Below are 144179 nucleotides of genomic sequence, written 5' to 3'. Positions count from 1 at the left end.
AGGAAGCGGCGTTAAATAACCGTCAGTGGGTGTGAGTCAGAACTGGAGATTTGTGTTTAATCTGGATTAATGAAGACGAAGAGCCCCCATTGGCCTGCAGTTTATGATTTAATGAAAGCGGGGAAGAGGCAGACCCCCTGGAGCGATGTGTGTGTGTGTGTGTGCAGGAATGACAGAAATAGAGGGAGAAATTAATAGAGCAAGGGGTGGAGGAAGGAGGGAGTGTGTGCGTGTGTGCGTGTGTGCGTGTGTGTGTGTGTAGCCTATCCATTGGTGTTTAAAAGAATGAGTGCGAGCAGCCACTTCATGAGAGCAACACCCCGCAGAGATGAGACCAGCTGAGAACAAGGCTCAATTATTTACCGTTTGAAGGTTTTAAGAGAATTGGAGGGCTTCATGAAAATTGATGCTTGTGCTGTTGAGGCGGCGGTGGCGTTTAAACGGTGGCCGCTGGGCCATTAGCGGGGGTCACCTCTGATCTGAGTGTCTGCTGGTCACGCTGGTGGTGGAGGAGTCTTTCCCTCCGACTGGTACCAGGAGGGAACCAACTCCTGTTTAATGATGACGGACGATTCGACGGCCGCGAAGGCGGATGGGGTGGGGGTGGGGGCGGGGGTGCGGGTGCCTGCATGCTGAGGCTCTGCAGGCACGCGGCTCTGAAGCCGATGAGATGATCTCCTAAATTATCGCTGAGAAGCCATGAATTGGAAACAGCACTTAATGATATGTTGTGATGTTGTCAGTGTGGGAGGCAGCCGGCTTCATGCAGCTTGTGTTGACAGAAATAGAATAAACAGGAACAAATTAGTCTTTCCCCACAGTTTGATATGGAGCTGCAGCCAAACATTCATTATTAGTCAATCTGGTGATCATTTCCTGGATTAATCGTTTATTCATTGATGAAAGTGAACAATGTCAATCGTTATTTCCGAGTTGATTTATTCAAATGACTCGTACAGTCTGACCAACAGGCTCAAACCCAAACATATTCAATCTACCATCGTGGAAGACAAAACAAGTCCTCACATCAGAGGAGTTATTAAAATGTAAACCACTCACCATTTCAGCTCTATAATCTTAGAGATGTCTGTATTTACTGATTTAATGCTTCTTTGATTAAAACCCCTCACTGATCCTGATAAAAGGCTGCTTAACTATCAGGATGAGTCGATTCCTGATGACCTCATCTGAATTTTCAGCAACTCAGGCTTGATTTTTATTGATTATTCTGTGGATTAACTTCCTTTACCGATGTGTACTGTCATGGTTGGTAATTATAAACTGTATATATACTGCTTAGTTTTGATTAATTTCACTATTCATAATCTGCCAGTCATCTGATTAATCAGCTCAATGGTCTATTAAATGTCAGATAAAAGGCGTCACGATATTATTCATATTCTTTGACAGTCAGAAACCCAAAGATACTTAATTTAGTTTCACACAAGTCAGAGAAAAGTAGGAAGTCTTTACATCTGAGAAGATAAAACTTGTGTTTATGATTAATCGATCATCAAAATAGTTGAATGCTAAATTTCTGTTAATAGACTAACTGAATAATAACCGTTAAATAATCACAGAATTATGTAGGGCTGCACTGATTAATTGATTAGTTGCCAAATATTGAATTAATCGGCAATTCTTTTAATAATCAATCAATCAGCACATTTTCAGCTGATCAACTATGGACTAAATGTTTCCACTCCACTCTCACAGTTTAAAAAGTCCTTATTTTTCACTTGCGACGTGAACAGAAAGCCGTAACTTCGCACACATTGTCTTTTTTAATGGCGGCGTAGTGACACTCATTAAGACAGAGAGTGATGTGATGTGTTAGAGTTGATTGTTTTATTAATCAAATAATAGTTTAAAATAGAGGAAAAGTGCATGTCAACATACCTCTAACCTGAGATACAGTAATGTGTTCAGATTGCTTGTTCTGTCTGGCCAACAGTCCTAAAGTGCAGATATTCAGATTACAATGATATACAGAAAACAGAAAAGCAAAAAATCCTCACATTTGATTGGCTGTAACTTCTGATTGTCATTATTTCTTATTGCTTAATTAATAGATCTTCAAATTGAGTCAGTTAATTTACTGTTTATCGACTAAAGAATGAATCAGCTAGCTGACTGAGCTCTGAAATAAATCCCAAGTGCAAACTCAGCACAGGGACCAAACCTGGTTTCACCCCCCAAGCAGATCTCACGGGCGGGACTCAGCAGGAGCCAGAGAGCCGACAGCCCTGAAACAACACCGACAGCACTTCTGCTCGTCTGTGGCGGAGTTACAGCCGAGTCAGACCGCATTCGTACAAATACACGATGAATTCCTCAGACTGGCAAAACACTGGCAGGCAGGCAGGAGATCAAAGCGTGGAAACATTCCTGTGTGTTAGGTTCACCTGTCAGAGCACCTAAAGACATCAGTCATGGCTTCAGAGGAGGGTGGTCTGCAGGGAGCTTCATGTTGCAGTCTGACCAAAAAAAAAAAAAAAATGGTGCCGTGTTTTGTCAGGTTGAAATATTCAGCAGCTGGGATCCAGCTTTAAGCTCCAGCTCTGGGTTCAGACACTTGTGAACAACTGTATTGGTGCATTTTGTCATACTAATTGAAGGCCAGCTTGTGTATTTAGCTCACAAACGGTGGTCCAGCATGACAAACTATAAATCTACTGTACCACTACCCACATACTGCCTCTGTCATGTGTTGGTTTAAAGGCCAGCACATTATAATGTTAGCACATCACGTAGGGCTGCACAATAATAAAATATACTAGTGTTATATGGTCCTTTCAATGGAAACGCATGTTGATGATATGATCATTTGTAATTAAAAACTAACAAAATTGTAAGAAAATAAGGAAACATGGCTTTCATGATTTCCTGAAGTCATATGGTGATGTATTTATACTGCTTGTTTTATTTGACAAACAGCCAAAAACTTAAATTTGTTCCGTTTGGAACCAGCAAACGTTTGATGTTTTTGTCTGAATATTTACCAACATGATAAATCAGTCATAGAAAGAGTTGCTGGTTAATTTTCCAGCATTCGACCAAGTGATGCAGAACAGTGGAACACCAGCTTATTGTTTTATTTGTATTTTTACATAAATGTGCATAGATTTGCATGTTTGCATAAATTTGCCATATCTTGCTCTCAGGATAATAGTCTTATTTTTACTGTGATCTTGACTTCAGTCAGATTTTCCAGCCTCAGTGTCGATATGGTTCATGTGCTGCCGACTTAGCATGAACAATGCTCACTTCTCATGTGGTTTGTGCTGCTGGAAAACAGTGTTGACGCGTGTCTGTATGCAGCTGTTGTTTCAAGCTTATGTTGACCTATTTACAGTAATATGTGCCATTAACACAGCGTCTAGTTGATATGTTGCATTTAGCAAGAGCGCATTCAACATCTGTACATACTGCTGTTTTCTGTTGTATCTTACATTGCATATATTAGCCTACAAATTCACATACATTGTTTATCTCATACATAACAGCCACATGTCTTTCACTCCCGATTCCAAAACAGCTGGGAAACTGTGTGAAACCAACATGCAATCATTTGCAAACAAGCTGTGTTTACCGACCGATCAGTTTTACGAAGTGTTCCTGAACCCATGCAGTAACCTTCTTTTATACAACCATGTGTTCACAAAGTGGTGAACCTCGCTCCATCCTCACTTGTGAACGACTGAGCCTTTCCAGGATGCTCCTTTCATACCCAATCATGATTCTATCACCTGTTACCAATCAACCTGTTTACCTGTGGAATGATCCAAACAGGTGTTTTTGGAGCATTCCACAACTTTCCCAGTGTTTTGTTGCTCCTGTTGAAACGTGTTGCTGCATCAGATTCAGAATAATCAGATATTTACTAAAATCAATGAAGCTGATGAGGTAAAACATTAAATATGTTGTCTTTGTACTGTTTTCAATTGACTATATGTCAAAACTGATTAGCAACTTGTCACATTCTGTTTTATTGATGTTTGCCTCAGTGTCCTTTCTTCTTTGGACTCAGGGTTGTACAGCTGTACATGTGAATTTTACAGGTGTGTTCATTGACCATGTTTAACTCGACATGCAAAAAAAGAAATGTGAGCACATGTTCATGCGGTGAACCTTTTGAAGCGTCATTAATGCAGTTTTTGGTGTAAAGCCGTGCCCCTTTCACCACATTACAAGCCTGGGTTAATGATGTTTAATGCAACATCGTTTCATGTCTGTGAAGTTCCACTTTGCATGCATTAGCAGAACAAGAGAGTGTGAGACTTATCTTGTACGATAAGCGCTGCACCGCAAAGCGGCCAGATGTTAAATCCCAAATAATTCGCCCTAGATTTAACTCTTGCATTTATCTCTCTGCCAAATCTGGCTCTGCTTTGTGGTTTTAAGACGTAGTCTTTCATTTCCAGAAGTGGGGGTGTTTATGTGCTACTACAAATGACCTATGGTTTTTGCTAGCTTTAGCATGTGTGAGCGTGTCTCATGTTTCTTGTGGGAACTTCTTGCAGAAAGCCGCGCTGGGCGTCGATTCTGGACTTTTAGCTGCTGACGATTATAAAAAGTGAAACGTGAGCGCATTCCTGAGGGCCAAGGTAGAGCTGTGCGGCTGCACAGCTGAGGGCTTATTGAAAGATGAGCGCTTAGCAGGAAATTAGCCTACAGCGCGATCCCGAGGGGTCACACGCACATGCCTGCACACACATAAACGCACGCCCATGCACTGCATTCCCTATTCACCTCCCCCCACTGATGATGATCCCTTTTTTTATATGATCATCAAATGCATCCCATCATTATACTGAGGCAATAAGTCACGGTTGGCTGCTGTAACATGATCCGGTCTTGACTGATGCTCAGTCCTCGAATGACTCTGAGCTCCGCAGACTTTCTGACTGGTAAAGTTGTACAACTGTGCTGCACCCGGCCATCGCCTGCCCCAGATTTGGGGTGGGAGTAGTGTTGTGAGGCTGTGAGAGAGCGACAGCTGACTAGCTGGGTCCAGGGAGGAAGGGGGGAGAGAGGAAGGGGGGAGGAGGCGGATGAGGAGGAGGAGGTGGTGGTGGTGGTGGTCAGACAGTCAGCGTCCACCCCTGGGATCCCAGGGGAAACTGAGCCACAAGAGAAGGGACTACATTTGCAGCTGTTGTTGCTCACACACACACACACACACACACACACACTTTTCTTAGGCCATTTCTAAGTGAACCCTGGCGTCTTTTTTAATCTAGAGTGCTCACTGACGTGTTCATTGACTGTAAAGTTCAAATGTGTTGCTGTGAGATGGTCAAAGCCGAGAGACTATTGATCAAAGTGCAAAATATTGATCAGAACAGATAAATGATATTTCAGCGTTCACTTGTGGTTTCAGAACACGACACATTAACATAACAGGCAAGTTATGACTTTTCATTCTTGAAGTTTGGCTCTGACTAAAAATTATTTTCAGTGTCATTAATACGGTTATTTTTTGAGTAACTGATGAATTGTGTAGTCTGTCATATATCAGAAAATAGTGAAAAATGCTTCTCACGATTTCCTAATTTTCTGTAACTTCATAAAACTGACTAATGATTAAAGTTAAAGGTATGTTCTTCCATTACAGTGACGTTGAATGAGCGATGTTTGTTTTCCTTATTTCAAGTTCAAGTTAATTTATTAATGTGTCTCTGTATCAGAAAGAAAAGCCTGCGTTTGTCTAACTAACAACATGAACCTATATAATATAATGCAGTGTGCAACAAGAGAAACACAAAAACACGAACTAAAAGCTTTAACTCGTGATTTTTCCATCATAGTTGAATAATTGATTATTTTCTTGATTAACTGATTAATTATTTTGTCTGAAAAATGATTTATTAAAATGACTTGTTTTGTCAAACCAGCAGTCAAAACCCACATATATCCATCTTAAACTTATATAAAGACAGCAGAGGAAATGAAAGCATTTCATGCCATGCATAATATTTTTGTTGAAAAAAAAGGACTTAAATGATTAATTTATTAATCAATGAATACATTAATTGTTTCCTCTCTAAAAGAGCCACAGCACATCATGTTAGGGAGTTATCTCTGCACTGTAGAGCAGAGGATCTTTGCAGTAGGTATTACTCGCTTGTCTTGAACAAAGTGCTCGGGGACAGACAGATGAATGGATTGATGTGGTTTGATGTGCATCTCATAAAAAGCATCTCAGGGATTGAGTGTCATGAAGAGCCGGTGATGAACTGCAGGGCTGCAGAGTTCATGTTGCTTTTGTTTATTTATTGAAGACACTGATGGAGTTGTTGTACAGATTTAGAATCAATTTAGTGCACAGTTGATGCACAGGCTGTGAGTGACTTGCTGGCGTTGCCCTCGATGAACCCGTTAGTCATGCAGCAGCACTTTACTGTGGTGAGGCTGCAGAGCAGAGCAGAAACAAATCAGACTGAGAGCTGCAGCTGAAAGCAAAGGCCGGTTAATAAAGCTGGATATTTTTCTTCAATTCCTGGAAAATGTTGTACTTTATTTTCAATGTGTAAATATTCTATATAATATATTCTAAAGATTGTAAATATATGAGTAAATCTGGTGATAATGTGTTGGCAAAAAGCTACAGAAGAGCGATATAATGCACCTTGTGATGAGACCCTACGAACATGTTGAGGCTACATATCATGTTATAATATCCTGCACCAAACGTTTTCTCTCAGTCTTTACACTAAGCTAACATAAGAGAGAGGTCTTCATCTGATCTCACCATCCCAGGAAATGAAGATCCAGTGGATTAAACTTGATGGAAATGTCCCCACAACAACATCAACTGGAAAACTTGTGCGTCATTTTTTTGCGTTGCTTTTTGTGTCGTCTCACACAGCCAGACCCAACCTTATCTCCACACTTCATGCTGCATCACAAGCTCAGCTGGTTCTGCTGTGAGATGAAAGCTCGCTCTGCTGCGTCAGTAGCTGCTGTATGTAAATGTTCTTCATAGACATGCCCTGTGGTGCACTGCCTGTTGGACTTACATAATATATTTTGTGTTTTCTGCCAAATGAACGCTGTTGAGATGCCTAATCTGACCCCTCATCTAACTGTGAGAATGAATCACATCACATTTACTAACTATTATTGGTTTATAATAATTAATATTGATTTCAACCAGGTTTTTTAGGATGGTGTTTTTCTAATAGAGCAACAACTGATACACACACCAACAAAATGGCAGATTCAGCAACAACTAAAGTCAGGACAAAGAGTAGCATTTCTTTCTGAAAACAGATTTAATTTACAAAGAGTCAGTGACAGTTTTACAGTGCACATGACACAAAATCACCACTGAAGGTTCGCAGAACCCTGATGAAAAATCAACAACAGTGCTGAAAATTACACCTAGACAACTGTAAGTAGGAGAAGAAATAAATGTTACATTTACATACACATACTGTGTGGTGTGACATCTCAGACTGTGCCCCATGGCAGAAACCGTGTGTGTGTAGGACCCTCTGAACGTGCTGTATGTATTGACCTGAATACTGAGACAACACCATATGGATCGACTGGCCAAGACACTCAGAAGACCTAAGGCCTAATCCCTGCTGGCTAAGTTGATTGGTCTGGGATCACTTTTAAAAGTGAGTGAAATTAACTGCTTTTCCATAACAATAAGAAGTTAGAGTGTCAGATTGTCCTTGCATAACAGTGGTCCTCTATAAAAACACAGTATTTTAAGTCAGAGCGGGCAGTATCGTGTGTGATCCTGAGGGAATCCTGATATTCATGTGAATTTGTGAAGAGAGCTGTAGTTTTCTTTTCGACGTTTATGATACTGGCTGAAATGAAAAACACTGAAGCAGTTTATTACGATACAAGAGAAGAGATACTGTAAGTCAAGGATGAACCCCTCAGTCTGTGGTTTAAATACAGGTGTGGTGGTGCTGTTATTTATGGTAAGAACTGTAATATTACTGTGACATATTTGCGCAGAATAATGAAAACCATGCGGTGGGATATTAGAATAAATGTTCATTATTGCTGCAGTTTGGTTGATGGCAAATATGTACAATGTTCTGTACATTGAACTCGATCCTGTCTGGCAGAGACTACGGGGCTTTACCTCCACTCTCGACTGTCTCGTCACTGTTACAGCCCTGTAATGTTTTCACCTGTGTGTGTATATACAGTATGTAACACCATCGTCATAATTCACTTCATCCACAAAGCTTTGGGATTAAACGAGCCCGTTCTGCATCTCCTGCCTGTCGAGAATGAGCTTTACATAACGACCGGGTACCAGATGGCAGTCAGTACTGGCTGTGCCATCTTTACCCCCTCCTCTCTCTGCATAACAGCCCAGGAGGACTGACAGTTGACTCAATATGTGCCATGTCAACATGGCAGAGAGGAAAAAAGAGTATTTCTAACATGACAGCAAGCACAACACTGCTGATTACGAGGGACAAATCTCATTTCAAGTTTAATGTGCAGTCTTTGAGCTAGTCATGCACTGTATTGCTGTTCTGTCTTTTGAGGCAAGACTCCCTTAAACTGTATTTGAAAGCCATTTAAATGCGGCAGTGTCTCATAGGTTACTCCTGCTTACCATTCATTCCCTGAGCAAGGTGAATGAGACCGGCGGGTTCAGTTAAACCTGAGTTTCCAAGGCGTCAAGGCCTTCTGGAAACAAAAAGGAGCTTATGACTGTGTTTTAGTGGCAGTGCATTCAGTAACAGCTGTTTTGTAGCATCGCTTATAAAAACGGTCACCATGCAATCCGACAGTTGGTGTTTCTATTCATAGATGCAAAGAAGTGAGATTTATGAGAGCATGTCCTGTAAGCATACGAGTGAAAAAGTCTGTGGATGCTTTTATAAAGATCTGTGATGATGGTGACATTCTGACGAAGATGTCCATTTTAAAGTACCGTCTTTTAAGACATCCAGAGAACCCAGTCGCACACGCACATACACATAAGAAGAAACTCGAATAATAGAAAACTTGCAGCATAATGTTTCTCTCCAGCTGTCTCACTCTCCAGCACACACTCGTACACCCAGACACGCACAGCAAACGAGGTTTCGGTTTTGGGATTGTCAGACAGAATGTTGCCCTGATAATCTCGTTGTGGGTGTGAAGTTCAACGGTTCATTTTTGGAAGATAACTGTATCTGAGCCTCTTATTCAATCATTCATTCATTCCCCTCCAGCACAGCCAAAAATCCCCCTGCACCTGTCACTCACTCGGCCTGGCATCACTGGCAGTCTGTTGGCCTCACTTTCAGACCCACACAGCTGTGTTGTAGTCAAACAAGGGCTGCATTTTCTCCAGACCAGTCTCTGGCTGTCTCCTGTCTAAATAAATCCCAGAGAATGGCTGCTGGTGGACCTGGGGGAAGTGGTGTTGGTGGTTCCTCTCTGCTTCAGCCAAATGCGGGCACAGCCTGCCTTTGCCCTGCTGTCCGTTTGCCCAGAACGGCAGGTAGAAGCTGCCTTTTGCGCTTTTAGGAACCAGTTTCTTCGGCCTTTTGAAGAGGTCGCCCTCTGGCAGCTCAGGAGCCATCCAGCCGGGTCTCTCTTTGAGCAGCTTGTCCCTGTCGGGCCGGACGCTGCGCAGGAACTTCTTGAAGATGTTTGTGGTTAAGGAGAACTTCCTGCAGATCTCCTGCGAGCGGCTGAGCCGGAGAGGGTGAGCTGGGGTGTCCGGTCTGTCCGCCCCTCCGTCCGCTATCCTCTCCTCTCTCCTCTTCCTCCTCTCCTCTTCTTCTCCCTCTTCCCTCTCCACCTCGGGCAGGTCCAGCCAGTTGCCCACGAGGTCGGCGAAGACGTTGTCCCCCAGCACTAAGGGCTGACGGTTGCGGCTGCGGCTCATGAGCGAAGAAGTCCAGTCGCTGCCGTCGTCTGTGCTGTCCTGGGAGTAGTCGCTGTCCAATGAAGGGCCCTCCCTAGAAAGGCTGTACAGGATCCCAGGCAGGTCCACCACCTGAGCATGATGGGGAGCCTGTGGATGAAGGTAGGGCCCTGGTGGAGGGTTTCCCACCATTGGTCCATAGAAATCCACCTGCGGGGCAGCGTACCCTGACCACCTCCTGGGTATAGACTCAAGGTCATTCTCGCTTCTCGCGCTTCGTGCGCTTCTCTTGCTTCTTTCACTTCTCTCGCTTCTCTCACTTCTCTCGCTCTCACTCTCAAGGCTGGATGCCGAGGAAGACGAGGTTCCCAGGCTGCTTCTGTTTTGAGACGGGCTCCTATCATCTCGACTGAAGGTGTATCTGCTCTCCAGAGACGGCCTCGGACTCTGGCTGGGCTCCTCGGGCATGGTTTGGCTGCCTGTGGTCAAAGCTGCTGTAGCTGCTGCCTCAGGAGCAGCTGGCGGAGGAGGATGTGGGAGTCCTCGGTTAATGGGTCGACCCGAAATGTCGAGGTTTTCTAGCGCTGTCTGAACCTGAAGGAGCTTGAGTTCCTGGAGGGCTCCCATCATTGAATTCATCTGAGCGTGGAGGCCATCTCCGGCTTCTTTCATAGACACCTGCAGGAGCAATAAAGAGATGATGATGAGAGACAAAAATCTAAGCTGTCCACCTTGTAGAGGTCATCAATTAAATCATTTGACTTCTCAGCCTCCTGCAAGACACATCTCATCCATCAAGCCCCCCCCCATCATTTATCTCAGCATCAGCACAAATCCAATTACACACCATCAAATGGCAGTATCAAAGGCATTAAATACATGTATTCATGAATAAAAATCACAAGAGTAGTCCTGCTTTTTGTCTCTGTGTCTGTCAGACTCCTCTCTCAGGCTGTGCACCTTGTTTAATTATGGGTCATGTGACCTAGTTTTGGATGACAGGCCAGGGTCCCATATGGCCTGCGTACGAGACTGCATCCAACCCGTGACAGCTGTAAAACAGACAAACTTGCCTTTTCTTTCTTTTACTCTTTATCTCGCTTTTTGCATCCATCCATTTACTTTATTCCATATTTGCTCCCTCCTTCGAGCTCTTTGTCTATACTCTTACTTCCCTCTGTGCAGCAGTAATCATACACTCTGCTTTTATCCTCCTCCTCTCTTTCTGCTCTCATCTGTTTAAGAGCCTGTGTCATGTGACCTGGGCTAACCGTCTCCTCGTGAAGACAGACAGAAAGCCCGGAGGCAGAATCGTGACCTGCGTCTTGACTTGCAGGCCTGAGTCATTTCACACCTTGACCCAGACTTTGAATCATTCTCTCAACGACAACAGGGTTTATCTTCGTCTAAGAACGTGCTCACATTGGCAAAAACTGATTGATGAGTAAACCTGCAGAGAACCCTCCCTTTTATTTAAGAAAAGAGAAAAAAACATCTGTGGGAAGAAGAAAGAAAGCATGCAAGGCATTTAGAAAAACGTGCCAGAATCTGTGTGGGTTGGTTAGAAACGTCTAAAGCTCACCTACTGTACAGCAGATAGGGCCGATAAACAATGCATTTCCGTATAAGCCAAGCTGTCTGTCAGGATCTGTGGGTAACTGTCATCTACACATGAAAGCAGTTCATTGCACACAAAGCGGGCCTGTGTCATGAGAGCAAACAGCTGCAGCACTTTAAAATGAAATACCCGCTGAAAATTAAAGACAAGTACTTGCAGGAGTCACATCTCAGTCGATAAAACAAACTATCTGAGTCTGTAGGCATCGAACCCACAGCTTACCTTCTGCAAACTTCCACAAAGCAGGAGGTGTGGATGTCCCTGTCTGTCTCTGTTCGCCTGCACCTCTGCCAGCCTGTCACTGTCTCTCACCTTTCAAACACATCAGTGTGACAGCCCCTATATGTATCGCTCTCCAATGGGGGGACACCGCTGGGCGTGACAGCCAATCAGTGCTGCCCGTCTAGACTATAACCCCCAAACGGCGGGGGGGGGGGGGGTGTGGTCACTCAGGCGGAAACTGACTGACAATGAGAGAAGCGAGAGGGGAGATGGTGAACAGGAGGGATGGTGAGAGTCAGCCGGGTGAGCAGGGATGGAAAGAGGGGAGGGGGAGGGGAGGGGTTGCATGCGATGGGGAGGGATCCCTCGCCATATGTTTGGATGTCGAAGAGAAAACTGTTGATGGATTTAATTATGGATGACACCGTAAGAACACAGGAGGGGGGGAGCTCTTGGATGGGAGAAGAGGGGGCTGTGATACTTAATCTTGAGGGAGCAGTGATTGTGTTGACCCCCCGAGTGGGAAAAGTAGCTGCGCAGAACAACTGACGTAAAGCATTACAAACAAAGCGACCTTTAAGCACCGTGAGAGGCGGAACTGTTGCAGAATGAGGAGTTTACTGGGAAAACAGACAAATGTTATAGAAAACAAAAAGTCTCGGGCTACACTTCGATTAAAACAATGCAATTATGAGAAAACAGCAAATATCCAAAAACTCAAATACATATGTACCTCACATTTGCTGGCCCTCAATTATGATTTACTTAAGTGAAATGTTGGCTTTTCTGAGGCTCTAGCAATAGTGTTGTCATTTTTTAGGTTCAAGACATTCATGGTCCCCTGAGGATGAATCTTACTGACTTTTCCTTTTGCTCCACCTGGAGGTCAGCATGAATATATAAAGCTAATCCTTAGAGGCACTTTGAGCTAAATGCTAACATCGGCATGCTACCACTGCAAACTAATATAGCGAACGTGATAAGTGTAATTGCTAAAAATCAGCATGTTAGTGTCTCATGGTGAACATGTTAGCATGCTGATGTTAGCATTTAGCTCAAAGTGCCTCAAAGGATTTGTTTTATAAATCATTGGATTATTCTCCCCGTTATTTTCTCGATAAATCATTCAATTTAAAAGACACAGTTTCACAGAATCCAAGGCGGTGTCTTGTTTTTGTCCACGCAACAGTCTAAAACCAAAGATATTCTATTCATGATCAAATAAAACAATGAAAAGCAGGGATGTTTCAATCTGAGCTGATCAGAGAATGTTTGGCATTCCTCTCTGATAAATTACTTAATTGATCATCAGAATTGTTGTTCACTTTCTGTTCACTGACTAATTGTCCGTTTCACTTGCTCTGTACCTTGACACTTATCCAATACCCTGCACCATTAACGTCAAACCTCTGGGTTAAAACACTTCATCACTAACATATGGCTGAGTAGGTGCACCGGGGCGTGAATAGCCTCCAAGATCAGATAATAAGCCTATCAATGCACATGCTGGGAACAAAGGCCTCTGAGCTTCCCGTTGGCTCGCTAAATTAGGCAGCGAAGGTACGTGTAATTAGCACAATCAGGTTGTCTCTTGTCTTTGTGCCTTCCACATATGGCTGACTTCATTAGCCGCAATTCCCCGTGTCCCGGGAGAGGCTGGGAAAGAGCACATAATTATGGTTTACTTTCCTCCACATCAGAAGTCAACAAGTCTGAAGACAAGATGATGCGCAGATTTATGTATTGTTGTTACATCCTCAGAGGCAGACATGTGGCTTCAGCGAAGTTTATTCAGGGCTCAGTGGAGGGATTACCGCACTCTGAGCTGCTGGAGGAATCTGGACCACTTTAAGGTATTAAATCTGTTTTTTGAAATATTATCTCGTCAGCAGTCCATTCTCATGCGGTCTGAACAGGCCGCACCTGTTTGCACATGCTAACCAAAAACACCCTAATTTAACACTCACATGCAACTTTTCCATTATCCCCCAAAACACAGGCATTCCTACCGGTTATTTAAAACACACTGAGTTGTTTACTGGCATTACTATTCTAAGGCAGCATTAATAATTCATATTGTGCCCTGGGGAACAAACAGAGGAACAGTAGTAAACTAAACCCCATTATTCCACCTTACCATGCCAGCTAACTCCAGGCGCTCCACCTCTGCCATTTCAAGGCTGAACTCTGTGGCCTAAATATGTCAGCCTCTTCAAACTCCATTCTGGCGTCTGCCCAGGACGCTAAAAGTGACTTTACAATAATGCCCCGCGGCAGTTTGTAGTTTAAACACAGATGTTGTTCATCCTGAGATGTCTCACTTTTGCAATGTGTGAATCAGCTCAGGGGCCTCATTAGGACAGAGACCCGGAGGACCCGACCGAGCTTACACGAGCACCTTCAGGACTTACCCACAAAAACGAAGATGAGGAAAAAAGAAATCGTCTGTCTAATCAAATTTAATAAGAGAACTGGGATGAAATTGGGGCTGCGGGGAATTGCTGTACTGCCCAGAAACACTGGCATCATTAACCCAGTCTTGTGAAGTTTAGTGAAATCTTCTTTTTGAACTAAAGCCTCCAAACTATTTCAGCCATTTAATCCATCAAGCGTGCATTCCTATAAAAAGATCACTATAAAAAAGCAAGCCAAGTGAAAATCTGCTGAATGAATGAAAGAAGGACAAACAGGGGCTGTCCATATCCCCCCCCCCCCCCCTTCATTCCCCGCTACTTCTCCTATGCTGCGGTGATGCCAGCCAACCAGACATAATTGCCAATTAAGAGCTGAATGCTTCAAAGTTTAAGAACAATGGCTGGCAGTCTTGAATTAATGTTGAATGGAGGCTTATTAAAAAGTTCTGGCCATTTTAATTTAAGAAAAAAGAAGAAGAAATCACTTCATTATTTTATATTCTCACGTCAAGATCCATCTACTGCGAAGATGCGTCCAGAAACCATCCAATATGCATGCAAGTGAATTAAATACCACCAAGTATGAATAAATCAATGCTCCTCCTGTGCTGTCTGCCCAGATCGAGCTCTCCGCCTTCATCGCAGCCTTGATATCACCTCCTTCAGTTATGGAGGGAAAAATAAATTCACTGTGCAAACACACTGAGCTCGCACAAATCCACACACGTCCAGACACGCCTCGCTTGAACAAAGCCAGCGTCCTAGTTTTTTAAGGCGTGCATGCACGTTGTGTTCACTGATATACGTTCACTGGATTATTAGGTGAGAAATAAACACACGGACGAGAAGTCAAACACAAGCCGCCGCTCTGTTCCAGCTATGAAACGCCGGCTATTCACTGTTGTTGTTTATTTGTTATTGGCTGCAGGGGGAGGAAACAGTGAGGCCAAGGTTATCAGACCCAAAAGGTCTTCCTGTTTAGAAGGAGCTGGCCAGCAACTGCTAGTGCATTCCACCCTCTCTCCACCTCCACCCCTAATTAAAAATGAATGGTGGGCTGTGTGGGTCAAGGACAGGAATGGGGTCTCTGTCCGGGGGACACAGAGAGGGTCTCTGTGCCCGAGCCGCTGGACACGCCACAGACCGCTGCGTACAGCCCCGAGGTCGCCATCAAGAGGGCAGTAAAGCTGCGGAGCGTCAGCTGGAAGAAGTAAATTACTGTGCGCGCGGCCATGAATGCCTCTTTGACGAAAAAGGTTATATGGTGACTCTGCTCAGTCCGAATGTCCTCGGGGGTCACGTCCAGGAGAAGAACAAGTGTGAATAATGCTCAACAAAAGAGTTTCAGACACAAATACCTCTTCTGTGACGTCACCACACACTGGTTGTTAAGTGCGAAAGTCCACATTTTTAACCCAAATTTTCTACTTAATATTCTATTTGCTGACTTTTGTATGTCTCACTATATGATGAGTCCCCACATGAGTTCACCTAAATTAGAAAATAAACAAATAGAACTCAAACTTCTCACCTCCTGTCAGTGGTGTCTAGCCTGGTAGATAGTTTTGCTCTTATTTGCCCAGTTTTTGAGATATTCCTCTGTCAGAGTTCTGCTTCCACCCCAGCGACACCGAGAAAACTGACACCACCTGTCGTCAGTAGGTAAAGTTTATTTAGTGCAGCACCTGATTTTTAAGAAAGGACATTTAATAATAATTTTAGAGGATTTGTTAGATAATCTATAGACATCACCGTGAATAATTTTCAGTGGAGACACAAACATCCCAGTGGCCACCAGGATGGGTGCTGGATCAAAGAACCATCTAGCAGAGCTGAAACAAATAGATCCAAGTGGCTCCCGTGAGAAGGATTTGACGTTTTGAGCAGCAGGCTCTTCACTTTTCAGTGGAACTACTTTCTTCCAAAAAATAGTTCCTGTGAAAACTCCTGACAGCGAGTTCTGTGGGTTATCCAGAGCAATGGGTTGTTAGATGTTTCTTTCTGGAAGATGCTCATGCATTTTTTAAACTGTAACTTCAACTGCAGTGCTGTGAGCGCAACACGGGGCAGAAATCGGTTATCCCAACAGCCTGGCAAATAAAAGCGCAACTATTGAGCAAGGTAAGAGGAAATGGAGAAGTGGGTGAACTGTCCCTTTAAAACAGAGTCTGTTCAGACCAAATCTATCACTTCTTCTCTGACCTGCCACCCGGCAGAGATTCCCTGATGGCCTTTTCAGAGATGGGTGGTGGTTTAATAGCTCGTTTCCTGCTAGAGCTCATTTAAGATCACAAAAATGCACAAATCACAACAGCAGTGCTGCTGTGGGAGGATGATCACGTCTTGGCAAATGATGTTTGGAGACAGTCTGGGACACGGTCTCTCGTCTTCCGGGAAAATCTTCACAGTGCACAACGATGGTTAGGTAGATACTAGCAGCTGACGTCAGCACCTTGTGTGTGGGCAGCGAACGTGCACGGCTGATTCTTCAGCCCACAGTTGTGACGTCGAGTGCGATGTTAATTTTTGCAGAGGCTCCAGATTGCGCCCCCGTCTTAGTCTAACTTCAAAAGCGATATAAATGCGGAGCAGCATCTCCTGATGAAAATGCATGTGATCGCAGTGAGCTTTCATGATGAGCGGCAGGATTTTTGTGCAGCGTTTTTATTAATATACATTTGGACGCTCACTGAGTTCAGTGATTCATTGGGAGGAAATGGGAATGGAAAAAGCTGCAATTCAGCAATATTTTTGCATCAACGCTGGATCAAACGATGGTGTATTTTGAACCAGGTTGCTTGTATTGATGAATTATGACCCAAAGCTGCAGTTCCAGTTGGTTCTACAGAGCATTTCAGCATCTTTCAGCTCCTTGTTTTGATTTTACTACCGTTACCATTACTGTGCCTTTTGGTTCACTCTTAACGTACACTACTTGCTCAGCATCAAACAGCTGACAAAGTTAGCGACTGGCTGGTGAACAAGTGGAGCATTTAGCAGCTGAAGAGCCACATATTTTTCTCAGGAGCTGGAGGAGACCAAACTCAGAGCTAAAAAGAGATTAAATATTGTACTTTTATTAGTCGGGTGTCCAGAAACATGACTCCAAATAAATACTGATGCTGTTTTGTGTCTGCTGGCTGTGCAAGTAAACATCATTATCACCACAACGGCGATAATTTGTCAATTTTCTGTTCACAGCTTGTTCCGCTGCCCCCTAGCAGCCATAATAAAATCAATTATAGCTGCTTTAATGCATTATACAACACATCTTCCATTTGAGCAGCTACAACAACATGAGAGAGCACAATATTGACCTAAACCTCAGAGAGAGCAGCACCCATGAGAAATAATCCACACATTTTTCTTCAAATGAGGGCAAGCAGAGGAGAGACACAGCTCGATCTTAGCCCACATGTGTGCTTCCAGCAGCAGCATTTATTAACCACTCAGCTGTCTCTTGACACAATAAATCCTAAACGTCTTCATTTCCATTCCGTGAACTACGATAAAGCAGGTTACACGTCTGACCCGCGGTGATGAACAGGCTTTGTAAAATGTTAGCAGCTCCATCTCAAACACAATGATCACCCATGCAAAACCCCACGGCCGGCCCCGAGAGCTGGGCCAATTTTAGCCGAGGGGAAGGAAGGGCAGCTTGGAGAATAGGAGCCGCGAGGGAGGCACCAAACAAACGATCTTAAAGTCAAACCACTACACCGCTTTGTGTTGTGTACAATTTTGTGATCCCCCACCCTAAAGGTAACAAAGAGCATGCGACTCTGAGGCGCGCGATCTTTCCAGAATACGCCGTAAGTTTGGCGCTTGTGCGAGTTTTTCTCAGATTTCATGATCTCATGCTTTCTGGCTTCGGTGTCGAATTCCAAAGTGAGAGTCACGTTTGAAAACGTGCCTCAGGTGTGGAAGGGATAAAGGAGCATGATGCATATGAAATCAGCTTCAGCGGTGATGGCATCAAAAGGTTCGACTCACGCTTTAGCGTCTGAAGCGCCGGAGTTAAACAGGTGTGAGCCTGAGACGAGATGACTCAAAGACATGTCAGCGTTTGTTTCTTCGACTCTCCGTAGGCAGGAAGGGCTTATGTTGTTTTTTTTGTCATGGCTCTTTGTCTGTTGTGTGAATAGTGAGTCATGCATGTGCCGGTACTTAAAAATATGTCATTGTTACCAGTATATCCTCTGGATTTATACAGAGCCTTGCAGTGCTTTTTGAAGGAAGCTAACAGCCTGTTGACAAACCTTTGAGAAGTGATGATACTATCCTGACTTGACTTTTAGTGTCACTTCAGTGTTGGATGTGGTCAGCAGTAAGGACGAATAGCCCCGGGCCCTGTCGGGTGAAGGGTCAAATGTTCAGGCGTGACCTGACACTACCCCACACAGACTGACCCGCCCGACCCCTGACACAGTGTTCACACTTTCGTATGACACTGGTCTTCTTTTAGAGCCGACAGGGTTTCAGGGCGTCTAATGTGGAGCATTCAGTTCACAGCTGTAACTTATGTGACTTTTAGCTTTGGATGCCACGCTCACATTTCTGCGATGCTGCCGACGCTGAAAACTACAGAGATTTGCCTCCTCTGAGAAATGCTTAGCTGCTTCAAGATGGACATTTAAAGGGCCACACTAGTGACCTCCTTGTCGAGCGAAACATCGATGAGGACGGATGATGCGTCGCTCCTGACTGATTAGGTTAAGGTTAGGGCAAAATAACTCCTCCGCAATAGAAAACAGCAATGATGCACCCCATCAGACCTACCCTCTGGACTCACGTATGATTGGTTGAACACAACTGAACCATAATAATTATTATCTGTAACAACTGGAGGCCTGCATGTAAGTGTTCTGTTCCTTCAAATCAAAAGGTCCTCCTTCAAATTAATGCTGCATATTTGTCTTTTTAAGGAAAAGGATGACAAGCCTATTTGAATTTGACACACACACATTAAACAGGACTGTCCTGAAACTCAACATGTTAACTGTACCTGCGTGAGTCTAAACACAACAGATAATTAGTGACATTAACTGTCAAATAAGAAACCAAAGTATATCAACATGCGATTCGTTAACTCTCACACTGACTTCGCTTTAAACTGGTCTATAGTTGAATTCCTGACCCATCTGGTCTCCCCTGTGAAGACTCTCTGGTGACAGTGAAAAACTACTCGACTCCGCGTGGCAGCAGGTGTAAGTCGGTTGTTAGATGTGTGTGATCTCTGGATTGCAGATGGAGCTGCTTTACCACTCTCCAGTGAGCCCTGGATGAAAAGCCGTCACAGTGGAAAGAAAAGTGACAACCTTGGCATAGAGGCCCCTTGTTTTCTGAACAACAGATTGCATCCCACATGGTCCCGTGCAGGGAGGAGAGCGCCTCGGCTTTTTAACCGGCATCTGCTCTCCGTCCTCCTGTTTGATCCCCGGCACGGCGCGACACTTTTTCTATCATGTTACCAAACCGCGATATGGCAGCTATAACACAACATGTCCTCCTGGCGTCGGCGTCGACTCCCCCCTGAAATCTCGAGTGCCACTCCGCAGACGTGTGGCTAATTTGGAGACGCGAATGAAGGAGTCACAGAGCAGATCGCGCTGCAAAACACGCAGCCATGCGAGGCTTTTCTGTGGGCCAGTGGCTGGATGGAGAGAAAAAAGAAATCTGTGTCTGCTTTGAAGATGAGTCCAAATGAAATCTGTGCCAGTTAAGGCTCCTTTTGAAAATGGGTCCACAGCGTGTCACTGCCAAATGATTCGGGTGTGAGGGTGCAGCTCACGCATTTTGTTCCTACGCTTCAAAGACCGGGGGTAAGAGATAGCACTCTAAATTTGCCACCATCAAACAAATGTGTTTATTAGAGAAGAGGAGATGTGGACATGTTAAATAAGGGAGACCGACGAATTCGTTTAGGGCGCGTTGATGTGATGAAACTCCCTGTGACTGCCAATTCCACTCACTCCCCTTTGAAAGCAAGACCTCACAGCTGTCTGCTGCAGGGCTGCAACCAACCATGCTTTCCCTAATCGATTACTCTGATCATTATTTTCTTCATTGATCGATTTTGCCTATAAAATGTCTCTCAGTTGTTTTGCTAGATTAACAGACCAGAACTCAAACATATTCAGCTTACAGTGGTACAAACTCTTTGCATCTCTGCTTGAAAAGTAAACCAAATTAATAGTCGGCTATCAGAATAGTCGATCAGCTAACGACAAATCACATCGAAATACTGTGAACAGTACAACTGTTTCTTTCAGGAGGCATCGGCCTCTTCTGTAGCAGAGGAGGGAAAACTGTCTTGAGCTCATTACGCTTAAAACATCTGTCCCAGATGGGTGGACAGAGAGGAGGAGGAGGACACGCTCACACGCCTCTGGTGTGCTCAAAGCTTTAAAACCCACACAGATTAATGAGATTTAAAAAAAAAAAACACACGCACACACATGCACCCCCAATTCAAGCTGGAAACTGGAATATGAGGGACCGGGCAGGACATGCACTGATGATACAAAGAAATGTTTACACGCACATTTGTTTGATGAGAAATGTGTACTTCATTTGTGGTTGCACGTTGAAAATGTAAAAATGTGCATTAATAAAGTAGGAGAAGATCCCTCAGTGCAGGCTGCAGGAGGAGAAGTACTGTAGATAGAACCGAACCTACCAGTTCTTGCTTCAGTCGCCTCAGACACGCGTCCATGTTTTTGCTTTCTGGTTTGGAGAGCCGCTGTTCCATTTCTTTTTTTTCCTACTTGAAATGTGGGGATCTCAGATGAAACGCGTCGCCAGTCGTCGCTCGGGCATGACTATGAGAGCTTTCTGCCGGCCAGGAGGATTGAAAACATCGCTCCGGCGGAGAGCAGAGAGCAGTTTGCAGTCGGAGATGCGCAGATCCTGCTGAGGAATGCGTAATGACGCGACTCCTGTAATTAAACGAAGCAACTCCTGATGACGGGGATGCGTTTACTCCAAAAAATGATAATGAGGTCCTTCATGTGGCTGCATCAGGAGACTCAGTCCGTGTGTGTGTGCGTGTGTCTCAGTGGTTGCTGCTCGGCTGCTGTCAGCCTGCTTTCTGTATGTGTGTGTGCGTGTTTGTTGCTCAGCCCCCCCTCTCTGCTATTTTCCCATTCAAGAGGAGCGCTTACGTTGCTCATTCAATTTCCTCCAATGAGTGAGCGTCTCCGCACGTCCTGAATCTCATTCAAACCTGGATCAAACGGGGATCCGTCATTTATCATGGACGCACAGAGCAGCTTGTAGTCATTTCACAGAGATATGAGGAGGCACACTCACACATCTGGAGTTATTTGAGTCCAAGCTGAGGGATCAGGTAGATGGCGCGTGAGAAATAAAAGGAAATATTCCATAACACTGACAGACTAGTAGAGCAGATTCTGCAGCCACTGTTGGGCCGGAGGAGGAAGTTTTAAGGAGGATGTGTCTAAAAGAAAGCATGTGTGTCATGAGAGGAGCCTATAGGGAGAGTTTCCTGACCACCTTCACTGCGCGCACGAGAGGAAGCACCTGAGCCACGAGCTTTTGTTGCGTGACCCGGATATAATGCGGTATTAGCAAGGGAAGGAAGAGCTGCATATACAGGAGAGCCAGTCTGGAAGTTGTTTATCACTCCATCCCTCACGGTATAGATTTGACATTACTGAAAGGTTGCACATGCACAATCTAAAACATTCACTCTCAGCCTGAGGATGTCAAGGAAAACTGCACAAGGTCTGTCTGAGCTTGAAGTTCTTGTGTTGGGATGTTTACATTAAGGGGAATAGTAAAAATCTGTTCTCTCTCTGCTCTGTAGTGCATGAATGGATGAGAGAGATGTACAGTCAATATCAAAATAAGTGTTTAAAGCCACTTGATCCAGTTCCCCCCTCTTCAAAGACCTTTATCTGACCGTCAGGACACTTGGTGTCCTCTGACCTGCTTCTGTCTCTGCTCAGGAAGTTTTAATATCAGGCCTGATGTTGCTGATGGATCCCAGATGGACGGACAGATGCTAAGACAGAAAGAGAAGGAAGCTGATCTAACTCAGATCCCAAAAAGCAATGAAACAGACAAAATGAATGAATCATCTTAGCATAACTTAGAGGAAGAGCTTTGCCTGACTTGTGTATGCATTGTTTGCAGACATGAATGTATCTCACCCACGTCGAGGTTTGAATCAGCTCTTCTCAGCGTGAAGGCGTAGCACTCTGTGTTCATCAGTCGAGAGGGAGATGATGGCACGCGGTGCCCGACTCTGACCCCGACCTGCAGCTGCTTCTGCTGCATGTGTCCACTTCCTGACGCAGCGTGCGTTCATGCTGACAGCTGGGAGGAAGTGTCCCCTCAGATCACTCAGAGCTGAAACACATGCAGCGACCGCAGCAACTGTCTGCATCACTGCGGACGCACAGCATTATCATCATTCATGTGACTCACGCAGTGTTGTGACTTGTTTGGCTGTGCCTGTATTTTTGAGTTCAGGAGGAATGAGAAAGGACAAAACATGACTGTCCTTTGCAATGGAACTGCTCCGACACATGCAGCGCCGGTGCTTTGTGAAGAGATTAAACCTGATCAATTTGTTGCTCTCTGACAATAATGTGCATCACTTTTTTGAGGTTTGGGGAATGGTGAATGTGCTCATTTTGAGTCCAAGTATGGAGTAAAGTAAGGTTGTACTTTCCCACCACTAGTTGCATCAAGTTTCACTTATAAAATCAAACAACATACTTCCATGCATGAACACGCAAGAGCCCTGCTGGACTCCCAAATTATCTACAAATTCGAAGCACAATCATTTGTCAAACGTGATGCTGCCACCATCTGCGATCTGTGTGCAGGCAGAGCATCTCAGTGATGCGTGACTGTGAGGAAACCGTGACTTCAGCACCAGCCGACTCTGTTTGAAGCTCACCTAAATGATGCATCAGATCCATTAATGGTTCTGTACATTAATTATCTCCTTGTGCTTGTCACGTCTCAGCACTGTAGTGGTGAGAGTAATTGGATGAGACGATCCGCTTTCATGTTTTAGACCTGCTCTGCGATGATGCAGCGTCTGCCGCTTCATGTAGTGACTGTCATTCCTAAACGGTGACATGTGTAATAAAACCACATCAGGTAACGCCTTCATCTCATCCTGTTACATAAAGCAGCAACTGTTACCTAACACAAGAGAGCTGATAAAATACAAGATAATAGGAAAGAATAAGAGGAATCCAATAACTTGAGTTATTACCCAGTTCTTATTATCACAACATAATATTATTTTATTATCAAACATATTAGGTTCCTTATGAGGGGGTGATTAGTTAGGGATAAAACATGTATATGTAACAAGTTTTTTTTTTATGTGATAGTCACTGGTAGATGTTGGTTAATCAATCAGTCAAACAGCGGAAAGCTGATCAAATTAATTTTGGTGATCAGTTAATTGTTTAAGTAATTTTTGATGCAAAAAATGGCAAAAATTATTTGATTCCAGCTCCCCAAATGTAAGAATTTGCTGTTTTTCTTACAGTTTTCTACCTTAATAAGTAATGCAAGTAATGTAAGTTGACTATCTTCTGGTTTTTGACTGTTGGTCAGACAAAGACGGCATCATCTTTGGCTCAAAAAGGCTGTGATGAGCATTTTTCACAGCCTCCAGTTAATCAAATCAATATTGAGCGTTTAGTTGATTAATCAAAAAAAGAATTGGCAGATTAATCAAAAATGAAAACTGTTGTTGACTGTGTGCGTGTGTCTCAGTGGTTGCTGCTCGGCTGCTGTCAGCCTGCTTTCTGTATGTGTGTGTGCGTGTTTGTTGCTCAGCCCCCCCTCTCTGCTATTTTCCCATTCAAGAGGAGCGCTTACGTTGCTCATTCAATTTCCTCCAATGAGTGAGCGTCTCCGCACGTCCTGAATCTCATTCAAACCTGGATCAAACGGGGATCCGTCATTTATCATGGACGCACAGAGCAGCTTGTAGTCATTTCACAGAGATATGAGGAGGCACACTCACACAATGCAAGTAATGTAAGTTGACTATCTTCTGGTTTTTGACTGTTGGTCAGACAAAGACGGCATCATCTTTGGCTCAAAAAGGCTGTGATGAGCATTTTTCACAGCCTCCAGTTAATCAAATCAATATTGAGCGTTTAGTTGATTAATCAAAAAAAGAATTGGCAGATTAATCAAAAATGAAAACTGTTGTTGACTGTGTGCGTGTGTCTCAGTGGTTGCTGCTCGGCTGCTGTCAGCCTGCTTTCTGTATGTGTGTGTGCGTGTTTGTTGCTCAGCCCCCCCTCTCTGCTATTTTCCCATTCAAGAGGAGCGCTTACGTTGCTCATTCAATTTCCTCCAATGAGTGAGCGTCTCCGCACGTCCTGATTGTTTGTTGTGGTCCTACACATTTTATTTAATTGCACTTTTAGAAGATTTACATTATCTAGCAATAATTACATGGAAGGAAGTAAGAGGGCAAGGAAGGACAGGAGGAGGGATGGAAAGGAAGGGAAGAAGAAGGAAGGCTGCTGTCAGCCTGCTTTCTGTATGTGTGTGTGCGTGTTTGTTGCTCAGCCCCCCCTCTCTGCTATTTTCCCATTCAAGAGGAGCGCTTACGTTGCTCATTCAATTTCCTCCAATGAGTGAGCGTCTCCGCACGTCCTGATTGTTTCCTCCAATGAGTGAGCGTCTCCGCACGTCCTGATTGTTTGTTGTGGTCCTACACATTTTATTTAATTGCACTTTTAGAAGATTTACATTATCTAGCAATAATTACATGGAAGGAAGTAAGAGGGCAAGGAAGGACAGGAGGAGGGATGGAAAGGAAGGGAAGAAGAAGGAAGGCTGCTGTCAGCCTGCTTTCTGTATGTGTGTGTGCGTGTTTGTTGCTCAGCCCCCCCTCTCTGCTATTTTCCCATTCAAGAGGAGCGCTTACGTTGCTCATTCAATTTCCTCCAATGAGTGAGCGTCTCCGCACGTCCTGATTGTTTGTTGTGGTCCTACACATTTTATTTAATTGCACTTTTAGAAGATTTACATTATCTAGCAATAATTACATGGAAGGAAGTAAGAGGGCAAGGAAGGACAGGAGGAGGGATGGAAAGGAAGGGAAGAAGAAGGAAGGATAGGAAGGAGGAATTTGTATTTGGACTATGACAATTAGAATATGCTTTGAAGATTCTATGAGCTAAAATAAATACACTAAACATAATTTGCCGGCATTATCTAAATGTTGGAGGAAACGTATGAAGGACAGGTTAATATTTTCCATTTTCTTTTTTTACTTTCCCAACTATTTTCTATTTATCATTACTCACACTAACACACTAATGTGATGGACTGGGGGTTATGAAAACAATAATTACATCATTAATGTAGTGAAGAAAGTATGAAAAATGATTAGCAGTTGCTAACAGTACCTACATGTTCTATACTGATCTTACACTAAAGGACTTATGTGGCTCTAATGCATATTTATTGACCTTTGGTATCAGTTTGTCTTCTTTTAAACAGACTTTAACATTGTTTGTGCACCAAAGATGTTAGTACAGTGCCATCTAATGGTGAGGCGCAGTCACTACAAGACTTACAGTAATAAGTGTTAAAAGCTGCTTTTCCAGATTCAAGATCATTCAAGATTCAAGATTCAATCTTGAATCCAGAGCATCCTGGATACCTATAAGCAGCAGAAAGTACAGTATTAAAGTAATCCACATTTACTCAAATACTGTACTTAAGGACACATTTTAGGTACTTGGACTCTTCTTTTTTTTTACATGTTGTTTTAATTCCACTTTCTACTTTTACTCCACTTCACTTTGAGAGGAAAATGTTGAACTTTTTACTCATTGCATTCTCATTTTATAATGTAAATGGTAACTTACCAGTTAGATTATAAATTGAGAATTTTACACACAAACCATATGAAGATCTTACAAAACAACAGTAAAATGCTGCCACATTGTGGTTGGAGTCTGGTGAACTCGGGGGGGGGGGAAAGAGATTTTGATGATGACTTCACTTGTAACAATTTTCATATGTAGCAGCAGAGACTGTTTTGAGACAAACAAGCTGAAATGGGAAGCAGTTGGATGTGTGGGTTTTTATGTCCAAACTGAGTTAGTCATGTCTGAGTCATCCAGTCCCTCCGTGTGATGACATCCCACAGACCACCACTAATGACGGCTGATAAGCTGTGAGAGATCAGAGTCACTCATGTGGCCGGCAGTGAAACACCTGGTTAAATACATGCAACTGGTGTTTAAGAGGTGTGTCAGAAGCAAAACTTTCCTTTGACTTTGTGCATCATGTTGGTTGTGATGTTGCTTTTGCTCGGCGTTAGTTGAGTTTTCCGTCTTTGCCTTTTGCTAACCTCTTTGCTACAGAAGCAGTTCAGTTAGTCATGTAAAATTTCTTCACTTCCAGTGGTCACTGGGGTGGCCCAAGTGGGTTAGGGTTACATAGGCTTACATTCATTTCCTGGAGACTTACCCTAACCATAACCACTACTCGCCTAACCCTTAGCCTAACCTTAACATTTAGTCACTAATGTTTTGGGGACTTGTGTTTTGTCCCCATAAATAAGACAAATCCCCACAATTTGACTGTGGAAACAGATTTATGTCCCCACAACATCAGTAATACACCCCCTCACACGTTGGAGTGGCATTAATTTACCATTTCTCTTATTTACTTTAATGACTAACATTACAGTTTCTTGTATTCCTGTGTTTACATTTTTAAACACATAAATAGTCATAACAGTCCAAACACAACAGAGACAAAACTTCCATTCGTCTTTCTTTAAGTCTTCAAAAAGAAATTGAACCTCCAAAAATAGAAAAAGAAAACAAGACACATTCAAAAACATTTTGAACTAAAGTCCCGCCTCTAACTGGGCAGGTAGCCAATCATATTTTAGGATTATGGGGAGGCACTTGGTGTGGCCAATCGGATTTCAGTGGGGGCCAGTATCGCCCCCCCTGCACATTTTGTGGCTCCAGTTTGGATTTTGTTCCATATTGAAGATGATAATTGTGTTCAGAGTCACAAGTTATCTCACTATATTAAGCTGTATGATCAATAAGAGAAAACTTATCAGTACACTACACATCTGTCATTAATTACTGGAAAACGATACATTGTGCTGCACACAGTGAGAAATGTCTTGTTCAAAACTGTATCTCTAATATCAAAAAATGACTAAAATTGAAATAGAGTTTATGTTCTGGTTGAAAAAGATAACATGTATAATAAAGTAAAAATTAAACACAATTGGTCCTGAAACATACTAGATTTTTTTTATGTTACTCGACACAGTGTTCAGCCCCAATTTGATGACAGAAATGTGTGAAGGTATCAACTGCTATACTGAAAAAGTACCATTCCAGCCTATCACAGTTTACAGACAAATTAAAGTTGCATGTAATCACCGAATAAACTAAATGTTTAATTAGTTATCTAATCTTTCAATTCATAAATTGATCATAAAATCGTCAATATGCATTATGCCCCCCTAATGTGGGGCATAATGCCGCAACAAAAAGCCTAACAAATAATTTCCAGGGATAAATAAAGCAGATTTATAGTAGTTTTAGTAATTTTGCTGTTCCTCCAAGACCTTTAATTCACAGTATAAACACCCTTTTTTTAAATGGTGGTCAAGTCAGTAATTTCACTTTGCTAAAGTGGCCAAATTCAGCAGTCAACATCCAGATAGTGAGAATAATTTGGATTTTTAATGTGTTCAAATGTAAAGAAATGCATGTTTCCTCTGTGTTGCTCTTCCAAAATTACACTTAATTCTAAAGCTGCTTTGTAAAGCCGACTATTGATGTTTAGTTTATTTATAGGGGACAGTGCACATTGATCAACACTGACATTTAACAACATCAATGTAAATGTGGCAGCATCAGCCCAACAGCTTGTCTGCACACCCACATGAAAAGCTCAGGTTTGAACCATCGAATTATGAAAAAAAAAAAAAAACATGACTGAAGCTAAATATATATCTCTGTGCTGATATTTCCACGTTGGCGACATGAGAGAGAAGAAAAACGACACTCAGTTGTTGTGGCAGATTTTAATTTTCATCTGACACTTCATCATTGATATGACAAATAAACTGACAAGAGTACTGTAAACACAGCAAACAGACAGAAAAGCTCCGTTCAAAAGGATAAAAAGAAACAACACAAACAGCAATGCCAAGACTTTTAAAAAAGTGACCTCCACAATGCCTTTTGAAGTCAAGTCCATCAAACAGTAGTCACACTGGAGTGAGAGAAGTGCTTTCTGTTGAAGCATGATGGTGATCTATGATACTGCAAAAGCCCTAATGTGTCCATACTGCATCAGTGGTGACTGAGATACGAGTTATGACACCACGACAGAGCGGCCGCTCGTTATTTTCAGCGTTAACAGTGAGAAGAAAAATTATCTAAAGGGTTTGTAGTTTTTTATTTTTTTATATAGCAGCATAAAGAACATGACAAAATACAGGAATGCAACACAAAGTATACCAATACAGCAAAAACACTTCATGATCGAAAAACACGTGAAGTTGAACTGTAGTTTCCACTTTAGCAAAACAAACACATTATTTCATACAGATAAACCGATAACACGCGAGTAGTCACAAAGTATTCCAAACACCAGGCGTCGAGCAACTTTAACTGAGCAACGATGTGCAGCAGCTAGGTATATAAATAATGTGTCAATGCAGGAGTAAGGCCATAAACCAGACCAGTCATTTGTGGTTCGTTTTCTTTGCTGCCATCTTGTGACCATCTTTGAGATTTTCAGTTGAGACGTTCATGAGCCGCTTCACTAACATTCTTAGATTCAAAATTCTTTATCGAAAAAGCTCGACAAAACGATCCCAACTCAAAGCTTTCAGGCACGTCACATGTCCTTCATCAGCTCAGTTATCCTGCAGCTGTTTTTTTAATATATATCCATGTTGGCTTTAAATTTAAGCAGATTTTATGCATGTCAACAGTCTCCATGACAACTCATATGGCTGGAAACTTTGGAAAAGCCTTGAATTGGGACTATTTTGTCAAACAAGCATATTGTTATGTATTCTCATTAACCTGCACGTGTGCAATCTTGACATTCTTTACAAATGTAAATGTAAGACTAGTGATTAGCCGTTAGAAACAGTCATGAAAACACATTTGCCTCCTCATGAACAGCTAAGTCAGTTTGTCACGGACAGTTGGACTCAAGACACAAAATGGTACAACTGAAGGCAACCAGTTTGGGCTTTTGTTCCTCTGTTTGGTAGGAAAATGACAGGAAAGAGAGACGATGAGAAAATAAGATGCGAAAGCCCCAAAACCAGTTGTATGTTTGCATATTTTATCCTCGTTCTTTCCGTTTGAAAACTCGACAGATTATCAGGCTTCAATGCAGTTTTTTAGTTGCAGTTTTACTGACCATGAAATGAACTCATTCCTGTAAAGTTCTGGGTGGTTGTTTGATGTGACAGCGGTACTGAAATGCCCTCTCATGCTCACGATGAACACACGCAACATCATTGTCTGTTATTTTTCTCGTCAGCCTACGACACTCGGCGAGTGGAGGCGGACGCAGCTTTTGATTCTTCAATAAGACAAAAATCACGTTTATATAAACAGGATCACATACTCATATAGTAAAAAATACCAGATGTTCCTCATTACTTTAAGGGATGAGACTGTGAATATTCTATATATTTTTTGAACAAATCCTATAAAAAGACCAAAATCAACAATGAATCAATTCTACCAACAAGCACTGGCTGATATCTCTTATTTTAATGTGCTACAGACAGTGAACATGAGCACTGTAGTTTATTTAGCCATGTGCATATCCTGCTGCTGACACTTGCACTCTAAATATGTATTAATTCGCCTCTGGAAATAGTGCCAAGCAAATGCACTTTTTACTCCTGTTTGAGTGCTATTTGCTAGAAACTGCAGTGCCCAGGTGTCTGACGAAATTACTCAGCCTTTTTTGAAATTTCTTTTTTTTTTTTGTAATGCCTTTTTTAAAGAGTGTCTTCAGTAGGAGCTAATGGCCGTGGGTCTGAGTGCCCCCAGCTTGAGGATAATGACAAATCACTGCTTTGTGTCACCTCAGTATGTGCTATAATGTCATGAAGACAAGTGTGTCAAGTCAACCTCCAGTCAGAAATTTAAACATGAAGCAACTAAGAAGCACAATTTGGTATGTAAAACAAACGAAAAGACTCTTTTCAGTCTCACACAGATCAAACTCACGTTTCAGTGATACGATATTAGGAGCAACGGTGCGGTGATTCTTCAAATGATGATCAATCGTTTTTTTTCCTCAAAATACTCAAGACGAACAACACACAACACAAACAAGACCAGTAAAATTCAAGTAAACACAGTCAACACTTTTCTTCTTCTTTTAATTTAAAGTCAACAAAAGCTCCCTGTCACTATTTCACTGTGAATTCACTTTAAATGTACTGTCAGTTTGTGGCATGTGATATGCTAATTGCACAATGTCTTTCGATCTTTTTTCACAGTACCTGCTGTAAAACACCTGTACTGCTGTTAGAAACTATTAGAAATGCAGCGATTCTGTCCGTATCTACAGTGAAAACACGACATGACGAGTGCGTGACTCTCGGTTCACATATCTACAATCCTCTACCTCAGAAATGTCTCCACATCATCTGTCTTCTCTAAAACGCCAACTGGTGACTCCTCTGGAGAACAGCGCTCTTCCTGTGGACCCTGTGGGACGGGACATGGTGCGTCCTTAAAGGTAGTGTGACCTGCTTCGCCGCCTCCTCCTCCTCCTCCTCCTCCTCCTCTTCCTCATTTCTTTCCTCCTGCTGGGTTGACTTACATCCATCAGCCAGACAGTCACAGAGCAGAGACTTTGACGATGTTGGTGCCAGCTGAGCTTGTTGTGGTCTGGATGCTCGGAGTCGCGGGATGTCCCGGGGGAGGGGGCGGCCTCCTCTGCGGGGGCCCGTGGAGGCCATCCCCATCAGGGGTCAAAGCCGGGGGCGTCGGGAGGCTGATGATGGCTGTCGTGAACCGGCCGCCTTTGCAGTTGATCCTGCCGCTGTTATCGGTTTTCAGGTTGAGGTTCGAACGACTGGAGAGAGAAAAGAGAGAGAGAGAGAGACTACCTACAACCTCGAGTCCAACACAGTTGGTACACTGTGTGAAATGTAAATAAACACAGACAGCAATCACCGGTAAACAAACTGTGTTTAACAAACTGACAACAGCTTTACGTCCTGAGCCCAGGTAGTAACATCTTTCACACTTGACTAAACGTCAAAAAGTATTAGCAAGTTATCACAATCTGTGTTATTTATGTTTTATACAGCGTTTTAACTTTTTTTGGGATCAGGGTTGTACAGCTGCATGTATAATGTACTTCTAACCAGACTATGTGCAGAGTCAGTGAACACAACAGCCAGTCACTTCCAAATTCTTGACCTTGCATTGACTAAAGTTTGAGATAATACCGTCTTTAAGATGAAGCACATAAAAGGCCACAGACTATTCCATGAATTAATCAAATTTGAGCCGTTAGCAACACTAAACAACTTTGCAGGACAAATATTCCAATATTTACTCTGTTCCTGCATATTATGAAGCTTAGATGTCCCTATAGAGTTGCTGTTTGTTATAGTTATTAATTGACTTATATTTACCTGTTCTTAATATTATAAACTATTATAAATGTAAAATCAGGCAACATATCATAATCCAATAAATGTAATTTAATTAAAAAAAAGTTTAATACAGGAAGTTATATAGATGTCATCGTGTACCTGAGTTAATTACATCCAATTAAAAATAACTGCTGCTCTGCTGACAGCATGCTGTCTCTGTTCTGCTGTAATTTCTGATCAATCTGTGTACATGTGATTAATTCCCGATAATAATCCAAACAACTGCGGAAGACCCCCATGAAATGGCGTTCGTACTTTGAGTGACCTCGAGTCAAGAGGTATGCTGACGTGTGTCTTGTAGAGGGATCTCGGTATCTTGTTTAAATGTATTTCATCTTTTACTCATTCAGAGGAGAATAGACAAGCAGATGAATACTCTCCCTCAAATTTCTTCTTTCTACCAAAATGAAAAATACTGCTGTATATCCAGACTGTTTCTGGAAAAGACACACTGCTAATAAAGTGCACAGAAGAGGATACAGCCTCTCAAAATCTGTGCAAATAAAACAGCATTTCTGCTGTCCCTTAGTTTTACCTGGCGGTGTGTGACGGTGGGTCACCACACTGTATGTGGATGGCACTGAGCTCCTGCAGGGGGCCCTGGTGGGTGGAGGGCAGGCTGGCATTGGGCAGAGGAGTGTTTCTCTTCACCCTGCGGCCACAGCAGGTACCCACAGAGCTGTGGTGGCTGGATATGGAGGGGCTGCGCGACTGATAAGTCTGGAGCGCCGTTTCTAAACAGTTCTGCTCGTACATCTGCTCGTCCACAAACTCATGAGCCTGGAGAGAAGAAACGGGAAGGTGGTTTGAATAGAGGGAGGGATCACTCACCAACTCTCACACACGGCCCAGTTAATGTATCCGCTGACTGGAGAGCGGATTCAGTGTCAACGTTGTACACAGATCTATGTTTTTTTTGACATCAAAGCCTTCTGCAAATCAAACTGTACACTTTAAAAGATTACGCTGACTAACAGAACATCCAAATCACTGCGTGCAGACTCGGGATTAACTCCCTGGAGGTTTAACTGTACACCCACAGTGTTTGTGTAACGCTTCATGGTGGCATACAGGTGTGTAAAACAAGCCACCTCAACAATCAATGTACAGGTTCAAATGTCATAAAAATATATGCAAAATACCACAGAGAGGACACATAGGAAATAATGTAAGCAATGGAGAAAAAAAGCAAATGAAATACGTAATTGTCACAGTTTTGCGGGTTGAGTGTTCAGTTTCTATACCACCAACACTTTTTCTGATTGCGTGTTTATCTTGTGGTTGCCGGCACCAAACCGTTTCTTCCTCCTTTATTTCCCTGGCTTTAAATGTTATCATAATACAATACGTCTTCAGTCTTATCAGCTTCATTAACCCCTTAACGCAGATTGTCGCGAATTTGCATCATACCGCTTTAATCCACATTGCAGCAGAATTGCACATGCATTCCTCTGATGCCAGTTTGTGCATATTCAACACACACCTAGGAACCTTTTGCAAGCACTGGTTTCTTGACGGACCGGTCGGTGAAAGAACCCCCTGTTCTAATTGTTGTTACAATGTAATGGTTGTAAGCCAATTTTGTGGCTGTTTTGATGAAATAAATGAATTTTGAATACACAAAAAAGATGTTTTTACTGCATTCAAGCATTGAAAAAAGTGGACATATACTGTTTGTTTGAACCCTATTCTAGGTGGTGAACCTACCTAAATTTATATATATTATATAAGCTACAGAAAAATAAACAAACTCCTCTTAATTTAGGATCAATTTGAAAGCAAAAACACAAAGAATTCATTTTTTAATATAATTCTAAATAAATTCAGGCGTCAAGGGGTTAATGTGCAGTAAGTGGTGGATTTTTAAGGCTAAAAGAGATGGAATCAAAGAGAAGTGTACCCACAGTGGTTTTCTCCAGACAGTGCAGTAGGTGGTGGTGTTGGATCTCTAACAGAGAGAAGGACTTAGCCAGCTTCTGCTCATCCTCTTCTGTATCCTTAATAAGCAACACACACACACACACACACAAAACACACACACACACACACACTTGATGAATGTTGACAGATTACATTGTTGGTGCATCCTTGTCACTCATTAGCGGCTCTGGTGCTGAAAGGACTCTTTGATGCGAACTTTGTCATCAGTGACGTGTTCTGCTTCGTGTCGCCCGTTTTAAACTGAACTATTTTAGTTCACGCTTGTTCATTTCATTGTGTTTATGAGCAGGTAGCCAACAACTCCTGCTGTTTACTTTCAAATAACTGACTAGCCATTTAGTTACATAATGGACCGCAGTTCTGCTCGCTGTGGACTGATCCGTCAGCCTTGGCAAGTGATTTGTTTATGATTAATTGTCTCCATTGCGCATCTTTTGAGGCATTAATACTGTTATTGCCTTTGGTTTGGTTCCTTGTGTAAGCAGATTGCAAAAAGACTCCCCCCACCCCGCAGCTTATTGAACTAATAAAATATAAATTCTAAAACCATGTTGCTGCCAGCTCCATTGCTTAACTATCTAAATAGGTACCACTGGGTGTTATGTGATGTTCCAGGCAGCTGAACAGTTATTGATGTATGAAGCTTCAGAAAGAGGAAAAACAAGAAAAACAGAAAAAGAAACTTATGGAACCGTTTTTTTGGTATTTCTCCAAGCAGGACTTGGTTTCAAAGCTCAGGCTCAAATATAGCTTAGTCTCAAAGTAATCACAATTGCCAAAAAAACATGAAAACTGAAAACAAATTAATTCTCCCCCCACAGTGCACATTGTTACTCAAAGGATTTGGGTGGGTGGCGATCCAGCCCAAGGACTCTCATTCAGATTCCAGACACATGAACAATACAGCGACGTGGGCACGAGAATACGCCTTCTGATGTCTCAATGTGTGGATTTTCCCTATGGAGGAGGTCCTATCAAAGGCACTCCATAGCAACACACTGAGACCTGTGTCAGGAGTTCTTTTCATGTAAAGAAAAAAGTCTGTCTGAAATATGACTCTGAAAAAGTTTTTCTTCTCTTATTATCTTAATATGTGAAAAGAGAAATCAGTTTACTTGAGGAGTAAGGGAGCAGGTGATGCGGAGAAAATCTATCATGGTATGTGTAATTCCACACTGTATTATGGTTATGAATCGTGACAGACATATTTCTGAAATTTCTATTTTTTTTCTTATATTAGTGCCAAATTACCAGATGGGGCCGTCTAATTTTGGCTCGCCCAGGGAATGAAATACCTGATAAATCAAGGTACGTCATCAAATAGCCTATATTCAGGACCATGTCACAATCTCCAGAGCTTGGAAATTTCACTCACAGACCCCCCATCTTTGACTTTACATGGCTTGTATCGACCTAAATCGAGGAGACCCTTCTTTATTGTAAGAAATACATCGCATATGTTACTTTATTCATGTTAACTGTACTTCATGGATTTTCTTCCTTTCTGTGAGTTTTCTACATCCTTTCTAAAAACACATTTTCTGAGCGGACTTGTGAGTGAATTGACATTCAAACAGAACTGTGATATGTAGCATGCAGTCCTGTATCAGTGTTATTCTTCAGATGGATGTCGTTAATCTAAATGTGCTCTGTAAACTCCAGTATCGACATGAATCAGCTCTGCTCACTGGTTTGCAACATTGCCTGCAATAAGAAACAATAGGAAGCCTCTGTATACCAGACATACTGTAGAAAAATCTCCTATGGTCTCCATATCTCTATTGTCTCATGACACATGTATGTCTTTATGTCCAACACTAGTTGCTGTGGACACCTGCTGCGGTTACAAAAGACAAGAAAATGCTGGCTTGATAGTCAAGGCTGACTTGCTGCTTCAGTCATTCGATTCAAGATCTGTTACTTTGTATAAGTCAGTTTACAACCATCCATTAGGGGCGATATTGTGATATATATATGAGCTATATATGAGATATATGCCACGTTGTGCTGTTTCTGGCAATGTTGCAATTCAATGAGCAGAGCTGCTTTATGGTTATATTGGATTTTTATATGGTTTCTGCATTAATGTGGTAAATAACTTTTATTTGTCAGACGTTTAATTTGCTGTGCTTGTTGAAGGCAGATAACTGGCCGTCTGGTCACTTTATCCATCAGCAGTATGTCAATTGATTTTCCAGGAAATTCACTACTTCACAATATTCAGAACTTTGATATGTCAATATAATAAGACATAAACTGTGATAGAGGATTTTATCTATATTGCCCGTTCCTAAAACACATGTAGCTGAACTGATCTCATCTGCATTTGTTGCCAGTTTTGTGCCAACTTGTCTGTTGCCATGTTTTCGGACTATTGGCACGGGAACATGATTGTGAATCCGTTGCTCCTTCCCGACAAAGATCGGATTGGTTCTGCTGTCTGTTGTCAATGAGCACTACACCAGACCCGTTTGATTTAAACCAGAAGCGATCCTGTCACTCAAAAGTGAAAAATTAAGTAAATGACGCCCCAAAGCGATACAGCTGTAAAGTCTTTCTATGCAAAGTTATCATAAACCTTTACAGGATTATCGATAAATCACCCTCTATGGTAATGAGCCTGTGATCTGGCAAACAAATAAATGTCTGTCAAATGGATTAAAAAGCCTTTAGGGAAAACTGAAAAGACCGGCAGACCAGAACCTCTAATCTAACTATGGGCTATGAGAGAACCAGTCATTTTGTCGTATATCCCCACTCACTCCCACCCCAGACTCATGCAGCGACTGACTGACAGCAGTGACACCACTGTAATTTGATGCACCAGGACTCTGGCAGCCTCATCACACACATGCAGAGGGATGGGGGTCGCTCAGCACTCACAGATGGCATTTATATGATAATTCTAACCACTTCCAGACACCCATGAGCTTTCACACTGGACTCGATTAGATCCAAATGGATTTTAGTAGCCATCTGCAAGAAGGGGAGTGTGTCACTGAAAGCAAGAGTGATAGACTACATGGGAGGGATATAGGCAATTTGCTCATGCATTACCAAACACATTTTTCCACGGTGATGACAAGTTAAAAAAGTGGAGGAAAACATGGTGGTGGACGCTTGCTATAAAAAGTAGAAAGTCGGCTGACGTCTGCAAGTGGTCATAAAAAGAAGGACGTGCAATTTGAATGAGTAGTTAGACATTTTAAAAGTGGAGTGTGATACTTTTGCATATAAATGGCCGACCGTTACATTCAAGCCCTTGCCAAACGAGGAACAATAGGCAATTAAGCCCATCACCAACAGGTAATTTCGCAGTTTTACCAGAGTTTTTAAATCTGGGGTCTGTGGTGACATTCCCATGCTGGTGCACAGGTCATAATTCATTTTATGTCAACCAGCAGTGATTGGTTTGCTGAAGGTGGAAGCCACTGTAAAGTAGTGACAAAGTAGACTATAGCAACTATAAATATGGTGGACCGTTATGTTATATATTATTAGTATATTAAGTACAGAGCGTCTAGGTCTAAAAAGTGAAGCAAAGCAATGCTCAAGTGCCTTAAACCTGCAGTTTTTCTAAAGTCTTAAAAATAAGTCCAATTGTATGTAAGCTTGTGAGAAAATTACCCTCAATTTTAGCACATTGCTATAGAGGCTTTGCAATGTGTATCGTCCCCAGCTCCACCCTCTCCTCCAAATATGGTCAGGTGGTTAGCTTAGCTTGGCGTAGAACCTGAAAGCAGGGGGAAACAGCTAGTCTGGCTCGGTCCAAAGTTAAAAATACCCTAAAGTTACTTTGGTTCAATGCTTTACATCTTTCTATACTTCTATACTTTTGGTTCTAATCAAATTCTGAAAAGGCACACTTAATCCCTTAACCCCTTTAAGGCAACTATAACATATGTATGAAAGCTGCTTAGCACCAAATAGCAGACAACATTAGCGATAAGCTGGTGAAGATAGCAGAGCATTTAGCAGGTAGAGAAACAGATATTTCCCACAGGAGTTGGTGGAGATCAAAAACAGAGCTAAAAGGAGAATGACTAATACACTTACAGAATTACACTCGTGGTCGACAGAAACCTGACTTTAAATAAATGCTAATGTTGCTTTCTGTCTTATGGATGTATAAACAGGCAACTGTTTGCTAACAAGTCCACCATATCAACTTTGTAAGGTGATAATATGTCAGTGTTCTGTTAACAACTGGTTTCAGCAGCTAAGCTAAGCTTTACTTTCTGGTGCCCAAACTACGACAGAAGATGCCAGAGCAATATCTTTACCTCTGGAATCGCACAATTAAAACACACCTGGCCAGAATTAAACACTCTTGTACCAGTAAAGAGAAGTGCTACCATGAGTGAATACTACTCAACAATTGCACAGTTAATGGCAAAATCCAGATAAATGTTAAGAATTACAATCATCTGTAAAGCATGCTTCCCACTGCGTCTGTGTGTTGCTTAATGATACTGCTAAATGTCTCTGTAAAACCACATTCTCTGACGGTCCGCTGAACCCAAATGGTTGTCTGGGGAACCTCAAGTGATGAAATTCTCATATGTTTTGGAGTCCAGACGTGTGAGCAACTCAAGCTTGGTCAAGTTTTAAGACAGAAGTATAAGGTCACAAGTGCTGCAACAACTAATCGATCAGATCGATCCTAAGAATAGTTGCCAACAAGTTTCATCATGGGGTAGTCGGGTCTATGTTATGATGCACGGCACACATTGTGTCAACGTCTCCTAAGGCCACGCCTTGTATAGCTCACATGATGAAGTACAAGTTCTGAAAAAGGCACACTTAATCCCTTAACCCCTTTAAGGCAACTATAACATATGTATGAAAGCTGCTTAGCACCAAATAGCAGACAACATTAGCGATAAGCTGGTGAAGATAGCAGAGCATTTAGCAGGTAGAGAAACAGATATTTCCCACAGGAGTTGGTGGAGACCAAAAACAGAGCTAAAAGGAGAATGACTAATACACTTACAGAATTACACTCGTGGTCGACAGAAACCTGACTTTAAATAAATGCTAATTTTGCTTTCTGTCTTATGGATGTATAAACAGGCAACTGTTTGCTAACAAGTCCACCATATCAACTTTGTAAGGTGATAATATGTCAGTGTTCTGTTAACAACTGGTTTCAGCAGCTAAGCTAAGCTTTACTTTCTGGTGCCCAAACTACGACAGAAGATGCCAGAGCAATATCTTTACCTCTGGAATCGCACAATTAAAACACACCTGGCCAGAATTAAACACTCTTGTACCAGTAAAGAGAAGTGCTACCATGAGTGAATACTACTCAACAATTGCACAGTTAATGGCAAAATCCAGATAAATGTTAAGAATTACAATCATCTGTAAAGCATGCTTCCCACTGCGTCTGTGTGTTGCTTAATGATACTGCTAAATGTCTCTGTAAAACCACATTTTTTGGGTGGCTGTGTGTTTATTTCATGAAACCTTGCCAGGTATATGTAGTAACTGTTTTATAAAAGCAATAAGCTTTAAGACAGTGTGGTTTGTTGTGATTTTAGAACAGCTAAGGGGGTTTTAACCCAAACAACACCCAAATCACTGCAAACTACAGCCTCTTGGGGCTTATTGCTTTAAAAGAGGAGGAAAGACAGAAACATTTCGTACCTTTGCAGGGAGAGGAGTTTAGGTGAGTGTGAGATTTAAGTGTTGTCCATTGTCTCATTGCTCACTGGTCCAGTTTTGAAGTTCGCTGCAGCCTCTTTTAATGCACTAACCATCTAATTATCACCAATAGCAACACAACAAGCAAATAAATAAAAAAAAAAACTGTTTTTGGCCAGTTTTACAGTCATGGATTAAATCAAGTTTAGGACTGAAAGACAACTAAGTAAAGTACTTTGTGTGATTACACTGATTACTCCCGCATGGAGGATTATTGGCATTACTCCTCTGCTATCACCCCTGCCCTGTATAACAACAAGAATGTAATGACTCCAACTTCTGCTGCTCTTTTATAGCCTCTAAATGACTTCTAAATTGTCCTTTGGTTAATTATGGCAGTAATTGTTTGTCATTTTGTGTATGTGTAGATAGCTGTGTGTGTGTGTGTGCGTGTGCGCGTGTATGCTGCTGATATTGAGTTGCACTGAACTGAAATAATTAGTAGTGAGATGTTTGACAAGAAACAATATGATTAATCTCTCATGCTGAATTATAATCTGCTGATATTTCCTGTCATTTTTAATGAACACATTTGAAAAGACAGTAATCATTGCGCCCAGTTCAGTGTTAAGAGGGTCAGAGGTCTTTCTCACCGTCAGCTCCAGCAGTTCGTTGAGCAGTCCGTTGCGTTTGCTTTGGATGAAGGCGTTGGCGCTGCCGGACTTGGATATTCTTATCCTGGCCAGTCTGGCTTTCTGGGCGTGGGAAGAAGAGGTCACAGCATCAGACAGGGTGGGCGGGAGGTAACACAAGATGACTAATGCTTTGTTTAATGGTGAGAATCTGGCAACTCATCACTCAAGCTCTGTAGTAATTTTCACAGCTACAACTGTATTGCTTTTACCCCCATAATTTCAGATTTTTCATAGATGACAACAGAACTCTTCAGATCTTATTCTGTCTGAATTATATGGCCACAAGTATGTGGACACCCAAATAATATACCCATGTGTAACTGTTCCAACATTTCATTCCATAAACCATGGGCGTTAAAATGCTTCATCAATGCTTCATTCCACAGCATTTTGCTCCCATTCAGCCAAAAGAGCAGCAGCGATGTTTGGCCTTGCTCGCAACCTTGCTCCAATTCATCCCAAATGCTGTTGTATGGGGTTGAGGTCAGGGCTCTGTGCAGATCAGTCAAGTTATTCCAAATGAAACTGGGAAAAAAACTATTTCTTATGGACGCTGTTTGTAACCAAGGGCATTTCCCCAAACTGTTGGGAAAAACATCACAGGATTTGGCTTATTTTGTAAGGGGCCGAGCCAAGCCATGAAAAACATCCCCAGACCAAGGAGGGCTGCAGCTGAAATGGCAATTCCAGTAATCAATTAGTCTCCCAACAGAACATTAAAATAATAAATTGATTTATTATTTAAAACATTTTCAAGCAAGAATCCACATCATTATATGTACATTACTGTATATGCATACACATATGTTCTCTGGTTCTTGCTCTTACAATGTGAAGATTTTTTGCTATTCTTTGTACGTATGTTTCAGGGAACTGAATATCTTTGAGTTTTGGGTTGTGGGTCGCACAGAACGAAGTCTGACGACGTCATCTTGGGATTTAGAAACTTGTGGCAGATTTTAATCAATATTTTCTTACATTTATTAGACAAAACAACCAACTGAATTAAGCATGAAAATAATTGCTATTTGTAACCTAATGAGGACAGGGGCGTCCAAATATTTTTGGCCATATATAGTATAGAACAGAAACAGAAATCTTCTGAACAAAAATAGATTAATTAATAAAATTGGATGTGATTTAATATCATTTTCTGCGACTCAAATGATTTTTCATCTGTAAAATCCATGCTTGTATTTTCTGATGCTCGTATTTGACTTGTTCTGCCTTTTCTTGTTCCATTGATCCTGTGTCATTCTAAATTACTGTGTACTTTTACCATGGATTTATGTCGACCCCAGTAAAAGCAGAAACCACTTTGTGGAAGCTAATGAGGATCCAAATAAACAATGGAGAATGTTTATTCCACTCTCCCCATTAAAATGATGAATGAAAAGTCAATCTTGTGTTTAACTTTTTGCACTTACATCCTCCCCCCTGTCTACCATTAGGTGTAGCGGACAGATAAATGTGATAAATCCTCCAAAAGAGAGATGTGATAACTGAGCACAGCGAAGCAGGCAGAGAGAGACAGATAGGAAATGAGAGAGAAATCCTATTGGGAATTTCTTAAAATGAAGAGGATATTACTGTAGGATGACTCTATACAATATAAAGCTGCCTCAAGTGCTTCTGGACACGTAAGGTTAGGGATTTCTTTAACCTTGTCTAGCTGCTCTCTCTCCCCGATAAATGCATTTCAGAAACAGGGATGAGGCAGAGCAATATCTGCCTCCCAGACGCAAATCAAAAGTAATGGAATTAGTTTGGATGCTTCCGAATTTGTCCGTCAGACTAGATTCCTGCGAAGGTGTGAGGAATGCTGGAGACGGAGATGTAATAATGATGACTGTGTATGTACGTGTACAGTGTGTGAAACGAGGAGAAAGAGGGAGGAAAAAAGAGACAGCCCTTCTTTCTAAGTAGCTTCGAGTGAATGAGTTTGAAAGAGAAAGCCCTGTCGTGTGCTGGCTGCTTTTTTTATTGATCAAAAGCTCTACTTGACACAAAAGAAAGAGAAAAAAATATTAAAGAATAACTGCAAGTGCAAGAGCACTGCAATTGGTTGCACTGATGTAGTTCTGAGTATTTAGCCTTCTCTGACGGTCCGCTGAACCCAAATGGTTGTCTGGGGAACCTCAAGTGATGAAATTCTCATATGTTTTGGAGTCCAGACGTGTGAGCAACTCAAGCTTGGTCAAGTTTTAAGACAGAAGTATAAGGTCACAAGTGCTGCAACAACTAATCGATCAGATCGATCCTAAGAATAGTTGCCAACAAGTTTCATCATGGGGTAGTCGGGTCTATGTTATGATGCACGGCACACATTGTGTCAACGTCTCCTAAGGCCACGCCTTGTATAGCTCACATGATGAAGTACAAGAAAAGTGTCTGAAAAACGACAGAGAGAGAGAGAAACACACCATTACAGGTTCTAATTTAAAAACGAATGCACAGAAAAATCTTTTGTCCACTTCCTCTCTGTTCTGTGATGGATCAATGTAGCCGGGGCCCTTATGAGGCTACTTTAAAGCTAACGCTTGATTTAAAAAAAAAAAAAAAAAACACCCCTGATGAAGCTTGATCCATCACAAAAGGGAGAGAAAACAGATGGAAGGTACAGTATTTCTGTCCTTTTTCTGTTAAATTATCCAGTAATTGTACGTTTGTCCGTCAGAATGGCCACAAATCAGCAGCTTTCTCTAATAAATTTGTAGACTCCTTGCCCGACCCTGATGACATCATTAGAACGCCCCCAGCATGAGTGGATGATTCATTTTACCTTTTATGTGTAAAATTAGTAGAGTTCCCCTTTAAAAACAGGCTATGAACAACTGGCTCTGTAGTATTTAGTAAACATTGCTCCGGCAGGAGTGAAGTGCATTATTTTTTTAGCAGTGAATTAATATTCATTTAATTTACATTTGGTGCACTACCAAGTATTCACAGCAGCAGCATGCTGTATGTGGGATTGACTAAAATAAACTACATGTTTATAGTAATGAAAAAAATATGTCAAGCGCAATTATGTGTGACTGATGAGTTTTGAGCAGCTTTTGGACATCAGTTGAGGGCAGAGAGGAAGCATTTCATGGCTGGAGAACTTCTTTAACGTAAATTATGCTAAAATTACAGCCTGTTCTGAGACAGTCCAAATGGGCCTCCTGAACACTCTGTCCACTCTGTCTGTGATGATGGATTCTTGTGATTTTACTTTTTTTTTTCCCCATCCGTGGTCTTGGTTGACTGAGGAAATCAAGCCTATATGCTCCAACATTACCACCCACAGACTGTCTGACAGTCAGACTGCAGCAGTCCAGGGAAAAAGGCATGAAATGTTCACTTTAAGACAAGTGAGCCTTGAAACTACTGCACACCCAGACTGTTTCCTCTTTTATTTTTCTTTTCCCAATCAGCTTCTCTCCTTCAGACTTTCTGCTTCCTCTGACCGTCTCCTTTGTGTTCTTGTCCCACCTCCTGCTTTTTTTTTTTTCTCTTGCGCTCTTGCTGTCGTCTTGTTTTTGCCCTCACGTCTCCGGTCTTGGGTCTATTTTTTTTTAATCCTCGACAACCTGCCATCTCTAAGTGTGGCTCCACTTGACTTTGCTGTCCCATTACTGGGATGACCTCAGTCCATTTACTGCCTCGACACTCACAGACACTCTGTTGATGCTGCACCGCTGAGTTGTGCAGGAATAAAAGAAACCTGTCTTCTTCTCCTGGGGAAGTTTTCTTTTCAACCTATCAGGGAATTAGGCACATTAGTATTAGGAGTTGTTTCCTGTGCCCTCTGGGTGAGGAGACATTGAACTCTACACAAAGGCCCCCCACACACACGACTGTAGTTAGTAGGGAACGACTATCATTAAATCCAATTTAGAGTCTCCATTTCTATTTTCTGACTGTGAAGCTACAATGGGTACATGAGAGGACCTTTTTGTAAAGTCAAATCCCCAGATGACTACATAATTGTAATGGGAGCCTGGAGCAGCCTGTTGTTAGATAAGAATGAAGACGAATGAGACCTAGAGAGGAAGTGAAGGCCAGGAGAGATGGAGTAATAGAAGGAGCTGACGAACAGGGTTAATATATAACAGATCGCCTCGTTTCCCTCTTTTTCTCTGTTGTTTCCTTCTCCTTTCGTTCTCAAACTCATACAATAGGGAAAACAGAGAGCATGTATGGTTATTTCTGTGCACTGATGAAAAACAGCTTACAGGTGCATAGTAAATGTCTTGGTAACCTTTTATAGTTGTGGACATTCACCAGATAAACACAATGTAAGAACAGAAAATTACACAGACCAGTCCATCAAACCACCTACCCGTACAACATGCACTTTACTTTGCTGGGTTTGCAAAGCACTCATAATATGTAAGAACAAGAAGATTGCAAAGAATTCAGAGCTTGGTTTAAATTTATATATGTTTTTGTGCCTGAAAAAGTCCTTTGGATCAATCAAGTTATATAGTTTATTTATGTACAGTTTTCTAAAAAAAATAATACTAATAATTTAAAAAAATCTATTTTAGAGATGTTTTTGATGTGAACGCTTAGAAGTTTCTAGTATATGAGGTTCAAAGTGAATTCTCACACCAAGGTCCATTCATAACGATTCTGTAACTTTCAACAATAGATGTTCAAATTTTCACTGCCTTTCTGACCTCTTGACCATGTTGACATAAAAGCTGTTTGGAATTCAACATTTAAAGCATCTGTAATCAATATTGTTATATTAAAAATGGATCATGTGTCTACTTGTATGTGAACGGGGATCACTCATAGTGAGAAACTCTCGGGCTATTTTCCGCAGACTCTTCAGTTCGCATGAGCTTTATAGTGTCATTCAGATCATTGTACTGATTGAACTTTACTGTTCTGGTTCACTCTTAGTGTTGTTTTCAGCATGAACAGGCATTGGATTTCAAGAGGCTTCTGGTAATGCACCAAACCTCAGACAGACAAAGTTAGAGACTAGCTGGTGAACATAGTGGAGCATTTAGCAGCTAAAGAGCCAGATATTTCCCTCACCAGGTGGTGGAGACCAAATCTTGAGCGGAAAAGTGAGTGAATATTGATGATGATGTTGCTCCAAATGTGCTGGATGGGTAAATAAACAACTGTTTGCCAACAGGTTTAACATATTGACCTTAAAAGGGATGATATATCATTGTTGTGTTTACAGCTTGTTTCTGCTGCCCCCAGGTGGCGAAGAAAAAACAAATGAATGCAGGTTTACACTAACACAATGAGAGGTCCTTTGAGTGTTCAGAAAACTAAAATCTTAACATCTACAATTCCATGACTGAGGGAAAAAACTGAGACAGAAAGAGAGACAGAGTAAGATAGAAAGCTCCAGAGCAGCTAGTAAGTGCACATTTAGCTAATAATACTATTCTGTTCGAATACATGCTTCAGTTTGACCCGCTCACTGTTGCAACTACTTACTTGACTGATTCAATGAACAATACTGGGAAGACTACAGTCAGTCTGAGTGGCCGTGTCCACCAAAGCATTTTTTCCCATGGTATGGTGTGTTTTTAAGCTGAGACACACATAATATCTGTGGAAGTAGGTTCAGGAAGGTTAATTACATGTTAACCTTACATACATGTAAGTACACAGATTGTGTTATCAACAAATACTGAAGCTAAGCACTTCCATTGCAAACAATTCAAAAAGTATGCTGGCCTCAGGAAAAAATGCTTGACACGGCCCCTATATATCAAACATATCAGGCCAGAGTTGGTCTTCACCATGTTGATATTGTACCTCAATGACTGCAGCAAAAAAGCTGCAATAAAATGTAATTTCTTCTTACTTTTAATTTAATAGCTCAATAACGCTTTTATAAATCAATTCCTCATTTAAAATAGGGTATGTGTCCCAGAGTTTCTCCTCTCACTAATTTAATGAGATAAATAAGCCAGGGGAGCCACTCTAAAAGAACTTCATTAGAATGAGTTTTAATGAAGAGTTTTACTGTCACATTGTGGTCTAACACATGCTTTACAACTACTGTTAAGAATGAGGAAAATTAAAAGTTTCCTTCAGGGGCAATCCTCAATATCCGTACAAAAGATATCCATGCCAAATAATAGTAAGGAGTAGTAAATGACCAACAGAAATGCTGCTAGAGAGAAAATGAAACTGCGTTGGACAAGGTTATTGCTGTATTTTGTGCTCTGAATTTGCTTATATATATATGTATATATATATATGTATATATATATATATATACATATATATGTATATATATACATATATACATATATATGTATATATATACATATATACATACATATATACATACGTATATACATACATATATACATACGTATATACATACATATATACATACGTATATATATACATATATACATACATATATACACATATATACATATATACATACATATATACATACATACATACATATATATACATACACGTATATATGTACGTATATATGTATGTACATATATATATACGTATATATATACACGTATGTATATATACGTATATATATACACGTATGTATATATACGTATATATACGTATATATATATATATATATACGTATATATATATATATATATATATATATATATATATATATATATATATATATATATATATATATATATATATATATATATATATATATATATATATATATATATATAGAAAGCTCCAGAGCTTTTTTCTTTGTTAGCACAGATTGGTATAGAGTTAGCACAGATTGGTATAGAGTTTTTTAAAAGTACAATAATTAGTCGCGTAATTACCTTAAACTGCAAATTAAGTTGCATATATATATATATATATATATATATATATATATATATATATATATAATGTGTGTGTGACTCCTGCACTCAATCAGCAGTTTAACATCCTTGTTGTATTGTAATTTTTTTAAATCATCAGCTTCCTAAAATCTTATTCAGGCAGACTGACATGAGCGGCTTGAACTGCACTTGGTTTGCTAAATTGGAATCACTTGACCTGCATAGTTACTTCCGATGTACTAATTATTCCAGATTTTCATTCGACTTCCTTAATATTGTAATGAGATTAGCCTACTTAATTTGCAGTTAAAGGTAATTACATGACTAATTATTTTACTTTTAAAAAACTCTATAAAACCCAAACCAATCTGTGCTAACAAAGAAAAAACGTGGATGGGCACAAAATAAGATATATTTTTTTCACATTACATTAATTTGGAACTTTTGTCCAATGCAACCGATAATAAGGGCGTTCAAACACAAAAGCACCTAATGCCGCTCTGGAATTACCATTTAAGTCTGTCTGTCCTCCCAACACCTTCAGTCTCTCCTGTGGTGAGAAACTGTTGCTAGGCAACAGTTCAAAATAGTATTCGAAAGTCAATGAAAAGGTTACGAAATACAACTTTTAGTTGTAGTATTATGGAACAATTTAAATAGAAGTCTTATTTTCAATGTGACTTACAACATTTTCACTTGTTCTGCACTTGAGGTGACCTAAAAAAAATAAAGAATAACAAGTCACACTACTTGAGTGCAGCGATGATTTTGTAAAATAATCTTAATGCATTATCAGTAAATTATCAGTCCCCATCAAACACATGTGTATGCCGCCATGTATATTGTCAAAACATTTGTAAAAATAACCATCATTACTATGCTTTTTCTTGATGGCATCTGAACCTACTTGATTTTATTTCCTCTGAAACAGTGCAGCAGTTGCATGAAATGTTAGAGAAGCTGGTTTGTCACTGAAATTGCAATTGGTTTGAAACCAGCAAAATACAGAAATTCACCCCCCGTATGCCATTGCTTATAGCTAAAAAGGATTTTTCTCATTATTTAACTGGACAAAAGCCAAACTGGAGCATGTGAAGGTGTAAAGGCGTTCACTATGTTTGAAGAAGGAAAAAAACCCATTTTACTTTTGCTAATTCAAAGCAATATATTAATGGGAAAACCAGCCACCCAGGAGTCTTATATCACTATGGATTCAAACCAGACTTTACCCTCCTCAATTAGCTATCAGCAGCTGCTCTCTAACTTAATAGCCGTCTTATCTAAACCCGCAGAAAGGTCGAGCCCACAGGGTGAGCGTAGTGAGTGGATAGCCAACATTTGGTGCTTGGACTTTAAGTGTGTGTGAGACAGAGAGAGATAGGGAGTGATGTGTGCGCATGCATTGAAGGATGATGAATAATGTGGGTCTAATGGGCAACAAATTTCCTGTGTGAGTGTGTGCGTGCGTGCGAGCATGTATGCATGATGGTGTTGAAAAGATAATGTAGGTTGAAGGACAGCGATTTTCAATGCAGACACATAATTGGGGTCAATCCTTCACCTTTTTTAAGTTTGTGAAACGTGTCCTCTGTCCTTTTTAATAAAAAAAGACCCTATTATGTCCTCAAGATCTTTTAACCCAGTCAATGCTAAAAATCATCTGAATATGAAAAAAAAGATCCTCAAAAGGTTTTCCAGGCACAACCATTAGTATCCACCCACTCAGTGTTTTTACTCAACGATTCATTCTCATGAACTAAATAATCCTGTTGTACTCTGGCCTTTTGAAAATCAAGAGCGTGCACTCATAATGGCCAGGTGATATGTATGCGCACACGCTCCAACACAAACACAATTATTTAACTCACACGTAAACCTGGACCCTCCGTGTCGGAGCAGATGGGATGGCTAAAGGCACTGTCTTTTACCTTCTGGGCGCGGCGTTTGTCTGCCCTCTGGTTCTGGTGGTAGATCCGACTGAAGTTGGAGACGATAACGGGGACGGGCAGGGCGATCACAAGCACACCACTCAGGGAGCAGATGGAGCCGAAGATCTTCCCGGCAATTGTCTTCGGCACCATGTCTCCGTAGCTAGAAATGAGAAGAAATTAGAGTGTTGAAACACACACATGGTGGTGGCAGATACGTGGCTTAGGATACACTTGGCATGAAACCTGAATTGAAAAACAAGAAAAAAGTAAGTAGCATTTAGTAGCAGTTGAAAAAGCCTTTGGCACTTTTGATGATGAAGAAAAGCTGGCATATCAAACGAGAGACGAATACACCTTGACACTGTGCGGTCTGCTACTGCTTCTGCAGACAATGCTTTAATTTTATGCTACCTATCACTCATTAGGAAGGTCCAAAACTGAAGAATAAAAAGAGTGGCGATAACAGTGGGGGCCCAGATTTCAAATGGCGGCTGATAAAAACACTACAGAGTCTATGTGGATCAGAAGAGGCAAATTAATTGCCTTTATGCATCAAGGCATCAAAGCAATTGGCACTCTTTAAAGGTAGTTTAAAGAAAAATGCAAAGATAAAACAGAAATTTCTGAAATTCACTTAAACTTATGGAATTTTAATGGAAACATAACTAGCGGTACACTTCCACACACAACCACCATAGTTGAATAAGCTTTCAGAAGCAGTTCCTTGATCTGACTTTGGCGGCACCTGAAAGCACTTCCTGTTTCAGTGATATTTACTTTGTGTCATTTTATTTCTGTTTTGCCAACAATCCCTCCCATAGACTGTATAAAACATGGACATAGTCTCCATGATGTCACCCATAGGTTTCTGAAGAGCCATTGTGAAGCTTAGTGATTGTGGCTCCATCTCCATCTTGGCAGTGCCTGACTCCGCCAAACTCCCAGCTGATCCAACAATGGGCAAAGAGGTGGCGCGTGGGTGGAGCTGAAGCAGGCTGAATGAAGCCTGGTTGCTGAAACCTAGTGGCTAACTGTCACTCAAAGCAGCCACGCCCATGATTATGCATAACTTTAAGCCTCAATATAATTTGAGTTGAATGAAAATTCAACTCCCTGACACATGAATGGCGAAATTAGCTATAGAGACCAAAACTGTTTTTAGAACCAGGCTGGAAATATGCTTATTTCTGCTGGATATTTGGGCATTTTAAAGCGCAAATCTGTGGGGACTGACTCTTTTCCATGCTCAAGTGGCCATTTGAGGAGCTGCATTTTTTGGCACTTCCCCGTTGGCTTCATTTTTCAGCCCCGGAGGTTGCTGCTTGATCCCACCACACAATTCATTGCATTTGATCAGTGCGAAAGTTACAGAAATGACTTGTTACAATCTCAGTGACGATACAAAATAGTCAATTTCAAGGCAAAATTTTCAAAGACAAAACAATGGGCTGAAAGACACTGAAATGATATGTAAAGCTGAGGAACTACAGAGTCGAGCGATAATTCTCTGTGGGTTCTTCAAGACACACAAGCCTTCTTCCATACACATGGTAACTGAATCCATTGTTAATACAAAAATATGACTTAACAGCTTTAACTATTAAGGCTCTATTCTGTAGGTGACACTGAATGAGTGAATAAGGGAGTGATTTCAGATAGTGTCTCTTTTGCCCTCCTTCTCTTTGTTCCCCATTTAACTGCTGTTGTTCTCAGCTTCCTTCAGGCTTCCAATAATTCGATTACACAGGTGAATGGCTTCTGTAAAAGGTGGGCAGAGGTAGAGAGATTGGACCACTGCTATCTATGCAGCTCAGACTGGGTATGACAAAACCATGCCAGTGGGATCGAGGGCCAGGAAGAATCCAAGGTTGACTCGCTGGCCAAAGCTGTGGGCCATGACAGCGTGTAGTGGAACAAATTGATTTAAAAACACTGCTAGGACGAGCTTGTAAGTGGTCGGGAAAAGACACTGAAATAGTCCCCTGGAGAGTCTGCTGACATCAAGTTTAAGCATGTGTGTGATGTGAAACGATGGGGAGCGATGCTTGCTGGTGCAGGATAGGCACCCTTTCGAGAGAGAAAGAGAGTAATTACAAAACAAGAAAGATAATAAGAGGGAGGAGACATGAGTGCATAAGGGTCTATCCTTGTAACCGAAGTGCTTAGCCAACTGATTTCCTCAAGAGCCACTTTAAGAAACTGATCAAGCATAGAGGTTTTATTTTGATCGCAAAATTTTCACTGAAACACTCGTCAAAAGGCCATTTTTTCTCTTGCTCTCTGGCTGTTTGGCTCCTGAGTTTCCTCTCCAGTGCGTTCTCGACACAATGAGACTCTTGACAGGTAAGCCCCATGCACTGTTGACCACTGTGCCTCTTGAGGGCCGCGCTCTGCCCAGGCGTGGGTGGGTGCTGGCTTTCCACTTTTCTGACTATTGTTTTTTTGGCCCAAAGCTCCCACTCTCCATGCTCAAAAGCACCGTAATCGCTAGACTTACCTCCTGCTTACTACCCACAAACTGAAGAGCTGGGGGATTATCACAAACCCAGCCTTCTGCTCTGCCTGAACAAATACAAGCGAGAGGGAAGGACGTAATGTTGCTCAAATCCTCTTTGAAAATTACTTTTTCCACATTCTTTTTTTAAGCAATGCAGACATGAGAACAGTTGATGATAATGACACGAATGAGTTGAACAGACTATAAACTGACACGCTGTCTTGACTTCTTTTGAGACTGATTTACTTTAACTGATCCTGCAGCGAAATAATCTCACCCATAAATGTACAACTTGGTGTATTGTATAATAACAATGATAATTGCAGAGTCTTAAACTGTTATCCAAAACCAAAAACACAAAAGCAAAGGTGTAAAAGATCCAGCGGTGTGTCCGGCTAACTAGCTTAGTAGGCTACTAGCAATGTGTGACTTCCAAATCCTGCAGCATATCATTAACTATATACATTTTTAGGTGGGTTGCATGCTATTTTATGTTAGAAAATGCCCCCTTCAGGACTGCATCCAGTATGTTTTATTAACCTTTAAGGTTTTCATCTTGGAATGCTAAAAGTGCTAAAACAGCTAAATCTGAACATTAAGCATAAACCATCATAGTCTCTGAGTTGCTTGGCTAAGTATGTTTTTTTGGTGAGCTAGGCATCCTAATAGGGTTATGTCAGAACAAAGGTTTCCCTATAATACTGTACTGTACATTATACTAGCACTAGCTAGCTCTACCCTAGTTTTGCACTACAAAAACTATGCTGCTGTTATTTCCAGGTCTTCTAAATAACATGAAAGGCAGTTTTAGCTTCAGCATTTTGCATGATATCATGTATGCAGCCATTAAATACATGTTTAAGATGCTTTTACTCATCTTACAGAGTTTCAAACCGACTCAGAGCTAATGACTATTAGCAAGCTAGCTAGGATCAAACATGCTAGTGACAGCTGTCATGCAGGCTGGAGAAGCCTGCTTTTGCTTACTTCTGAATGAAATCAAGGACACATTATTTAAAACATCAACGCATTTCGACCGGTAAATTCTCACCATTATGACTGTGAACTATGAAGTCTGGCTGACATAGCAACAGTGACTAAAGGTGGGGCTGCGTGTTTGATCGATCGCAGTGTTATTAATCCTGTTTGCAGTTACAGTAATAGTTTCTCTTCAACCACCAAAGTCAAACTCCTTTTTCTTTTTTTTACTGAGGAAAACTTGTTCTCATGTTGTTGGAAAACTCACAGGAGAAAAAAGGCTGATCTGTGCTGCAAGCACAGGTGGCAGAGAGTCAGAAATACGAAGAATTATTAACAAGATTAACGAGATTTGACCACAGGGCTTGTTGTTATTGTTTCTGCTTCTGGCTGCCAGACAATCAGACAAATGATTTCACAGTGCGCCCCGCTCACCGTCTGTCAGTTGATGAGAGATGACATTCTCCTGGCTGCGTCTCTGACTGCTGTGCTGTACTAATGTTTGACAATTCATACCCAGTATGATGTGTCAAACATCATTACAACTGTGATATGGTGGAATATTCATAACTTTGCTCTTTGCAGGGAGTTAGGTCAAAACAGGATGTTCAAAGGAGATCATTGCCAAAGCACTTGATGCACATGATGAGTAGTCATAGTTACGATTGCTTTTATGGATGCACAAATACGAGGCTGACCTCTCTTTCATTCTGGAGCCAGCCCATCACTTTCAGTCCTGATCACCTACTGTGACCAACCACTTTTTCTCATTATGAAATTTAAATGTACCTAGTAATCAAAAGGTCCTCTAACACTGTGTTTTTTCCAGCTCCTCAAAAGAGTTTTAATTATTATTGCCCTTATGTCTCACAGCGCTATAAACGACTATGTGGTGTTTTACCATCTGATAAACTTTCAGCTCACGGATCTGGACTGTATTTGATTGACCATCGCCTGAAGCACATGCCACCACCAACACAGCCCACTTACTACTACTCCTACTAATAACTAATATACAAACTTTTCATATTGCACATTTGTCAACAAGTTTACAGTTGAAACTGCTTCATAATCAGGCAGCCAGTAAATACTGTTACACTAAAAAACTGTATAATTAGAGAAAAATAATGTATATAAAAGCAAAATTAAAAGCACATCAAACAAATGCAAATGATTACAACAGTGAGAAAAAGTCAATAAGCAAATACAAAAACATAAGAGAAATATGAAACAAAATCAGCTATTGTAAGTGCACCATTTACATAACAAAAAAATGTATTCAGTTTACACCTTTTACCACTCAGCGTTCTCCATGCTAGCACAAACTGCTGGTACTATGAAAAGATGAATATGAATGAACATGTAATATTTGTATTGCATGATTAAACTAATTAAAAAATAATCCAGGTGCAATACACAGCAGAACGAAGCTCAACTGAAACCTTAAAATTACGGTGTCTCCCTACATTCAAAGCAGGGACGTTTTAGCAATGTAATAAATCCTTGAAAAATGAATGCAAAAATCAATTGCGCGCATCAAAGGATCAAAAATTGTCCATTTGTTTTGTGCCTTAGGCGGATCGTCACCCAAAAGGCACAGGGCGATAAAAGGTTTCATAAAAGCAGCAACAACTAATGACCGATAGCGTCCATGTGGACTCTGGTGTCTAAAATATACATGACCTGTTCACATGGAGTTCCTCAATTCTCCTGTTATAAATGTTTGTAGTCGTACCAGGTTTTGCCAGGCAGGCCACTTATAACACCAATATGCCTCTCATTTATTGTAGCAATTTCTATTTATATGCATTTATTCACACTCTATAGTGTTTTGTGAGGCATTCTGGCTAATCCCATGGCTGTATTTTGCATAAACAGATATGTAAATTTGCATCAGTTTCACACAGCAGTGGACTGCTGGATTGCTTCAGTATGAAATGTCAAGAGTTAGATTTTTCCCTCTCATTTAAATAATTACGATTAATTATGGAGTCACTGACAGTTGGAGTCAGAAATATAAATATTTGTGTATAAATAATGCAAAACACTGCAGGTCAGAAAGGCGCTTGTCTCCCAGATAAGCAAATACCTGGTTTGCCTTGATGACAGGACTAACCTTTTCAAATCCAAATACTGATAGCCTGAGAAAGAGGCCAATACAAAAACTAAATTAAGATTGAGCAAACAATGAATTGTTCAGGAGAAGCCTGAAAGAGCAGTTGAATGATACAGCAAGGTATGAAACACAACAGTCAGGCTATTTCTCTGGTAAATAGCATTCATTACATTGCTTTTTCCATCTGCCACAGTTTAAAACAGAGGCCTAAGCGGGTGGAAAAATCAATTGCGAGGGAATTTATTCAGTCATGTGTTTTATCCTTTCCAATCTCTTGCTTGTTTTGCTCTTCATTAATAGAAGCTCTGCTGTGGCTTCCACAACACGTGGAAGGAGCAGCGGGCTCCTGATAGATCTGTGATGGGCATCAAATAAAACAGAATTGAATTGGAAGTGCTGCATCAAAAGGCAATATGAAACCAAAGCAATCAATCTGGCTGAATGATTTCTGGTTATGGGAGGCAGAATTGAAAGCAGCAGAGTCAAACCGAGTCAGACTCCGTTACAGCTGTGATGAGGAACATTAAAAACTGTTATCACAAGAGCAGCTAAAAGACAAAACTGCCTTTTTTAATCATAGGGGACATGTGTTACTCTCGCTTTGACAGGTGTTAAGAGCTTACACTGTAATTTGTCATTTTCATTTATTTCTTGAAGATTGATCACCTGTGTGAGAGTACCTGAAAATACTCAGAAAACCCGTAAATGACCAGAGTTACTGAACATGTAAGTCATCCATCAACACACGCACGCACACGCACACAAAGAAAATCTTTAATTTGCTTTACCATCTGTTCCTTAGAAACTTACAACAACCAAATCTGAATCAGGAATTGCTGTTGCTGTAAATGACTCTAATAGCGCTATTGTGCTTATTATGGATGAATCCAGAAAGCACACGCAAGAAAAATGAGTGTTTTGGTCTGGATAACATGAGCAGATAATGATGCAGTGGAGATAGCAGCAGAGCAGGTGCTCTGATTGAAGATGGAGGGTCACTGCTGGCTGCTAACACCACCTTCAAGATGATGCTGATGGATGCTAATGCTACAGCCGAAGCAGGCACAGAACAGATTTAATGGAAATTGGAGATAACAACAGATGAATAAATTACACACTGATGCTGAAAACAGCATTTTGTAAGGACTTCTGAAAAGAGAGGACAAATTAAGAAAACAGGGAAAGACTGAGACAGAGATTCCATTTTTTTTAAATCAAATTATGAACTATAACCTCAGCTTCTCTTGGATCTAAAAAGTCTGTCACTGGCGGCAGCACAAAGCATGACTTCAGAAGAAAGAATGTGAAGAACTTTGAGTGCTATGCTTTTCAACAAGGATGGCATTACACTTTCTAAGTAGTCAAATGCCTCCAGTGTCCATCTGGTGCAAATGATTTCAAGCTGACAAACAAAATGATGAATTTATTGCTTTGAGTCACCAATGTATTCTACCAATTCACGGATTGTGTTTCAGGGGGCTTTTGTTGAATGAAGAGAAAGGGCATTTGGATGAGGATATATTTGCTGTAATGACGGTTAAATTGATCCAAAAAAACAAAACAAAACCTCATTTAAGGTTATTACTCATCAAAGTGACAACATCATAGAGAAAGAAACAATGATAAATTAGAGGTGAATGATTTACACTTGTAAAGTTTCGTTTGTTACACAATGAATGATCCTTTCATGTCTTTAAAGGATTAACAATAACACATTTATATAAATCTCTTGAATATGTGGTAAGCTGCCGAATCCTGATCCTGAATCCTGCTTTTTCTGACAGATGCACATTTGCTGTGTGACACTGCAGGTTAATAGCAGATCTCTCTGCATGATGTTTACATAATCTGCCTTGAATCTGAATGGCTCTAATAGTATGCTGATAGAATCGGTGTTGGATAATCCCATTGTAGATGCAAGTGCAGAGTTTGGAGAATGTCAATTCACTTTGCCAGGCACTCAAACAATCACCCAAACAAAGAGGTAATGAGCAGACATTTGGGACCGCTTTGAATACACGGAAATAGAAACTAGGTAACAAACAGAACTATCATTAATATTGACTGTGTCTCTTTTACTCTTCTTACATTCTGAATCTTTTTGTTCTCAAAATACAATTCAGAGTTGACTATTTTGGTCTATTATCAGACATAAACAAGCGAGCAGTTCAGCCTGATTATCTGTAACACTTAATTTGGGCAAAACTGAAAGTGATATGAACCATTACATTAATATCAATCCCTTACAGTTCATGATAACAATGCGCCCACATTACTGTATTCACAGTAGGTTAAAGGTGAACCAGGAAGTCTGTCTTTAAACTGTGATGGACGTTTACAATGGACAGATGGGTAATAATTTCACTCTTCACCTTCATTCTTCTTCCAAGCAAGTTTGTCTAATCTGAGGATTTGTTTAAAGCAGCCATGTCCAAACTATTCCATAAAGGGCCGTGTGGCTGCAGGTTTTCGTTCCAACCAAGGAGGAGCGCACCAGACTGGACTCATTTAATCAGCTGATCTCACTTTTCAGCTGATAACTAAGAGATCCCTTGATGTTGATTGGTTGGCCTGGTGTGCTCCTCCTTGGTTGGAACGAAAACCTGCAGCCACACGGCCCTTTATGGAATAGTTTGGACATGCCTGGTTTAAAGCATTATTCATTGAGTGGAACAATCAGTACACACAAAAGTGACATATTGGCAAAAGTGATACGGTAAATGTCTTAAAGGACCAGTATGAAGGATTTAGTGGTATCTACTGGCGAGGTTGCAGAATGCAAACAACTGAGTACTCGCCTCAGCCTCCCCTTTCAAGTGTGAAGGAGAACATACGGTGGCTGCTAAAAATGCAGAAGGCGCTCTCTAGATCGAGTGTGTGGTTTGTACCTTTGGGGCTTCTGTAGAAACACGGCGGACCCCGATGAAGAGGACCCACTGACTCTGTCGCTATAAAGAGCTCATTCTAAGGTGACGAAAACACAACTCTTTATTTTCAGGTAATTTATACACTAATGAAATATATTTCACAATTAGTAATTAACATATCGACATATTATATTAGAATATTATATCCAATTTCTTTGTAGGAATCTTTCTGGCCACCTGGCAAATCTCCCAATATTCACTGTCCCTTTAAGCTCTGTTTTGGTCTCCACCAACTCCTGAGAGACATATCTAGCTTTTTTAAGCTGCTAAAAGCTCCACTATGTTCACCCGTTAGTTGCTAACCTTGTCTGGTGCTGGACAGGTAGAGCTTTTTCACAGAAAACAGCTGCCTGCTGTGTCTGGAAATGAGGCTGATGAGAGCTGCGACAGTCATTCGAACAGGAAAATTGCGGGTCATGAAACCAAAACGACAAGCTGAACAATTTCACATGCTCTGCAGAGCTGAGAGGAGCTGCAAAGTTGGGTGATTATTATCTGTGGGGTTATCACTACAACCCCTTTTTCATTATGCATAGCCATTTGACCCATTGTTACCGTAAAAATATTGATTAGAGCAACATTAAAAAACCTGAATGAGCGTCTGACTTCTTTTTTGCCTTATCAGATTTCTTTTTACCGCATTACCAGATTTCAGCAATTTGTTTGAGTACAATGCTAATGACCAAAACTGTAATAAACTGAAATTATCCTATAGTACTACTATACAATCAAGACCACCAAACTCACATACACTTACAGTATATTTGCTACATAAAATACTGCTATTAAGACGGTATGAAAACCACACATTTAAACTCTTTGTTGTACTTTTTCAGTGTTAAATCTCATCAGTGCAAAGACAAAGTCCTGTTGACAACTGCTGCCTAACCTCACCTCACACATTGCACGTTCCTTGCAGGTAAGCAGTGTTCACAGGGTCTAACACCTCCCTGCAGCACTGCTGTGGTCTTGTTTGTTGTTCTCCTTCACACTTAAGGACACATTTATGACCCTCTCCTTTCCTCTCATGAGCACAGAGCCAACACAGAAATAAATCTGCTCTACTACACCTCAAGAACGTGAACATGAGCAATGGCTGGTCTGACCATCTGTCCAGGTGGACTGCAAGGGTACGCAACCTGCTGTAATGATATTTACACACAATCTTACCCTTTTTCAAAGGGAAGCAGGAGAAGGGGTGATAACAACGGAAACAAGAGGGGAGAGAGAGGGAAGGGAGTGGGATGGGATTAAACAGAAGGAAAAGAAACAACCTGATGTCTGTTATTACACACAAAAGCATGTGAGGGATGTGGGATATTAGTTCATGTGACCTGCTGCCACTGAAAAGAAAGCACCATCCATCATGACCTATGTGAGCTCCTGTTTAAATTAGAGCCTGTTCTATCTCAATGGGGAGAGTTAACATCAAGGGCAAACTAACCTGCCACAGAGGGCATGTTAGAAAACGACTGAAGCAATAGTGAGTTTACTTAAATGCTTGAATAAAGCAGGTTCAGCTGAGGTTCATTATTGGTCAAAGGATGATGCATGAGAGACAAACAGCTGCACAATCGCAGAAAATAAAAACAGTGAATAGAGCCGACCCAGGGCACAATGCAATCATGCATTGTCCTTGTCCACTCCCTGCTTCATATCCATACAGCTACAGTGCACTCACGCTGCCCAGTCTAACCACTGTCCATCTTCTGGGTGACTCATACTTTTTCCATTAGGCTTTTCTCTGATGGTCTAAAGATTTCAAATAAACTGTCTTTGACATAATCAGCGGCAGAAGAAGCCTGCTGATCTTTTCATTGAGTAAAAGAAGCAACAAACACACTGTAAACCTGTCTGTCACAGGTGAAAGTCCTGCATTCTTACTTTAAGTACTAAATACTAAAGTACATCTATACATACTTAAAGTACAAGAATCAAAAGTACTTATTATGCAGAATGACTCTTTTCAGAAAAAAATAGAATACTATTAGATTATAATTGATGCATTAATGTGTTCACCGCTTATTTTAATAACTTTATATGACTGCTAGGTAGCTTCATCTATAAGAATACAGCATAAGTTATTAGTTTATTAATATTTTGTATGTAACTTGTAAATGAGAAATTCAACAATGCTTTTAAAAGATTTTTTTTCTTTTTAAATTCAGAAGTAGTCAAATTCCAACGGCTGCCTCAGAGTCTGTTCATGCAAGTCCTCATTGCACCAACAGTGTAACATCATAGAAAAATTCTCTTGTCCACCTCCGTGACCGTCACATTCCCTGACTGCCTCCCATTTAAGTCAACTGTTTTGCTTTTAAAGGACGCTTTTCACATCTAACTTTATATGAAACCATCCCTTCTTTATTTACCTCACTGTGCAGCTCTGTGGTAACACAGCATTGAGAGCTGTTGTAATATTTTCTAGATTTTTCTGACTCCCTAATACAATACTGACACTGCTAACTTTGTTATGATTTGGCGTTTAGTTCTGCAGTATGAAGTTCTTATTTTTGGGTGACGTCTTCGTGAATAAATGCTACAAATGGATACATTTTGGGGGTGAGGATTATTCTAATGAGAGACCAAATCTCATGTACTGTACATGCACACGCTCGTGAACAGACGGTACTACAAGTAAAAGTCTTGTAGTAAAAAAAAACAACAAAAAGTACAAAAGTATTATCAGATAAATATACTTAAATGATCAACAGTAAAAGCACTTGTTTAGCAGAAAAATGCTCCCATGATTTTAATCTAATGATTGTCACCTGAGGGGTCAGACCCTTCCAGAAACTTGTTAAATAAATTTGGATTGTCGGGAAATGATTAATACAAAGAAAAGAAGGGACAAAATAATCTGCTAACCAAATGTGTATTCATTTTTGCTTTTTTTTGGTGGAATACTGGATAATTTGAGGGGAAATTGCTACAACTCACAGATACTGAAATGTGACAAGGGGCCCAAAGACACTGCGTTTCTGGTGTCTTTCACTAGTTTCTTTTTCATGCTAAATCTTAATCTGAAAACTAACTAGTAACTATAGAATAAATATTACAATAAATGAATAAACATAAAAAGCAAATCTGTGGAGAAAAAGTACAAGATTTTTGGATAAATTATCTTATTAAGGGCGGATGTCTGAATGTCTGATAATCAGATGATCACAAAGTATAAAGCTGCATGTATTTCCATTTCCCCTCCATCCTCGTGGATTGCTACTCTGAATCACTGCTCTGTTCTTTTCTTCCGTCTGTGAAGGCTGCACGGGTTTTTTCGTGGAGTTTGTCTCTATGCTGTCAGACAGGTTTCATTGACAATTTCAGCTACACAATCATCCGAAGTAATGAAGCATAGTGTCCTGAGGATGTGACAGGAAATTCATATTTGTCTTTTGTGTTTCACTCTTCTGCAGAGATGCAGCAGCGTCTGCAGCTCAGAAGTGCTGGGGCTGCAGAACATTCAGGAACAATTGTGTCTGAGTGCTGAGCAAGGCAACAGGATTGGTATTGACTCTTTTTTTATTGTGATAAAAAGACTACAATGAAACATTAAGCCTGATAAACCTTGCATTCCAATGGATGCAGACAGTAAGACATCATTGCCAGAGTCTATTATAAACACAGCTATAAAATACAGCACCGTTCAATAAGCTTTGGTCTTAATCACATTCTTCTTCTCTGTGAACTGAGGATTTACAGTGTTGAACTACAGGACTGCAATAAATGGCAGACAGACTTATCCGGCTGAATAATTAACATTTGTATGTGTTTAGAGTGTTTCAAAATGATGAAATACTGACCAAATGTTTGCAAAGTTTCAGTGAGTGCTTTAATCAGGAACTGAAGTATGAAAATACTTAAATCCATCCTCTCTTGCTTGTTGAATCAGACCCATTGTTACTGATCTCCTTTGTTCTCATTCATTCCACTCAATGACACACTGCAGCATCCACCTCATCAAAATTACCCGGCTTATTTGGCTCAATAGCCAAAAACATGTCTGTCTGTGAAACCCTGAGTATTATTAGTGTAAAGGCTATAATTTGGCTTTTAGTGTCTTTGAGTCATGGTCCGACAACTGTTTCTCTTCACTACATTTCTCATAAAAACATGGTTCCCAATGATCAATTCTGTATACAGTGCATGCACACAGGTGACCTCCCACATATATATGTCCCTACAGTCAGCAATATTCCCACAGTTAAGATATTGTAAAGTCCACCTTCTGATCGACATTCACTGTGAACTTTCCAGCTTTCAACTTTCTGTTGAATATGTAACATCTGGTGAGTGCAATGTTGGACAAGAGGAGCCGTATTTGCAGCCAATGATTTAACCCACAACCAATTAGTTCCTCATCTCTCCTTGAGCTCTGCTTCTCTTCCTCCTGGCCTAAATCTCTGTCATCAGGGGTGTATCCAGTGGAAGGAGCTGTAGCTCTTGATCAATGGTCCTTGAATTTCCTCCACCATGATGTGATGGAATGCCAGCCAATTAACGATGGATCTGGGGAAACTTGCCTCCTATGTCGTATCAGGGGCAAGGAAATGAAATTGTGGCAATTAATAAGCAACAAGTCCTGAACCTGTCATTCCTTCTCTAATGGGCCAATCTGGTAATTCTGTGATTGAGCTCCATCTCCAGACCAATAACAAACTCTGCCCTGACTGTGCCGGGACCAGAATGAACTGACATAATATCAAAGGACTGCTGGGTATGACATGCCAACCCACTGTCCTACAGATTACTTTGATATGCAAGTATTTTGCATTAACAATTGTGCTTTGAAGGAAAACTAATGCCAGCCAGAAACATTTACTCTGAACAAATTTGCAATGTTCAGTGCTGGTGCAGGAAGTAGTGTGTCCTAGGCTCAATCAGCTTTGTTTATGTAGTAGTAGAGCGCATTTGTCATATTAGGGGTAATCACCCCATCCTGCAAGTGTGGAGTGGAAGTGGACAATAAAACCAACCCAAAAGTGTGGCTCCAGCGATGCTGACTTATTTTCCACTTCCCCTAATCAGAAGCACGAGGACTGGATAATTGAGGAAAAATGTGATTTTAGTCTCACATTTGGGTCACGCAAAAAGCCTAAACATTTGCATAACTTTTCTTACACAGCCTCATCGTGGTTCAAACATATGATAAAAAAAAAAGAACAAATCACTTTGCTAACTTTGTATTCATCTGCATTTCATTTGTCTGACAGCCCTAGTTTATATAAGCATCAGTCAATTAAAGAACACGACTGAGAGTCTACAGCTGTGCACTTTAGATTGAATACTAACGGCATGCTAGTTTAGCAGCTACAATGTATATAATTAGGGCTGAACAATTAATCGAATTATTATCACAGTATGGCCGAGTGCAAAACACAGATTGCAGGAGCAGCAATTTTTTGATAAAGGTAAAATGTGTCACAACATGTCATTATAAACGAAGCACTGCGGTGCCACAGAGATGCCACAATCCACAAGTCATATTCTTCAGACATACCTGAACATGCTTGTTTGGAACAGATTCCAGAATAATCATATAAACATTTTCATATTTTTTTCAGTGAAAATGAAATGCAAAAATTACATTTCCCACTAGAATTGGGACTCACATTGCAATCAAAGTATCTTTAAAAATAATACCAACTTGATTTGTTTTGCATATTGCATATCGGCCTGCAGTTCATCCTGAGGGGGGCATGAATGTCTGCACCAAATCTCAATCTAAAACCATCCAATAGTTGCTAGAACGTTTCATTTCAGAACATTTCTCAAAACAAAAAATGTTAACCATTTGGTGACACTAGATAAAGTTAGGATTACCATCAATATCTGCACCACATTTCACAGTCATAATCCATTCAATAGTTGCTGAGACATGTCTGTCTGGACCACAGTGGTGGAACAACTGACAGACCGACATTTCCATTCCAAGAGCTACACTGCTAGTGTGGTTACAGTATCTCACAGTTTCTTATATCATAATCTTTATTTAAATAGGCACCATATAAAATAATATAAAGCTTCTGTACTATTCTTTGAACTAAGGTTCCGCCTCTCATATTTTACATTAAATGTGTGCCACTTGGTCAATCAGATTAAAGGGTTGGTCAGTGCCACTCCAGGCCACACTCTGGACACGCCCTGCCTTGTTTTGGTGGAGAGTAGCAAGTGGTTGCAGCTTATGTGTGTCTTGCACACAAGTGTTGGAAATGTTTGGAGGGACAGTGCCGGCACTGTTGGCCACGATTAACTCCAGGAGAACAGTTCTGGGCTCAGGGCTTCAACGCCAATTCAGTTGTACCTCTCATGAAAGGGAAGTGGGTTACTCATTTAATTCACTCTTTTCTGAGCTAATTTTAAGATTTGGAACAACAACCATCCATTACTCTCTGAGACAGGCTGCAATGATACTCCTCAAAAGAAATCCTATCTGCTGTCTTTGGGTCTTGAGGTATAACTTTGTTTTGACATTTCCATTTAATTTTAATTTTCAATTTTTAAGCTTCTCTCTCAAAATACTCTACCAGACAGCCACTACAGCGGCATTAATACAAGACAGACACAACACAGATGACTCAGAGGGTTGAGACATTTTGGCAGAAAAAGCTGAAAAATGAGATGATATGAGTCGGAGAGCAGGGACCTGTTATCCACCACAGATGGTCAACCAGACGCCGCTGATCACTAGCGAGTAAGAAGTGTGCTGAGTGGTTTACTGGCTTAACGCCACCCTTCTGCAGAAGACCCTCCAAACAGCTGTTCCGGTATATTTCATCTTAAAAAATACAGGATTCTGAACACAACAGAGGACGTTGAGGGACAGTTTCAACGAACCAGAACAGAGGATTAAAAAACATGAAAGCTAAAACACAGTGCAGTTGTAAGGTGACGGGCAAGAAAGAAGCAAAAGAATCACTGAAGACAAGACACAGGGTTTGATGTGCAAGAAGTGTTTGTTGAAGACTCGCTGCAGATGTCTAAATCTGTGTTGCTATTACTGATCATAGTTAGCAGAACGAGGCAGCACCTGCACAATGCTTCTGCTTCACAAAATGCATTTTCACTCAATTATTAGTGAGACATAATATGACAAACACTTCACACCTCATCTGACCTCTACAGTAGTTGGCTGTCAGGATTCCTAGTGGAGAAGTACTGCTGTAAGCATTTACATTTCCACTGTCCAATCACATGCTTCCACGAACCACCTTCCCACGTGTCAAAATTCACTTATGGTGTATCCCTCCTCACTTCTAACCTCCAATCAGCTGTCTCTCCATCTGGCTCCATTAGAGAGTGTGAGATGAGAACAAAAATGAAAATGCTTTCTTTGGGATCTTTTTAAAAAGCCTCCTAAGTAGGTTACAGGAGAAAGTAGGCTGTCAGAAAGGCTCAGGAGACCCAAGGAGGTACTGTTGAATCACTCAAGAGTGGCATCCCACTTCAGGAGTCCACATGAAGAGATGGATACAAATTTGGTATTTGTGATGCAGCAGTTAGATTGTAACTGGCCTCAAATGCAAGATCATTCACAGTAGGGTGCAACTTCCACTGAATGTGGACAGATGACACCAAACACCTCAATACTTTGTCAAGTGTTTCTTGTCATTTGGAGTAATTTGCCAACCTTTATGGCTAAAAGTTACTTCCAACAATTGGGAGAAGCCATTGCTTATAAATATCTTGAATCCTTAATTTTGGGTATCTTAAAAACAAAGAAAAATCTCTGAGACCTTTTAATTTGCAGCATTTCATTTGCAGTGTGGCAGATTTAACCAATTTCATTTCCTCATTATGTAAGAAGATGTAGTTCTCACTAATTAAATCATTATTAAGCATGAAATTTGCAATAGATTATTATATATCTATGTGGGGCAGAAGATGCATGCTATTATGTAGCAGGATTGCATGAAAGATGTAATTTTACTAACCATCAGTAGCCTTAATCACATACTTCTGTAGACTGTATCACTACAACCTTATATGCCTTGTATTAAAGTGACATTCACCTGCTTTTGCTTCAGGGGTTCGCTTTCTTTTTTGCTTTGTTTTTTGATAGGGACACTAGACACAGGAAATGCATAAGCAAGATCGATGGGTGCAACAAAGAGACTGAACCAAAGCATCAGATGTTTCAGCAAGTGCCCCAAAACAACACTTCTATGTTCAGGTGGCAAAGACCTTTAGGGGGTTGCAAAAATTATGTACGGAAGAGGTCTGGGTGGATGCATTGGACTTTAACAAAGGAGACGGGTCTTTCCAGCCAAAAGTCAGCAATGCTTTAAAAAAAAAAAAACGTAGCCATGATTGTTCCTAAACCTTACCCACGTGGTTACTGTCACCATGACAACGAGGCTCCCATCTCTTAATGTGAATCTTAATGTGGTCATGACATTTCAACACAAACCAAAGTGCTTATTTCAACCAAAACCTTCACTTTTCTCCAAACCTAACAAAGACGTTTTTGTGCCTCAACCAAACCAAACCCACTGTCACATAATAGAACAGATTTATTTCTCAACAATGAAAAGGATTAGCAAATGATCATATTCTGTTATATATGTTTTACACGGCGTCCTAACCAATTTTTGGAATTGATTGTATTTTGTCATTTTATTTGGAGGAATTGTTGGCAACAAAGTTTTCCCTGCCAGAGTCAAAACAGCAGGGCTTCAAGATGCTTATTGCAAAATTGCTTTAAAATGGGATATAAGGACTGAATTCTGATGCAGTAACTTGTATATTCCATTACCAACTATGTAATAAAAGTATTACCGTGTCAGTAACTTCAGTTTTGTAAATTAAGTCTTTAGGTTTGTTAAAAACAGTGTAATAGAACATTGAGAGAAAAATGGGCTGCTGTTGTGTCCATACTGAATCTAGCAACATGGGTAAATGGACATTGGCATGGTGACACTCATTACTTCCTAAAACAATGCTGGTGAAAGTGCTAAAAACTATGACTCACCAAAATAAATATAAATTCAGGCAATTAATTTTCAGTTATTTCTGTGCTCATCCATGACTGAAACTACATAAGTCCTGCCAGAAGCGGCTCAGCGGGAAAGGGTTTGACTGTGTGATCACCGTGTTTCATTACCGTTCAGACTCTCAACTGTCTGTCTCTAAAAGTGGGGCGAGGTATGACAAACCATCTTTTCTTGAGAGATAGTGTACAGTGACAAACATAAATTAAGCCTTAGTAAAGGTGTCATTAAGATAGAAGAGCTTATAAAGCTATTAATCCAGATAAGACGTGAGAGCTAACAGCCTATACTTATCAACAGGACAGTTGAGGATGCGTCTATTTCACTTTACTAAGCACCCAAACAAAATTCAGCAAAACAAAGAAGAGGTCTTTTAATAGGATATCTTAATTAAGTCAGGAAACAAAGATAGAATCTAATTAAATGATAACAGCACAAGTTGCTTAGCTGTTTTTTTCATGAGGGACAAAACTAATGAGAGAACAGAAGAGACATGAGAACATCATGCTTGAACAGCACAAACAACAGAAGCTGTACAAAAGAAGAGAATTATTCCAACTCTGTGAAATTTTTGTTTATGCACTGCTCCTCTGAAATTTAATAAAAACTAAACAGACAACAAAATAGCTTGAAAGATTTTTTCAAAAAAGAAAATCAGCTGGCCTTTGGGTCCACTAATGCACTTAGAAAAGGAAGTATCATTTTATCGGGCATGAATGCAACATATCACTGAGTTTCTTTCATAGAGGTCAAAAATGCAGAAAGAAAAATGTTACTGAAAATTTCATCATAAAGTCAACCATGAGCATTCAGTACTTTCAAAGATATGCAGTATTTCAGTGAGTCTTCATTTTATATTAGAAAAGTGATTCACTTCAAACGGCACAAAAAAAAAACGACTACAGAATGAGTCATAAATACTGTCATGATTGTAATATCAAAAACACAGAAGCAGTTCATAGATGTTCAGATATGGATTTTTTTTACTGTTTAATCAGAGCGAGATATTTGGGTAATGCATGTCTCTAATTAGCCAGAATATGAACACAATCTTGTCTGATGAGTGTGGAACAAATTCTTTTTTCATCACTGTGGCTTAATAAAGACGTATGTGCCACCCACAGGCATCCATAAAGCTCATTCACAACAGCAGTGACTTCCTCTGATGTTCCTAATTAAGGCATCTTTGTTTTCCCTTGTTGGTTCAGTAAACCGTGCCCCCGAGCTGATTGAATTCATACCAAGTTGGGGGGGGGGGAAACAAACACACACAAGGGCTCCCCTCCTTGCATACATTTTTTGAACAGGAGGAAAAAAGTGATAGATTCAGTACCAGCAAACAACAGAATGAAGGCACTGCATCTCTGCCACACTGGATATAATACTCATACACATTAATAATAGATTTTCTTTCCTTTTCTTATGAGGTATTGTATTATAAGTAATAAATTATATATATATATATATATATTGTATATATACACACACGTATGCATGTGTGTACAAACCTGAAATAAATATAGAATGCAATCATTTGCAAACAAACTGTGTTTACAATAACAGCTTTACGGTGTTTCTGAGTCCATGTAGTAACATCCTTTATACAATCATGTGTTCACAAAGTGGTGAACCTCACTCCATCCTTGCTTGTAAACAACTGAGACTTTCCAGGATGCTCCTTTCATACCCAATCATGATGCTATCACCTGTTACCAGCCAACCTGTTTACCTGTGGATTATTCCAAACAGGTGTTTTTGGAGCATTCCACCACTTTACCAATCTTTTGTTGCTGTCCCATCTTGTTTGAAACATGTTGCTGATATCAAATTCAGAATAAACATAAGTCACATTCTGTCTCATTTGTTTTACAGCATTTCAACAGATTATATGGACATGTAGCCAACTCACACAAGTCTTGACATCGGCCAGGCACATCATTATGAGGGCTATGGTGTTAACCGATGTTTGTACGTGAGGATAAAAGAGAGCAGTAGATGCAGTAAATGCCTGGAGCATCTTCCCTCGTCAGTGTGTGACAGGTTCTCCTGTCACACACTGTCCCTTTGAACTTTGTCCCTTTGAACTGGTGTCGCCTATGAAATCTACAGGTGTAAACCCTTTGGCTCAAAGGTGGTCTATATGCCAGAGCTAGGGGAGTGGCTAACTCTCATGCTTTGGGTATGAGGGTGACTGTGATGATAGATGGTCTGGCAATGCGGGCCATGTTGCAGTCAGGCAGAAAACTCTATGTACCCGCTAGGGTTTGCTCCCAATTGAGATCTGCACGAACACTGAGTTGCCAATTTAATACCTTGAAAAGACGTACGGTGTCTAGTACAACAAACCTGAAATAAATGCTACCTCGATGAAGGTTAGCATGTTCAGTCTATGTCGAAATTATATTAGAAACGTGTTCATTCCATGGTTTGGTCAATTTAGAGGCTTTATTTTATGCTGCTGTTGAACTGTGTTATGTTATACGGTTTCTAATATTTTGTTCATCCCACTTAGGGCAGACATGCTGTGTTAGCATATTACAAAATTTGATTTTCCAAATTAATTATCCAGAGGAAGTTGCAATTAAGATTTGACAAAACTCTCTACTGAAGATTTTGTTTTAAAACTACGTAGTTTTGCTGCATGTGCAAAACAGTTCATTGCTTGTGAACATGTCTTTGAATATTTCATACCTAATTTTGCATATGATTGGCATATCACAAAATATTGTGATATTTATTTCCATTCCTTCCCTCCTCCAATGGAGTTTTATAACTAAACTAAATGTTTATATTGGTGGTTAAATGTCCACTTTTCCGTTCTTCTAGTTGAAAAAGTATGTACATAACCTACATTTTAACCACATCAATCCACGCAGATAGTGTAGGTTAATTATGTTCCATGCCTGAAATCTGGTAACTTGCCAAAAATAATGTGGACCTTCACAAAGGCTAGATCTAAGAAAAAATTATGAAAATGGATTTCCAGCAGCAGTTTATTCTCAAGTGACTTTAACTCGACAGAAACTGTTAAATACATCAGATAAGACCAAGTGAAATTCAGTAACTGTAATTTAACACTAAGAAAGCAGAGGCAAGTATTTCACGATGGCAGTTCTAATGTTGCTAACATTTCTGTCATTTGGGAAACGTCAGACATGGCATCGCTCTATCAAGGCCAAAGTACATTTATGAAACAGTAGGTTTGACAGAGAAAGAAGGATGAAAGTCTAAATCTGGATTACATGTTGCACATGAATGACACAGATGAAAGAACTCATCTGAACCTGCACTGTCAGATGAGGTCAGTTGGCAATGATAGCAGCAGCAGACACTGCAAATCAGTAACAAAAGAATTAGGTGGCCGAATGTGAGGCAGAACAACTGCACCCCAGACAAGGATTTTGTCATGATGTCAGTTTTAGGCGTATGTTTAGGTAATTCCAAGACTATTACCATCTGTTTGTGCTTGTCTCTCCATGTATTAGGCATTTAAACAAACAATATTTACTCTGTAGTTTCCCTGGGCAAACATCTGCTCTGCTGCGATAGGTTTTAAATATTAGGCAGCAAAGCTTCCCCAAGCTACCTGGCAGTCGCAGAATAAATTATATTTGACATTTTCCATGGGGGTGATAATTCAGGGATTCTATGCCAATGGAAAACACTGCTTATTTTCTTGTTTCAGATTTACATACTGGTTGAGTCCCTTGTTTTGCTCAGCCATATGTGATTTATGTGTCTTACAACTGAAATGTGAATGAACACAAAAGGTAAATACAGTCTTGTGGGCTTCCTGTGATTTTCACTACATCCCTCGACTTTGTCTCTCACCTTGTATTTCATTTCACTCTCTCCATATGAGTTCCTCCAAGTGCAAGCAGAAGTGTGAGTAGTGTGTAATAGCATGGAAATGTGAGGAACCCAACAAGGACAGAAGATTTACATTTGATTGAGTACATGTGTAGAATAAAGATGGCTTCCTGTTTCTCTGGTTGTACTTGTCTTTCTTTTTATGTACATACTTTAGTAGTTTTTATAATTTGCTAATATGCTTCAAGTGCTCACGGGCTGAACATTTGTACCAATGTGCTACATGCTGGTATGCTAATTATAGGCATGTTAACACAGTAAGCCTTACTGTGTCAACATGTATGCTAAGAGATTAAATGTTGTGTGCTAAATGGCATGTTAACATGCAAACAGTTACCAAACTCTGCTGTTAGCATGTTAGCAAACAGTCTACCCACATTTGATTGATGCCAAGTAGCCTGATTATAGCTTCAAACCTGCCCAACTGTCGTAAAAGTAACCCAATTTTTCATTTCAGCGTCCAGCATTAATATATATTGATCATATTATTTGTAAAGTCTGTAGAGGGTTTTGTGTGATGATTTTCTCAGAGTTTGGTCTCAAAAACAGCAGCAATAACACTTTTGGATTTTTATTATGGTGTCAGGAAGGAATTGGATGAACGCCAAGATTAATTTTTTTATCACAAGGCTGTGACTTTGGAACCAATTAATAGGACAGGAAAGAAGTTCCAGCATAGTTGTAGGGTAATGATCTGAAATGGCATTTGGTTCTGTCCATCATCAGCCTGTCTCTGCATGAACTGAACTCTGTGCCCTCAATCATAATAACTGCAGAGGACAAGTGTAATGTAATTGAAATGTATTGCATTTGTTACTCTTTGTCAAGAGCAAACCCACGAGGAATCGCCCAAATACGAAACATAGCCAAATTTTCATAAAATGCCTAAAGCAATTTTTATCCGCCCCATCAAATGAAAAGCAACACTGGCAATGCTGTTCACATGCGCGTTACTATGCTAGTTTTGCGCATACTAAGGTTAGCACAGCTCAAGACACAAGTGAGGCTGACCAGTGGCAGTTCTTATGAAACAACAAAACAAAAGTAACGTGTGCGTGTGTGCACGCTGACAATTTTTGTTTTTATCTCTAGAGTTTTTCCTTAAAGTTGATCATGTAGTGTTTCTTTTATTAGCTTGACAGTTACTCCAGAGACAATGGTGACAGATTACTGCTGGGTACCCCTATGGAACACAGCACATGTAGCCATTGTTGAATCATGTTTGAGTAAACTTTCATCAAAATCAGAGGGGAAATCTTAAGACATTCAAAGCTCAGATCATCCTTGGCCTCTTCTGATGGAAAAGAAAGCCAATATGACCAGACCACATTACCATGTGTGTCCAGTTTAGGGGTTTTCCTGAATTCCCCAACTGAGACAAAACATCGAAATGTATTTACTTGGTATGACAAACAAACAGCACTACAGAGCATGTGAGGAGATGCCTCTTAACATGATAAATGAGTTCTATCATACAATACAACACACTGTTATAGCTGTTAAATATTACACCCATCAGCCACTTCAGTAACTTTAAAGCCCTGCAGAAGATATAGGTATATTATATTTTGTGTGTGTGTGCATCTACATGTCTGTATAAGTGTACCTGTGCAAGCTTTCTGCATTATAACCAATAATGTCATCATGTAGAGGTCACACATCATGATGTGTTTGCAGGCTGCTGTAAAGGTCTGGACACCTGGAGGCCTGCAGGCAAGGAGGGGCGGATACAAACAGGATGAAGGGTAAAAATCACAGCAAGAGCCATAAACAATGAGGGGCATGAGGATGGATAAGACCTGCCTGACACTTCCAGCAGGGCTGTTATGAATTGAGATACATGTTCATTTAGACTCCCACTGTGTCCCAAGTGTGCTTCAATTAGGTTCATTTTTCTAAAATTGAGCACTTTATTTTAAGATTCACATTTTGAAAGGCTGTCATGTACTTTATTTATATAAATGCAGCCCTTATTTCACTTTAAAAGAGAAAAGAACATTTATTTATTATTAAAGTATTTATTATTAATAATTTCTATTGAAAACTGACAATAAATATTGCTCAAATATTATTGAATAACACTTCCGTTATTTGATTTGACAGTTGGTTGAATGCATACAGACTTAGATACAGCGACTAGGCTACTTCCATAGATACAGCATGTTAAATATCATAATGATCTGGATCTTTGCTTGAGGAAAATTTCTCAAACTGGACCAAACTGTGTTAATAAAGTTTAGAAAAGGAAAAAAAGCTAATGATGCATGCATACGTTTAAAACTGTGGGTCTAGAACCACTGTGTGTAGAACTGTGGGGCTCTCTGGGTTGCAGGTGGACGATAATGAGAAAGCTGCAAGCAGCAACACCGGAGACCAAGCAATCAGCCACTTCTGAAGAGGCACATTTTGAATGTGAGCTACTGATATTAAACAACCGCGTTTATTCACCTTAAGAAATTTTCATTCACAGCATTCTGTGCTCACAGACCGATGGTCAGATAATGATGATCCTTGGGTTGAGATTAGAGAGTGAAAACCCACATGCTTTATAGCTTGCACCAAGTCATTCAATTATGGATAGGGTGAACCTCTTGAAGACAGCCTGAAGGCTAGTTCTATAGTTCTGAGGTACTTGTGAGGAGGAATTAAAAAAGCTTTTTCAGCTGGCATCCTGCCAAGCTCCTGTTCTGAAGTGTGACAGGGAACAAGATGCCCGTTCTTGTCACCTGAGATCCGTCGTAACTCTCTGACAAGTAAGGGGACTGGAAGGCAATGCAGGTGATTCTTTATGAAGACAGGGGGCTAACACAAAAGGTGAGCATAACACTGGATTTGATATGATCAGTTCCACAATAGCTGGAGGCATGAAGAGATGAGATGACAGAAATGACAAGCAATACGAAATGACTGCCAGGAAAAAGATAAATGGAACGTCTATGCATTTCAACGTATAAGATGAAAAGGGAAAAGGTTGCACGCGTGAATGCATCACCCAGCCCGACTGCCAAAAATAAAACAAAAGGAAACACAATCACACGCATTTCGGCACAAAAGTCAGAAAAATACTGTTATCGATTTTTGTGAGGCTCCATACACCCCCTCACGCCACATCTCTTCCATCATCACCCTGCTTTCATCTCATAGAGGCTGGTGTTGGTGGGAGAGAACAGAACATGTTCATGCTATTCAGAGCGCTCCACCCGCTGTGGTCCTCAGCAGGGGAGTCTACAGCCTAACTTACCCTCAGTCCCACTCAGACTTTGAGGCTTCACCTCATGCCCTTTCCAACTGACCTCAACCTTTTTCAGTCGGCAGAAAAGCACAAGGAGACCGGCTCCCTGTTTCTCTGCGTTTTCATCAAAGCCTCTATCACTAAATCAATTTTCAGCACAGTCAGTGAAAGTAAGGGGCCAGCCCCATAGTCGGAATGTACTTTTCACTTGGACTGCAATGGCATGTTAAACTAAGCTAAAAGTCTACTTGTACGTGCACGATAGCAGCGCTATAGACTGTTCTTAGGCACAGCGGTGCTGTGAGCTAAATGTTAATGTCAGCATGGCAAAATGCTCACACTAAAAGGTTAACACACTTAAAATTAGCAGATATAATGTTTGCCATGTTGAACACTTTAGTTTCGAATGTTAGCATGCTGCAAGTAGAAGAGTGGTGGCCAGGCCTCGCAACAAAACAGAAGAGTGGAATGTTACTCAGTTGCCTCCCTCCCACTCAAGGTGGCAGCAAAGATGAAATCAGGGATTTATTAATTTCGTGTCATGTCTAACTTTAGTGTATACTAACATCACATTATGTAATTCATTTGCAGATGCTCCCATTCAAGATGAGACCATCTATGGATGCTAGTTTTTGAGCCGTGACAAAGGCCAAAATGTGGCCTGCACTAGAATAGGCATGCTTTGCTTTTAGCCTAGCCGATTGCTGGAAAGGCCATTTACTTTGTCATAGCAGACATCATAAAATGGAAAATACTGCTGAAATGGTTGTATAAAACGAAGCAGTGAATAAAATAACTGTGAATCACCACAACCACGAGAGGTCTGCAGTCATAAATGAGCACAAAATATATTAGTCTGATTGGTCCTGATTAGCTGCAGACACACACGCTCACACATGACCGTAACGCAGGTAATCAGCCAAAGTGTGACAAACAGAAATGTTGACCTGATGATTGCCCTAGTTGAAATGTGAATGGATCACCAAGTTATTACAATTCATCCCGAGGGGATCATGAATTTATACCCTGTGTGGTAATCCAATAACTGTTGAGACATTTCCCAAAAAACTGTGGCACCAGGTTAATCAGTCTCCTGCTGCACCAGGTTAATCAGTCTCCTGCTATCAGCATAATGCCTCTTACGATTAAATCTGCATACATTTTCCACCACATGCTACAAAAATCAGGTGCTATGGGCTGTTCAGTTTGGCTGCTGTTGAATGCCCTTCTCTTCTAACGGGGTAATTTCATTGGTTGAAAAGTCAGGGACTCACTAAAGTCATTCGAATTCATTGTCTGAGAACCATGGATGTTGTCACCAAATTTTGTGGCAGTTGAGTAGATGCTTTGATATTTCAAATACGCTAGATGAAATATCAGGGGATTATTTTTCAAGTCATTAAGATTTGGTCTTTCTGCACCTTTGGTACCTGTAACAAATTCCATGGCAATCCATCCATGCAATGTCAAGATGTTTCACTAAAAAAGAAAAAAAAACCTCATGTTGGCACTGAAGGTAAATTCAATCATCCGTAGGATTCCTCGTTTGGGACCATGAATCTCTGTTCATCACTTCACGATAATGTATCCAACACTTGTTGAGATATTTCAGTATGGATCCATCGTCCACCATAGAGCCAAGTGGCTAAAAACTGTAACTATTGCCTGTAATCCAATTGTAAGTGCAGGTTGAACAACTGATAAATATGTAGCGACACACTACAAAGGGCTTAGCATTGTTTCAACACAGACAATGACAGCCAATAAACACATCTGAACTTAAAGTTTGCTCTCTTCTGCTCTACTTAGAGGCAAGCGGCTACCACCAAAATCGAATAACTCAACCTTTGCCACCACTCACGGGTACTGAGTGTGATTCACCTAGAACAAGGCCCTGTAATTTACAAATCACCTTTGTTTTGCTGTCTGGGGGCACCTTTGGTGACCAGCTGTCAGTGACTGAAAGAGATGTTTGTTTACCGCAATCAAACAGAGCGAGCAGAAGCACTGCAGATTCCACAAATTACATCCAGCCACTTAGCTGCACCTCTCTCTCCACTGGGCAGGTGAAAAACGCTGCAACGCGCCATGAGGATGAGAAATTAATAACTTATTCTTTTTGTTGTATACACAGGGAAACAGAAATGAATCTCAGGATACACTGCACAAGGGAAGCAGAAGTCATAGGGGAAATAATCTTTTTTCACCTGCCTGTCTCTTCTCAGAATCCAATTCATTCTTTCTTTTAATACAAGACAAGCCTCTGTGGAATCTGGTGGTCAAAATGATTAACTTTCTGAAACTGTTCTTTCTCCAGTATTTCTATTTTCCAGTGTTTCCAGTGTATGTGTGCACAAGGTCCAGGCACTGCTACAGTCTGCGTACTACAAATACAAACAACGCTGTTCTAAAATGCTGGACTTTCAAGGCCACAAGACGAAACCCTGTATATTTGTCTTTACAAAAAGCAACTGGGGATAAATTCTGCATGAAAGAAATTCATTGTAGCACTGCCCCATATGGGCAGAGAGGTTCAAGTCTGAGGGACTCTGGACAATAGACATCACTACAACTGGCGATGTAGCCTTGCACTGAAGTCTATTTAGAAGTGCGTGTAGAGAGAGCATGTAACAACCCCTGGACGGCAGCGCAAGCACAACGACCTTCAGACTGAACATTACATTTCATGTACAGGAAAAGATAAAATATTTGGCCCCATGGTAACTTTCCAGTGTAAGACTCATTGCTCTCTTATGCAAACTGAGCTTGCCTGGATGGTATTTCATGTCTCACCATTACCTGCCCCACCAGCCCCTTGCATTGTTTTAAAGTAGAACTGTTTACTGTCTGAACACCCACTTATTCTTAAAACTAATTCGATACTTTCCATAGAAGGAAGCCATTGTGTCAAGGCTTTTAAAAGACAGTGCAGTAGTTTATGACCATAGACCTCTATATTAATATTCAGAAAAAAATCAACTACTTGACATCATGGTCCAGAATCAGGGGACGGTGTTGAAGTATTTGTACTATATTTTTTATCACTCATAGAAAGAAGGACATGTTGATTTAGTTCTATAAAAGTTAACAAGAATTACTGTATTCTCCAGTACTTAAAAGTTTTCTTCAAGTATTGATTGGCATTATACTATTGCAAGCACCTTCAGATCAAATATCCTCTGGTACCTTGTCAGATATTCCCAAGAAGAAAAAATCTTATTGGTAGCTATGCCCTCACTCATCACTTCCAACTTCCAATCTCAGCTCATACCTGATGTACAGCTACTGTATTTCTACCCTGACCTTTGTCCTTTCAAGCAGAATATTATATTTTAATAGCAACTGCCCAGTTTTCACTTCATCTTGACTTAAACAGATGGCCATTTTTTCAGAGCAGCCTGCTGTCTGCTCACACATGGAGCAAAAACAACAATTTTAAGTTCTGAAGTACAGCCTGACATATTCATTATTCAAAAGCTGGGCATAACTTCCACTAGCCTGCAGCATACAGTATATTCTGCATCAGATTACACAGCATATTTGAGACTGCGATAGTATGCCTTTCATTTTCAAGCAGAGGCCTTGTTCACATATTTCACAAGATCGGGTACGTTTGTCTTCATTGTCTGAAGCCTGTGCAGCTGTAATGCGATTTCAACTACCACAGTGAGAACACAGGATTTTAAACCCAATTTCTTTTAAACGTAACATTATGTTTGGTGCAACTATTACGGAATCAGATTGAGTTTGTGAGGAGTTCAGGCACGAAGTCTAAGCAGTCACGGACCACTGCACATTGAAACTCAGACCACATTGAACTCAGTGTTCATGGTGGTCCCTGGAGGACCACTGAGCAGTGTGATCAGGCACTCATCTGGCTCAGCCTCTGCCTGCAGCCCAGGGGACCCAAGCCTTGTGTTAGTGCCACGATAGCGTATGTAGACTCCACCACCACAGAGTTAAATTCACATTAACAGATGGCCTGTTTGGCTGCAGCACTTTAATTAATACCAATGTGGCTTTAAGTTTCAAATGAGTTTTATGTTCTGTCACATGAACTCCATTTCTGTGTCTTGTGTTGTCATATGGAAGTCTTGCAGGCACTTATCGCTGAATCTTAGTATTTGATTGGCTGCAACTGTACAGTCATGTTATATTTAGGGCACATATGGTATTTTGTGTCATCATTTAATTTCATAGCTTCATAGTTAAAAGTACGCTGAGTCTCAGTCTCAATATTCATGAATGCGCACAGAAGGATTCACAGATGTATTTCGGGTTTCATATTTACAGTAAATGACTCTGCACTTAGATATTTTTCAATGTACACAAAGTATTGTATATAAATTAAAAAAATGCACATAAAAATAGGTGCAGTTTGATTCACATGTGCATTCTCTTCAACATGGAACTGCTTCTCACAACCGAGATTGCGGCATGACTGTACAGTATATACATGTGGTGTTACATCTACCCACAGGTCAATCTCAAGGTGGAGTCTGGTACTTGCTAAGTTATAACTCTCCTGATGTGCATGATTAAATATGTACGAGTCATGAATGCTTGCTAAGTTAGCTTGCTAATTGATGATCCTAGGTTGTCTATCAGCATTATGTAGCTAATTTGTTAGCTAACACTGGTTTTAAATGCCACGTAGCTAACTTACCAACATTCAATTCTCAATTAACCACATGTAATTATGCACAACAACACAGCTATGACTTACCTGTGGAGAACAGCTACCAGACACCTGTTGTAATTCAGAATTGCAGACTGCACGAACGCAGTGCTTTGTGGTCACATTAAATGATACTCTCGAGTCGACGCTTACGTAATGGCTTCAACAGAAGGAGTTATTTGATTGGCTGCAGGTTCAACAGTTTGTACAGGAATGTAACAACATCCAAACAAAGTTTTTGTTGGAAATTGCCAATACTTCATATATTTGTGGATTTGTGTTATCATGGGCACATTATTTTAAGTCAGCCTTTTGCAAACTAAGCAAATTAAAAAAGGCAAAAAGTATGAAAAATGTATGAAAAACTCTTATTAGACTATAATGAATACAGTTTATTGTAACATTTGTAATAAAGTAGTAGTATTTTACCTGTCAGCAGATTTATCTACATTCCTCAGCTAGTCAGCGATATTCAATTTTCTGTTCAAAGTATTACATATGCAGCATTTCTGCAGATGTCCTTAAGCTGCATATCAAGCAGTGAAACTGATAAAGTCTTTCCAATCTCAAGGGCCCACTTCATGTGGTGATAGTTTTGAAATACAGCATGGCTGCCTCTCTCTGTGCAGAGGGAAAACAGTAAAAACACATTGGGCTCATCCATCTCCTGCTATCACACACTAACACTAAAAACACAGTCGCCACTTGGCCTACTGCATTTTTAGCTCTTTCAATTAAATCACAATCCATTCCACCATACACTGCAAAAACCAGGTTCTATGGACAGCTCATTTTGACTACTGTTAAATACCCCTGTCTTCTAACTGGTTTCCAGGTCAGTTCACTGGTTGTGCATACTGTATACTAGTATATACCAGTGGTGCACATGGGTTGATTATAAGTGGAGAAAGTGGATTGCGAGTGCGTAAAAAGCGGTCATTTGGGGCAATCAGAAGGCTATGAGAAGTAGTGAGGAGCCTGGCTGTGCTCTGACAAGAAGGTTTTTGCCTGTTACCAGAGACCGAGAGGAGGCTCACTAACTTCACAACTTCCACACATAAGTACAACCTGGAGGATATAATCCAGCCTGGCTTGAAAACAACTTTTCTATTTATCCTTTCCAGCGAAGCAAATGTTCTCTTTGCTCTGTTATTGTTATTATTAGGCCTATTAACTTGTGTTGTAAAAAAAACAGAACAGTCTTTTGGAACCCTGCATAACACTGAACTAGTTTGCTGTTGCAGCGCTTTCTTTAGTTTTAAGCCCTGATTGCTCTTTATTTCTTGTTTCATTTCATTAGGTTTTAAGCCCCAATTGCACCGTTTTTTTGTTTGTTTTTTTTTAATTTTGTGAGATAAAATTGAATGGGTGTTAAGTTTGCCTATATTTGGCCCTTGATGACTACAGATAAATGTGAATCCTGAGGCTATAAACAATTTCTACTCTGAATAATTAATTTCTACCTTAAACATTCAAATTAATCAAACTATATTTACTTCAAAATGAAATGAAAAAATACAGCAACACACACATATTTTGCTACGCCCTGATGGGCACAGCTCACCTACATAGGTCTTTGAAAGCAACACAATAGATACTAGATATAGATACAATAGAACTGCAAAAACCTGACAGAATGAATTTCTTCTTCTTCATTAAGGACCTCTGATGCTCTTTATAATCTCTGCTTTTGTGGTGCAGCATTTGTGATGATGTGTGGTTGGAAATGTAGTTTCAGGGCTGTTGATATACTGTATAAAATGTGGTTCACACTAATAATGTTTTCACTTTAAAACAGCATTTTAAAACAAAAACAATATCTGTCCAGGCGAGTATTTTAGCACCGAAATAATCTCCATCCATACTACCAGGCCTGGAAATGCATATCACATGGCCATTCCTGTACACTAGACAAACACATGTCAGTTGAAACAAGGAGCAGCGGTTGGTTGCTTCGTTGCACAAAATACCATGAACAATAGATAGATAGATAGATAGATAGATATACTTTATTTATCCCAAGCTGGGAAATTGCAGAAAGCTGGGAAATTGCAGCAAACTCCACAATATAATAACACAAAGTCCAAGTTAACATTTGCCAAATATAGTCATCTGAAGGCAGCAGTGTGTTCAAACCTTTATTACTCAGCATTAATAGCACCTTGCTGGACACAGGCATAGTCGCACATAGCTCAATAATACTACTGCCTAGCTATCAAATAATAGCTAGGCAGTAGTAGCATTATAAAATGCTGAATTTACCCGCAACTGCTGCTGGCACTGACAATACGGTCAACAACGGCCATAGTTTACTATCCATGTTGAATCAGCCACTTGTAGCCAAGTCTGATGTTTTATTTTCTAGGACTGATTTTACTGCCAGGTGTTTCTTTTTTTTTTTGTGTACATCCCAATTAAATCAGTGAGGGTAGGCTGACAGATAACCTGGCAAAGGGCTGTGCAGCCATTCATCTAATTTTATAGGAAAGCCTTTTTCAAACCATAGTGCAGACACCCTGAAATGCAAACAGAATATTAGGGAGCATGTCAGTGTTATTGATGAGGTTATGATAGGTGTGCCTGTAGGATGCCTACTGTTTAGATAAGGGTGGACATCCATCAAAGATGCTGACATACACAACCATTATCACTGAAGTCCTCCCCTCACTCCTCTGGATAACTCTTTTAATGTACTCACATCAGGTATTGAACTCTTCCCTTAAGTAGAACACATTAGCATTCCATGACATACAGTACACACTCAGGCTTGAGGCAGTATTGGCTCTCTGCCTGATCCCTGCACCACATACTAAATGGTCTGGTGTGGTAATAAATACTGTGAATACTTTGGTCTACAGCTGTGACTATAGGGGTCAGAGTTTAAAATCACTGCTGTTTGCTGTTGTTTGAAACTGGTCTTCTGTACTTTCACGAAAGGCTCAGATCTAATGTGTTCCTGAACACCGGCTGCTTTATCTCTTCACCTGTTTGCACCATGGTGTTATCCGTATTTTCTAAGAGATGATGCATAATTTGAGAGAGTAAATTGGGTTTAATTGTAGAATTAGGAGTGGAGGGAGTGGGAGGGACAGACAGAAAGACAGACTGAGATGTGTGGGGAGTATGAGTTTGTGGGCTCAATGAGTTCATTTGAAAGCCTGGAACATTCATTGTGCTCAAGTGGTCATCCTGTGGCTCACTTATAAAAAGGGCCGAACCATCATCATCAACCACTCAACCATTAACACAATACAGCCCCCTTGTTTCCCATCTCTGGTTGCTGACACTTCGTAGTGTGTGAATAAGGGGTGTTTAGAAATATAGATAAAAGATGGCCTCATCAACAACACTACAAGGTTTGTTTTGGTCACTTAAGCACCAGATACTGTGGGTTGGTTGCACTGTACCAAATGGAACAGCACAATGAGGGACATAAAGCATCTGAAAGTGTTACTCTGTTAACAAACAACCTATGTGGCCCTACTGAGGTGGCCTGGATGCTGCAAACCACAGCCACCAAGTGCTTGGAAAATGGACTCTAAAGAATTACAGTGGTTGAACTTAAGGTGTCTTTAGTCGGGATGTGGACCTTCTTTAGGTGTTAAATAGTCAAATTGTGATTGTCCTTATTTACTGCAACAAGATTTCTGCAGGTATAATGTTTTGGCTTGCGTTTTAAGCTGTAAGGTGCTCCTGTCAAGAGGAGCAAAATATGCGAGAAGGGAAATAGAAACTTATACAAATAGCTGCTGCATCTGATTTATCAATGCTGGCCAATGACCAGTCACCAGTCACAGAGAAAACTCAAAATTTCAAGACACTAAACTTCAGTAAAATTCTGAATTAGGCTATTTAATTTCTTCAATTGAGGCTTCTATTAACTTTACATAAAATTTTACATTGTCACAACTCAGACCTTTTACTTCTGTTAATAGTTTAAGCAACTTAGTCTGTATGCTGTCCCCGCTAGAACTTACTTACAAATGGATTCCAATTTTGTCTAATTTTATCTTTTAATGGTGTTACATTTTATCCCTTATGACAGCACTCACAATAAGCGTAGGAAACAATTTTCCTCAATATGACCATAATGACTGGACTTCCTTGTATAATAAGAGTCCATGAAGTGTCTGAAGTGCAGGATTTCTAGCATTTCCCAACTAAACAACACAAGTTAACAGACATTTTTGCTTTGCAATGAATCACATATTATAATTCAAGGTTATCAGGATTCACTTTGGCTGAAGTAAGATACAGGTTTTATTTGCTGATACAGCTTACATGTTTTACTGACGCTGATAATTCAAGTTTCTGAAGACTAACAAGTAAGTTGTGTCTGAAAGTTTACGTGGCCAGGTGGAATCAGTGAGCGAGAGATGGACAGAGAGAGAAATGGTGAGATAAGAGCAGACAATAAAAAGACTTTGCTCACAGCATAAGAGGATACTTCAGCAAAAAGGAAGATGTATCATGGAGTTACTTTACAGCAGCTCTTTGTTGGCTTGAACACCTTTCTGTTTCTTTCAGTGGCCTCCTGCTGGTATTTTTCCTGACTTTAATACCTTAAAGCAGGCTCAGTCTAATGTAATATGATTGAAACATATAGTAATACTTTTTCTGACAAGGTTTGTTACATTGTTCTCTTATCAGATATAGCACACTGATCTCTGATCTTTGTGTTGTGCTGGCTATTCAGCTATTTTCCTTACATATAGCTCTCCTCTTTTGATGATGAATACATGCTTTCAATTCCACAATTAAAATATTGTTTAAAAACAATATTCCTGTTCAGAAAACACAGGATTTTACACTCCAGATGGACTGCTGTTGGGCTTACTTACATCAGTAGCTAAATTGAAAAAATCGCATTGGCAAAACTTTGCACCCATGAGGGTAATTTTGCATCAGCCTCACTAAATATCCCCGAGAGTCTCATGGGTGGCTATCAGCACAAGAAAACTGCACAAAGAGAAGCCTTTTACTGTATGTATCCTCCTGGTGTAATTAATGGTGGAATGGTGTACTGGGAAAAGAAGCCTCATTTTGCTGATCACTGGTGAGGTACTGTCAAATTGTTTGCTTCGTACATCAACAGAATCAGGACAGATTTCATAACAAGCCCTGAAGCTGAACGTATTCATACAGTAAAATATAGACTTAACGCTTTTGGTTGAATCACTTGATGTCAGATTTAACAGATACTTATTAGAAATGAATGTTGAGAAGAGCATTTTTTAATGGCTACGGTGATACTGTATCTGTGCCAAAGCTCCCACAGCCACAAGGTTTTCCAGGACGAGCACCAAACAAGGCAGCCTGTCTATTGTGTTGAGGACAGTAGAGGAACACATTGCTGACAGCTCGAGGGAATGAAGCATTGTGCCGGCGCTTCGTCTGAAGAGACAATGACAGAAGAAAAAAGGCCACAGGAGACAATTTAGACGGAGTCGGTCCGTCTCCATGGTGACTCCGCACTTTGAAGAGCTGCCCCGGTTCTTCCAGCCTGACTTGGTGCTAACAAGATATTTCCAACAAAGTCTAAACATAGACAACACCTCACAATGATGAGGTCTTATTGGGATCACCAGGAGTTATTGGAACTTTTAAGGCATTGATCTTGGGTAATTACCCTTTGGGGCCTTACACACCCAAGATACAGCTGAGGAGACAACTTCTCTGGGCGTTGTCAGCATTTACTCCCTAATTTTGCCAACTTCTGTCATTCTAGGTAATTTGGTATCCTCCTGTAATTGACCATTCTTTGAGTCTTGATGTTTATGTAGTTACAATAATAACGGTGGCAGAGTTACAGATTCTTCTAAACAAAAGTCGACAAAAGCACCTTTTCATTTCTAATCTTTGACCACTGATTTTGGTGGCTGAAATGATAGCTGTTGCTGGCAGACTTTACTAAAGCTAGCTAGCTAATTAACATCTTAGAGTGTTTTTTCTTTCGAACATAATGCTGTTCAGAGGTAACTTGGATTATCAACACAAAGGTCAGATTTATACGTTGTTAGTATTTTGCATGTGCACTGTATGCGTTTCTGTATGTGTCAATTATTGTTTATTCTAAGTTCCTTGCGAATACATTGCGGGAATTCATCATTGCAAATGACCAGGTATCCTATTTATGGTATCTAACATTATACTAAAAGATATGGAAGGTACTGTCTATGTGACATTGTGTTTCTATTCAGATGCTTCACTTACTGTAGGCAAACAGTACAATACAGAAGCTGTATTTTCTGTCAGTGTTGAAATTATATTTGTGGAAACAATATTCAAAGAGATAAATGGTAAGTGACAATGGTAACATACTGTACACAGCAGGTATGTGCATTTGCAGTCAAGTTGCATAATGATTTTGACTTCGCCTCAACTCATGTGACAGATTACTGTAAAGAATGTAGTTGCAAGTAATCTTTTTTCTCTGTGATTATGGCAGTTCTGACAAACCAAACACCACCGGCTGCCATACAGTTTGACGTAGCAACAGAAGATGACAAAGGCCTTAAAAATGCACAACTCTGATTGTACTCTTTTCATGATTTGACAGCAGGGCACTGGTAACAGACTTTATAGTAGGATTGTGGACAAAGACGCGTGGGAATAGGAGGAATACATTATCAGACATTATTAGATATGAGCATTCTTCTCTTTAAAAGCAGCACACTATGTGACTTCTTTCACAATGACACTCATGTCCGTGAGCAGCAGGCTTTTTGCCATGTACAACACCAGAAATGGCCTTGGGAAGAAATAACACATTTGATTACCTTGTTACTGTGGTCCTAGGAGAGTTATTGCACAGTCAAAGGACTAGTTCACTGATATATTGTGAAGGCCAAAGAGACCCAAATGCAGCCTACAGGGGTGGTTAGTGCCCATGTTCATGTTTATTTAGTTTTCTATTCGCATCTATTGCATCTTTCACCCAACTTTGAATCCTTTTAGCCATCATGTCAAATGTGTACAGCTCTGTTCCTAAATAAGTATCTCCTGTTCTTAATACTCAGGTAGACTTGTCTAGAAATACAGAAATAAACAGTGCTATTATTAAGCATCCAAATGGCATGATGGCATGGATGGCAATGGTGATCTATTGACCCATTTTTTGGTCCAAAGATTGAGATTGAGAAGATATGTAACTATCTATTGGATTCAATGTTTCCTACCAAACAATCCTAATGACCGTGGTGATCCCATGACTTTTCCCCTAGCGCCACCATGAGGTTCACATTTTTGGTTTTCAGTGAAATGTCTCAACAACTATTGGTTTGGATTGCCTTGAAATTTGGTATCACAATTCATGTTTTCTTACAGTATGAAGTAGGGGTGTAACACAAGTCCAAAACCACAACCAAACCCCATCTCCACCCCCCACCACCAACCCACTGCAACTGCTGCAGGCGCAACCTGAGCTGTCAACAAGACTCCTTTTTCATTTAACAATCATCACTATAATGCCTGTAAATCACAGAAAAACAACTACTGTCAGAACAGAAATCTTAGTTTAATGTTTGGCAGTCCACCAGTATTAGAAACTGCATTCCGACTATGTTCAACTGAAGTTGGATTTATACGCAGAAACACTTCAAACACATCATTTACGACAGCATTACACTAATGTGTCGATTAGTGGAATGCTGCAGATTTGGCCCAAAGAATGACTCGTATAGGACAGTTTCTGTCTGCGGATGTGTGGCCAAACTCAGTCTAAAGAATACAGGATTAATATGGTTAAAGTGCTAAAGCTCTGCTACAATGTGCCTTCACGTCTAGTCAATACGTTGTGCTGCCCTGTATAAACAAGATGTATTACAACAGAGTTTTACTGACATTTGTGTTATTTATTTTTGTCATCTAATGTTTTTATTGAAAATATGGCAGTAACGGAGTTCCTTAATAGTTACATAAAGCAGCATGGACAACGAGCCACTGTTTAGTGTTTCCATTTTTCACAACAAATGGCGAAAGTATTATTTTCTGCATTTTTTTTGTTCTCCCTGCTGTCCAGAAAACATACCAAACCGAGACCCTCAAACCAAAGTACATATTGAACCGTGAATTTTGTGTACTGTTACACATACGAAATTGGAGATCCCCACACTTTTCATCTGGCGCGATCATCCGGTCAAAATTTCAATTTGTCCAAATACTTGCAAAAATAAAAACATACCCATTAGCTGCAGCTGTACTTATGTACGTATGAGTACTTATAATAAGCCACTGTTAACATGCCAACATGCTAAACTAAGATGCTCAGCATGATAAACATACCCTCTAAACATCAGCTTGTTAGCATTGTCACTGTGAGAACGCTGACATGCTAGCATTAGCATTTAGCTCAAAGCACTGCTGTGCTGAGGCACAGCCTCAAAGAGAAAGACAAAGGAAGAGAGTTTCTGAAGGTTTGCTGGGATGTTGGTATTTTTTGCTTTTGGACTCACTACAGTCAGCACACTCTTGTGGACCAGTGAGAGGGTCTGGCTCAGCAAGACAAGTTAGCTTGTCGGCAGTCCTACTAACGCCATGCCTGTGCCTTACAAGGATAACCCAACAACAATACGATGTTTAAAGTCAAGTGCTACATTTTGTACCATGTACCAACTATCTGTAAAGTAGTCATTTAAGTTACACTGACATTTTTAAGGCTTGCATGATTTGTGAGCACGCTCTCAAAATGATTCTGGAGAGTGATTTGAATGTAGTAACAAATGTAGGGAGTAATTTTAAAGTTAATGTTTCTGAGAGGATAATGGATGCACAAGTTGCGTCAAGAAAAGGGTAAAGTGTTTGTTAAGGACCATACGAATAGGCTGTAAAGGCACAACTAACTTCAAATACTAAAGTAAGAGATTCATGTCCCCACAGCTGCAGAAATCACTCTGGAGATTATGGTGCTGCTGAAAATGCTATGTTTATGTAATTGAATTCCGTCAGCCCGACAGATTCGTCATTATAGCATCAGCTAAATATAGAAGTCAGTGAAGCTCTCATGTAACCTCATAAAAAGGATGTCAAGGATTTCCAGGATGAAGGAGCAAAGCCACTGAGGAGAACAGGATGAGGAGGAGAGGGATATTTCCAGAAACAAGAAAAAGAAATCTTCACAGGTCACTGTTTCAACAGGTGGGGCTCTTTAAATGCTGCATATCAACCAGACTTCCTGCTAGGATATCTGAACAGATTAAGAATGTCAGTAGATTGCATGACATACATTTCACTATCCTTGTCTCAGAATATCCTGAGACTGTTGCCCACAAATTACAAATTGTGCTTGATAAAGGAGCCGCTACCCACCTCCAGTTGCTGGTGACTTATGAAATGCTTTACTGCAGGACCCTAAGCTGTGTTAACAAAGGGGTGTGGCATCCACTATTCTCCTGAGAGTGTAGTTTTACCCTTTCTCCTTTGGCCAGTAAATGTCAGTCTTGTTTTAAATATGGTCTGTCCCTTCTGTGTGTGCTATATATCTAACAGACACACCAGCCTGGAAGCACAGTTGGCTCGACATCTGCTATCAATGACGTGCACAGATCTTCGTTATGTGTTTAAGAGAAGGTTGTACAAATACCAGGAGGGAATATCATAAGTGCAGTTCATTACACGTTCCATTGGACTCACTAATGTTCACGCAATTTACAAAGTTCAGTTTTGTGTGAAAAATTCTCCGGCTCTGAACAACAAGCACAGGTTTGTGAACCTGTCAAATGAAGCATGTTGTGGAGAAGAGGCATTAATTCAATCTGTACTCTGTAGAAATTCCAATGTCAGCAGATAAATGAATGCATATAAAAGAGATTGAATAGCACTAAATTAAATAAAACACAAAAGTATTATGCTCTTTGAAGAAAAATTGGCATTCATTGTTATGTTATTGCTAGGTAGTAGGTACCTGTTTAATAAATAATCGACAGCCATGGCACTGTGAAGCAGTAGTCTGAGCTAAATGCTAATATCAGCATGGTAACATATTTTACAATGACAATGCAAACATGCTGATGTTAAACATGTAAACTGTTTACGATGTTCAACGTCTTACTTTGGTGTTAGCATGCTAACATTTGCCGATTAGCAATTAACCCCTTGGACAAATGTAAAATTTGACCTGCTGGCAGTATCTCAGGAAAAGTCAGGGGATCCCCAATGTTGTCAGGATTCATCCTCGAAGCATCTTGGATATCTGTATCGAATTTCATACCGATCCATGTCACAGTTGTCAAGATATCATGGTAAAAAAAACCAAAAATGTCAAGCTGCTTGGTGGCATGAGATGATAAAGTGAGCAGATCACCTAAGTCAGTAGGATTCATCCTCTGGGGACCATGAGCGTCTGTGCAAAATGTCATGGTAGTCTATTTGAATGATGTTGACATATTTTAGTCTCAACCGAAGTGGTGGACTGACTGAGCAACAATATGATTCCTAGAGCCATGTTGCCAGAGTGGCTAACAACTAGCATTTCAATGGTGTATTTAATGCTTGCAGGAAGACATAAAAATCATTCCACAAAAGCACCTTCGATTGGCTGTGGAGAAACAAATCTATATGACGGATGAACATAACTGTTGTATGTTTTGAACTCCCTGACTAGGTCCACTGTTATTAGCACATTATTTACATCACCAGTATGAGTGAGTAATTGGTGCGTGTCTGAAATGTCTTTGCTGGTGGCTGCCAGTGCCAAGAAAGTCTTTCATGTTGCAGGCGTGCTGGGCTGAGTCTGAGGTCTGACCACAATGAATAACACGACATAACATGTGGCGTTAATGAACCCCTTGTGTCACAGAAGGACTGCAACTGCAAGAACCCTTCAGCGTATTCTGTAATTACGTCTATATATAGTGATTTTCATTGTTAGTGGTGGAGTCTGCTTTTCAAATAAATTACACAAGGATTCACAGGAAACTATGCATGAATGTTCTTACTTACTGCTTGTTGCTGCTCAATTTTATCTAACTGACAGAAGCATTGCTGATTTTTGATTACCCTCATTGTATCAGAGATGTATTTACTAATGCTAATACAAAGCAAACATTTCGTCCTTCTATTGCTTGCTTATTAATATCTTGTACCTTGCAAAGAGGACTTAGGGGAGACTGTCCTCCCAAGCAGAACAGCTGCAGCAACACATAGGAAAGAGGCTGGTGTGGATGGATTGGCCGACAAACCATCAAACTTACAGTTGACTACTGTAACTATGACGACGAAAGACTTCTAAACTTATCAAAGTGTAACTTCAGTGCTGTCACATCACGAAATGGTTTTATTTTTCAATAGCCCTTTGTTTTGGAAGGCACAGACCAATGATATTGTCCTGCTGATAGGGTCGTCAGATCAGAAAATGCTGTGTCATTCTAGAGGGCATGGATGAACAATTAATCCGGAGGACTCATTGACTGAAAAGACAAGAGACACTAAAATCTTACCATCGAGCTGTGGAGGCAGCAAACAAGTTCCATATTAACAGACACGCTTCACACATAAAAAGCTAAATGTTCAGTTGTTTCATGTATTAAAAATGTCAAAACATGCCTTTCAAAAAATCTGATTACAGACTAATGAAAGGAAAGCCCTGCTACTGAAATCTAACTCTGAGAAGTTTTTAATCCAGATGTGACAAACAGTGAATGAATCAACTGAAATCTTTTCAGCAATATCATTTATTGATAATGAAAACTGATAAAATTCATGAAGTCATGCTGAGGCTAGCCAGCGAGCCCAAGTGCTCAGGGCATTACAAGGGATAGGCTGACATTATTTAGGCAGCCAGTTATCTTTAGCTTAATAATGCTAAGTTAACCACTGTGTAGCTGTATCAAAACGGAAATGTTAAAACTCAAATTAGCTGACGCATCGTTAGGTATAACTAGCGTTGTTGAGAGGGTTAACCCTCCTCCAGACATGGAGGACTGCGTATAACGTAGTCATGCAGGGCGATGTTTGTCTTTTACGCTTCTTGAGAACCGCACATCCAAACTACACACTCGACGTTGCGCTCCCCTGGGTCATCAGAAATACACCTGCAAACTGTGAAGTCCATCAGATGACTGGTCATCAAGAAAATTGTAGGACAGACAGGCAGACAGACAGCCTGCAGACAATTCCTTTCATTTTTACTAGATGTGAAGGACAGCAAAAACAATCCAACTTTTTAAACTCAAAACTTGTTTGATAGTGTTTCATATGGCTGAGTGAGCTGGCAGAGACCACGATTATTACTCCTCCGTAAACCTCAGCTCTGTTTTATCTAACTCTTGTCTTAAATTATTAAAACAAAAAAAAAGTTCAGATACAACAAGCAGAGATGAGCTCTCCTGAGGCTGGAAACACAAGAAATCAATGGTGGCAATCACTGCTAGATGAGGGGTGACAGCTGTGTGGAAAACAAATCTATGCAATCTCCTGAAGACTTTTACGAGGAATTGACAAACACAAATTCACATGTGAAGAATAAATGGAAGTAAAATGAGCTTGCGCACACACACTGCCATGAGCAACAGCAGGGCAATCTGTGCACTCTTTATATTTGACCTTTTGCCACTAAGAAGTGCCATTAAATTAAGGCAAAAGTGCAACTGACATTGGTGCCTCGTTATGGGCCACTTAGAAAAATTCAGAAACCACAGCAGTGTCCAAACAAGCAAATCAAGACTACACAGTACTATAATGAGACCAATAATAAGTTTAATGGACCTGAAAGCAAAAGCCTGAGACTAATATGGCAGCCATATCGTTTCTCCTCTAAATTCCAGTTCAGGGCTGAAGTGTGCAGCTGTGTGCAGAGCATTGTTACACACAATGCAAGTTACGTATGCCCTCTGGTATAAAATCAATCTCTGCTCCCATACGCACGTGACCCCATGCACGAAATGTTCCTGAACATTTCAGGGATGCATTGCATGTGTAAAAAGGGCTAGAGTTAAACATGTGTCTATAATGACACATTAATTTTGTTGTGACCTCAGTAGTGTAAAGTCCACCTTTATTGTTGGATTTGATGGGTGAAAACAGCTGTAAATCAGTGGCACAGCAAGGAATCAATATATGTTTAAAGTGTTATGTGACTACAAAGGCTTGATAAGAAACCTGAAGCCAACATGTGATATAAAGAACAACTCAAGAGAAAACTATAGCTATTTGAGGGATATAATACAAGAAAGGGAATTGCATTGCAATTGAACCTCTGAAGATGGACATCATCTGGACATCATTGCTGTCATCATCATCACTCTGATCAAAAACAACCCAAACAGAAGGAAGGAAAGAACATATTCTAAGAAATCTCACAAAATAGGAATTTCGAAACAAATACTATTTGGTCTTGTGAGGAACTTATCAACAGAAGACAATAAAGCAACTTTATGTGTGAATTTGTTGAACAGTTAATCAGAAAAGGTGACTGTCTATGAAGGTGCTGCAAAGGAAAAATGTGACTGATGCCTTGGTGTATCTGGGTTTGTACCTACAGTATTGATTTGCATCAAACTGATATGATTTGTATGGTAATTTTTTGAGTGATATCAATATTTTGATATCATAGTGATAGCAGTTTTTTCTATTGGTTATTTTATTATGTGATGCAATAATGTTTAATACCCTGGTCGAAACCAGTCAGCGCTTTATTGAAGACTTTTAATATAACTTCTCTACTTGTTTGCCTACTTGAGTGTCTGAACAATGTTTTCTTTTCTGTGATAATGTTTTTTGTTTTTTTTTTAATCTTTGAAAGCACCTGAAACTTCCCTGGACTACATACAAGACTGCCTCAACTTTAAAACTGAATCTAAATCACTGTTTCTGCCCTCTGAACAACACAATCTACACTGTAGATGTAAATATTGGTTAGGTGATAAAATCTGAGTTCAATATCACTAATTATTTGAAAATTAACATTAATAACTGGTGTGACTGGTTGTCATACCTATGTGTTAAATCAAATCTACTTTTATCAGTTATGATATGTTAAACTTTATGAATCTATTTATGCAGTATATAAACTAAATTAAAAGTAGCTTAACTTAAAATCAAGAAAGAATTACAAAACTTGCTGTTGAATTCATAAGTTGTACTGTATCTTCACATGAAATGTAAAGATATCTGAGTTCAATATTACTAAATGCTCATTAGTTATTTTCAGGAGCCGCATCAGAGGGATGAAAGAGCCGCGGGTTGCCAACCCCTGATCTAGTGGATGCATAACGCACCCCCAGACACCACTGTACGGTAGTTTCTTTCTATGCGCCTTATAATGCGGTGCATCCTATATAAGAAAAAAGTTTTAAAATAGGCCATTCACTGAAGGTGCGTGTTATAATGCGGTGCGCCTTATAGTGCGGAAAATACGGTAATTATGTTGTGTTGTGTTTAATTGTTTCATCTTTACATGAAATATAAAGATACAGTACAACTAAAAGGTTAAGAGAACGCTCCAATATTGAAAACAATTAGTCAAAATGATAAAAAATATCAAGTAGCAAATGACAGTAAAGAAGTAAATAAATAATGATAAAATAAACAAGTTAGATGTTAACATTGGATGCTTTTACTGTGTAATAATTGATTACTGTCATGCCACGTTTCAGACATTCTGTTATATCACGATCCAGCTCCAGCAGCTCCATGACGGTCACGTGATGTGTGAAAGCCTGTTGTGTTTTATTGTTGGCTTCTGATATTCAGATTAAAGCACTGGACAGTCACGGCACATGATTATTCTGTTGCTCATAGGAGAACCAATCTGCCGGCCCTGCTGCTGTTTATTATGAACCGTTCAGAAAGGAGCTCCTTGTAACTCATAGTTGGTGCGCACTTCATTTTAATTTACTCCTCCTTTGGTTGGTCATTATGTCCTGCTGACTGCTCAGTTACATTTTAATGGCTTTTGAAAGGTCTGTCTTAATTTCTGTGGATTGTTTTACTACATTTCCACGTTCCAGGTGATGTGATGGAAAACCAAATGCAAAAATGTTTATTTTACACCAACAGAAAAAGGTGGGGTAAAAAAATCTTTGCTGTGGTTATAAAGGCAATAGAAGTGACAGTAGAGAAGCCAACACGTGTGAGAACGTGGAAGTGAACAGCTGTCACGGGACATTATTTTTAGATTTCCACTGAATCTGGAGCTGAATCTTACTGACAGGCCTGACAGTTCAACAGTACTGCGTAACAGTGTTTTTCAAATACTCAGACATTGCTGAAAACACTCCCTATCTGTGCTCTCCATTTCACTTCTTGCAGTTCTGTCCTGTTTTACACCTGGGTGCTGTCATTCATAAGCAAGTTCAACCAAGCATGGGAATTCAGCACAGCGGAGGTATGAAGGTGGCTCGGGATAAAACAGGTTCCTGATGTGTACCGCTCAAAGTTGAAGTGCTTTAAGGATGTGCCATTTGGTTTTCATCTGTACGTACTGAGGAGATTTAACAGCCCCAAAGGTACCATGACAGTCCTCCCCACAGTGGCTCTCGCTCTGAGGCGGCCAGTACCCTTCTTCACAAATGCTTGTTGGATGTCAAACCTTAGTCCTTCTAACGGATCCCTTATCAATATATTAGATTTTACTACACAGTAAATTAGACTTCAGCATGGAGCAACTGCATAAGCGACAATGTATAAGTAGCAGCAACACATCAGCAACAGGCAAATTAAGGCATGACAATAGAAAACATGAAGGAATCAATACAAAAAAAAAAATCATTGCAATATAAATGCGCATTTACATGGATTGCGTTGCATCTGATTAGGGCTGAATGACACCTCGGCCTAAATATGGCGTGTTTAGATATATTTTCCCACCATCTCACAGACCCTGGCCATCAGGGTCAATAAGTAACACTGCATTTTTACATAATCAATGTCTCAAACACCCTAGAAAGAGATTAATGGCTCCCATTAAAGCAACATGCATACAGTATGAGCAGAGGATAATGAAAAATGCAATGAAAATTCTGGATGTGGGAGTTCTGACATTATAATGTGTGAGCCATCGTCTTCTAAATCAACATGTGGTCACCTGGTGAACTGAGTATCTGTGACAGGGGGCTTTCAACCATAACTCTCACAACAGGAGCTGTGATTACCATTTGGCATTTTTGTCTATAAATTAACTGTTTTGTGATCAGGTTGTCCAGCTAAGATGAAAACATCATGAATACAGCTGTATCTATGAATCAAATACTAACCCTAACCAATAAGACTCAGTGTTTTAAAGTGTTTGATTATGATTAATACTATTTCTTATCATCTGACAGACTATATCAAACAAATTTGAAATCTGCCAGTGGCTAAACAGAGACAGTTATCTAGTGAGACGGCTCCTCTCAAAGTTTTTCTGTTCAGTAACAATGGTTGTGCACTTGGCTTCACCAGCACCTAAAGTCAAAACACTAAAGCAGTGGTGAAGAAAGTAACGGTGCTCATGTGAGGATAACAAGCTTGGGAGAGGCTTTTCTTATTCTGCGAGGACACAGAGAGGTCATCCTAGCCTTGAGATGTCAGCGTAATTGGCACAGAGAGCTGTTGATTCACTTCAAGAGAGATGTGTCGTGTTGACGTGGTCGAGAATGGAGCTGCATGCCTGTTTGATGGCGGATAACGATTCTGAATGGAGCCTTTCATGGAGGCCTTGAATCTGTTACAATGGTAATGAGTGAAATGCTTGTGGTTGTTTATCTTTGCTTTGAATCGTATTATTGCTGTTGAGTTTTTGCACTACAAGCAGAAACTCTGCAACATGTACCAGAACTTTGTCAGTGAATGACGGCAGCCCAAACTAATGTAATGATGGACTGGTTCATCACTGACACGATGCCTTCCGACATTAATGCCCACACTATATAAATAAAATGCATTTAAGACCACATAAGATGACTACGGCAACAGAAAATTTGAGAGAAAATACATAAGAGAGACACTGATCATGCAAGGGAACAAATTAATACAATTAATTAAATTAAAGTCTTAAAATGTGCACAACAGACCGTATTTTTAAAGTCAAATCTGCATCCAGATGTCTGCCATTTTAATTTTTGCCTATTTTTAAATTACAGAAAAGACTGAGATGGATAACATTTGAAACAATGACATTTAAAAAAAATGTTAAAAAATGTTTTTTATCTGGGTTGTATGTTCTCCATTGTGTTCCTCTGTTGTGCCTTTCTAAAAGCAATGTAGTATACATAAAAAAGTGAAGGTTCCCTGCAACTCAAGTTGAAATACTAGTTAAAAAAATAAAAGAAATCGATGAACATTTTCTAGCAAACAGCAAACACACATTCTTCTTGAAAGATTGAAGGCTACATGGGAATCCAAAGCAGTCAAAATTCTGCCTGTGTGTGGTTCCTGTTTAATAGATTTACAGTAGTAAAGTAAGTGCCGCCCACAGACACTACCAGAACACTCATCATGAGTACACAAATAACTAAGCTGCTTATTGCTACAGTAACTACACTCCTCCAAAATGATGTCTTTTCATCAAACGAGATGCAATTCTATCTACGCACTGGGTCAATATCCCCTTCACGTCAACCTGTGTCGAGTGTCTCTGCGATCATCACGTTCGGCAGCAAGCCCAGAGACACATCTGTTCCATTCTTCAGTACCTTCTCACTTGTTAGTGTTTTTCATGTTGAAAAAGCAGCGTCATTGTTCACTTTTGGCTCACAGACAGTTTTTTTTTTTTTTTTTTTCAAACAGCGCAGCTGGAGGCATCAAACGTCAAATTCAGGTCAGGCACTCATCTTGCATACATCAAACATTATACCACTGCATCTTGTGGTGCCTTACACATAAAAAGATTCTGCAGATGGTGAGATATTATATCATTAAGAGCCCATCTACATGCATGCAGATGACAAATTTAAGACTTACGTGGTCACTTATTGTTTCATATTGTAAGTAAAAATAAAGATTTTCGATATATAATTCATCTTCAGAAATCTTAACTTGAGATACTGGCTGAGTACTGAGCACTTCAATGAATAAACTGAAACATGTGGCACACATAGCTATCATGTAAAAGCAATAAAATGTAGAATGCAGACTGTGAGTGCAAATCACCAGTTTGACACCAGATTATTTCAAGACAGCTGTTGCAGAGTGGGGATTTCTGCTTCAAGAAGCAGGGCAAAGGAAAGCAATCTTTAAGGTTAAAAACTCCACACTGGTAACGCCAAAACAGGTTGGTACAACTGTAAATGGAGTTTTGAACCTTTCACAAAACTCTTGCAACAGTTGTCAAAACAAAGCACATCGTTTTATTTGCAGTCCTAAAAGTTGTAGCTCCACAAGTTTTTCAAATGTACATCCAGCTGTTTTTGATTTTCAAAGGTCTATTTTGTATTTAAATGACTCTCTTTACAACTGAGAGGCACTGATCTGATGCTGTAAAAAAACACACCTAAATTACTTGTTGTTTTATTTGCTCCAGTTGTGAGGTGTGTTCCAGTAAACACATTAAAAAAGCGACTTGGGTGGTATGAAGAAGAGTGTGGATATGGACCACTCTTTGGTTCACAGCTGGATTCCACCAAACATTTCCCCCATTTATCAAACCACAAGCAAACTGAAAAACAGGTGCAGGTAAAATTATTAGTAGTCTTATTTACATATGATTACTTCAGAACATTTTTGGGTTTTATGATGCCAGTGCAATGCATCATAAATATTAATAAGGACTTATCAGTACAAATGGCTGCTTAAGTCAGTTAACCTGTTCTGCTCTATGTCATTTGCTGATGATGACACTGTCTGCCTTTATTATAGTAAACTCAGAAATGTTGATTGCTTTTGTTGTCAGATCAATGTAAACATAAAACACTGACATATTTGTTTTTGGTCATTGTTTTGGTGTGAAGCCCCACAACTTTACTGTTTTGTTTTTTTTTTCCCAGTTCTCGTATTCCTGTAGACATTTTTATGTTCTTTTCAGGTTTTTTTTTTCATTCTCAACCTGGTGACATCACTTCCTCCTAAGACATCATAAAGAACAGGTTACATCAGAGGCCAAGCGCTGTATTCCATGATAACAATACAATCTCATTTAACCAGGAAATCTCAAAGAGGGAAACCTGACTACATGTTTAGAAGTACAATTATAAATGCACCACACTATCAAGTTTTTCAAGACACATCTAGCTGATGTCGTGAAAACCAGGTCCTTTACAGAGGTGATGGGCAAAAAGGCAAAAATATGATACCCTGCAGCGAGAAAATCAGGAACTCAAGAGAAACCCTCAGAGAGGAAAAATCTCTGCTGGTGCAGGAGCAGCTGAAGGTCTCAGAGACGAAGCAGCCAGTAAAAAAACCCCACAGCTTCATCAGATCCTGGAACTGAGCAAGAGGCTTCGGGCTGAAAAAGCTCATTTACCGAGAAGCAGCGTCCGACCTTTGTGTGAGAGGACGAGCTGTGGGATCAAGTGGATGCGCTCAAAGATCTGCTCCAGCTGAAGACCAGGGAGAACGAGGCCCTCCCATCCAAAACCAACTCCCTCAAAGTCAAGCTGAAACCCTGCGACAATTTTGACGCAGACAAGCGGGACAAAAGCAGTCAACCCCAGGAGACATCACCCCACCTTTGTGGATGCTGTCCCTGCTTTTCAAACAACAGCAACAGAGGCAAACTCACAAAATGCTGCCTGTTTTCTACCTAGAAAACAATGATTATGTGGCAGTAGAGAGGCTCAGCAGTCGTGACTGCAGCCACACAGGATGCAGGTCTAGGTTCAAACCCAGAACTGGAGCTGCTTCCTGCCTCAGTGGGTTTACTCTGGGTGCTCTGGTTTTTCCCACACCACAAAGAAAACGCAAGCATATACTTTTGCTGTCCAATCAGAAAGCTCATTTTTCGGTAATGGATCTCATCTCTTGCCTCGTGAATGTTTGAATGAAACACAAGCACATCATCAGTTTCAGTTCTAATATTGGAGGTGAAAAAAAACCCACTTGATTCAAACACATGAAGGAAAACCTACACTTTGCATTTTTTTTAACATCTGCTGAACTCTGGCTGCATATAAATTGGTATTTAAATGCGGGGTGAAAAGGGAGGCATGAGACTCTATCCTGGAGCTGCATTTGAAACTGTAATGGAAAAAATAAATAAACATGATGGTATTATATATAATGTCAGGTATGCACCCCGGGCTAAGGTAGATGACACAGACTCACTCACAGGCAGCGAAACATACACTCAACATTTGATTATCTGTTTGGATTTGTTTGGGCAAAAAATTCCATGTTTTACGCACTTCATTTCATTTTCACTGCACGGTCAATTAACCTTCACCGTCTTCTCAGAAATTGTTACAGTACCACTACAGTTTCCTCATCTGTATCCTCCGTCATAGCACACTGAAGGTTACCATGAGTACATTTTCTTTACCTGTCTCTCAGCCAGCTGTGTAGTGAGATAAGGGCAAAGTATCTTAAAATAAATAGCATGCCGTGTCATTCAAGGTTCTCTTTTGTGCCCTCATACAAACATACAAGCATGTGGGAAACTGTACTAGATAGAATCACGTCTTCCCTCTTCCTCGCTGGCTTCCTTCCTTTTCTTTTCACACCTACCTACCGTGACTCCCTTTTCCTTTTCACCTTCCTCCTACTAATCTGCTTGCCTTTCCTTATCCATACCTCCTCTCCTCTCTTCCCATTTGTCCCACTATCACATTGTTCAGATATTCTTATAATATTTACAAATTTGTGTCTCAGATTTCTCACACACTCGTCTGAGTCTCAGTGCAACAACAGCCCGCTACGACTCTCTCTAAGGGTGAGCTCGAACATGAGACTTCAGAACACGTCATGGACAAACACATATTTGTGAAGCAGGCGACAGAATAGTTATTACTTCATGCTACCAAACAAGACAACTTAAAAAGCAACATGTTTAAAAGGTGCTAAATGTGTCAATTTGTGGTTCCCTAAAGTAAAATTTACTGTTGCGTCTTGTCACAGAAAAGTTGGCATCCCCTGACAAACAGATGCCAGAAGGCCTGTCTTTGTGCTTGATGTGGAGAGGAAGAAGAACGATCAGAGTCTGTAACAGCTCTTGATTACAGCAGAACAACTTCATCAAGTAAGCTGACATGAAACAAAATCCAACCCAGTTGCAAAACATGTAGAGGCTGCCAGTTTTTTTCCCACTAGTCTTGTTTATGACATAACGAAAATGGACAAATAACGATAAAACAGAAAATATACTTTAAGAGGGTAATGAGTTTTTAGTACAACAAGGCCTGAGGTCATATGAAGAGGACATTATTTGCACATACTGTACTGTACTGTTTAAAGCTGCTGGTGTTTACTGTACAGTCGTCCGTGTTCAGTGCTTTGTTATTGCAAGCAAAGTGTGAAAAACAATCATTATACCTCACTGGCAAAAGGAGAGTCCTAAACAATTAGGGACAGAAAAAGAAAAAGACATGAAAGAAAAAGATGAAAGAAAAAAAATTGGAGTCCAGTGACAGCAGGAAATGAGAGTGAACAGTTCAGCCTTTTCAAGCTGGATGCTCTGAAGATGGATAAAGGATCGTTCAGCGATGCCAGAATTTCTTGTTTTCAGATCAATGTAAACATAAAAGACTTAACTAAATGAATTAAAAACTAATTTAGTAATAATGTAATAAATAATTAAGTTATTACACTGATGGTGTGAAACATTAACTGTTGGGGAGTGAAAATCAGTACATGCATGATTTAAGTGGCAAAAGCATGAATTTAATTACATATTTCATTTGAATTATTTATACAAAATGCTACAGTAGTTTTACAGCTGCACTAATAAATGTTTGTTTTGGAGCATTGTTTGAAATAAAGTCCCACAACTTTATTGTTTTTGTTTTTTTTCCAGTTTTTGCATTAATTTTTTTTTTTTTATTCTCAACCTGGTGACATCACTTCCTCCTAAGACATCATAAAGAACAGGTTACATCAGAGGTCAAGTGCTGAATTCCATGATAACGACAGAATCTCATTGAAACAGGAAATCTCAAAAAGAGAAAGAAGCCATGAGCCAAAAAAACAGATGCTCAGTGGCAAAAAATTGCTCAGAGAAAATCTCAAAAAAAAGCTCAGAAAAGAAGAGTCGCTGTGTATCCGCCCAAATGAAGCGGAGACCCTGAGAGCTGAGATGAATAAATCAATCAATAAATAAACTTTGCTTTTTCTTGTGAAAGGACTGCTTATTACAGAGATTTGTCTGCCACTAAATGATGAACAGTTCAATCTACAGAGAAAACACAAGCAAATACAGAAACACTGCAAGTAGCAGAGACCATGTTAGCCTGTACACCATGTGCACATTATTTGGACAAAACTGCAGATACAGTATGTGATCTACACCTGGTGGAGAGCATATACCATATCCAAATCAGAATGATAAGACTGAATTCAACTTTCATTGTTTAAATCGTTCTGTATCTGCAACATGTTTCTGGATTTTGTATCACCCTATCACCTTCAGTTCTGATGGAGAATAATGGTGCCTTAAGGCTATATTTGAACTTTGTATACAGAAAATGCTCCATAAGATGTTGTGGGATTTTACTTTGTGTTTTTTATTCCTTTAATAAAATGCTTGACTGCTGATATTAAATTGATCAATGTAAGTCAACACCTTCCGTACACACCTGGGAAAAACACTTTATCACTATAAAAAGAGGATGACACCACTTCTGTGGGGCTCTAAAGAAGACTGGTTGGCCGAAATGCATCAGCCTAAGAGGCTAAGCTGAGGCCAGAGCACTGTGAGATTTTTTGTGCCACTGGTTTGTGACTCTATGACTTTATAGGTGATTTCTGTGCACATGTTGTACTGCTGCTCGACCCAAAAAGTGTAAGTGACACAGTACTGATGAAGGTTATTGTCGATGTGAATCAAGAGCCAGTGTTGAATTTTCATCAGCCGATTTCTCTCTTTCACCGGGATCTAACTAGAGGTCATGGTATGATAACATACACACTCAAATGGAATGTGCATGTGTGTGTGTGTGTGTGTGTGTGTGTGTGTGTGTGTGTGTGTGTGTGTGTGTGTGGATAAAGCTTTGATCATTTTACCATACCAGTAGGAGAAAGAGAAATGGCGAGAAAGAACAGAGGTGCTTTAGCTTCCCAGACACCACTATCCTTTGCAAGTTTAATTCCTTTTAAATGAGTTTAGGTGGTAAATGAACCTGTGTTGGAGCTAAATTAAATTCCACAGCTATCATTAGAAAGGTTTCTATTAAAGAGTCTTGTGTTGGGAAATTGGCTCCAAGAGCATCTTGGCCCGATAAAGGCAGGAATATTTCTAATTTCCTACTAGCTGCACTCGTTTTGACCCCAGGGGTTCTGCAAAGCAGCAAAATAGCCCATTAATAGTACCTGAAAGCAGGCTGCCATAGAAAAGCACCACAATAAGTAACCTCTCACCATTTGTGTGAAAGAACATTCCCACTTATAAACCATGCAGCTCCAAATTCCAGTTCTGTTCTGTTTCAGCGTGGCGCAAAGATCCTAAATTATTAACAAAACAATGTATGTCATTCCAGAATTAATTGGCGATCCAAACTCCTCACTTATGTTTTGATTATCCAGCTGTTGCTGTAAACACAATACCTCCAGCACTAAAATACACAGAAAACACAATTATTTACAAATCAAAACACAAGAAACCACACACCCATCTCACACAATGAGATCAAAAACAGCAGAGGATAATTTAGATATTACATGTATGCATTAAAAACTGAAAAATTCAGACTATTGATTAACTCCCAACATGAGAGGCTTTGTTCTACCCAGTGTTAATTAATCCCTTTACATTGAGCCGGGTGCCAAGCTGAGAATGCAGTTAAGCATACCTTTCATCAGAACCAGGCCTGAGATTAATGCTTTCTTTATTGCCACCAAACTCACTGCTCCAGACTTGTTTATTGCAGTTTCATGGTGCCATGGAGATCATTGGTCAAGTTAAGACAATTAACCTTATTTACATCTTCTAAAATATTCATGAGGAGCACAAACTTCAAGACAAAGCGGGCAAACATGGCTTATCAGTCATTGAAAGATGCAATTTTCCAAACTAAACAACAGCAGTGCTGATGCACAAGATGAAAAAAACCTCTGGCTGCACATTTGAGTGCGCTGAAGAACAAGTGCTGTGCAGATATGGTTTACCCTCAGACAGAGAATGAAACCACAATAATTCTGAAAATTGACTTATCCTTCAAACCAAATGCCAACATTTGCTGGTTCCAGATTGTCGAATGTGAAGTTTTGCTGCTTGTGTTTGTTTCATACAAAATATGTTTGGGTTTTGGACTGTTTGAATAAGAGGGAACTTGTGATAGCCATTTTTCACTTTTTTTTGTTGCACCTTGACCCCAAGGCTCCAAAACAGACTTGGACAGTGTTCTGTTCAATAGGTCATCCAATTCCCTTCTGACCCTCCAGAACAAGTGGACAGGACAGCATTAAGTCAGTGCCTTCCAAAAGAATTTACTCCACCATCACAATACTTCCTGCTTTGCCCCTGATGGACAACAGTCATAATTACAAAGGCTGCTCGTCAACGCTTGAACATAAACAGATGTCAGGAAAATATTGTACATTTGCTGAAATGACTGATGCTGTTGCTTTTATGGTCTCTTTGGTTTATACTTCATTGAGTGTCTGCATATACAGTATAAGCCCAAGCAGACATGGGCATGACAGAATTAGAATGTGGACCCTTGTGGCTATGCAGACGTGGAAAGTACAATCTCACTGGCTATCATCTGACAATGTAGCCTCTGGGGGCAATGTGTAATGTTTCTGGGCTTCTGGTGTAGCCAGCAGATATTTAGATAACGGAATTCCTCTTCTGTGCACCGGTCACTGGTTACAGTCCGATTAGCAACTTTCAAACTCAACATTGCAAAAAAATGCAGATAAATGAAAACAAAATTAATAATAAGCTAAATCTTTGTCAGACAATAGCTGATGGGTTCAGAGATTGCGTTGTGCCCATGCGTTGCGCCTCTGTTGCTCTCCTCACAGACTGTTTACCTACATGCAACCAAAGCCTACTCCAATGTGATTGGTCAATACTACTTCGACCACGAACAGATTACAAGAATGCTTCCGAAACCAAAATCTTGTCATTTGCCTGCAGATCCTATGTTCATATGTAGACATCTGTTCGCAGAGATTATGGAAAGTATGATTTGAGTTTCATACATTCACTGGAAAATTCATCACTGTGATCATTAGTTGCATCATGTGCATATGTATGACAGTGTGGCTTATGAATGTGGACCCTGTAACAAAACTGAGGCAACAAATGAAGTTGTGTTTCTTGGCCATTTCTTTCTGTTTCGACCGACCCTGCACCGTCGAGATCCTGTGGACCCAAAACACCGACTCGTCTGACCTCTCTCTTTCTCCCTTTGGCCCCTAGGCCCAGTCCACATTGTCTAATAGAGATGTTGAGCGGAGAACACAGAGGGGAGCGAGCTAAAAGTCTCTCTGAAGAAAGAAGCAGATTATATATAGCCACTGATTAAGGCAGAGATGGGAACATGACCTACATGCATAACAACATTTTCTCTCACTTTCTGCTACAGAACAAGCCTCCGTCCAGGACCAGGACTCTACAACTGGGAGAATCACTCTAATTATAACACCAGAGTCAGATTTCAATGCACACCTCATTAATATTTCTCTCATTATTGGGTTAATAATGTTTTTAGAGGCGTGGGAGACTTGGGAGAGCCGGTGGCGTGCCAGCGAACCTTCGCTTCCATTGCACCTGTCATGCAGGTAAAAACGACCGCTCTCATCCACTGTGCCTGTATTGTGTATCAGATTATAGTTGAAACAGATAACTCCCTTTCACACACAGAGCCTGTGTTCTCAAAATAGCTGTTCCCCTGGGAGACTCATGGGGGATGAGGGGAGGAAGGGGGAGAGAAAGATAAGTTAGGGAGAGAAAGAGAGGGGGAGAGAGAGGGCTTTCTCCTGCCTCATCAATCTTTTGGATCCTGTCCCACTGACACCAATGACCGTGGATCCGGCCGACTCCAGCAGCAGCCGCAGGGAGCGGACCTCGCTGAGATTCAATCCAGATCCTTTTACCAGCCACCTGAGGTTGATTTAACACCCCTGTTCCTGGACAGTGAAAGCGGCTGATTATACAGCCAGTCAGTCCCTTTTCCCCCTCATCTCCCTCAGATCCAGACCATTACCCAGAACTGCTGCGCTGCCCTGTGTAGGCTCATGCAGACACGGAGAGGACGCGGAGAGGCAGGTCATAAAGGCGAGACAAGATCAAAGGCAATACCTGTGTGTGTGTATGTGTGTGAATGAACCAGCATTTGAACGTGTGTATGTGCTCTTTGGGTATATATATTCATCTGATCAGAATGTTGACATGGTTGACAGTCAGCTGTCAACGTCAGAACTTTTCACACTAACTACATTTACATGCACACTAATTTCTGCTATTATTCCAAATATGACAATATTCCAAATGTTATACGGATCAATTAAACAGCATTTTCCTTCGAGACATGTGGGATATGCTGATGTTATTCTGGCTTCAGGAGACATGGACATGTATCTAGTACATTCAGAATATAGGTCTTGTTGGGGTTTGTACTGCATTTTGCGACACATGGCCTCTGTTTTCGGTCAGCTCTGTGGGTTGCCTAGCCAACAGTTTGCAAGGATGAGGTGGAGACTGGTGCACAAAAGAAAACCCACATTACTGGTTGGACAGAGACTTACCTACTCTTAAACATTATGAAAGACAGCTTTTTGGATATGTGCAGATATCGTGACGTCAGCCTTTTCAAGATGGTGGTTGAATGAATGAAAGAGGGAGACTGTGTTTGTTGATGGATTATGCACAGCTGGATGTAAAGAGAAAATGAGTGGAACACTCACTTTCATATTGTATTTATTGGTATAAGAGTGACAACCAGAATATCTTGTGCATGTAAGCGTAGTTGCTCTTACAGAATGGCAAGTGTGTTCACATTTTTTGTATCCTATTGGCTGATTCTCCATTTGCAGGCTTCACAAACGGTCGGCTACAGTTAACGTGTGTGTTTGTTTGTTAATGTGTGTGTTTTCTGCCAGAGGCTCCGTTTGAACATAAATTATGGACTACAAACCCATTCAATGGGGACAGATTGTTGAACTGCCTTGCTGAGGAGCTGGAGCCTCAACAGCTCATTGTGGCTGCTCCTTCTTGTTCCATTAATACCTACTATTGAAACCTGATCCACTGTCATAAATGCCAAAAATGACCATGTCTTGTTTTGTAAATGCGTTTTTGATAACTTGTTGAGGTGACAAATACATACCAAACCAAATTTACGCATATACACAATTATGCGCACAAGTAACCGAACCGATGCAGATAAAAACCATTATAGATTTGTGCTCTAGATTTATTCACTTTATGTTCGGTAGTTGTAAGGTTTTTCCCCTGTGGCCTCTTATGTGCATTGACAGATGGGTTATTGGTGACCTCATTACCTCAGCATATGTGCATTCAGCAGGTGAACCGATCGACAGGCGATAGGCAGGAGGGAACTCTGAGCCTTGTGAAAGGCTGCTGGCTGCTCACTTGCAGTTGTAATTATGCACAGATTAGCCTCTCTTACTGCACATTAACGAATCCGGAGGAGGTTGGGGGGGGCATTTGTACATATTTTATTTTCACCAGCTTGCTTTTGTTTTGTTTGTGTGGGTTTGAGTTCTACAGAACAAAGACTGTACTGCACCTGTTCGTGTTGGTTTTTCTTTTTTACATATTTAGTCTAAGTTTGCAGGGGGATAGGGTGAGTCGGTGAGAGGGAGCCTATGTTTTGGTTGTTTTGATTAAAGGAGGTTACAGTGCATGGTTCTGCAAACAGCTGAATACTGTATTGATCATATTCAGATTTATATTTGACAGCACAGAAACACAGCCTGGTATCAGATAATAAAAATCATACCTTCTTATTTTAAAGGCTGTAAAAATATCAGTAAAAGATTTTTTGTGCTGTTTTAAATCCCCAAAATTCTGAATTCAGGCAGTAAGAAATCAAGCTTTGCTTTCTTTTATCTACATTTGTACTCTGGGACTCAAAGAAATGTGGTTGGATTCTGTTGGGAGGAGCAGAAAATGAACAGATTTTTATCGGAGAAGAGCACAGAAAGTTTGAACATACACAGTATGTATTCTCTTAGATTTGGTTTTGGATTTTAGATATTTGATCTGGCACAGAAATATGCCGAACAAAATCTCACCATTTCTATTTCTATTAAATACATACAACTGTGTGGCTGGGTAGAGAAAACATGCTGCATTTGAACACTCACAAAATGATTACATGAGCCCTGAGCATGCATCAGGTGATAGTTTTCCTCACAGCAAATGACTGTCCTTGGTTAGGGAATAGGATCACTATTGTCGGAGCGCTAGATAGACTCTCAGTGCTGCTGCCGATTGTGTGTCCAACATAATGGCTCCACACTCAAACTCATTGTTCAGGATTTGCAATTTACATAATGCTTTCACCTTGGCATTTCTATCCTTTTTCATGTCCAGCACAAAAGACCCTCTTATAATACTTCACAACATATATACACCACACACAAAAACACTCAAATACTATAGCGCAGATAAGGTCAGGCAGCCTTTTCAGAACAGAGACTAATGTCTGGAGACCCATGCCAGACTTCATTCAAATTCATTTGGTTTCCATTTCTTTATCTGTGAAAATACAGAACTTGGCGACACTGACCACAACCTGCAGCATAATGTTTTCCACAGTTCATGATTCTGAAATAACTATTGGAGTGTCACCTTAAAGGACAGAAAGTTTCAGGTCTGCCAGCCAAACATGTCACTCAACAGGAAAACTAAACATACTTAGTTTGAAAAAAAGTCACAAGGTCACATCATTAGGTATCTTGTTAAGGGTCATACAAGGTGCAGCATGACAGCACACACATTCTCCTGTCCAGTATTCTTAGTCTATGAGAAGATCACTCTCAGTAATGAACACTGCAGAAAATAGCACTTTAGTCACAATATGAGTAGTCTGTGGTGTGGAGAGGTGTATTTGTATAAAAAAAAAAAAAGGTGTCCTAAATGGCATTTTATTTAACAGTGTTTTAGCAATGTACATCAATCCTCATTAACAGATAATGGATAGGTTCACATTTTCAAGTCTGTCTTAAAGTTATAATTCATATGATTTCATCGTGTTTGGCGATTTAAATCCAGCGTGGGAATGACGGACTCCTCCACCAAGGGTGAAAAGTACTGTATAGAGAGGTACCCAAACATAAATGAATTGAACTGAATGGCTACCGCACAAAAATATGACAATAAATAGTATCAAAAAAGGCCGAGCATGACCATACATACATGGAGTTATTGGTTGCTACAATTGTTCCTACAACTCATAGTGGCTGTGAGGACAATTACAGTGTAAGTATTTGAGTTAAACAACTCAAGTGGATAGCTTCCAAAGTTTGGCTAAACAGAACTGGAATTGATATATTTAATAATGGAGTAATCACTTAGGGCATTTGTCAAGAGAAAAAAAAATGGCATTACTGGCTCCTGCTTTTCAGGATGCTACTTCTCTCTGAAGCCTTATATTAGCTTCAACTAAACTTAAGAATGCATTTTTTACACAAAGTGAGAACTGTGGCTTTCACTTCACTTGTATTGAAATAATGAAATCAAACCAATTATGCTTCCTAATGTACATACTGTATGAGCATGTGGGTTTTAAGACAGACTTAAACCACGTGAACCTATCCTTTAATGCTTCTCCTGCCTGATCATATTGACAGTCATTTATCCTCATGTTGTCCAACATGTCTGTTACTCATCTGAATAAGTGAAACAAATAAATTTAATTTCATTCCAAATGTCAATTTTGCTCTGACTTTATAATGCAGTTAAATTAATTCCTCACAAGGCGTTTTTATTCTGAATGCTTGGGCCATAAATATGGTGCTCCTCGTGTGGCCCCAGTTGGGAGAAAAGCCATGCAGGAATGCAATACAGAAAAAGGTTTTTCATGAAACATCTTTCATGAAACAAATTCAAAAGATTCCAAAGATCTGGTAGTTTATTGAATAAGTATGAACTAGCCGATTAATCACCGTTAAAAGAGGTTTGTTTCAAACATCAGTATCATTTTAATCATAATGGTAAAGCCCTGTTCTACATCTTGGGTCAGGCTGCAGGTTATGCATCATTTTCTCAAAAGGACAAAATTGAAAAGGAGGTCCTTAGCGCACACACAAAACTTGTGTAGCATCTGGGCATCTTTTCAATACTCAGGTGTATGCTTTCACTGTCTCCTTATCTGATGAGCTGAAGTGATGCAAACAAAATGCTCGAGTGTTTGTGCTGGTTAGACAAATGGTACAAGGCTCACTCTTACTCACACTGGCAGCCTCAAATAAGCTGCAGCATACTGGAATATGGGGGCAGGCTGTTTAATGCTCATTTAAAACTCAAAGCACTTTTCATTAATTATTCAATTTATTTAAAAAAAACACAAAAAAACATCTAGTGCATCCATTGACATAATAAATGATTGCTTTATATAACAAATGCAGTAAAGCAGTGAACAACAAGGATGCTTACAATGTGCACATGTGTATGAATGTATTTACCTGCGTGTATGTGTACGTGGGTTTGCACATGTCTATTACTCACCCTAGTGTCGTCATGGTGACAATGGTGTACCAGAAGGAAGCTGGGATGCTGGTGAACTTGCTGGAGCTGGATCCCTTCTCTGCGTAGAACATGACTGTGGCGAAGATGATGATGGCCATGGTGAGTGAGAAGAGGAGGAAACCCAGCTCTGAAGCACAACTCTTGAGTGTATAACCCAGGATCCGCAGGCCCTGCGAGTGACGGGAGAACTTGAAGATACGAAACACTCGAAACACTCTCAGCGTCACAAAGGCGCCGCTCACGTCCTCGTTGTTGGTCATCACCAGGCCGATGTAGTACGGCAAGATGGCCACCACATCGATGATGCTCATCACGGAGCGCATGAAACGGTAACGGCTAGGCGCGGCAAACAGGCGCATCAGGTACTCCACTGTGAATATCATGACACAGGCGGTGTCCATGCAGAAGAACGCCACTGTGTAGCGTTCACCACATGGCATGTCTTTCTGGTTGGCGGTGGAACCACAGGGCACCGTCTCCACCACATTAGTGATGACTGAGATGGCGATGAAGAAACCTGTGACATAGTAGAAGACCAGGGCCATGGTGGAGGTGTGGGGGTTTTCAAAGGCCCGCCACATGGTCTCCCTGAAGTTCATGTTGGGCAGCTTCTGGTCCTTGTTCTCCTCCTGATCATCCTGCAGCCGCTCTAAATTCTCCCTCTTTCTGTCCTTGTACTCTTCGTAGCAGCAGTCACCGATGATCTCAGGAATGATGCCGAAGAAGGTCAACTCCTCATCGTAGGCCGAGATGCACTCGTGGCGGGGGTAGTGGAGCTTCCCTGTGCGGTAGAAATTGAGGATGCTCCTGAAGGCATCAGGGTCCCGGTCAAAGAAGTACTCCTTGCTTTCTTCATTGTAAAAGAAGTCTTTTTCAGAGCTGCCCAGCAGGGTGTCAGGGTAGCGGTCCAGAGTTGTTCTCCAGGTCTGAAAACGACGGCCGCTGACATTGAGGATGATCAGCTCATCCTGCCTCTTACTGTTGTCTCTTGGTGCAACAGGCATGGGGCAGTTGGCAACAGGCATCCAGCCAATGGCTGCTGCCCGGGCAAAAGGGAGCCACGCTGCTACTCCTGTCGCCATCGTGAAGCAGAGTCTTTAAAGTAGTCCTCCTCACCTTCAGAGTTGACTTTCCTCAAACTCAACTGACATCTGAGGGATAAATGGCGACAAAAATTAGAAACAAAGCTGGAAACAGCAGCACACTAGATGATCAACCAAAACATCAGTTTTTACCATCATGGCACAAAACAAAGTAGGATAAAGGCTGAGACATTTTAAATTCCCTGTGAGCTTTTATCTCTATTCAATTTCTAGTCACCTCGGTTTTCAGTCAAAATTCAGCAGAATCTGCCCAAAATGTCATTCAGTTGGGAGGAAAACGCTGATAAATTGCAACCACGGAAGCACAAGTGCCAGGCAACCAGCACACAGGTAAGGATGAAGTCTAATCTCAGTTCTCTTCAGGTTTTAACATACTACTACCTCAATGTTAAGCTTATAAGACATTTAAACTCCATTATTTCTACAGATATCTAAAGCGTGTAACAATTTGCATGCACTTGGCCAATAGCAATCTATTGAGCTGCATTTGTGAACCAAATGAGAACAGTTAGATGTACAGTGAATACAGTGCAGTTAATCTGTTAAACTAACAGCATCAGGAGCATTAGTCAAGACACAAGTAGAACTACAAACCTATCTGTCCTGAGCAGCATCATTATGTGACCGACAGGGAGAAGCGCAGACTGTCAGGACTCAAACTAACCTGTTGAATCGGAATAAGGAGGCAACTGCTCCACATTTATCTACATGGAAATGTAATTACACAATTTCTCCAAGGTTTAATTTCAATTAAGAACATTATTGACCTGAAATTGTTTTAAAAACAACGCATATCCCCTGGTCATGTTAATTTGGTAGTAGATGTAGGTTAAATTGCAAATGTTTACACATACCTTATATATATTAAAAGTGGCATAACATTCGTTTTAGACACTGAAAATACTTGTTTTCCACACACATAGCTGCTGAACGCGAGATGCATTTGTGCACTGAACACATGCTAATTTAGAAACGCATTTCAGCATATTCTCAGACAGAAATGGAGTGAAACGATCAGGTAGCAAGCATAAACACACTCACCGATAAAAGTGGAGGGGGGGAGGGAGGGGAGCAAAATCCCAACTCTTCCAAACAGAGTGAGACTTTGTGTAAAGACCGAGTCCTCAGATACAAGTGAGCGAATAAGAGCGCGGATCCATCCAGCGGGATGAAGCAGCGAGCGGCACCTCTCCTCACCGGCAGCCGGTCGGTCGACGGACTCCTGCACCGAGCAGCGCGCACACGCCGTGGCTGATGGAGCGGGATTAAGCAGCCTATGGAACCACGCAGACACTCAGAAGAAACTGGTCTGCTGCGGGATTTGTGGACGTCCCCTGACTGGATCTTACATCCTGGCTTTCTTTCGTTTTCCTCGTCAGTGTTTGGAAAGTGAAATGTGATGGAGAGGAGCAGCGCGCCTCCTTTTCTCCAGCACAAAGTACAATGTGCGTCTCTCTCACTGTGCCAGCTCTGTGTCATCAGCCCTCCTTCCCCCTGCCTCACTTTCCCATCATATGTGATAGACCCACCCTGTCACCTTGGCCTCATACAATATTATGGAGCTGTATCGTTTACTGTTGATGGCCAATACAGTTTAGTGAACTTATTATGTTTTAGTGAGTTAAGTAACAAAGGCTGCAGAATTACTGTCCTAATTTATAAACTAATTTAATGAAGGATAATACCAACACATTATGCCTCATACAACATTATTCCCATTTTCCAGGAAGGCTTAATATGACTGGATTAAACTTCTTGAGGGGCCCAGGGCAAAAATTAGTTAATCCCCACCACCCCATCCCCAACCCCCTCATTCCTCTCACTCTGTGCAACTATAGACTGTTTAAAAGAAGTGGAAGGAGCCACCGAGACGTCACCCATTGGTTTGTGGATGGCCATTTTCAAGCCTTGAGTTTGGCACTTTAGCAGTTGTCGTCTTGTTTGTTTGTTTGTTTGTTTGTTTGTTTTTTTGGAGCTATATGGGTCCATATTTGGACAAGCTAAGTCATCAGCTAAAGCTAGCGCTGCCAGCTAGCTTGGTTAGCCAGGTGCATCCGTAATGCACGGTAACTATGATATTACTGAGGATGCTAATTATGGCTTGTTAAAATCAGGCTTAAAACAAAAATAAGCAGCCAACACTAACTTCGGGTGTCTTTTAGTGCAACTGAACGCTGAACAAGACATTCTGTGTCGTCGACCAAAATGTTACCATTAACTAAGATCGAAAACATGAACAACACCCAACACGTTAAGGCAGGCATGGGCAAACTACGGCCCGAGGGCCATATGCGGCCCGTTACAAATTTTAATCAGGCCCGCCCAACTTGTAGAAATTATATTAATAAACCTTGTTAATGTTTTATTTTCCCTGCAATTCTGGCTTTTCGCCAATAGATGGCGCACTCTAGATACATTGAGCTTTGTTGAGGTGCGGCGTATTACTCCACGTTTGCGCTTTACTCTTCGACCCTCAGCCCTTCTGTAAAGATGAGCGGAGCTAAGAAAAGAAAAGTGGACAGAGAATGTCCAGTTTTTAATAAGGAGTGGACAACTAAATATTTTCAACTGAACACCGATCAGCTGCTGTATGCCTGATATGCCAAGAGACTGTGGCGGTGTTTAAAGAATACGATACAGCAAGAAAACTGACTCCAGACTTTGATGCGCTGGATAAAAAGGAAGACCAACAACACTGTTCCCACTGAAATTAAAAGTACGTTTCTCCGTTGTGTTATGTAAAAAATGCATCTGAAAATAATTTCTTCAATAAGCCTTACATGTTACATGTCCTGTCTGTTAAGGGATGCACATATGTGGTGCTCAGGTGTACGTTCTCAAAACCGAATTCGCAAATGCAGCGCGATCAAATATAACGCGCTCCACATACTGGCGCGCTGTCACTGTTCCGTCCTCGCGCTGCTCGTTGAGTTTTGGCATTAGGGATGATTGAATAGAAGGAGAGGACAAGTAGACCTGCATCTCCTACCGTTTTTTAAATAAAGACAGTCAGGAGGAGAGTGATGATAATGATATCCTGAAGGATAACACAATTTTCAGTGCTTTAAAATAATAAAAAAATATTTGATTCATTTAATTTTCAGTGTTTTAAGAGTCGTTTCAATAAATAGCTAAATTCTGTGGGACTTCAAAGACAGATATTTAGTTGTAATGCTTTTGTTCATTTTCAATTGAAATTAAATTACATGTTTTCTACATGTCCCGTGATATTTTATTTTCTCTTATGAAGTGGATACCAAAACACTCCATCCATCTGCTCCTGGTCCGGCCCCCCAGTCAAATTTTAGAACCCTTTGTGGCCCACAAGTGAAAAAGTTTGCCCACCCCTGCGTTAAGGGATATTTTAATGTACACAGTGCCACTAGCACGCATATGCCTCTATCTTGATTGACAGCTCGCTGTGGTAGTAACTTGTCAATCACAAGATAGCTGCACCTTATAGCATATCCTGCATTGTCCTCAATTTTACTCTAAATGGGACCATAACTTACAAAATTAAGTATACTGAACAAAGCTTATTAGGAAACTGAGATAACAAATCAAGCAAGAAGTTAAGTAAGTAAGTTCATTTTGCTCATAGACTTCTATACATAAGACTTCTTTTTGCAACCAGTGCTGGCCAATAGATAGGATGCACATTTAAGGCACTTCTGCACTGGCTTCACTTTTCAGATCTAGAGGCTACGTCCACTTCTTTTATACAGTCCTTGTTTGCAACGTGTAGTTTTTTGTTTTGTTTTTCTTTTCACCTAGAATACCGTTTTGTTCAGAGTATTGTCCCACAAATGAAATTTGTTTGCACTTGCTTGTTCACATTTCACAAGAAAAACATACAAATACACAGAATAAATACAGCCAACAAACATGGTCATGTATTCATGGCCCTTACTACATGTACATCCCCACATATTACGTACAGTACACACACTCACATACACACAAATCAACTATATGCAGAATTCAGTGAGATATGTTATTTGGGGCTGCAATGACTGAAACTTCTACCAAAGCGGACCCTCATTTTAAAGTCCTGTATCTGTGGCCAGACGGAGGTTATGTGAAGTGTGGATTCAGTGGGTGTCATTAGCTATGGTGAGTGATGTTATTGAGGTCTGAGAGGTTAAGTGTAGGGAGGCTAATGATGGTCAGCCTGGTGAAAAATCAGTGGGAACAGTACAATATGATTATGCTTTTGTAGAGTAACAACAGGAGATTGTTTATGAAAAGCAGCGTGTTGGTCAAGAACTGATTTATTCTCTATAACGAGTCCAAGGTACTTGAAGCTGTCAACCCGTTCAACTGTTTTACTGAGGATGGAGGTGGGATACGGTCCAAAACAACACTTGCTTAATGTAACAGCCTCGCTCCGCAATGCAGGGGCCAATACTCATTCCATTCAAAAACAATGTCTGCTGTTGTGAAAAAGTAAATGTGTTGTACTCGATTATATAATACAACCCCTTAATTTTTCAAATTTAATATCGGGGGGTAAAAAAGGTCCGACACTCAGCCATTATAGCACTATATAAGCAACAAGAATAAAAAAGAAGTAATTATTATCTTATTTCAACACAATAAGGTCCTGTCAAGATCAGGTATACAAAGCAAGACCCACATGAAGGCCCTTATCATTTCATTTACCCAGCTTGGTTGGTGCATACTCCTAAACAAAGCCTCGGTTAAATTAGTAGTCAAGTCAGTTTTATTCATACAGCCCAATGTCACAAATTTGCCTCAAGGGTTTTTACAATCTGTTGAGTACACGACACCCTCTTTCCTGAGACCCTCAAGTCAGATCAGGAAAAACTCCCCCAAAAGCCCCTTTACCTGGAAAAAAAATTAACCTGTACAAACTTGAGCGTACAGAGGAGCTTTTGGAGCCTGTGGGCAGTCACCTGCTCTGCTTGGTTGGTAATCCATCCTTGGGCTCTGCATAATGAATTAACAGTATATTAATGTTGAGTAATAGCTGGCTATGTTTTAGAAATTTGCATGACACCACTCATTTTGGAAGCCATGACGTAAATATGCCGACAGACTTAAGTGATTCTTAATCAGTTTTAATGTATTTTCTTGCAAATTAAATAATAACTTCAACAAACAGCTAATCCGTTCATTTAACAACTTTTTGTATGAACAACTAGCCACAAAAGTGTTAAGTATTGCACTAGTACTAAAAATTCCCTCCACCATCATTTTCTCAAACAAGCCTTCATCATCAAACTCTGAGCAAAGCAGAGAGTGGGTGTCAGAGGAAGCCCTGCAGAGCTTCGTCATCAGAGATGAAGAAGCAACAATTCCCACTGGCTCTCCCTTCCAACTTACACTTCAATCCCAGCAGCATGGTCTGTACATATAGGCACCTCAGGGGACTGCTGTGGCTGGATGAGGAGGGCCTTTGAATGGATGGCCTTGTGTGTGGCCGTTAGAGGAGAGAGGGAGGGAGGCAAAGTGAGAGAAAGAGAGGGAGAGTGAGCCTGTGTGGCCTGGGTTTTAAGACAGATAGGCTATTGATGGACTCCAGTACATTCAAATGTTCAGATGAAGTTCTGGCACATCGTGTGAAATATTCATGAATTGAGTATTTTTTAGGTTGCAGGGATTCTCACACAGAGAGGCTTGCTTTTGTTTCATCTGTGGTCTCACAACGCTGTGGAGCCTAAGAATGAAAATGTTTTTAGGTGTGTTTTTTGTCTTTATTTCCTTTAAAACGGTATTTTCTCTTTTGTGTAACCACTTCTTTTTCCAGTGAGCACTGAATACACCACTGAATACACTTATAGACCCACTCTGACACTATATCATTAAATAAATCAGAGGGCACAAATTCCAACTATACTGACGTATTTAGGTACGTCACTGCCTTCCCTGTGTACACACTCTAAGAAATAATACTGCTGCATACAGCTAAATGAAAAACAAGATGAATCAAGAAAGTCTGGATTTTTGGCATTGCCATCATTGTCTTCACCATTGTTTTATTTGTGATTTGTAGATGATCTTCCCCAGTCTTACTCTTTTTGAGACATGTTCAAACCTCTGGGGTGGCAGTTTAACCTGAACCCACAGTGCTTTGCATGAGATGGTGAGGCTTTCAAATATTTAAAAAGGGTATCTTAAGAGCATAAATGCAAAAAAGTTAAGAGAGAGAAAAAAAAAAAACGCTTTCCAGGGAGGGAATCTGATATGTAAATATCATTGCAACCAAATAATAATGTCAACCATTTTTCAAATGCAATGTCTTTCAGTGCAATGCAGCTTTGTTTATCGCAGCATATTTTCTTAAAGCCTTGCTAATCCATCAGAGGATTTTCACAGAAACTTGCCAACTTTATCTCAAACTATATTTATTCAAGTGTGAGGAGAATAAGACATTAGTTGATGCTCCTTTACTAAAAAATTCTTGTGTGGATAGCTTTTCAGTGAATTTAATTGTTGAGGCTATTTCAGCCCCAATTTCCACAGATAAAAAGGAAAGGAAGGAAAGGAAATAATAAGGAAATAATAAAAATTTGGCATTTGGAAATGCAGGTTTAATCAATCGCTGTTTATCTTGTAGTTAAATCTTACACAGAAATTAGTATAATTTCTATAATAATTCATCTTCCACTCTCTGTTGACCAGTGCTAAAGCAACAACCGGGAATTTAAGGTATTTTTCATCTGGGTGTGCTGCACCTGGGGCCACTGCTGCTGATTGGAGGAAAGCCAAATTTTATAAATTATAGCTCCTGAAACACAGACCAACTCCATGAGAGTACAGAACCCGATGCAAGCTTCATCTGCTGCCATTTATTTGAGCTGTTTCTCATTTGGATTGAGACATTTGAATTAGATTAGATCTCTACAATAACATCTTTCATTTACAGTAGATGTTTGATCATCATTATGTCAGAAACTGTTATTCAGGGTTATTTCTGTTTCCAGCCTTCTATCCATCTTTCATGGTTTTCATACTATATATACAAACCACAGGGAAAAGACTTAAAAGTATATAGCAAAGGTTTATATGTAGAAATATTAAATGAATCAGAAAGTACCTTGAATTGACAATAATTGTGCCCACAACTTTCACCTTCAATTCTCTTCAGAGTCAGAATGATATTTTTCCAGAGTTTTCAGTACAGTATTACTGTACAGCAGGCTTGCATGTTTGAATCAAAAGAAACTGGTTGTCAAATGATGGTATTTGACATCCTGGGATGAGAACATGTCGCCTCAGCACTTAAACAGCCGAAGTTTGCGAACAGCTAATGAGCATAACAAGTTCTTAGCAGCTAAAGAGACAGACAGGTTTGTCATTGGTAGAGACCCAAACAGAACTTAAAGGAGAGTGAATGGTGGACTTAGGTTCCTCAGATGGTCAGACACACAACAACAACAAAATATGCTAATTTTGTTCCGTGTCTGCGGGATGTGTAAATATGCAACTGTTAGCTAACATGTTGGTCATATCAGCTTTATAAGTTCATAACACGTTACTGTTGTTTTTACAGCTTGTTGAACTGCCTCCGTGTAGCTAATAAATAAATAAATAATAAACAAATAGAAAGGGGGGGAAAAAAATAGTAAATGCAGGTTCAAAGTCCAAGTTGATGAAAAAAATGAATGTTGATTGGTTTCTTCAGTCATTCACAAATAACTGTCAATAATTAAAACGTTGAGCATTTATATCCATCTACCTTAGCGAAATAATGTAAATGTTTTTTTCCCAAATCATTTTTTCACTTGCCACTCAAATCAAATGAATAAAGATATCACTGTGGCCTCTGAATGAGAGGTGCTATGTTTTGAAGAATGCATGGAATAAAAGAAGATGATATCTCTTTGATCATTTCAATTTTTAACACTCCATTGTGAGTTCAACAATGATGTAGGTGCAGGAATCTGTAGCCTTTTCAAGCCTTGGATCTTCTTTCCTAAATGCAGTTGATTTTAATGCAGCAGCAAACCACTACTTTTTTCCACTAAATTAACCCTTCTCGCATCATTTAAAATGCCTTTTCATGCCAAGATGAAAACCAAAAACATCCTATAGTCTCATTACTCTGCATCATCTCACACAGCATTACTTATATATAAAAACAACACTCACTATGTGACCCATGATGATTGCAAATCGTTTGGTATCCTGTAATCTTTCTGCCAAGCCCGAGCTGAATATTTATTATAGGCAGAAATGTTGTAAATAGAGGTTTGATGTCCTTCTTTATCTGATAAGAATCATTCTACAAGCACTACCCATTCATCAGTAAAACACGCAAAAATACTGAAATTCAAGATACAGTGGAGATTCAACAGAGAATAAAGGCAGATGTCACTTATATGTTAAATAATAGAATGACATGCATGCCATCTTAATAACAATTACATAGATAAAGATAGGGAAATAGAAAATAGAGAGAAAGAAACACGTGACGGTCACAAAACGGAAGTAATGGTAATGACGTGAACATGGGCCACAGGTGTCCTCTGAACAATTACAGAGCATGAACAGCTGGAGAAGCAGTGGCCCTGAGAGACTACAAGAAAATAACAAAGGAAAGAGCTAATAGAAAGACAGTCTTTTCTGCGCTATTGTGAGTATGAAAAATCACAAATGTGTATCTTAAAGAGAGAAAAGCAAGCCAGACCATCAGCCTGAGAGGGAGTATAGACCTAAGGAGAGTGTGGGTGTGGATAAATGAGTTCAGATGAAAGCCAGTAACATTGATTGTGTTTGAGCAGTCATCTTGTGACTCACTTACGAAAAGATCCAAGCCTGGGCTTCATTATCCAAAACACAGAGCACACTGCAGTATAACATGCATGAATCCTATTGATCCAACCTGTTGTGGAGAAGCAGAGAAAATGTACAGAGACGGAGACAAAAGATGGGTTGACTGCAGTGTTGACCAACACCATCAGACTGGCTGTTGTTTAAAGCAGCTGGTTCATGGAGCCCCACCACTCACAGAGAAAACATTTTGACTTTGGGAAACCCTTAAACTTTCAGCAACAGAGCAAATAAAAACCACACAAAATCCTATGTGAAATTCATAACAACCAATAGCGCATACAAAACACATTCAAATCAGGTGGGGGTAGAATGAGGGATTAGCATATAGTGTGAACACACTGCCATAAGTCTCACTGATGTGATGAATGGAAAGCTTTATAGCAGAGTTTTAAAACTCATTTGTCAACAGCAAATGGATCCAGAAAGTGCAGGTGTGTAAACATTATAGGGCATTTAACTAATGACACATTAAAGCAGTGCACTCTAATGTGGATGAAAATCATCCTCTGAAAGTTGTTTGTGGTTTTCTGTTCATATTTACCGGTTACAGTATATTTTGCTTCTAGATTAATGTATACCTTTTAAGTACACATAAAGAAAACATAAAGCAGGGAACTAAAATTTGAGCAGTGTCAGTGTCCTTCACTGAATAGAGATAAATTCAGCTGAGCTGTAATATCACGCAGGGTTCTGAATGACTGAATTACATCACTTGAAGGACAAAGTCCAATTTGCAGTTTTAAAAATTAGGGGCTTAATGTGCAAAGATGTAAACAACTGAGTAATGTCAACATGGTGAAGTCGTAGTAGTAGTGGTGGTGTTGACTGTACATTATTGTCAAATTTGATGATACCTTGTTTTGTCCAATGCAAAAAAAAGGAACTTTTCCCATTATGTGTCATTGCCCTTCAGAAAATAGCAACGTTATCATAGCTCAGTGTTTTAATTAAAACTCTAATGAATGCAGTGAATGGTCCAAGGACTCCAAGGCTGATTTATGACAAAGTAATAAATTACATACAGTAATGAATATTTTCAATTATAGACGTCCGGGCTGACAGAATCATCATCATCAGAGGGTTCAAATGAGACAAATGTCACACTGTATCAGCTTAGCTTAGATGTGACGTGGCAGCAACAAGTGTTTTCTATTTGTTTTTGTAATACTTGCATTATTTACAATTGCATGTATGCCCTTGGAAATGAATGACACCCCCACACGCATGCACACAATGCTGTGCTGATAGGTGGGAAATGTGACAACAGGAGGATGCAAAAGCCCAACTGGGCCTGTCCTGTCTTGACCTAGTTACTGTACAATGGCTTGCATCATTATCTGCAACATATTCAGAAACATCAAAGCAATCAGCAGACACAAGACAGCCACTAGATCGTTCTGGGAGGGAGGCAGGCTGAATAAGTTTGAGGAAATCCACAATAATATTTCAATAAATTATACAGCCGACTAATTGATTATTCAAATGATAGAAATCTAATTTGCAACAATTCAAATAATTGATGAATTGTGGAAGTCTACAGCCAGGCTAGTGGTTCTGTGAGGCTATTCTTAGGCACAGTGATGCTTTGAGCTAAATGATGATATCAGCAAGCTAATGGCCCACAATGACAACACTATGATGTCAATGTTTAGCAGGTATAATGTTCACCATAATCACTGTCTTAATTTAGCTTTTTAAAACTGAGACTGATTGGAAAGCAATTAGTTTGTGTTGGGTCATGAAACAAACAAAAAAAAAATCTTGGCTGTCTGATAGTTTGGGACATTTCAGTCAAACATTCAAAGGTCACTCTTATAGTGGTGCTAGATGAAAAGCCAGGGGAGCGCTAAAGTCTTGAGGATTCATACTCTGGGCACCATGGACATCACTATTAATCTGAATGGCAGTCCATCAAATAACTGTTGAGCTATTTCAGTCTGGTCCAAAGTATTCAAGTAATCACACAACTGTGAAAAAAAATCTCTAGTTCCAGTCTCTCCAGTTTGATACCACTGACTTTCTTTGTGGTTTTGTATTTGAGTGTTATTCAGTTGACACGACAAAACTAGAATTTATGGTAATAATGTTTATACCTTGATTTAGGGAAGTATGCATGGACTTTTTTCCACTAATCAAATATATTATAGACTAAACGATTAATGACAAAAATAACTGACAGATTATTTGATACTAAAAATAATTGTTGTTACAGACTGATATTGTATCTTGCCCAGTAGCGCTGATGTGTTTAACAAAACCCCCATTAGGTATAATGACATTGACTTTTTTAAACAGTGGACTTCCTCATTTTTAAGACACAGTCTGCACTTTAAGAGATCTGGAATGCTGAGTTCAAAATAGAATTGTGTGTGTATGTGTGTGTATGTGTGTGTGTGTGTGAGAGGGAGAGAGAGGGAGATGGAGAAACATAAAAATGAAAGAACATAAAAATCAAAGTAACTGGTACAATAGGTACCACCGTGTGAAGACTGTGGCCAATCAGCCACGGGTCAGTGGCACACAACGAGATGTAAGGTGCGATGTTGTGATGACATTTAGATGATATTTTCATGGACAAAGTTAATTTCAGCTTGAAAGCTACATGCATGCTCTGAAGCTGATGGGCTTTAAAAGTCAAACATTTAAATGTGTTACCAAAGTAACATATTTAAATTGGTGGTGTTGGTTTAGCACATAATCCTTTACTCAACGTTTAGCTCATTAATGGAGTAATTTATTCAATGGTCTATCTTTGAAAGGCTTTGTTCTGTCAAAGACTCGCAGCATTAATGGAGAAGATGGTGAAGATGATTGCTGTTCTGACATTTATGTGCAGTTGTTCTTTGAAGGCCGTATGTATTAATGTATATTCTCTATGGCTCTCACACACGCACATACTGTATCATTACATTGTGTAACTGGCATCTATTTGATTGTCATTTCTCAGAAAACAAACTATACACAACTATTCTGGGGGTATTTTACCTTCTATATGACTCGATAATCCTGAAACTGACTTGATGAAATCATTACATCCAATTCTCTTTGGCTATTATTATACCTCATTTATAAAAGCTCTGTCACTAACCTTATTCTGGGGCTTTAATTTCCAACTCAATTAGATTAGAGTGAAGTATGATTGAGTACTTAAACTTTTTGGGGCGGCGAGATTCAGACATTTTTGGCTGTGTCCAATTTCCTCCCTGGCGTGGTATGTGTGTGATACGTGGGAAACACCTTATCTAAATACCTAAATCCGTTTGGCATTTCTGTTAAAGATTGATTTTTCTAAAGCCTCGTCTTATCCCTGCTCTGCTATGATGCTGTAATTCTTTTAGACTCAGTTCAAATCTGTTAAAAAACTTTTTCTTCAAGTTTCTCTTAGTAGCCGTTCCAAATGCTACACTCTACAATTTGTCTGTCATCTTAGAGTTTCCAATGTTCTTTTTTACTGATGAAAATGACAGAATATGGTGCTTACTCTAAGGCCACAGTCAGAAATTGTGGCCTATTTCCAGGGCTGAAAGAGGGCAGAAAGAATACCCAAAGCCAGAGAGACGTACAAACAATCTACTTCAACAGGTCTGATTGGGCCTTTGAATCAATCTGTCTGGTGAGTGATAATGACAAAGCTGGAGGTAAACACAGCACTATATGAGCAGTCACAGCCTGAGATTTCACATCGGAGAGAGAATTTCGTTCCTCATCGGCAAAATCAAATGTGCTTGCGCGAGTTTAGCTACAGATCAGCATGATTGTGTGTAGCACACAAACCCTGATGAGCTCAAAACATCGTGTGATGAAATTGATACGTACAAGAGGAACAATCTTACTTCATCTTGACATGCTGACATGGTTCTGTCTCACAAACATCAGTGTTCTATTCAGACAGTGTTTGCTACCTGCTGCTCACCTTCTTCTAAACAGTTTCACATCACACACTGATATCTCGGAGCTGTTGCTCAGATTTTGGTTTTCTTAGAGGAATATACCTGCAAATCCCCTCAAACAGATCTTTGATACAGAGGGGGTAGAGGGATGCTTTGAAAGCCCTCGCTGTTTGTGTCTCTGAATCGATAGTGCCACCATTTCAACATAAAAGTGAAAAGTGCTTGGCTTTCAGAACTGCACCAGCTGAATAACACCCTGCCACGCATTGTCCTGCGGGATACTTCCCCCAGTTCAAAAAGCAATCTACCCTTTGACTATTGATTAGCTCCAGCCAAAATCAGTGACAGGGAAAGTGAAAAGAACTACTGAATGTATTTTATGTTCACCAGGGTGATAAACATAAGCATTACAGAGATGTTATTTAAATAGGTAACAGTCACCATCAATCATCATTGCACAGACCACCCAGCTGATTAACTACATTAGGTTGTAGGCTTAGACTTAAATTTTGAGACACATTAATTCCTCCTCATCCAAAGAGCCTTTCCTCTTTTAACATTCAAAACAAAAATATGGATTAAGTTTGAACAAAATAGCAGTCAGATCTTGTAAAAACGGTAAACATACAAGTCAGCCGGAGCAGCATTTCTAACCAGCTCATGCACTTAATTAGCAATCTAGCTGTAGTTGATGAAATCTGCCAACGATGGGCGTCACTTCAGCCGACGAAATCGGTGGTCATCGGTTAGAAATCGTAATGGCAAATAACCGTCAGAAACAGTTGCCTAAGAGTAAGGGTGTGGAGGTTGGTGTAGTGAATACTAAGTTCAGACTACACAATATTTTTGTCTATTAAGATAGTGACTGTGTGAGATTAGGTAATTATTGAGTCACGATAATAATGATACTGTTACATGTTGGTATGTGTCATTTCTCTAAAATGTCGCCATATTTACCAGCTGTGCATAGAGCAGCGTTCTGAGCTCCGATTGGCCAACTTCATGGAGCACGTCATGGACTTCATCATACCCGGTGAGCGAAGGCACAAAGTTCTGTAAAGCTAGTCTTTTTGTCAGCAGGCAAAATGTTGGCACCGAATGTGAAAACAAAACAAAAAATCATTGTTGTCGTATGCACTCCGAGGAAAGAGTTGTATATGAAAGTTTGTTTTGTATTTCAGCTGCAGACGGATGAGTGTCGCAGATGGACTGAATTCTAATTAAGCTTTAAATCAACAACAAATACTTCATGTAGTCATGCAACACCCGCCGTAATACTTTTCAAAAAGTCACCTCTGATGGAACTCTCACTCAAAGACTTAATAACATTTCATGTAAAAAAAGTCACAAAGTCTTATCAACAGTTTTATCAACTGTCTCTGAAAACTCCAGCTCTGCAGATAAATATTTAAATGTGAACTGTAAAGCAGGAGAAGAAATGATAACGGGCCTTTCTTGAGTTCTTGTAGCCTAGATATTCTTATGAAGTAGATAATCGAATTCAGTTTTATAACAGTGTTCATATCAGGCATGCATATCCGTGCGCTCTGCTTTGAGTTATTATATCGAATCTGTTGATCATTTTCCATCAGTCACGAACAGAGTTGTCTAAAATGGAGTAAAACAATTGTCCTCAATACGCGTCATTAAAATTCACACTGCATACTTGTTACAGAGGAGCAGACACAAGGAATTAGACTTTTGGAGAGTGTAGGAGCCATTATGTGATTAAATTACCATTCATAATTTTGCTATCTGGTGCTTTTAGCCTGGATGGTTGCCTGGATAAACAGGCCGCCTCTTCCAACTGAGATATGCGTGTTCTGTATTGTGCCATTATTTATTCAAATAGCAGTTTTTAGACAGTACTTTCAGTGTCATTTGGGAGCAGGAAAGAGGAATGATATCTTCAGACTGTCACGTTGCTCTTTCATGTTTATGCCTTTGATGACTTTATTAGTTGTCTGCCTGTGTGGTATTGATCATGTTATATTGCCAGCCGCCTAGAGGAAGCTGTTGTTCTTTTAATGCCACAGAGCCTTTCCTGAGAGATTGGGTCAAGTATCGAGTCGGGCAAACTTGTTTAGACTCAACTGTTTTTATGAGGGAAAGCAATGATCCTTTTCATTACTTTGTATACATCTTAAACTACTCAGTAATTCACATTTCAAGGTTTTGAGGCTACTTAGGTTGAGGAGTGTTTGACTTTAAGATGGCAACCATTTCTCGCTGCAATGACATATTAAATCGGACTTTGTTGGCCCTATATATTGCCTCAAAGCCGTCAAACTCAGTCCATGTATTTCTCCCTCCATCGTTTACAAAAACATTCACCTTCAGGAAAATGAGCTGAGGTGTATTCAGCTCAGACAGGGTCATAAAACTCCCCAAGCTTCATGCTGATCAACACACTCTTGCTTCATAACTCACAAGCCTTGATAACAAAAACTGCAGCGTGCACCCAAATTGATGGGGTTGGTTTGTCTAGTTGGGGAGAAAAGACCTTTGTCAAAGAGCTGGTTCAAATGTCACCCAGGGTGCTGATAAATCACATCTAACACACCAAACCTCCATTTGTCTCTCTTCTCTTGTAAGCCAGTGATTTGTAGTTGGCTCCATTTTTGTCAGCTCAAACCTAAGTGGGCTACCGTTTGTCTAAGCTCAGAGACTTCTTGTTGTCTCAACCCATAAATTAAACTGATTATGTGTTTTTCACTTAATCCTTCCAGAGATCATGTTCATCTTTTAGTGACTGAAGTCAACACTTGAATAATGGAGTTAACAGGAAACAGTTGTTTAGACTTGCACAGTTTTTAGGATCCAATCAATGCCTTGCATAAAAGTGCTATATGTAAGCACATTGCCCACATATACAGTGAATACATGAATAACAAAGCAGTTGTTAGATATTAAATTCCACATCCAGCTGCTGCTGCATGATTAGAAAACAAATACATTGGTAACAGTGACACGGTCTGCTGTTTGAAGACACATTACCACTTTGGAGATATGCAAATGATTAATCAAGACTGCTTCAAGGTCAGGCACTCGGGCAATTTACATTTAACATGGCCAGTAGCAAAACAAATCAATTTTCCAACCTTAAACTCTTTAATGGCTACACGCATGCAATCAGGTGAGCTGAGCACGTAGATGTGTGAATTACTGACAGATTGACTCACTGAGGGGTATTGAGAGGTTGCATCCTCCCACACTCTTGAATGCATCTTCTGTACGGGGAATCAGATGCAAAAAAAAGTGACAGATATGGAGCAATAGATGAATAACTAAAACCCCCACAGAACTGGGTGCCAGGCAACAGATGCTGATAACTGCCTCAGATTAGGTCCTAGATTGTCGTCGGCTCCTGCCAAGACTCTGATGCTATATTTACTCCTCCCTCTCTCCATCCCTCCTCTGATCGTGTCTGTGCCACCACGGTGTGTCATCTCCACATTATGTCTACGATGGAGCGCCAGGTGTGAAGTGGAGATGAATTCTGAATGCCAGGATACTTTCACTTAAGCAGGGAATGATATTACAGAAGTAAGAGAGACTGGAGCTCTGTAATATATTCATCCAAGCTTGATTGGGGCCCCAGATGTTAGTGGTTAAATATGGCTCAAGTTTGAAAACTTTTGAAACCTTTTCTTTTGATGGAACCCAGAACAGCTTTCACACCGCTGAAGAGACCTCATTTGAGCATACCACAACCTTTAGGTGAAATATTCTTTATCATTCAAGCAGCTATTTTGAAAGTCAAAGTGTACTTTTTCATGAATCTCCCTCTGTGCAGAGCTAAATGTCAATGTTCTGTTTGGGCTTGGATTCAGAAACGGGCTGAGAGCCAGGACAGCTTTGGAAGAATTAGATATGGACTTGACAAAAACACCTCAGTCAGCGATTATGTCAGTAGAGATAAGGAAGAGTGTGGGGGAAGACTGGTGTGAAAAAAAAAAAAAGTTGTGCTGACACAACAAAATTTTGACTTATAGGTCTTTCATTTGAACAGGATTTGTAGGACAGCAGGTTTTCAGCACCGAGTTATTTTTCTTATCAATATTAACTATGGAAATTATTTATGAGAAATACACAAAACAGAAAAAAGAAATTGAGAGGAATACACTGTTCATGCAGTGGTGGAGGATCCTTTCAGATCCTTTGCTTAAGTAAAAATAATAATACTGCAATACAAAAATGCTATTATGCCCATATAAAAATAAGACATAAGTGGAAGTCAAATAAATGTAGTGGAGTAATATTTCCCTCTGAAGCAGCTTGACAGGAAAACACTCCAGTAAAGTATAAGGACCTCACTTTCCGTCTAAAGTACAGAAGTTAAGTAAATGTTTGTAACATCCAAACACTGCATTTATCAAACCAAACCAAGTTTTGATATTCTTGATATTGTTTGCCAATTCCATTCAACATTAACCTTACAAATAATCTGATTTTACAGGGCAACACAGACAAAATCCTTTACATTGTACAATCGATAGCCAGTGACCTCTGTACCTGCTTTTTTTCAGGACTAAACCAAAGCAAATGGAAAACTTTACTCTTCAAATTGTTTGGCAAAGGGAGAGACGAGGACACAGGACAAAGACCTGGAGGACACAGATTTTCCACAGCAGCCAGTCAGCAGGCTGAACAGAGCAGCTTAATTGAAGAGCCTGAAATAGAGACTCTCTATTAAGGCTGAAGAGGCTCCCTGCACCAGCAGCCTATCAGGAGGGACAATTCTCTGACTTTGCTCTCTGTATACCCTCAAGATAGCAGAGTGAGAAAAAAGGGACACAATTATCAAATAGCACAAAGATGCTGCATAGTCATAGATAGGCGACTCATTTGGCCGTGTTGTGGCAATTTAGCGCTGACATGAGGCAGTGTGTCTTGTAACTTTCAGCCAAATTGTTACAACAAAGTGCACTTGTGTTTTTGCTCTCTTCCAGCAGCGAGATTGCAGTGTTACACATTAAATCACAGTATTTGGCTGCTGATCACATCTGAAGTGAACTATCATGAGTGTATCAGTAGAGTAGCACCCAGTGATGGTAAAAGTGCTGGATAGTCCATTATGCTCCCCCACAGTTATGGGGAAAAGCCTGTGTTTTCTGTACTATACCCTGCATTTAGACTGGGTGATTAAACCAATGTGGTTACTGTAACATTGACTTGAGTTGTGTGAGCATTGCACTCTACTGGCAGCTATTATGTACTACAGGAAGGGCTCCAGCTTGCAGTTGAGACAGCATTACATTTTCAGGTCTATAGCACAGTGAATACCTCATTGGATTTTTGTCACATGGCATATGGAACTCTATGCTTCACAGCTGTCAACGACAACAAAAACAACAACACAGCTGCCCCCCCCCCCCACAGTCTAGTTTGTGTTGTTCCGGAGTGCTGCTAATAAGACACAGGAGTTGTGTAAAGTGTGTCTCTAAAATCACAGAAAGGGCACATCATCCTAATACCTTCAAGTGTTCCTCTTCTGAGAACGCTTTTAGAGTTTGAGGCTGGCTGTCAAATTAGCTCACCTACAGTCTAAAGCTTTTTTTCTCAAAAGATTTCCCAGGTGAACTCACTGACATTTCTCTTGCCTCCTCCAACAAGTACACAGACATTTTACAGCTCTGCAGACCAGCCACTATGGCTCTTACAGTGGCTATGCCACCAGATGGCAGTCAATAATACTGTAATCCCACAAATCCAGGAATCAATGCAAGGGATGCTGTTGCTGGAACAATTAATAATGCTCGAATAATTAATGTAAACAGTCAACAGCTGGTTTATAAAATGACATATATAACATTTAATGCCACTTTCATTGCCTCTGCAAGTTAAATGACCTATGGACAAATTGCATTCTGTGTTTTATGCTTTGTCATGCATCATTTTCATGCATATTGTTTGTGTTACATGCTATTTATAGTTTGTTCTATTTTATTTATATTTCTGGTCTATGCATCGTCATGCCCCAATTCCATGGAATTGGTCTGTAAATATTTAAACAAGTATGTTGTGTGCATGTTGTTTTACAACAGAATCAAATCAAACGTTCATCCTATCCAGTGGTGGAAAGAAAGAAGTACCTTTACTCAAGTTCTATATTTAAGAAAAGTATAAGTACCTCAAACTTGTTCTGGAGTATTTTCAGACAGTTCATACTCATACTTCACTATTATTTACACTTCATATTTCAAAAGGCAAATATAATTTGAAAAATAGTATGTAGTATGAATCATGTATCAAAATTTCTAATCATTATAAATATAATATAGAGGAATATAATCAGAAGAAATTACAACAAAACCAGCACGACACTGTACAGAAATGCTCTAAAGTTTCTATAAAGTCACTATAAAGTCATTGTATCGGACCACAAACAAACCATAATCGTGTTTAGACATTTCCTCCGGTAAAAGAAGACATTTAAAAGCGTGCTGAAAGCCTTTACGTGGCCACAAGAAGGTCTACGTCGAAGAGGCAGACACTCGAGAAATACTAAACAAAGAAATCCAACCGAAATCCAAGAGGTGGGACGTCACTGTTCCTGCCCCCCTTTTCCAGACGCTCGTCTCTTATTGGTCACCGCCCAGAGCTCTGCCGTTGCTATTGGCCGGCTCTGCTGTCAGTTAGGAAACTGCTAAGCCGTCCGGTGTTCCCCTGCGTCGGGATCAGAGGACGCAAATCAAGTGAAACAAATCTTCTGACAGGAGAAAAGTTCATGCTGGAGTTTGCAAAGACCTCCGAGGGACACATGAAGGTAGGAAGACGGACAGAAAACGCGTTTGAGTTGATGGTGTAACGCTGGAGACGATCATTTTACCGTGTTTTTTTTTCTCCCGTGTTTACAGTTTTGGTCCAAAAGAAAAGAAAAAAAAATGATGTAGCAAAAGTAGTCAGTCAAGGCTACAGGCCAAAGGGTTTGGACCGCTGCTTCAATAAAGATAAAATGCCTCGAAGATCTGTTTTATTCGTGGAGAAAAGTCGGCTAACATACATTTAGTTTTATTATTATCATCACTGTGGCTTTTAACATCTCCCTCAGTCAGACGCTGATGACGGTTTGATCTGCATGATAGTGCTTGTTGAATGCATTTACTTTGGCCCCAGCTGTTAAATATCGCTTATTTACTCAGCAGTGCAAACACAAAAATATATTAAAATAATAAAAAAAAAAACTTCTAACACTAGGCTGCATCAAAGCCAGTAGGCAGCAAGCCCAGTGAACAAGTTAAGTGGCCTAACAAAAAATAGGTTGGCTACCAAATCCAATTTAGTATTCAGACATGCTGCATCTGGTCAGACATCCTGATTACCACGACAAGGAAATTCAGCAGACCTCTCAGGCTGTTCTTCCCCTCAGTTGACCCACATTTCATGTTCAAATTTGTGGGCAAGGAGCTTGGACATGTATTAATGCATAGATTGGATTTTTATTCCCCCTCACTTCCCAGTAAAACCAGCTGGAAGATGATGTGAGGGAAGATTACAAGACGACTGAAATCTAAACATAATCTCAAATAGTCTGTTTGTGTTGTAACTTTCTTTGTGATGCAATGTGAGCAGTTGACTGAGAAACTGTCCTGAGACAAAGAGGTAAAACAGTAGATTTTCACAAGATTTTGATGAAGGATGTTCATTTTCCACATCTAATGTACAAATTAAGAATCACAAGCAGCTACGCACAAACCAGAGCCCCCCTGGAGCAAAGCATATGTTTTTGCAGTAAAAGCTACTGTGCACTTTTAATAAGTTTAGTGTTGCAGATGAGGCACATGGCTGACCAGGCTTAAAACAAACAGGGATAAAAGGATTATGGACACAAGGCTTTCGTGATCGGAAGTGGAGCTATGGAGAACGTGTGGGAATATTTGTATTTCCCATGCTATCCCTTGGTGTTTGTATACCTACCCTCATGATTACTAACTGTTACTTGGGGGGGATTAGGTAAAGTAATATGAGGATCTAAACAAGCGTGATGACACATGTAGCTGGGCCAGACATCTCTCATAACACTGCACACACACTCTTCTCACAGTGATTACAGCGGCCTGTGAAATTAGCAAGCAAGCCTGTAAAACCAAAACCAAGGGAGGTGTGTACACTGCAGTTTAATTAGCATTTTACCCCTGTGGTTAAGCCACAGACCATGAGCGCTGGTGAAGGCACGACTAAAACACTGCGTGCCTTCTTTGTGAGCGGACGCTGCTGTCAAGATTAGGCCGTAGGTGCAGTCCACCAGGGTTTTTGCTCTCACTTCTGCACACTGCTTTGCATGAGGGTCACTGTGTATTAAATGCTGTAAATATGCTGTCACAGCACTGTCATGTTCAGGTTTCCCTTCCCTAGATGCCTGGGAAATATAGTAGCTACTAGATCTGATATGAAAGGCGGCTCCTGTGTTTCATTATGCAACCAGTGCTCCAAGAGATCAACCCACCCCCTCCACATGACTTCACGATGTGGAAAGTTGTGGTGACCGCAGTGTACTCATAGCAGAGCCTGTTGAATGAATGCTAGTTCAGGTGTGGAAGGCAGTCTAGTAAACAGCAGTGAGTGACATTTTTCAGCCACAGAATATTTTGGTGATTCAAAGTAGTTGTACTCATGATATTAAGTAGTCAGCCAGTGCAGTACACTTCTATCCCTGCACGGCCCACATGATGATTCTCACCGACAATGGGTGCTTAATGTAAGAACATCAACAGCTTTGATCTTATTTCAAAGACGGGGCCCGCATACGTTCACTTGGCCAGAGTGTGGTTGGATGTTTGAGGTGCGGACACCGCAGGGCTTGTCAGCAGAACCAACACAGCTGTGAGATTAGAGTGCAGAGACACTACAAAGAGACCACATCACATTTCCTACACAAAATAACTGTCACGGTACCCACTATGAAAGAGACGTGCAGTGGGAAAACAAAACCAAGTGATTTGATGTTATTTTCTACATTGAACTTGAAAAGTGAAGTGACATGAAGTGACATCAGTTAGTCAGCTTTAAGTATTCAAGACAGACGATGGAACAGCTTGGATGCTGGAAGCTGACAGTCTCTCATTCGATATGTGATCCATCTGTGCCTGATGAACATGTCGGCTTGTAGTGTTGCCACTTTTGTGTCACCTCACTGAGCTGAAATATCCCAAACTAGGAAAATGAAATGAGCAGCTTTGTTGGAAAATGAGTTGTACTGTTACTCTTGTAAATTTAGCTGTAGTTTAAGGTGCCTGCTAACTAATTTATGATCAGTAGTTGCATTGTCCCTCACATTCGCTTGAGTTATACCGCTCACTGTGACTACTTTAATCGATTTGTTATGCAGTACACCTCTGAATTACATGCAAAATGAACTGCCTGTTTTTTTTCCATGTGGGAGAAAAATGTTACTACATATTTTGTGCGCTGGGTCTGCACTGCGAAATTGCTCCCTCTCCCGAGATAATAACCACATAACCACATATCCACATAAAGCTCATAAATCAGCGGGCTAGATCAGATGTCTGTCTGGATGTCTGATTTGGGGGAACTGGAAAACATTGGGCTTCGTTTTTCAAGATGGAATTAAATAATTGAGCAATGATTGTGGGAAAACAGTTAAACAAGTTCACTATGTAGTTTCTCAGTTCAGTGAAGTAGACTAAGCTCTTCTCTTTTATCTTTTGTCCTCACAGTCCAAGCTGAATATGGAGACTTTGACCAAGCCAGAGTTGCTGATGCTTTTCAGCATCCTGGAGGGAGAGCTGGAGGCCCGGGACCTGGTCATTGATGCCCTAAAGGTACCCATCAATGGAGCTGTTAACATTATTTTTATGTCGAAGTGATTCTCTGCACAAAGTCTGTCTTTGTAATAGTAAACACTCACCCCCTCTAGGCCTAAAAGCTGCTTTTAGATAGAGAACCATGTAATGGTGTTTTCACAGCAGGGAAAAGGTATCAAAATGTCAGACTCTCAAACCACTCCTGTAGCATATCGACACAACAGTGCAAATTTATTTTTGTAGCTTGCAGTTTGGATGTTTGTAGATAAACATGAGCGAAAGTCATAGTGGATGTGACTGAGAAAATGATTATGCCGCAGCAGTGGTTTGGGAGGTTTTTCCAAACTTTTTGATACTTTTCTTCTGCTCATCACTGCGCAATGACAATAAAGAATCTTGAATCTTGAATCACTGTTGCAACTTACAGTTGCAGCAACTACCAACTTTTAAAACCTACAGAAGGTGGGCCTGCACAAACCTACATGGGTTGGTAATGGATGCCTGTTAAGATATGTTGATCCTAAGGTACATAAGGATCTGGCAACAAAATAAGGGGGGGAAATCAGCAAAAACAATTAAGATTTAATCTGAGCAACCCTGTTGGTGGTAGTCATTTCCTGTTAAGAAAGTTCTCTGTCTGCAATGTCTCTGTGAAGTTAATACTCTACTGGATCTATCCAATTTGCTCCCAGCAGACTAGTGTCTGTGCCTCTGGAGAATGGAGTGAATCTCTTGGGGAATTGTCTCATAAGTCTTCCTTTTCATAAGTTTAAATGAGGAGATGCGTCCCAGTGAACTTGAACATACACTCAATTAGAAATAGCTACAATTTATAGTACACACACACACAGTTTGACACAGAGTATCTACGTACTCCCAACCCTAGGATGTCTTACTTTAGCGGGATTAATGCTGCATTTCAATTAAAGGATTGCCTGGCTATTTTCTCACACTTTGTCCTTCACCGTGCTGTGTCCTGCAGGCCCACATACTCAAGCTTACAGTGACTATCTGCATGGCCTTAAGGATGTTTTGTCATTTATTAAAACAGCTGTAAACTTACTACAGTAACACTGTGATGCTATTAAGAAACCGCAAACTTATAAGCAGTGAGTAAGCAATTTAATGGTGGAGTCTTTCTGCAAAAGACGCCCATACCTTTCTGAGACATTTATACAACTCTGCAGACTTTATTCTCACTATTAATACTTGAGCTTTACAGCCGTACTGCTCTTGGAATGCGATTCACTTTCCTGGTATAAAATGCACCATTGAAAAAACAAACTGGAGAGGCAGCCAGTGAACTAGAGAGCAGCCATCCAAGAGGGTCTACTGCTGAATGTTCAAGTGTTGTGTCTAGACCACATTCCTACATCTCTCCTGGGATCTGGCCATCTAAGGCAAGAAGAGTTACAGCACTCTGGGTGCTTGATGACTCAATGTGAGCGAGAGTAGGAGTGAACAAATAAACATTGGCCTTAACTGGAGCTTGAGGGGAATATGGCTGTGCTTCTTTCAGGGCTCCGCCGGCACAAACTGTTAACCCATTCAGGTCTGGGACTGGATCAATGCCGCAGTGTTAACTGTTACAGAGCTTTAATTAAGGGTATAATGAGCGACCTGCAGAAAATTAATTGCAGGGAGTAAGTGAAAACTGATCTCTTGAGTTAAACTGATCTCTGCAGGATACAGGCTTTTCCAAAGGTGAAATACAACTGCATACCTTTCTGCTGTTCTACTGTGAAGGAATTGGCTGTGTGGAATCTTGGGTCTCGCCCTCACATGAAAATAGATTATCAGTAAAACATCACTCCATAATTATTTTGTTTGTAGCCCCACTCGCTGCACAGCTCTGTGGGTGGCAATGTTTGCCTGTTTGTACACCACTTTGATCCAGACAGATATTTCTATTTTGTCCAATACTTTGGTTTATGACCAAATACCTGCAAGACAAATCACAATTCCATCAGCCTCAGCTGTACTTTGTGTTTAGTGCTAATTAGCAAATGTCAACATGCTAACACTGTAAACTAAGATGGCAAACATTGTAAACATTGAACATGCTACACATCAGCATGTTAGCATTGTCACTGTGAGCAAGTTAACATGCTGACGATAGCATTTTGCTAAAAGCACTGCCGTGTCTAAGTACAGGTTCACCAAGCTGCTAGCGTGGCTGCAGACAGAGTCCTGTTCCAACAATGAAACGTGGACATGATGCAATTCGAGAAGTCGGTCCAGTCATGTTGCTTGTGTCTGTCTTAACTGATGTGTCACAGCTACACAAAGTGTCATGTGAGAAATGTTTAGCTCAATCACAAATCACCATGGTAATAAACACCACTGCTCACCACTTCACTTTTCATGCCTTTGTCTCATCTGGTTGTAAGTGTGGGAACTGACGAGTTTTCACGTGTAGTCTCCATTCTCAGTGATTTAAAATCTAACATTCTCATCAGTGATTTTCAACAGGATATAGTGTGAGTGCAGGATGTGAGGTTAATGATGTGTTTTTTTCTATGGTGCTCTATATTTAATTATGCAGAACTATCACTGGCATTCTAACTATCCGCTGCATTTTTCCCCCTTGTGACTCACTTCTGCAGCTGCTCATGCTGTGGCTTTCAAAAGGAAGTTAAGTCTCTGGCAACGCTTGTATTTGGCACACAAAGCCCTGCAGTGATCCAGTAGTCCCTTTGCTTTGAGAAAGGCGTGTGAGTCTTTGCTTTAAGTTAAAGGGGGACTCAAATATGGAAATGAGCTTTTTAATTAACTGTCGCTTTCACATGGTGTGGTTGACTAGAACTTCCAAATGGACATACTTCAAAACAGGGTTACCTTGTGTTTTCTTTGGTGATGGGGCAGCACTGAACTAGGGAAAAAATAGCTTTCTTTCCAGCCTCAAGATCAACTGTTTGGATTCTGTGCAGTTACTGTAGCATTTATTGCATATTGTCCAAAATTAGGTGATTATGATGGACAGTATTCTTCAGATATCCAGTTTCGTTGCGGGGACCATCAAGTATGTGCATGAGCATATCAGGGTATTTAAGCAAACTCCCTAATCGGCTCTGAAATATACAGGACTCTAGGGTAAGAATCACCTTTCCTCAGTATTATACAGATCTTGTCGCCAACACTGCACAACTGAAAGAGTCCAGGCATGTGTCAGCAAAAGATAAGCTGGATTGGAACCAGTGCAGCCATGGCACAAAGACTGCTTCCCAAGCAAAAGCACACAGGTTGCCAAGAACTGTAGCCAACAGAAAAAAGCATGAAGAATGGTGGAGGTATACTGTGCTGCATAGAAGACATGCTCTGAATGTTTCTGGGTACTGTATATGTACAGTATGATGTAACAAATAAGCTCTGGTATATTTGAGTGTTAAATATTAAGTGATGTTAGAAATGTGTTTGCTGTAATCCCTGTTTTCGCTTCCTCCACCCTTTTTACAGCAGTGCAGGATTGATGGAGAGGAAAACAGCCTCCCTTTGTGTCGGGGAAGCGCGCATTTGTATGTGCATTGAAGGGCTGAACAGGGAGCTGAGAGAGAGAGAAGGAGTCTGTGTTTAATAGGGCTTCTGTGATTTTATAAAAAAAACTGAGAATTTAAAGGCCAATTATCCAGTTATGGAAATGCATGCACACTGAAAAAATAAGGAATAACAAAGAAACAATGTACTCTCCTAGAAACTTCCAAAGGGGGAAAAAAAACCCCAAAAAATCTGTTAAGTATGTGTTTTTCGTGCGTACTCGTACTCTTTTCCTCCTGTATGAGCAAATTCTTTCTGTTAGTATTGTACAGAGCTGCAGTGATGAAAGTCAGACTGAGTATATATCCTCGAGCAAAGTGCTGTAGGTGTCAAGAATGGAAAACCTGATCCAAGCTTATTTAATCTTAGACCATAAAAGTGACACATCAGAGAGCAGACAGTCATTGACGGTAACAGGGATGGGTTGTGGGCCACGTCTGTAGACAGGGTTCTCTTAGAAGATTTTTTTTTTTTTTTCCAAAACTAGATATCTACCTATATCAACCTATTCTTTCTCTCTCTTTAGCTTTGTTTTCTAGAGTACATATATGAATCAGAAGAATACATTCCAAAAAGGTCTTTCAGATACACTTTTGGCAGTTTTTCTAAGTCAATTAGATGTGAAGCCTGTATTGTATAAACACAGTGAGGACACTCAAGGCTTTTGCTTAGGTGCTATGTGGTCATCGGGCTTTGGATATCGCCCACATTTGAGAGGCATTTTTGAATCCTCCTGGGTGCCCTGTGTTTTCCTGTTTCACCCCTCCATGCTGTTTGATCCGCCTTCACAGGATCCTCAGTGGACTGGATCAAATAACAGCAGCAGAGACTCGCAGCCTTGCCCTCCTCTCTTTGTGCCACATGAGCCAATATTACTGTAGATGATGATCACGAAGCCTGTGATCTGTTGTGGAATATTGTTTGAACTTTGGTTCTCTGCCTGTAGCCATCCATCATCAATCCCTATATTTTTCTAACTGGGTTTCCTTAGAAAAACAATTAATTTGACAGAACCTGCTGCGTTCCAGAGATTCGTCGTCTGTATGATGATGGGTTTTGTTATTTTTAAGTGTTTTGTCTTATGCAATTCCTTAACATAAATCTGTCTCTGTACAAAAGTGTCAGACATGTCAAAATGCGTCAAGTACTATTATATTAATGTTGGGCTTTTGAATCAATTATAGGCAGTCATGATGCAATTTATCCATTTTACATCCAATTTCTCTGTCAATGTGTGACTGTCAAAAAAGTCCTATCAGTTATGTGCATTTAGTCACAGCGGGTTGGTGGCTCAGCACTTTCTAGTGGCACATTTCATTTACCTGGGAAGTTAAAGCTGGGAATGGAACACCTAAGTTGACTGCCTTCCAGTACAAGTCTGAACACCAAGATGGATGCCTCCAGGAAAACCTTTGTTGCGCTAGATCTTTTGCAATATAGACAACTGCACAACAAAAATGAGGTCCACCTCAAAAACATCATAGAAGAAGGAAGAAGGTGCATGATTTTCAGCATGTTTCATTGTGTAAAGACCGTTTTGATTACGTTTTAAGCATATTTTTGAAGCAGCCATCTTGGATTTTGGGGTCAGCGTGGTAAGGTTCTTTGTTCTTTGGTTCTGAGTCAGAAAGCCGATTGAAGGGGGCGTTCCAGTTGAAATTTATGACTGAAAACCTGGAAATTCCAACTCCCCAGTTCAAATGAAATGCCTCGTAATGCCTCAGCAAGCCCATGCCTTGTGTAACCATACATAAAAATGTTTTGAGTAAAAAGATCCACACATTAAGACATGCAGATTTTAAATTTGGTGCTGTTATCTGATCAGTACTGGCTGAGGTATCAGAATCTGTGCTGGAACAGAAAAAGCTGAAGTGGTGCATCTCCAGTTAAAATAGACATAGTTCTACTCCAATGTAGTGCCATTTTGGAGGGGGTCATGGTACAATATTCCTGAGTGCTCAACTGTAACACCCACACGCACAAAGTCAGCAGTTACATGCTCTGTAAGAACATCCAATCGGCTGAATATTGCTCTGCAGGCCCATCCACACACTTGACGACACTTTAAACTTCTTAAGTAATCTTGATATCAGTCATCAGGAGCCCTGTCCTCACCCTGCTAGAGAGGATACTGTTCTCTGTAATCTCTTGATCCTCTTTTGTTGAAACCTCACTAAGACACTTTGCCAGCTCTGCTGTAGCCCTCCTCCTCTCTCCTCTCTCTCTCTCACACACACGCACACACACACACACATACACACGCACACACACACACTTCAGCCCCTTTTCACAGCAGGCCCAAAGGCATCTGCTGAACCTGAAATGTCTTGCTGCTATTATCCCTCCTTTGTCTTGAGTTAAACAGAGAACAGGTCTGCCTTGGCCAAGGCCCAGTCCCGAGCAGCTGTCCTGCTAAAGATAGACAGACACACACCATCTGTTGCTCCTCCTTCCTGCTAGCACTCTTTTTATGCATTTCCTCTTCCTCTCTTCCCCTTCTTTTATCTACTGCTCATTTACCACTCTAGCATTGGAGATGTTGCTCAGATTGTGAAGCGCTTCATTAGATTTCATGCTTAAATGGAAGACATATGACAGCAGCAAGTGTTAACTAAAATCATATTATAGTAACTTCGAAGTTCAGTGGTGTGGATGTCAGTTTTTTGACTGATTGCTAATGCCTGCTTAAAGTAATTGCAACTATTGTTAGAGTTGACGAATCCTTTGACAGCCAATATAAATTATACACTGGTGTTTACAATTCGATGCAAAAGGTAGACAAAGTGGAGAAAAATACTAAAGGTCTACAACCTAGCATCTCTGAAGCTCTATGTAGGCACAGAGGTGCTTTAAGATAAATGCTAACATTACCATGCGAACTGCTCACTGAGAGAATGCTAACATGCTGATGTTTAGCAAGTATATTATTTATCAGGATCATGCCAACCTATGGCACTAAACACAAAGTACAGCTATTAACTAAAGTATTGAAGAAATGAACAGTTTTCCCTGATAATACCGTTGGAAAGTCAGAAGATCACCAAAGGCATTACAATTCATCCTGATGGAGACTTGAATGTGTGCACTAGGTTTCATGCCAATACATCCAATAGTTGTTGAGATATTTCACTCAAAACTATAAAGTCATTAGGATTAATCCTCTGGGGAACATGAATGTCTGTGCCAGGTTTCATAGCATTGCATCCAATAGTTGCTGAGAATTTCAGTCTGAACCAAAACATTGGACCGACTGACAGCCAACATTGTCATCCCTAAAGCCACGCTACTAACATGGCTAGAAATGCCTCGTTGAAAATGTACAGACAGGAGTCAGCATACAGTAACAGCTGAGACTCAGACAAGCCTGAGAAGCCAGAAAACTGATCCAAGAGAAGATTAAGATATTGCAGCCAAATTATAATCCCTCTGTATACAAGGACATTCATGCAAAAGCATAAATAAGCAGAGCAATTCCACTCATCACTATTTCCAACCACATAACCTTCAGTCCATAAACATACTTTTATCTAGTTAATTCATCACTGCCCCTCTCAGTGCTCCCACTCACTCTTTTCCTCTTCCTTTCTCTTCAGGCCCAGCGTAAAGAGCTGTTTATCCAGGAACGCTATGGCAGGTACAACCTCAGCGACCCCTTTCTGGCCTTGCAGAGAGACAGCGAGGCTGTCGGGGGCCAGAACAAGGACCAGGGCTGTTCCTCCCCCACCTCCAACCCTCTGGTGGTTCTCAAGCTAGTGGTGAGCCACTGCCGAAGGATGCAGGAGAAGATGTTGGCCCAGCTGGCTGCAGCAGAGAGCAGGCACAGAAGGGTGGGTGTGGATGTGTGGTTCTTAATTAGGGGATGCAGAAATGAGCTGGTTTTATATGTGGATTTCAAAAAAAAAATCAACTGACAAACATAAAAAGATAAAAGTTGGCCTCCGTCGTGGAAAATACTAGGAAAAAACATGACTGGAGACAGAAACCAGTTTTCTAGAAGTATACAATATATATAAAACTGCTTTCAAAATGTTGGTACACAAAATCACATTGATTAAATCAGCCATTTTCATTAAAACCTGAACTGTATTCAAACACATCCTCAAGTGCTTTCACAGGTGCAGGGTAACAGACTGGAACAAAGAAAAATAAAATACCTGCACACTGATGTCATATTTCCAGTCACTTGCATTTGAGGTTAGAGCGCGAACACAATATTATTTACAGACAGTAATGAAACACAACACGTCACTGCCTCCTGTTTTCATCATGAGTTAAATATATACACGTGGACATCATGCCCAGCCTGTGAGATCACAACCTTCCTGTAATCTCATCGTAATATCACATTAGTTTTACGTGAAACATATCAGTGACAGACTTAGATTTTAAAACTTTGCTATGCTTGCTAAATGTATTGACCAAAGACCCACTTTAGTATCACATACTAGATTTAAGGGTTTGAACCACGAAAACATAAGGTAAACCTGTTTTAAATATAGTTTTTTTTAAAAAATCTAATATCAAAAAATTACTGTTGCAAATAATGATTCCCATCTTTTAGAGCTGATCACAAAGCACTCATTTTAGGCTTTGTAAAACCTCAGAGTGAAAACTGTACTTTTCTCTTCAGGTGGGGCTGAACATGACATTCATTTAGATGAGTAGCTATTGACATAGCTGTAGCTTAATTGCCATCAGCATCTTTGCTTGCCATGTAGTAATGTTATTGCTTGAAAATGACTGTTATTGGCCTTAACATCAAGCAGACCTAACTCATGTGAGATAATTTCATTCCTGACTCTCTGTCTCCCCGCCGTGTTTGCTTCAGGTCATTGCAGATCTGGAGGAGGAAAAGAGGAGACATGCTGAGGACACAGCAGAGGGAGATGATGTCACTTACATCCTAGAGAAGGAGAAGGAGCGCTTACAACAACAGGTGCCGTCAATTTAATAGTGACATGGCGTGCACTGCAAAAATGTGTCCAAAATGTACTGGATGTATCAGAGAGGAGTCAGTGAGTGATTGGTGGTGTTTTAGAAGAAGTGGTATCAAAGGCTTTGAAGTACCATCCACATTGTCTGAAGCAAAACAATGTTTACTACTTCTGACAAGCTCCTTTATTGTGTGTCTCCGTCTTTATAGCTGGAATTTGAGCGGAGCCAGGTCCGACGTTTGGAAAAAGAACAGCGGCGGATTACTGACCAGATTGAAGAAGAACGGGCTCAGCACAAACAGCTCTCCTGCGCTTTGGCCAAAGAGTGCAAGTGGGCAAGTGCCAGGGCTCTGGAGGAGGGTCACCGGCTGACTGAGCTCAGCCGTAAACTTGACAAGGTATTAACATTTGGATTTCAAGCAAGGCAGTTTATTTCCTTTTGTCGTTACAGATGTTAAGCCTGGTAATATGCTGCAGTCCGCGTGAACAGACTTTCTCTCACACAGGAGAAGGAGGCTTGTCAGGCCCTGAGAAAGGAGCTGGAGGATGAGAAGAGGAGAACTCTGAGAATGGAGGCAAGGGTGGAGGAGCAGCTGGCAGAGTTTGACACGGAACGTGAGCAGCTCCGCTCACGTTTGAAGAAAGAGGAAGCTCACTGTTGTCAGCTACAGCAGCAGGTATGAAGCCTTCACATTCATCATGCAGGTGACAGTAGATTGTAAACTGTGCATGCTGTTACTACCTCAAGCTATTTCCTCTATATTAGTGCAAGAGGAGAAGATTAGCTTGCATTGTGCAGCCAAACTTCTGCTTGAAATTTATTTTTTTCCCATTTTGTGATCAGGTAGAAGAGATGAGGAGGAAGGCGGAGGAGGTGAACTTGATGAGAGACGTTAGGGGGGTAGTTACAGCTCCAGTGGAGGCACGAGAAAAGGAGTGGGCCACAAAAGTTTCTTCAGGAAAAACAGCGGTAGACACTATTAAGGTTGAGGACATTGAAGAAGACAGAAACCAGCAAGCTGTGCAGCCAAAAGTCAATGGTCACCACTGTCTGATGGAGACCAATGGGCACCACGGTCCAAACAGCGCCGCCTCAGAGAAGATCTGCCTCCAGAATGGGAATGAAAATTCTACGATTCATCAGACCCAGAAAACATTCTCTTCCTGCAGTGCCACCCCGTCCACTCTGCCTCCTTCCTCACCCTGCGCCTCACCTGTCCTTGCCAAACGCCCTCCAGGCAGCCCAAGCCCTGGCAGCTACCAGTCTCCCTACCAGGCCGGGATCAACCAGCGCTTCCACGCTGCTCGTCACAAGTTCCAGGGTACCGTTGACCCAGAGCCTCAGTCACAGGCCGCACAGCCTCCCCTCTCGCCAAAGGACATCTCCCCTGTGACCAGCAGCCCCTCCCTCGAAGCCAGCCCAGTCAAGCAGATGGCCCGAAGCACGGTCACTCAAGTCCTGTCTCGCTTCACCACCGTCCAGCAGAGTGCCACACCAAAGCTCGCGGCACCGAACAATTCACCCTTTGGTACAGACTACCGCAGCCTGGCGGCACCCTTGTCTCCAGTCATCGGAAGGGCCGCAGGACCACTTCCACAGGGGATCAGATCACCCACCATCCCCAGGGCAGACAGGGGCAACCCTCCACCCATTCCGCCTAAGAAGCCTGGCCTGGCCCAGGCCCCTCTCTCCCCGGCCACGGTGCCCAGGTCTGCCAGCCATTTCTCTGACAGCCCCCTCTCAGGCAGCTGTGGCCTCACCTCGAGCCAGGAGGGAGTCAAAGAACTGGACATGGTGGTTTCTTCTAATTAACCCAACATTTGATTCATTAATAAAGTAGTCAGCTGCTGCTCTGTTTGTGACATGATGGTTTAATCCACATCTCATAATTACGATTGAGATTTTGTTTTGTACATGACAGGATTAATATCCTATACTTATTTGAACAGAGGTCCCTTCAAACACTGTTATAATAGTATTTATTAGATTTTTTTCTAAATATGTGCTGAGGCATGATCATAGGTAGTGGTTCAGGGGCTGGTGCTAATGAGCAGTTACAATTGATAGTTTTAGTTTCAGATGTGCCAATACTGTATGTTGGGCACACCATACTGTTACAAAATATTAAGTTTTTTTATGGTGTCATATTTCCAAAGAATACAATCAATTTATCACGTGAAGAGTTAATTCTTACCCTATACTTTGTCTCAAGTATGTCTTTTTGTTATTCCAACAAATACTGTAATTTCAGACCATATGTAACAAGTAGTCCATTGACCAATGCCTGTGCATCGTCTCATTTCAGTGTGCACTCATATGTACGTTGCTGTCGTTTTTATAAAAATGTATTAGTTCATTTTATAAATGTTCCTTAGTTTTACACAGCAGATAATCTAATGCAATCAGTTTCACACTGAGCTTTGTTCATGTATTACTTGTTAAGATAATCGTATAAACTCAAGATTATACACAGGCACCATTGTACAATATCTTGTTTAAGATGAGTAATTCTGATGAATGTCATGCCTTTGTCATTATAAAAAAAAAAAAACATTATAAAACACACAAGTATTTTATAGTCAGCCACAGCTTTGATTGATATCATAACACAACCTCTGTGTTGGTTATCTCTACTTTTATCAGATCCTTTACAGTACTGTATATCTGAAAACTGACAGATTTAATAAATTAATCCCAAAGATTGTCATGTAGTCTCTCTTTATTTATACATTTATTTATACTTATACAGCTGGTAGGCTGTCACTTGGAAATATTTAGTGTGGGGCTGCAACCATTATTTTAATCAATCTGTTATTGTTTTATTGCTGTTATTGCAATTAATTATTATTATTATTTATTAATATTATTGTTATCATCATCATCGTTATTATTATTATCACTATTATTATCTCAATTAATTGATTGTTTGGTCTATAAAATGACAGAAAATAGTGTAAAATACCTGTTACAATTTCTCGTATAGCTTGTTTTATTCGACCACATGTCAGAAATCCAAATATATTCTCTTAACTATCATATATGACAAAACAAGCGCCAAATCCTCACACTTGAGGATCTGGGGCCAGGGATTTGATTTGGCATTTCTGCTTGAAAATATTTATTATTTAATCAGAATTCTTGGCTATTAATTCTCTATGATCTACTAATCTATTAATCATTGCAGCTCTGATTAGGTGGAATGTAAGTAAAGCACTTCTGTATTACATGCTTGTACCTTGGCAGTACAACTGAGATTCCATTAGTAAATGTTCCTGATAACCACAAGTAGTAGCCTTATATAATCTGATGACATGCACTTTCAACAGATAA

At 40.4% G+C, this 144179-nt stretch overlaps 3 protein-coding genes across 3 annotated transcripts; 1 reads left to right on the top strand and 2 right to left on the bottom strand.

The window, feature by feature from the left end:
• Nucleotides 1-7278: 7278 nt before the first annotated feature.
• Nucleotides 7279-21080, bottom strand: inka2 (inka box actin regulator 2). Its single transcript, XM_041956360.1, has 2 exons — nucleotides 20775-21080; nucleotides 7279-10519 (listed from the first exon to the last, which is right to left on the bottom strand). The coding sequence occupies exons 1-2, from the start codon at nucleotides 20844-20846 to the stop codon at nucleotides 9272-9274; spliced, it is 1320 nt and encodes a 439-aa protein (XP_041812294.1). The 5' UTR covers nucleotides 20847-21080; the 3' UTR covers nucleotides 7279-9271.
• Nucleotides 21081-30978: 9898 nt separating this feature from the next.
• On the bottom strand, nucleotides 30979-109903 carry LOC121622689 (potassium voltage-gated channel subfamily D member 3-like). Its single transcript, XM_041959599.1, has 6 exons — nucleotides 108801-109903; nucleotides 48807-48969; nucleotides 40046-40147; nucleotides 33710-33802; nucleotides 32341-32585; nucleotides 30979-31216 (listed from the first exon to the last, which is right to left on the bottom strand). The coding sequence occupies exons 1-6, from the start codon at nucleotides 109901-109903 to the stop codon at nucleotides 30979-30981; spliced, it is 1944 nt and encodes a 647-aa protein (XP_041815533.1).
• A 19370-nt stretch (nucleotides 109904-129273) lies between these two features.
• On the top strand, nucleotides 129274-143551 carry LOC121619322 (CTTNBP2 N-terminal-like protein). Its single transcript, XM_041954942.1, has 7 exons — nucleotides 129274-129382; nucleotides 132294-132398; nucleotides 139508-139741; nucleotides 140743-140850; nucleotides 141058-141246; nucleotides 141355-141525; nucleotides 141693-143551. Exons 1-7 carry the CDS (start codon nucleotides 129344-129346, stop codon nucleotides 142659-142661), a joined length of 1815 nt encoding a protein of 604 aa, XP_041810876.1. The 5' UTR covers nucleotides 129274-129343; the 3' UTR covers nucleotides 142662-143551.
• Nucleotides 143552-144179: the final 628 nt, after the last annotated feature.

This window comes from Chelmon rostratus, chromosome 2 (assembly GCF_017976325.1).
Source record: "Chelmon rostratus isolate fCheRos1 chromosome 2, fCheRos1.pri, whole genome shotgun sequence".
NCBI classification, from domain to species: Eukaryota; Metazoa; Chordata; class Actinopteri; order Chaetodontiformes; family Chaetodontidae; genus Chelmon; species Chelmon rostratus.
Note: the sequence above shows the minus strand (reverse complement) of the source record. Positions and strands in the feature narration are given on the sequence as shown.

What these genes read in the sequence shown, in the direction of transcription:
- inka2 (XM_041956360.1), bottom strand. Translation starts at nt 20,846, where the DNA reads ATGGAACAGCGGCTCTCCAAACCAGAAAGCAAAAACATGGACGCGTGT. An exon ending in GGCGACTGAAGCAAGAACTG is followed by an intron (nt 10,520 to 20,774) that starts GTAGGTTCGGTT and finishes TTGCTCCTGCAG; the next exon opens with GTGTCTATGAAAGAAGCCGG.
- LOC121622689 (XM_041959599.1), bottom strand. Translation starts at nt 109,903, where the DNA reads ATGGCGACAGGAGTAGCAGCGTGGCTCCCTTTTGCCCGGGCAGCAGCC. An exon ending in ACTGTCTGGAGAAAACCACT is followed by an intron (nt 32,586 to 33,709) that starts GTGGGTACACTT and finishes TCTTCTCTCCAG; the next exon opens with GCTCATGAGTTTGTGGACGA. An exon ending in CCACCGTCACACACCGCCAG is followed by an intron (nt 31,217 to 32,340) that starts GTAAAACTAAGG and finishes TTCTCTCTCCAG; the next exon opens with TCGTTCGAACCTCAACCTGA.
- LOC121619322 (XM_041954942.1), top strand. Translation starts at nt 129,344, where the DNA reads ATGCTGGAGTTTGCAAAGACCTCCGAGGGACACATGAAG. An exon ending in AGGAGCGCTTACAACAACAG is followed by an intron (nt 140,851 to 141,057) that starts GTGCCGTCAATT and finishes CCGTCTTTATAG; the next exon opens with CTGGAATTTGAGCGGAGCCA. An exon ending in GTTGTCAGCTACAGCAGCAG is followed by an intron (nt 141,526 to 141,692) that starts GTATGAAGCCTT and finishes TTTTGTGATCAG; the next exon opens with GTAGAAGAGATGAGGAGGAA.